Consider the following 144,179-nt stretch of genomic DNA (forward strand, 5'->3'; position numbering starts at 1 on the left):
CCCCATTTCATGACCCTAAATATGTGAGGACTCTATTTGGTCAGTCTTTTAAAATATGTTTTATTGACTTTTTACAGAGAGGAAAGGAGAGGGACAGAGAGCCAGAAACATCGATGAGAGAGAAACATCTGCCTCCTGCACACCCCCTACCGGGGATGTGCCCGCAACCAAGTACATGCCCTTGACCGGAATGAACCTGGGACCTTTCAGTCCGCAGACCGACGCTCATCCACTGAGCCAAACCAGTTTCGGCTATTTGGTCAGTCTTGATGCTGTGATCAACCTTCTCAACAGTGACTTCTCCAAGCTCCAGGCAACTACGGTTATATGTTCCTGTAATCAGACTGGAGGGCCACTGGTAATACCTAGCCACCTTCAGCTACCTGCAGCCTAAGCCATTTACTCTCTTTTATTTTTATCCATGGCTTTTGACCTTCTATTATTTACATTTTATTATAATCTACCCCATCGTGGCTATACTCCAGGATATCTGCACCCTACTTCAAATACCTAGAACAGAACGTGGCACATAGTATGTGCATAATAAACATTTGTTTAATGACTGAATGAATTTTAAATCTCCAATACTGATAAGCCAAATTGTGAAACTATTTACCTTGTCATTACAGAAATATTTTCTACATCAAATACTCCTTTTCCTTTCATTTTGTTGCCAAGATTGGATGATGGTAATAGAGAGGGATACAATGATAGATAAATTTATTCTGCATTCTGGCTATTCATATATTTTGTCAGCTTTGTTGATGAGGAGGCTAAACTAAGAAAGCTAAATTTTATGTGGCAAATTAAAGGTAAGTTTAAATTAGTAAAGATTTTAAAGATCCTTAATAAATTTCCTGCAGAGCAATTCTAGAAGAAGAAGAAGAAGAAGAAGAAGAAGAAGAAGAAGAAGAAGAAGAAGAAGAAGAAGAAGAAGGAAAGAAAGAAAGAAAGAAAGAAAGAAAGAAAGAAAGAAAGAAAGAAAGAAAGAAAGAAAGAAAGAAAAAGAAAAACAACCACATTAATTTAAAAGAATAGAGCTTGGCATCTCTTTTTTGTGGGAGTCCAATCATATACGTTTATACTTTATTCAAAAATTATTGATGAAAAAGATAATATTGAGAAATGAGGGCTCCATGTACCAGAGATCATTTGATTGATCATTAAATGGGAGCCCTAATGGGTACATGTGGCAATAAATATTGGTTATGAAACTGGCTAGTGTCTAGATTTGCAAAAAAATAATAATCAGAGGAAAAAAACATAGAGAATGTTGATCCTACCTTTATGGGAAGAGTAAGACTGATCACAAATATGTGCATAGTAAAAAATGTTCCTATAAGGTGAATTTTGGCATTTCATAAGGGAGCACTAGTTAACCAGGACCCCTATCCTGCCATTCAATTATGAAGGAGATTTTACTTGAGGGTATTATTATAATCCTCATATAATTGTGTATATAATGAATTAATAGCAAAGCAGCAAGAAGTATACCTAAGACCTCAAATCCTATTTGAAGTGGGGGCAAAAAGGCAGGGGTAAAAGATTATTAAATGTAGGTATGCATTATTATCTGAAGATTATAAAAAGCAAGATATATTTGTTAATCAAAATAATATTTTATGAAAATATAAATCTCCTTCCCTTAAAAAAAAATCCATTTAGAATAAGCAAAAGAAGTGAAGCTGTAAAAATGTTACAGCTTAAATGGGCGGGGGGGGGGGGGGGGGAAGGGGGGGCGTGCCCAGAGGAAAAATATTTTTAATACTGAGTACAATTTATATCTCAATTCAGGATGCCAAACTGCATAGCAGGTAAGTGAGGTATCTCCGTGGAGCAGACTGAGTCTCGAAATCTCACTTTGGATAGAGGGTCTGACAGCTGGAACTCATCATCCCAGTTTCTGACATCACTGTCTCGTGTCACAAATACCATGAGAAACACTTCATGTAAGCTGCCCAAGATGAAACAATGACTTAAACCATTCTCCATGCCAGAATTCCGCAGGGAGTGGCTCTGCTATCTGTTCATCTTCCAGTCAGCCTCAGTACTCTTAGACATCGCCTGCTGCTCAGAGGCACTCATTTCTTTGCCAATATCAAATGGACCAGAATCAAATGATGACGTCCTCATCCTTCCTTCTTTCCCTCCTCATCTGCCTCCCTTTCCTTGAGTCTAAAGTGGATAGAAGAGTCAAGCCTGGCTGTGTTGCTCAATGGTTGAGCGTCAACCTATGCACCAGAGGTCATGGTTCGAATCCCAGTCAGGCACATGCCAGGGTTCCAGGCTCGGTCTCCAGTAGAAGGCATGTAATAGGCAGCCGATCGATGATTCTCTCTCATCATTGATGTTTCTCTCTCTCCCTTCCTCTCTGAAATCAATAAAAATACATTTAAATTTTTTAAAAAGCGAAGTGGACAGAAGAATCAGGAACACTTCAGTGCCTGCTGGGACAGCTACATGCCACTGTCTCTACTTTAGGCTCCATCTCAGAGTAACATGAATAACAATAACTGCCGGAAGCCAGTTCCAGCATGTCATAATTGCAAGAGTTTCATCAAAAGGTTGATGGAACTTGGGGACTCAACAAGGGCTGAGTCACATATGTTATCACCTGTTGGAATGGCTAAAGGCATTTCCCCCAAACCTGAATAGGATGATTGTTTGCTGCCAGACAGCTCAAGGCATCTTAATCTACATGTTATTGCCTCCTACTGGCCAAACACCTGAACAGCCATAGGCTATTCCCCAATCTGACAATGCTTCTGTACAAAACCCTACCCTCTGAAGTGTATATTTCCACCTTGCCTTAGGACAAATTGTGTTAATAAAAAGCAAGAGGTCCTGAGACAAAGAGAACTTAGCACCTTCAGCTAAAGCTCCTCTGACACCCAATGCCTTTCAAAATTATCTTTCATCTCTGGACTCTTACTTCAGTTACACACGGATCCTTTATCCATATTGTTGAACCCTTCTTAATGCTGGAACAAGAACCCCGGCAAATAATATTGGACAAAAGCAAGTGAAAATAGATTTAACCTATTTATTTCCATACCCAATACAATGTTGGTTATATGGCAACCACATGCAACCACCAACAAGGAAGGAAAAGGACAAAAACAGAGATATTATTTGGAAAGTACAGTAGGGATAGAGAAATATGAATCCAGAGAATACTGCCTTGTAAGATGGATGTTAGCTTCTGTAACTCTACTTCAAATTAACAATAACTTATTATTTTGTAAATGTAAATATTCTTTATGAGAGATGAATGAATAAATAAGTGGTGGGACATCCAGACAATGGAATATTATTCAGTGATGAAAAGAAATGAGCTATCCAGCCATGAAAAGACATGGAGGAAGTTTAAATGCATAAAAAAATACAGTGCATATTAACAAGTGAAAGAAGCCAATCTGAAATGCTAAATAATGTATGATTCCAGCTATATGACATTCTGGAAAAAGCAGAATTATAGAAATAATAAAAAGATCTGTGTTTGCCAGTGGGTAGGAGTGAGGGTAGGATGAATAGGCAGAGCACAAGGGATTTTTAACTCAGTAAAAATACTCTGTATGATGGATAGATGTCATTATACATTTGTTTTTATATTTACTTTACATTATACATATGAGAAATCTCTGTACCTTCCACTCAAATTTGTTGTGAACCAAAAACTGCTATATAAATAAGTCTATTAAAGTAATAAAAAATTAAACTTAAAAGGATATATTATTTTGCTTTGGCCAGTTATTCTTAGTGGTTAGAGCATCAGATCTCGGACCAAAGGGTTGCAGGTTCGATCCCCAGCCCTGGTTGGGGCACGTGCAGGGCATGTGTATCTCTCCTTCTCCCCCCTTTCCACTCTCTCTAAAAAATCAATGGAAAAAATATCCTCAGATTCTATGCATCAAAAGGTATATCCTTCTGATGCATAGAATCTGTGGAAGGCCAAAATTATCCTTTTTTCTGTATATTTCATAATAAAGAAGCAATTATAGAATGTGTCTTAGAAGGAACTCTCCTGACCAATAGACTAAGGCAATGTGTCTCTCCACGTGTCTATTGACAGTCACAGAATTGCAATAGATGCTAGAAAGCCTTCTGGCATAAACGCTGAAGACTGTGCACACTTGATGTTGAGACCTGTTAAGCAGCCTGAGAAGACCCTGATAAAAGAGAGATTAAAGGAGGAGCAATGGCGATCCCTGAAAGATTTGTGGGAAAGAAAGATGAAATTGCAGAGTGAACTTAACTATGCAACAACCTAAGTAGTGGAGGATAGTTGATGATTCTAGCATAGCTTGGACAGGAGCTTGTCCCATTCCAACAATCTTAGGATACATGCACACTACCGAAGGCAGGGGCTGTGAGTGCATTGGGAGTATTGCTCACTAAATTCTGAAATAATTATGAGCTCAGCCAACCTTGCTAAGGCATTTCCCTGCTCTCATTCCTCAGTGAGAGCAACACAGAAGGAGTGTTCTCCTTCCCATCTCACTGGATTGCTGAGGCTGAGCACTGACTGTCCAGTTGCAATGGCATTGAGACAATAGTTACGGCAGTCGAAACAGAATGTCCACTCAGAGACTGTGGCTCTGTTGGGACTTGGTAGCAGTCTCCAGGTGATCTTCCATGGCAATTAGTGAGGGCAAGGGCTCATTTGTGGACTCATAATGGCACTCGTATTTATCCCAAGAAGTGCTTGGGGAGGGTTCCTCATCAAAAGATTAAACCCCCTGCAACCAAGCAGGTGGGGATTAGAAGCCACCTATATTTAGCTTTTATGTAATAAAACCTGAGACAAAAAGGATGGAGTAAACTGGATCCTGAGAAAACTGCCTTAATAAATTCACATTCTTTTCTGTGACTCCACTTTGAATCAGCAAAGTGGCAAGACTGTATTTACAAATGCTTAAATGGTGAAAAAAATCTTTTTTCTTTATTTAAAAATTACATTTATTGGGGTGACATTGGTTAATAAGATTATGTAGGTTTTCAGTGTACCTGTCTATGATACATGATCTGTATACTGCCCATCAGCCAAAGTCAATGGACAAACCTTTTAAACTTATTGTCCAAATTATTATTACAAAGGCCAACTGTTGCTTAGGTTTTAGTCCCATGCCAAGCATCGTCTGTGAGTTACATGCTGTAAACAAACTGTGACTTATTGTAGCATTTCTTATTTGTAAAGTTTATTGCCAAATGTCTTGGTATTGCTTTATTCATTAGGCTTTCCCTTTCCCTCTTGAAGACTGAGTATATGTAGGGACAGCGTTACTATTGTAGCAGAAATCTTTTATTTAAATATCAGATAAATATTTCAAGGGCACAGAGTGATAAAGGAAGCACTTTATTACCTTCAGGCTGAAGATTCAGAAAGGGATAAAAGGAACAGGAAAGAAAAAGTTGTGGAACGTGCTGCTATTGAAAATCCAACACAACCCCCACGATTGGGCAGCTCTGCTGCCAAGAGCCATTCTTGCTCCTCATTATAGAAATGGTCATTAACGCTTAATACCTCCTGGAAGAGGGAGCGACTTTGTGAGCTGGGAGATTAGTGTTGTCTTCTTTCCTGCTATTTATGGAGCTTCAGGGCTCATGTGACATTTCCATCCCACTTGCCCGTTCTCTCCACAGCCAATCCCTTAGAGGCAGAGGAACAGGTTGCTTTTCCCATCTGCTCCATACCTCTGATCTCCAGTCTTGGCAAATTAGTTTTCAGACAAATAAAAAATATTTTGATAGTAAATCCTTGTTTATAACATTCCCCTGGGGAGGAAGTAATCAGCCTTAGAATATCGGCATACCATCAGTTTAACCAAATTTGAGTCTTGCAGTCTGGTTGAATATAATTTCCTCTCTTTGTCACTGAGCATTTTCTTTATTTTATTTTTTCCTTCTGTCTTTTGTTCCTCTCTTCCAAATCCCAATGCCCAAATAGTAATATTTTGATGGGTTAATCATCATCAGGTATTCATAACCACTGGAAAAAGCATGTGGGGTCTTTTCTCATTTATATCAGAAAATGAATTTGAATTCATAAACCAATGGGGTTTTCTTTTGCAGCTCTGTAAAAACATACAATCTCTAAATGTTTGGGTTACTGTATCTTCTTTGTGATTACTGTATAAATATCTATGCAAAATTGCACAAATACAAAACCAGACACCTCAATTCTTATTAAAAATGAACTAGCTAAGAAAGTAGATCTTAAAAGTTCTCTTCATAAGAATAAAAAAAATTGTAACTGTGTGGTGATGGATGATAAGTAGGCTTATTGTGGTAATCATTTCGCAACATATACAAATGTGAAATCATTATGCATATTCCTGAGACTAATATGCTATCTGTCAATTATATCTCAATTTTTAAACAAGCAAACTAGCAAATGACTAAAGAATTATTAGAACCATCCTAAATCAACTGAAGTAGCAATATACATTTTCTTAAAATAGGAATTTTAGTAATGTTGACATACCTTTGTTATAACTAAACAAACTAAACCAATAAACTGTTACCAGTATACTATAGGTCTTTTACAATTCGGAGAACTTTGCTTTCAGAACTCTGGAAGGCAGATAAAGCCAGTGGAAGGAGAAACTACTTGCACAGAGACCCATGGAGGATAGGAGTTTATGCACTAGGAAGCAAAAATATAGACAGTAAGAGAGGAAAAAAATAAGACAGTAAATGCCCAGCTGGTGTAGCTCAGTGGTTGAGCACCAACTTATGAACTAGGCAAATGGAAATGAAAAAAAAGCTGGGTAGCAATACTTATATCTGACAAAATTGACCTCAAAGTGAAGGCCATAACAAGAGATAAGGAAGGTCACTTCATAATACTAAAGGGATCGATTCAACAAGAGGATATAATTCTACCCCATTGACACCATTGGATAAATCCTCTAAACAAAAATTCAGCAAAGAAACAGCAGTCCCAAATGACGCACTAGATCAGATGGAATTAATAAGGATGCAAGGCTGGTACAATATCCACAAATCAATAAATGTGATACATCACATAAACAAAGTGAAAGACAAAAAACACATGATCATATCAATTGATGCAGAAAAAGCATTTGATAAAATCCAATATTCTTTTTTTGCTAAAAACTCTCAGCAAAGTGGGAATAAAGGGTTCATAACTCAACATAATAAAAGCCTTATATGAAAAACCTATAGCCAACATCAGATTCAATGGGAAAATACTAAAACCATTTCCCCTAAGAACAGGAACAAGACAGGATGCCCACTTTCACCACTCCTGTTCAAAATAGTGCTAGCCATAGCAATCAGACAAGAAGAAAAAATAAAAGGCATCCAAATTGAAAAAGAAGTAAAACTGTCATTATTGGCAAATGACGTGATATTGTACATAGAAAACCCTAAAGACCTCATCAAACACTACTAGACTTAATAAATGAATTCATCAATGTAGCAGGATATAAAATAAACACCCAGAAATCTATGGCTTTTTTATACACCAATAATGAATTCACAGAAAGAAAAAATAAAAATAAAAAAAATCCCATTTACCATTGCACCAAAAAAATTAAGATGTCTAGGAATAAACTTAACCAAGGATGTAAAAGACCTGTAACTCTGAAAACTACAGGACATTGAAAAAAGAGATAGACTAAGACATAAACAAATGTAAGAATATACCATGTTCATGAATTGGTAGAATCAACATCATTAAACTGTCCATACTACCCAAAGATATCTATAGGTTCAATGCAATCCCCATTAACATACCAATGGCATATTTCACAGACCTAGAACAAACTCTCCAAAAATTCATCTGGAATAAAAAAAAAGACTCTGAATAGCTGCAGCAATCTTGAGAAAGAAGAACAAAGTTGGAGGGATCACAATACCAGATATCAAGCTATATTACAAAGCCACTGTTCTCAAAACTACCTGGTACTGGCACAAGAACAGACATATAGACCAATGAAACAGAACAGAGAACCCAGAAATAAAAGGCTTCTGCACAGCAAGAGAATCCATCAACAAAACAACAAGAAAGCCCACTGCATGGGAGAACATATTTGCCAATGTTATAGCCGATAAGGATCTAATCTCCAAAATTTATAGAGAACTCATACATCTTAACAAAAAGAAGATAAACAATCCAATCCAAAAATGGGCAAAGGACCCAAACAGACATTTTTGAAAGTGGACATACAGAAGGCCAAGAGACATGAAAACATGCTCAAAGTCACTAATCATCCAAGAGATGAAAATCAAAATGACAATTAGGTACCATCTCATACCTGTCAGAATGGCTATCATCAATAAATCAACAAAGGACAAGTGCTGGTGAGGATGTGGAGAAAAAGGAACCCTCATACACTGCTGGTGGGAATGCAGACCGGTGCAGCCACTGTGGAAAACCTAGTATAGAGTTTCCTCCAAAAATTAAAAATGGAACTCCCATTTGACCCAGTAATCCCACTCCTAGGAATATATCCCAGGAAATCAGAAACACCAATCAGAAAGGATATATGCACCCCTACGTTCATAGCAGCACAATTTACAATAGCTAAGATTTGGAAACAGCCTAAGTGCCCATCAGCAAATGAGTGCATTAAAAAACAGTGGTACATCTACACAGTAGAATACCATGCTGCTGTAAAAAAGAAAGAACTCTTACCATTCACAACAGCATGGATGGACATGGAGAGCATTATGCTTAAGCAAAGTAAGGCAGACAAAGAAAGATAAATATCACATGATCTAACTCATTTGTGGAATATAATGAATAACATAAACTGATGAACAAAAATAGATACGGAGATATAGAAGCATCATAGACAATCAAACCTCAGAGGGAAGGCAGGGGAAGGTCGGAGGGGGGGGCGGTCAGCGATCAACCAGAGGACTTGTATGCATGCATATAAGCCTAACCAATGGAATGGACAAAGACAGTAGTGGGGTGAGGGCATGTGCTGGGGGGCGGGGGGGTGGGAACAGGCAGGGAGAGGTCAATGGGGGAAAAAGGAGACATATGTAATATTTTCAACAATAAAGAATTTAAACTAAAAAAATAAAATAAAAAGGTGAAGAGATTAGCCAAAGAACATATGTGCATAACCCATGGACACAGACAACAGTTTGGTGATAGGCAGAGGGAAATGAGGAGCTAGGGCTGAGTGGAGGTTGGCAAAAGTGGGGGTGGGGAAGATGGGGACATCTGCAATAGTATCAATAATAAAATTCAAGTTTAAAAAAGTTATTGTGTCCCTACATCTCTATAAGTTTTCCTATTTAGAAGTACCAGTGTCAAAGAAGGTAGAAGTAGAAACAGGCTGGAAGAGGTAACTCTCCCTGCCCAAGTCCCTTTGACAACTCCTTTTATCAGGTAACTTTTTACCCAATACAATGAGGGAGGTTTACTGTCTAGAGAAATTCAACCTAAGAAACCCTAGGGACACTGGGAAATGACAGGGAAAGAGTGAAGTGTAGGGATGAAAAGAAAGGTTAGAGTCTATTTCTTGAATTCAGAGACTCTTAGCTTCTTTCTCAATCCTACTGCCTGAAATTCAGCAGCCAAATTAAAAAAAAAAAAAAAAGAAAAAAAAAACTCCAGAGAATGAAGAGGTCTGGAGAAAAGACCTCTGTAGTTGCCATGTAGATAGAAAGTTCCCTTGACACCTATATCAGAGTGATGAAATAGAAACATCCATCCGAAGACATAGGGATCATGGAATTTCAGAACAACAGGATTGAAGAGAGAACCTTTCAGAGAACTACATCATGTCGTGTGTAAGGATTGGGATTCAGAACACCATCAGAATTCTCAAGAGCAACTATCAAATTGTATATTAGTAAGAGTATATTCTAAGACCTGTACGTTTGACAAAAACTTTACCCCCTCTTTTCCCTTTTTCATCCAAATGTCTGATGTCCTGTCAGAGGAAGTCATGGGCTCGAGGAATTAGGTGGTTCAAAGGAGAATGAAATTGTCAGGGAGCCTGCTAGACTCCAGGCCTAGGAAATATCCACTTCAAAATGATTAGGTGGATAAGGCAGGTGTGAGGGGAGACACCAAGAACCGAAGAGAAGTGGTCGATTATCTGAGATTTCCTCATAACAGGGAAATTATTTTCAGAAGTTAGAAACATCTACCTCAGTATTTAGAAATAATTCTAAATCGGTAGTGCCCTCGGCATCCCAGATCTGTCTCTTGCTTCAACCATGTTAGGATGGAACAGACCCAGGGACACCCCTTTTCCCAGGCTCCGACCACCTTCCAGCATCTTATCCAGTCACCACCTTCAGAACCACCTCCGAGACCAGCCAACACACCGGTTTTCCTTTTATCTTAACTCCTTATTGCCAAACAACCATGAGCTCCCAAATTCATCAGAATTAGTCCACTGAGGTGGAGGCTACAGTCACGCACCTGGCCAACCTGCATCTGCGGGCCGCCTACAACTACCTCTCTCAGGGCTTCTATTTTGACCGCGAAGGTGTGGCTCTGGAGGGCGTGGGCCCTTCTTCCTCGAGTTGGTGGAGAAGAAGCACAAGGGCTCCGAGTGTCTCTTAAAGAAGCAAAACCAGCGGGTGGCCGCATTCTCTTCCAGGACGTGCTGAAACCGTCCCAGGATGAGCGGGCAAAACTCGAGATGCCAGGGAGCCTCCCTGGCCTTGGAGAGGAACCTGAACCAGGCCCTTGTGGAGCTGCAGGGCAGGCACAGGGTTCTACCTGCGCAGACCCTCAGCTCTGTGACTTCCTGCAGAACCACTTCCTGGGTGAGGAGGTGAAACTCATCAAGAAGATGGGTGACACCTGACACCTCCACAGGCTGCCGGCCCCCAGGCTGGGCCAAGCTAGTATCTCTTGGAAAGGCTCACCCTCAAGCACAATGAGGAGCCTTTGGTGCCCAGAGGACTTTGAGGGGCCCCTCTACATTCCCCTGGTGTCTGGCTTTTGCCTGAGCCTCTCCCCGAAACTACTAGCCATTCTTTTAACCATGCATTGGGCCAAATGTAAACAATAAAGCTTTTTGCAGAAAAAAAGAAAGAAAGAAAGAATTTGAAATCAAAATATAGAAAATAATGACTTGAATGAAAGAATCATGGTTAAGTCCAAGAAAGTACCAAAAATGAAACATAATCATAGTCGTCTTACCAGAGAGAATTGTTTATATAGTCAGAATAATGTTGACATGTGAAGTATATTGGGGGAAATAGAGTAAAGGGAATTGTGTGTGTACCTGTGTGTATTTTGTATGAAGTGGGAATGGAGAAGTAAATTCTCACCTTCCATACCAAGAATAAGATATTGTCTAAAAATAAGCAAGTAAGAAATAAAAAGAGGGGGGGAAAGATAGTAATGAATCAAGCAATGAAGTAAATAGCATTACTGAAAAAGAAAGTAGACTACCCCTCTTGCCTTCCACTTACACTTTTCTCTTCCATGCAATATTGAAGTCATGAGCTTCAGATTCTAAAAATAAAAATATAAAAAAATCCAGAGATCTGCAGGACCAGTAGAGAGCATGTCTTGGATGGCAGAGTCACTGACAAGAGTTAGTGATGATGCCTCCAACTGAAACCAGGAAAGGTGACTCATGGAACTTTCTTACCAGCCATTGTCAGTAAGAGGAATAGGCAGAAAGCAGAGTGTGGGTGGACTTGAAAATATTGACTACAGACTTAAAAAATATCTTAATTTTAAATGTTGATTTAATTCATATTCAGGCAGTTTGTAATTAAGAAGGGAAAAAAGGGCCCTGGCTGGTTTGGCTCAGTGGATAGAGTGTTGGCCTGCAGACTGAAGGGTCCCAGGTTCGATTCCAGTCGAGGGCACATGCCCAGGTTGTGGGCGCAATCTCCAGGTGGCAGCTAATCAATGATTCTCTCTCATCATTGATGTTTCTATCTCTCCCTCTCCCTTCCTCTCTGAAATCAATAAAAATATATTTGAAAAAAAAAAGAAGGGGAAAAAGGAAAACAAAAAGCAAAACAAAATCTTACCCATGTTTTAAGTTTCCCATTGAGTATGGGGGGAGGGTAGAATAAATCATTAAAAAAATAAAACTTCATTAAAATAGGAATTGTTCAATAGAACTCTTTGAGAACGTAACAGTAATAACATTAAAGAAGAATTTATAGACTAAGTATATACTAAACATGTAATGTCAAATACTCCATTTGTTAATAATCACAATCTGTCCTTTTCTCTTTCCATATTATTAGTTCTACATAAAAAAATAAAGAATTTATATAGGTATTGTTTAACAAATTGCATATTTTAAAGCAATAGATGGAATAAAAGGGCATTGATGACACAGCAACCATATTGGAAAAGGTATCTGATAGGAAAAGGAATATAAGAGAAGGAATGATTATGAGAAATGATTCAGAAGACAAATCCTCAGAATTAAGTAGTTGATTCAAAATGGAGGTCAAGGTGAGAAAGCCAATATCAAGGGATGATATGTTATTTACATGGCTGTTACGGAAATGGCCATTTCTTCCATCATTCTTGATACAAAGTAACATTTCTGCAGAGGTAACAGGTTAAGCCCTTTGAATATTTATAAAACATAGTCCCTTATTTTCACATATCTAGATAGCTTGTTTTTATTTATAAATGAAATTTATTTATAAATGTCCATTTTTCTTGGACAGTGAAGAAATAAATTAATAGCTTTAGGTAGTAAAAATAACCCAAATGAGGCCTCTGATCTAAAAGCTTGCCCAAATTGAGAATGACTCTATTTTTAGGACCTGGCTTTATTTTCATTCTCTGCAAATAATCAGTGAACATGTATGAAGCCACATACAAAGATTTTTTATCAAAAGCACTATGTGTAATTGTTTTTTTTAAAAAAGAGATAATCCAGCTTTTCATCAACAGGGAACTGGTTAAATAAATTATTGTACATGCATGCCATGATAAATACTATGCAGACATTGGCTCTACAGCAGCGGTTCTCAACCCACAAGTGGGTTGAGAATCACTAGCAGGGTCGCCTAAGACTATCGGAAAACACAGATATTTACATTACGATTCATTAACAGTAGCAAACTTACAGTTATGAAGTAGCGACAAAAATAATTTTATGGTTGGGGGGTCACCACAACATGAGGAACTGTATTAAAGGGTCGCGGCATTAGGAAGGTTGAGAACCACTGCTCTACTTGTACAGTTTTTTTGCTTTTGAATGTCCATTCACATGTTGGGGTTGGAAGAGGGGTAGATGCAGAAATTTTTTCCCATAAGCTGATGACTATTTCAAAGAGGGAAAGTGTTCTGACCTTACTAACTACCTCTCCTGGCATAGAAAAATTGACCATGGTGAAGCCCAATTTTAACTCTGGCTGTTGCAGGCAGCTCAGTATGAAGTTTCCTCTCCACTCTTGAATAGCATCATTCTCACAAGGGAAAACTCTCACAACTTTGTGAGTGTTGCATGTTCCATTTGCGGTTAATTTGCTATTTGGTCATCATAGTTTTGTTAATTTTGATTTTTTTCTAACAGAAAGAAAACCCTTATGATTGATCAGAAAGAAAATCTGATCAATGTGTGGTAACTTAACCAAGGGTCTTTCAAAACATCACTCCATGACCTCTTTGAGCCTTCCCCCACACTTCTCCAGAAATCTTTGTTTATACATTTTAAAACAGAAATTATTTTGAAAAGTTTAAACTCTTCATTTATTCTTAACAAAATAACTTGTATCTTATTATAGTAATCTTACTATAGTTCTTATTCGACATCCACCTACTTTTCTATTAAATTTGCCTATTGAGGGGCTTCCATCTTTTGTCAATATTGATCTAGCTATTGACTTTCAGGACCTTATAAGTTAAATTGCTTGGGCTTGTTTCAAGGCTATTTCAGATGTCTGTTATGGGAAACTGAAGTGGAATTTATGATATGCTACATAAAGCAATTTATTTGCTTTGGCTTCAAGAAACAGAAAATTGAACTAAAATTGTCGTAAACAAATATATTGATTCACTTCAATAAAAAATACAGCTATAGAGTGACTGTGGCCATAGCATCATCAGTTTCAGCTGTTTTTCTCTGTGATTTTCTTGATTCTGCTTCCTTGTTATATCAGCTTTGTCATTAGATTGACTTCCTGTTGCAAACATGGCTGGAGCAGTCCCAGCCTCACCCCCCTACACCTTACCATTTAGGCTAAGTTATGCTGCAGAAAAAAATAACTCCCGAATTTCAATGGCTTGCATCAACAAAAAATTATTTTCAATTCACTGTACATTTCCATAGTAGGTCAGCTACAATGTGGCTCTGTTTCACACAGTCTTTACTGAGGACCCAGGCTGATGGAGCAGCCCCCATCCGGGACATTGCCAGTGTTATAGCAGTGGGGGATAAAAGTGGAAATACATGAGGTTCTTAAAGTTCCCACACAACACTTCCTGGTATATGTCACTGGTGGAAATAAGCCACATGGCCTATTCTAAAGTCAATGGGGCTGGAAAATATAAATCTACATTATCTAAGTAGAAGCACCTTTTCCCAGAATTCCAAAATAAGTTTGAGACTCATGTTGATTGGATGAGCTAAGTTTCTAAATTCAATTGTTGAACTAATCATTGTGGCCAGAGGAACAGAAAGCGCTGATTAGCTTTGCCTGAGTATTATAATATACCCTTGAAACTGGGGTTAAATTTAGCTGCTCTGGACCCATAAGGATTTCCCAAAGAAAATTGGAGGTCTCTGACTGAAGATAAGGGAAATGGTTGCTGGGGATGAAATCCAGCCTCCAGTACTATCTATATATATATAAAAGCCCAATATGCAAAGTGTCCCCTTGGGAGTTCGACCAACTGGGAGTTCGATCACTCATTATGATGTGTGCTTAACACCAGGGGGCGTCACAGAATGAAGGAAGGCCCTGGCCAGCAGCCACTAGGGACCTTACCTGTGCACAAATTTTGTGCACTGGGCCTCTAGTATAATATAGATTATATTCAACAATATCTACATCAAATTTCTTATAGGCAATTTAATGATTGCTAAAAATTAAAACAAAGGATAATTATATTGTGCCATCTCTTCAAATCCTAGCATGGTTTGTCTCCCCAAGTTGATGACGAGGATATGGGTTTTGGGATTAGATTGAGCAAAGTCTCTGCTAGAAAGACTTCTATGTCTCTTATTTATTGGCTTTATGATTGTGAGTATGAAATCCTCTTCTTAGCCACATCTTTAAAGTAAAATAATAGTACTTAATAGTGTCTTAATAAATGAGACAATGTATAGAAAGTAAGAGAAAAACATAATAGATGTTCAAAAAATTGTCCCCTTCCCACTTAGAAGCCTTGATAGAAGCTGTTAAAAAGCTGCAAACAAACATGCCTTTCTTTAACAAAGAAAAATTAAATTTTACAAAACAATGTTTCATAGCTGTTATTTAACTTTAAAAAATACGCACACGGTATTTTGCTGTTGGTAATGCCATCCCATCAAAGAAAAGGTACAAGACCACATTCTTTTCAAAACTGAGATTGGGGACAAGAAAGTGGAGGGAATTTAGAGACCTCTTTATCACTGATAAAGCATATATTTTGGAAATGGAAATATGTATACTGTAAATCTACTGTTAACATGTTCTTATATATCTGTCACTATGCAACTTTCCCTAAAAATGGCAGCAATAGGTCATATGTCAATTAAAGATCACTAAATAAATTATAGGACTCTAAGGCTTCAAAATGATTTATCAGTACTTATGCATGGATATATACTTAAACTTTACCCAGGACAGGCAGGTGTGATTTTATCTTAATTGCTATTTTGATATTGGTGCATATAGTGTATCTATATATATACTAGAGGCCCAATGCATGAAATTCATGCAAGAGTTGGCCTTCCTTCTCCTGGCTTCCGGCACTGGCTTCCCTCTGGCACTGGGACCCGGGCTTTCCTTGCAGCCTCGGCTTCATCCGGAAGGTCGTCCAGAAGGATGTCAGTCTAATTAGCACATTACACTTTTATTATTATAGATATTTGAATCAATGGTTCTTGTTTCCTCTTTGTGGGAGAGGCAGCAATAGATACAGCCCTCTAACATTGGTTCAAGCCAAAGTATGAATGGTAGCAAAGTTCAGAGAGAAATCATAGGTGTAGATTCATTCCCTCTATGATCTGCCATCCAGATTGTATAACATTTTGACTACCTATCTTCCACCTAGCTGAGTCTTCCTAACTAGCACAGTAGATTAAATATTAATGATAAAATAAACAAATCGCAATGTCAGTATATAATGAAGCTCCCTCCCTCTTCCCTTCCCTCCCCCCCACCCCCAACCTTGAGGGCTGCTCTTCCTACGTGAATGCAAAGCAGAGAAATCAGCAGCTTTGGTAGCTGTGGCAACCACACCAAGGAGCCTGGAGAGTGGATGTTTCCTACACAGGTTTTGTTCCCCTCTGGCGCTTTGTAGATTCCACTAATGTGAAGGCCTCTCAGAATCTCAAGTTGGTGAATTCATCCAGCTGGGAAAATTAGAGCTGTGATCAGGAGACAAAAGGAGCTTTGCTGTGTGTCTCACAAAAGAAGGAAACCACCCTTCAGTTGAAGCAGGCATACTCCCAATGGCTATCTACACAGCAAATATTTATCATGCATAGTCTTTGTTTAGATTCTGATAAGAACACAGACCCAGTTTACTTGAGTTAACAAATCATTGCATTAGCTGCCCTCAAAACTTGCAAATTTAATATTACAGTAGGTCCTTGGGTTACGTCGGAGATCCATTCCTACAGTGTGACATAACGCAATTTTTGCCGTCAGTCGGAACCCACCTACATAAGCACATATGTCGCTCACATGGAGCACATACACAGCAGTAATGAAGTGAAACAGTAAAAAAAATTTAAAACAAAGATAACAATTCCTGATCTTTACTTGTGGTAAATAAATAATAAAAAACATAAAGCACATATGTACATAGAAATGATGGAACTTTTTTTTTTATAAATAAACTAGAGGCCCGATGCACAAAATTTGTGCACGGGGGGTGTCCCTCAGCCCAGCCTGCACCCTCTCCAATCTGGGACCCCTCGAGGGATGTCTGACTGCCCACTTAGGCTTGATCCTACCGGGATCAGGAGGCTTGGGTTTCCCTGGCAATGGAGGAAGCTAAGCTTTCTGCACATCCTGGCCAGTCCAGGCCTCTACTCAAGGCTACAAAGTTTCAATTATAGAAGATAAATAAATCCCAACAAAAATGGCTGCAGCCACGGAACAAGCAGGAGGCTTGGCTCCACTCAAGGCTACAAAGTTTCAATTATAGAAGATAAATAAATCCCAGATACCAGGGCCTCCAATTGGGTCAGGCCTAAATGGGCAGTCGGACATCCCTCTCACAATCCAGGACTGCTGGCTCCCAAATGCTCTCCTGCCTGCCTTCCTGATTGCCCCTAACCGCTTCTGCCTGCCAGCCTGATCACCCCCCAACCACTCACCTGCCAACCTGATTGATGCCTAACTGGTCCCCTGCCAGCCTGTTTGCCCCTAACTGCCCTCCCCTGCTGGCCTGGTCACCCATAACTGCCCTCCCCTGCAGGCCTGGTCACCCTTAACTGCCCTCCCCTGCAGGCCTGGGTCCCCCCCCCCAACTACCCTCCCCTGCTGGCCTGATCACCCACAACTGCCCTCCCTTGCAGGCCTGGTCCCTCCCAACTGCCCTCCCCTGCTGGCCATCTTATGGTGGTCATCTTGTGTCCACATGGAGGCAGCCATCTTTGTGTGTTGGAGTGATGGTCAATTTGCATATTACTCTTTTATTAGATAGAATAGAGGCCTGGTGCACAGGTGGGGGCCAGCTGGTTTGTCCTGAAGAGTGTCCCAGATCAGGTTGGGGGTTCCCTTGGGGCATGGGGCGCCCTGGGCGAGGGGCCTGTGGTGGTTTGCAGGCCAGCCACACACCCCAGCGACCCAATCAGAGGCCCTGGTATCTGGGATTTATTTATCTTCTATAATTGAAGCTTTGTAGCCTTGAACGGAGCCAAGCCTCCTGCTTGCTCCGTGGTTGCAGCCATTTTTGTTGGGATTTATTTATCTTCTATAATTGAAACTTTGTAGCCTTGAGCGGAATCCTGGACCGGCCAGGGTGTGCAGAAAGCTTAGCTTCCTCCATTGCCAGGGAAACCCAAGCCTCCTGCCTCTCTCTGTGGCCACAGCCATCTTGGTTGGGGTTAATTTGCATACTTGCTCCTGATTGGCTGGTGGGTGTGGCAGAGTGATGGTTAATTTGCATATGACTCTTTTATTAGATAGGCTGGGAGATGGCGACAAAACCACAAAATGATATACGTCGAGTCTGATGTAACCTGAGGACTGCTTGTAATGTCAAAAATTCTGTGTTACATAGATCCAGAATTGTGTGCCATGCTGAGGAGCATTTATTAGACACTAGAGGCCCGGTGCACAAATTCATGCATGGGTGGGGTCCCTTGAGGTGGCCTATGGGGATCAGGCCGAAACCCACAGTCCAACGCCACCTGCAGCTCCTACCTGCCACTCCTGCTCATCCTGGCCCCACTGCGCCTGCCGCAGGCTCTCGCCCAATCAGTCCTGATCAGGAGAGGCTTGCACCATAGCAGCACTCGCCAGCTGTGTTCTCTTGAGGGGAGTGGCCTGCAGGATTGGGCTGAAACCGCTCTCCAACATCCCCCAAGGGGTCCCGAATTGCGAGAGGGTGCAGGCCAGGCCAAAGGACCCTACCAGTGCACAATCAGGGCTGGGGAAGGACTGTGGGAGGGCTTCAGGGCATGTTGGCCCCCATCTCACCCAGTCCCGATTGGGGCCTATCAGGGCCAATCAGGGCTGGTTGGCCAGGGAGGGAAGCAGGAGGGCTCCAAGGTGTGTCTGGCCCATCTCTCTCAGTCCCCATCGGCTGAACCCCAGCAGCAAGCTAACCTACCAGTCGGAGCATCTATCCCCATTGGTCAGTGCACATCATAGTGACTGGTCGACTGTTTGCCCCCTGGTGGTCAGTGCATGTCATAGCGAGCGATTGACTGACCTTAGCATATCATTAGCATATTACACTTTGATTGGTTGAACAGACGACCAGTCACTGGATGACCGGACACTTAGCATATTAGGCTTTTATTACATAGGATTATGTTAAATGATATCCAGTAGTCTAGCAATGAAATCCAGATGCTCCTATATAATTTTTTTTCCAGCAGAAAAAAATCATAGTGTTCATACATGAACAAGTTTTACATTTATTTTTGTCTTTTATATGTTTTCTGAATGTTTTAGTTTTTCCTGCAAATTTGTTGGAAAAAAGAGTAGAGTACTAGACAAAGTAAAAAGGAAATACTTTTCCTGAGCTAAGAGGTACATCCTGATTTGTCAGACATTTATAGTTTACTTCCCTCACCATTGCTCAGGAAAGCAAGGCCAACACCTGCCGTGTCCCTGCAGCTACATGGAAGCAGAAGCCTTGCATTTATGCGCGTGTCAGAGAGGCTGAGAGATACCCCATGGTAACCATCCTCTCTTCCTCCCTACCAGCAGAATCCCTAGATTTGGGGAAGCTGTGATGTGAATGTCTTAAAGAATGAATTTCCAAGCTCCCTTGCAGAAAATGGTAGCCTTTCATTGGGCAGCACTTCCAGAAAGGCTTTTTAAAATAGGCTGGCCACTTACTAGCATACCCTTCCTTCTTGCTGGAGCTACTGCATCATTTTATATCATTAAGTTGAGGACTAGATCCAAGGGACTAAAGAATGGAGAGTCATAAGGAGCCACTGTGGCAACTGTGAACTTCCCACCTCCTGACATCTCATTACACCAAAATAAATAAATATCTGTCATATTCAAGGCATTATAGTCATGTCTCTTACTTGTCTGCAAAGGCATTTCCTAATAGATTCAGCATGACATACCCATAGGAAGCTAAAAGGGATAAACTATGTGTTACAAACTCTCAATGCCTTTAGAATTGAGTGGGGGGTGAGGGGTTATGGAAATGCCATGGAATGAAGATTAATTATTAAAGAAGATTTCATGGAGGAGATATGGATAGGCTAAAACTTGAACAAATGTGCAAATAATCTTAATAAAAAGTAAGAGGATAGTTTAAAGATATAGGAATGATAAGCGATGGTAAAACAGGAATTTTTAGAGGTAAAAAAGACAGGTTTAGGAAATTTTGGAAATTAGGGGGACCATGGAGGAAGCATAGGGCTGCAGAGCAGCAGAAGGTATATTTCCATAGAATGGGGGAGCTGAAAAGCTGCAACAGGTACATTTCCATAGAATGGGGGAGCTGGGAACAGCACAAGGTCGATATTTACAAAATAAAAGGAAGGAGGGGAGGAAAGCCTCACAAGTTCCCTGTGAGGTTGACCTTTGAGCTCAGAAGTTACTATAGTAACCAATCTAAGGGAATAGTGACCAATCTGAGGGGATATCAAGGCACAAAGATCTGCAGCCTTTATAAACCGTGGAAAAGGGGACTCAGTGGGATGTGCCCGCAACCATGTATCTTGGTTGCGGGCACATCCCCAGTAGGAGGTGTACAGTTCCACGTGGGAGTTTGTGCTGTGAAATTCTTTCTCCTTCCCCACGTGGGAATCTGTACTTGTTCTTCAATAAATTTCCACCTTTGCTATACCACCTTCCATCCGTGGATTCATTCTTCGACGCCTACAGACAAAGAATCCGGGGAACCTTCCTGCCCAGGGGAACACCGTGTCTTCCAGTCCAAAAATCCCACTTCAGTTGGTTAGACTGACTAGAGCTGTGTTTGGCAAACTGCGGCTCGCGAGCCACATGCGGCTCTTTGACCCCTTGAGTGTGGCTCTTCCACAAAATACCACGGCATGGGCGAGTCTATTTTGAAGAAGTGGTGTTAGAAGAAGTTTAAGTTTAAAAAATTTTGGCTCTCAAAAGAAATTTCAATCGTTGTACTGTTGATATTTGGCTCTGTTGACTAATGAGTTTGCCGATCACTGGACTAGAGCACAAAAGTCACACTGAGGAGGAGGTGAAGGATTGAGCAAAAAAAGAGAAAAAACTCATGAACAAGGACAACGGTGTGGTGATTGCAGGGGGAGGTCGAAGAGGATAAAGATGGGATAAATGGTGATTAAAGGAGATTTGACTTGGGGGTGATGAACACTCAATAATATATAGAGGATGTGTTGTAGAACTGCACCTGAAGCCTGTATAATTGTGTTAACCAGTGTCACCCAACAAATACACTAAAAAGGCCAAAAAAATGTTGAGAGTCTAAAAAAAAAAAAAAAAAGACTTGAAAAACCAAATTTTTGTTTTGTTTGTTGAACAAACAAAATTGAAAAAGATTCATAGACATAGAGAGCAGATCGGCCTGGTGGTTGCCAGAGGAGAGGGAGGTTGGGGGATCGGTGAAAGAGGTGAAGGGATTAGAAAGTACAAACTGGTAGTTACAAAATAGTCACAGGGATGTAAGTACAGCGTAGGGAATACAGTCGAATACTATTGTGATAACTATGTATGATGCCAGGTGGGTACTGGAAATATCGGGGGGAACACTTTGTAAAGTATATGATTGTCTAACCACTGTGCTCTACATCTGAAACAAAATAATATTGAAAGTAAACTATAATTAAAAATTTTTTTTAAATGGTCTTTATTTGATGAGTAGCAGAGAACAATTTAGGTCCTTGGCAAGTGACACATGAAAGAAGTATTTTAAGAAAAAAAAGATGTGCTAGGAAAGTGCAGGAGAGAAGAGAGCAAAGAAAGCAGAGGAGGGCACTCTGAAGGCAGTGGCAACAGTTCCGAGGAGCTGACATTGGGGCTGGAGTGATGGTGCGGCATAGACAGTGTCACTCAGGGCAGAATGCAGGCCCTGGAGGAGGTGAGTGTTGGGGTGTAGTATAAACACAGTAAGGGAAGCCAGTGGTTTCAGAGCAGTGTAGACAGGGAGTTCCTCTAGACCTATGGGGAGACAGACAAAATAAGAATGAGGAAACTACACCAAGATACATGTCCAAACATGAGGTGATTTGAAGTTTGACCAATGATAAGAATCAAATTAGAAGTGGATGCCTTAACTGGTTTGGCTCAGTGGATAGATCGTCGGCCTGTGGACTGAAAGGTCCCAGGTTCGATTCTGGTCAAGGGCACAGGTCAACCTTGGTTTCGGGCACATCCCCAGTAGGAGGTGTGCAGGAGGCAGCTGATCGATGTTTCTCTCCCATCAATGTTTCTGACTCTCTATCCCTCCCCTTCCTCTCTGTAAAAAATCAATAAAAATATATTTTAAAAAAAAAACAGAAGTGGAATTGTGCATTCCTGGCAGTGGGATTCCCCCTGGTGCTAATGAAAGTAAATAATCCACATACAAATAGAGCAAATGGTAATTAGGGGTAGAATCTCAAGTCGTCTAATTATCTGTACCATGGAGAAAAGACAGGAGAGTCTGGGAGGGCTCTGGGAGGCAGATCAAGAGGTGCTGACAGAAATAACTCTAGTTATGTATCAGAGAGCTATTAGCATGAGCCTGCACATTTGAGAGGGTGTCTCAGTCCTACTGATATAGACATTCTGCAGTAACTATTGACCGGTCAGCTGAGTAATAAATTATGTAGCTGCACATTCACTCCACCTGGCCCACTCAGCAGCACTGCCTGGATCTGGGGAGAGTGTCCCCTAGGAAGTGGTCTGCTTTTCCTATCTCCCAGGAGGACTGGGCCTGCCCGAGGTAAGGAGCAGAGCAGGAAGTTACCCATGGCTCTAGTAAAGTGTCAAATAAAATGAAACAATAAACAAACAAGAAAATTCATGTGGAAAAGGGTTAGTAACAATAACAAAAAAATTATGTCAAATATTTGGTAGTTTTACCACTATATTGAAACTGCATAAACGTGAGGTAGCCAAAATTATAGTAATCCTAGACCTACTTCCTTCCTGTATATTAGAATTTTAATTGTTTGCAATGCCCATTATTAATAGAATAGCTAGACAATAATTAAATGAAGTAGAAAAAATAAATATATAAATAAATATAAATATAAATATAAATATAAATATAAATATAAATATAAATATAAATGTAAATATTTCTATAAATATGTATCAAGCCACAAAAAGATTGTAGCCAAAAACTTGAGTCCCTTAATTGGACAAATATGTCTAAAAAATTTTCAGGAGTCATACCCACATACTGGTTGGTATAAAGAGAATATTCATTAAACATCATTGAAATCAGGAAGACTTAAAATAATTACATTAACTAACTCTCTTTTCTATTAAATTTTCACAGAACATCCTACTCTTTTTGATGCTAATAAAATCCCCCCTTTTTTTTTCTTTCAAGACTTTTCCACAAATCAGATTTTCTAGTTCAATTTTATTAGAGTGGCAAAGTAAGCAGATCTTCTGCCTATGTAAAACTAATATTTACTGTATGAGAAGCAGCATTTAGCCAAGTGAGTGAACTTGTGGTATAATAACTATATAATGTCCTGTTCCTGAACAAAAATGTTATTGAATATTATAAAGTGGAATATTATAAACTACATACAGAACCAAGAGATGATTCTGAAACTAGGAAAGCCATCATTTTTATACTAGCAGATTTCACTGCATAGTTGTAGTTTAATCCATGTAAGAGGCTCAGTAAATCTATCCTTGGTTTTCCATCTTTTCTCACACTAGTCACTGAGTGACTGACTAGTGAAACTCCTCTCCCAGATGGCCCACGTGGGCTGGGTCAAACTTTGAGTAGTCAAACATTAATTCCCTCAAGGCAATATGCAAATAAGAGAGAACATATTTGGAAAGCCAGTGAATAATTCCAGCAACATTTTTTTCAACTATGCCAAGCAAATCACTCTAAAAATATTCTACTTCTTCAAAATTGGGAAGTTATTAATGGATGAACATCAGAATTTAAACAAGGACTTTTGAAAATGTATATTTGTACTCAACTCTCCACTTTCAAATGCAACGTCATAACACACACAGTATTTTTTTAAAAAATAATTCTGAAGTAACCAAGAAGAAATTTTAAATAAAAATAAATATTGGCCCTGGTCAGTGTGACTCAGTTGATTGAGTGTCATCCCATGCACCAAAATGTCACCTGTTTGGTTCCTGGTCAGAGTACATGCAGGAAGCAACCAATAGCTGTTTCCCCCTCACATCAATGTTTCTCTCTCTCTTCTCCCTTTCTCTCTCTCTCTAAAATCAATAAAACATTTAAAAGATAAATAAATACAGGGAAAACAGAAAAAATAACCAAAGCAACATTGGAATTTTAACTGACTATGCAGTTCATATTTTTAATTTAACATTTTGGATTTGTAACACATTCACATTGTGGTGGGCACACAATGCCATATACAGATCTTGTATCATAGAAATGTACACTTGAAACCTATATGATCGTTTACCTTATGCCATTCCAATAAATTTAATTTAAAAACTTTAATGTCTATAATAAAACATCTCACCACTCCTCACTCCTGTCTTCTATCTGCTCAGGATTGCTAGGTGATTTCCATTTCTCTTCTACTTCCAGTGAAATCCTATGAGATTAATGGTTAAAATAGAAAGTACAGAAACAGCTGTGTGTAAACTCACACATGCACACATACAGAAATTTAATACATGATAAAGAGGACATTTCAACTTAGAGAGAGAGAATTAACTATTTAGTAAAAATCCATGGAGTCAACAGACTAAACATATGGAAAAAATTTTTATTCTTATTTTATAGCATAGAAATGGGAATAAATAAATATATTACAAGTGAATTAAAGATATAAAACTTAAAATCATAAAATTAGTAGCTTTTAATATAATATGGTTTTTAATATCACCATGGGGTTAGCAAGAATATTGGAAGAAAGCCAAAAATATAAAAGGAAAGACCACCAGAAATAACTACTTAAAATTCTAAAGTATGGCCTGGGTGGCATGGCTCAGTTGTGGAGTGTTGGCCTATGGACCAGGAGGTCATGGTTCGATTCCCAGTCAGGCCATCTGCCCGGTTGTGGGCTCTATCTCCAGTGTGGAGCAGGCAGGAGGCAGCCAATCAATGATTCTCTCTCATCATTGATGTTTCTATCTCTCTCTACCTCTCCCTTTATCTCTGAAATCAATAAAAATATATTTTTAAAAAGCAATGGAAACTAAAAAAAAAAATCCTATTTACAATTGCATACACACGCACACACGCGCACACACACACACACACAAAATCACCTAGGAATAAATTTAACCAAGGATGCAAAAGACCTATATTGGGGAAATTATAAGATACTGAAGAGAGAAATTGAAGAAGATACAAATAAGTACAGGCATATTCTGTGTTAAAGAATAGGAACAATTAAGATGATTAAAATGTCCATATTACCAAAAGCAATCTATAGAGGCAACACAATTTCTATCAAGAAACCAATGGTGTATTTCACAGAACTAGAACAAATATTCCAAAACTTTATACAGAACCAAAAAAGACCCCTAATAGTCACAACAATCTTGAGAAAGTTGGAAGAATCACACTTCCTGTTATCAGACTATACTGCAAGTTGGTAGTAATCAAAATAGCATGGTACTGGCATAAAAACAGAAATATAGATTAATGGAATGGAGAACCCCAAAATAAATTTATGACTTTATGGTCAATTAATATTCAACAAAAGAGGCATGAACATAAAATGAGGTAGAGATAGTCTGTTCAATAAATGGTGTTATCCCATGGACAGACAACAGAGTGATGAAGGTCAGAGGGAGGGGGACTGGGTGAAGATGGGAAAAGGAGAGGAAAACGGGGGACATCTGTAATACTGTCAACAATAAAAATATATATATAAATAAAAATAAATGGTGTTGGGAAAATTGGACAGATATATGCAAGAAAAATAAAACTAGACCACATTTTTACACCATACACAAGAATAAACTCAAAGGGGATTAAAACATAAATGTATGACTCAAACCCATAAAAATCCTAGACGAAAATACAGACATTTCTCATATTTTTTTATACATCTCCTCAGGCAAGGGAAACAAAAGAATAATAAACAAATGTGACTACATCAAACTAAAAAGTTTTTACATAGCAAAGGAAGCCATCAACAAAATGAAAAGACAACCCACTGAATGGCAGAACATTTTCACCAATTATATGTCTGATAAGGAGTTAATAACCAAAGTTTAAAAAGAACTTATACAACAGAACACACACACACACACAAAAAAAAAAATTAAAAATGGACAAAAGACCTGAATTTCTCCAGAGGACATACAGATGGACAGTAGCATATGAAAAATGCTCAATGTCACTAATCATCAGAAAAAATGCAAATTAAAAGCTTAGTAGATGAGTGGATAAAAAAGCTGTGGTAAATTTACACATGGAATACTACTTGGCTGTAAAAAAAGAAGGAAATGTTACCTTTTATGACTATAAGCATGGATGGATCAGGCGAGTATTATGCTAAAATAGAAACAGACTCATAGATACAGAGGACAGACTGAAAGTTGTCAGAGAGAGGTGGATAGGTGGGCTGGGTGAATAAGGTGAGTGATTAAGAAAAACAAACTCATAGACCCAGACATCAGTATGGTGGTTACGAGGGAAAGTGGGATTGGGGAGGGAGGTAAAAGGGTGATAAATGGTGACAGAAGGAAATTTGATTTTTTGAGTAGTGAATACACAATAGAGTATATAGATTATATATTATAGAATTGTACATCTGAAACCTATATAATTTTATTGAACCAATGTGACCCCTTAAAATTCAACTAAAAAACTAATAAATTTGCTGGGTATTTGAGGTAGGTATTTTCACCTTGACTTCTTTTAGCTCTCTCACATGCAACAGTGGCAATTAGATTTCATCTTCTTCCAGTCTGCTAGGTAAGTTTATACTCTCTCAATATGTTTTCCCAATTGCTTTTGGCATATCTTTTTGCTATCCTCTTGTCTACTACTTTTGATGGGCTGTAAATTTGTTATTTATATTCATATACTGTTATTTTTGTGGGGATTTTGCAAGAAGTATGAATAAAAATGAGATGAAAAATACAATCAGCAACAATTCACTAGAATTCCATACATCCTCTTTCTAGTATCCTATATAATAAAGAAATAATATGCAAATGGTCGTTACACTGTGAAGCATAATGACCAACCACGTAATGACTGGATCATGGATCAGCAGGAGGGTGGGGCAGTGAGCTACAAGCGGGCGGTGGAGAGCTACAAGAGGGGGCAGGGCAGCAAGCTATGAAGGGGGGTTTCAGGGGGGTGGAGGAAGCTACAGGAGGGCCGGGCAGTGGACAGAGAGCTACAGGAGGGTGGCAGCGAGCTACTGGCTACAAGTGGGCGGCGGAGAGCTACAGGGGGGACAGGGCAGCAAGCTATGAGAGGGGGTGGGGAGAAGGGGGGGCATGGGTAGCTACAGGAGGGTGGGGCAGTGGGTGGGGAGCTATTGAAGGGCAGCAGCAAGCTACTGGCGCACAGATTTGTGCACAGTACTACTAGTTATTTTATATTCTGGTGAACAGTTTTGACCGATATGGAAAAACAGTACACACAAGTGCAATAGTGCATGTACTGCAAAAATTTTAAAGAATAGGAAGTGTCATTTTTACAGTTGTTCTTACTACCTTGAAGGAAATGGTTGAAGAAAAAAATGTAATTATAAATAATTTTTAATTGATGGGGAAAATATTAGTTTGGGTACTTGCCACTGAATAATCATCAGTGCTTAATTCTGAAAAGGGAGTAAAAATATTTTTACTTTTTATAGATTTTTTTAAGATAATGAGCCTGTATTATGTTAACAAATAAAAATATCAAGGCAAGTATTGTCCTCTTTTTATCAGGCAAGGAGTGAGCTATCAATAAGTCTAAATAAAAGTCATCCTATGAATTTATGATAAAATATGAGATATTTTTTATTAGATAATATTCTATCAACTGGATTTTTTCACTAATACTAATATCTATGACCACTGGGATTTTCAGCGATACAATTACCAAAGAGTCAATGTATGTCTGTTATGGAGACATAAAAACAACATAAAACAGACTCCCTTCTGTCAAGAAGGTCACAGTCTGCTGAGGAGCTTGCAGTGCTACAAACTTCTACAGTAACACCCAAGAATAACTAGAATATATTTGAAATACTGCTGCTGGTACATATATTCTGTTTTGCCTGCCCAGTAAACTTGTTACCACTATTGAGTAATAGCCTTCTCTTTTCCGTGGAGAGCATGTGCTCTGTGGTTGGGTGTGTTGACCTTATCCTCCCCCAACTTCATCTCCCAGCCACAGGAATGGATTCATAATTCCAACCTGGCCAACAGAGAGCCCATCACCATGATCACAGGGATTGCTGCAGCCATAAGCACGTGTCCTTAGGCAGGCCAATTAGTGTCTTTCCTGGGGATGTTCCAGTAGAAATGGCCCTTTTCTTTTGCTTGGGTCCCAGGCTACTGAGCTTCCCATTAGTCTGCCACTTGTCTAAGAGGTGGTGGGGAAAAAGAGCTCTGGCAACATTATTTTTAGCCTGGATGATGACAGCAATGGTTACGAAGATGAGGAGGAGGAGGACATGACAATGACAGGAATGATGAAAATGATAATGATGATTATTGTGCGGAATCACGAGACTTGGTTGGAAAGTCTGTAAGGAGGATTCTCTGAAGGGTTGGAGGCCTCTGGGGGACCTTGCCAAAGGCGGCAGACCCTACCTTGACTTTTCCAAACAAGTCTGAGCCTCAGGGTGCTTTGCTGGAATCTTTATGTTAGACTTCAAAACGTCCTTGCTTAAAGGACACATATGTTTTCTCGAGGATGCTTACCTTACTGACAGTATCTAATAGTTAATTTTAGTTCAAGCTGTTGTTAAAAGCCTAAGGAGGCAGGCAAACAGGTCTGTTTGCTCCTATAGCCAGGCAGTCCCTTAGCCTCTCTTTCACAGTGTGTCAGAGTAATCCATTCATCCATAGCTCAGGGTCTGCTGGTCAGCCCCGGCAGATTATAATGACAATGGTGATCATGATTAATAGTATAAGCCAGGTACTCTGCTATAAATTCACTTAATCCTCACAGTAAACCTATGAGATAAACCCTATTATCTCAGCTTTACAGATGAAGAAATAGATGTACAGAATGGCTAAGTAATTCACCCAGTGTTATATGATTAGTAAGTATAAAGACTGACATTTTACCCAAAATCTTCGAATTCAGAGGTGCATTATACTGTACTGCCTTTCCATGACTAGACTTTTCCTTTTAATGAAATTAAATTTCCTTTTTAATTAAAGTGGTTTGAATTTGATTTCAATTTCTTGTACTTTTTTAAAAGTCCAGATTAATAGTCTTCATGATGAAAACTTTATCAGACATCTCCCATATGCCATGTTGAATCGTCTCATCCCACTCCTTACTCTAGTCACGGCTACAGCAACCAGTCCTACTTCCTCTTGAACAGTTTGGGACAGATGTCATCTGCAGCATCTCACTTGAGCCTGCTTCAAGTACCTATCATGCCGGCTCCTGGAGTCTCTGATGCTGTATGATGGAAGAGCCATGAAAAACCCCTTGGTGTCAGTGTACATGCAATCTGGACTATAGGGAAATTATCATCCTTGAGCTTACCCTTGATCAATTGGAGATCAGAACCAAAAGATAAATGCTTCCCTATTTCCTCTCCTGAGTGGATGGCTCTGATGCTCATTTCAGGAGGCTGCTCAGAAGATGCTGCAGAATCATGCATCAGTCACCCACAGTGAGGCCATTTCAAGGGCACACCCACATTTTGGTTTTCTCCACTTCCTTGTTTAATTTCTCTTCCTCTTCACTCCAGCACCCTGTGATCAGTTTTCAGATAAACTTCTTTCATTCCAGGCCTTTACTTAGGCTCTGCTTTGAGAGAAATCCAGGCCAGTCACTATGACTTGTACCTATTTTCTTAATTTCATAACTTAAACAAGATTTGTTCTTGCAGAATATGTGAAAGCTCTCTATTAGCCATAATACCAAAATGAAAATTAGAGTTTTCATTTTCCATGAAGCTGATGAAAATTCTTTGGTAATAGAGACTTAACTAGGAGGTGTTGAGAAAGTGACAGTAGCACTAATCTGGAAATGCTGTTTGTTGTCTATTCTTCATTCACTTTTTTAACTATAATAATGGCAACTTATTATGTACTTGTGTTATTACCACATCTTAATTTTATTATTAAGATGACCAACTTAATACTTGAATACCAAGGAATCATCATGTTTATTTTATTACCTATGAAGAAAAGCGTCAGGTGAAAAACTAAATAATTATGACAGAAAGCTCATGAGTTCTTCATTTACTTTTTGCTCACTCAAATAACATTAAACATATTTAAGGACCTTATGTGGTTAGTTCTGTGAACTGCACATTGACATTAACTAGTATTGAAGAGCATGGTTGGAAGAATTTAATATTTTTGTTATAAACCCTTAATCATCTTATTTCAAAGATATGATCGAGGATTATAGTCATTAAAATAGTCATATGTTTAAAGACCTTAAAATTAGGTAGAATTTTGTTTCCCACTTACCCAAAATGAATAGTAGTGGGCAAAACACACATGACCACAGCCATCCTCAACCAGACTGCCTTTGATGCCTCAAGACCAAGACAAACTCACTCGGCTCCTTGAGGCTAAGCCAGAACCACTTCCTTACCAAAATGGAGCTTTCCTTAAGCTCCCAAGACCAGTTCAGATTCACTGAGGCTTTGTTGAGAACCAAACTATTGACAAATCTTGTGTTACTTGTAGAATATATCACTGATGATTCACCATTATAAATAGAAATAAAATAGCTAGTTTAATCTTTTTAAATACAAGGGTTGTAATAAATATGACACCAAGAATTGTAGCTTTTTTCCAAGTAATAGCTATAATCTTACAACTAGTATAACCTTATGACTGATATACAATAGGTGTAATCTTACTACTGGCTAACTATAAAAACTTACCACTAGGATATGGTCTTTCAAAAGAGGCTCAAAAGCCTAATGTTTTGAAATGGTTTGAATCTATGACTGAAGATACATAGAAGGGTTTTCTTTTTGATACTTTTTGTATTGAAATATAATATACACACATTTAAAAAGCCATGTATATACAGTAAAGAGCACAACTCAACAAATTTTTATGACTTCAACCCACCCAGATTACCATATAGATCAAGATCAAGAGCATTATCAGTACCTGTGAAACTCCTTCTGTCCTCTTTCAATCATCCTCAAGCATTATTACTCCAAAGGTAACCAATATTCTGAATTCCATCCCCATAGATTAGTTTTGCTTGTTGTTGAACTTTATATAAATGGAATCATGCATTATTCTATAATATGTACTCTTTTGACTCTGATGTTTTTGCTCAATGTTTTATCTGTGAGATTTATCAAATTTTTATTTGTACCCATAATTTGATTTTTCTTCAATGCTGCAAAATATCCCATTGTAAAATACATCACAATTTATTAATGGACATTTGGGTTATTTCCAGTTTGGGACCATTACAAATAATGCTAATATAAACATTTTGTACATGTTTTGGTGGACATATGTATGCATTTCTGTTAGGTGTATATCTAAGATTGGAATTTCTGTGACATGAGGTATGTGTGTGTTTAGGTTTAGTAGCTATTTCAAGTAGTTTTTTAAAGCAGTTGTAACAACTTACATATCCCCAGCATTGTGGGAGAGTTAGTTGTTCTACAACCATTGGTGTTATCTGTTCTTTGTGGGTTTTTGTTTTTTGTGTTTTGTTTTTTTTTTTCATTTTAGTCATTCTGATGGGTAGGTAGTGCTATATTATTGTGGATATAACATGAATTTCTTTGTTAACTAAAGATGTTGAGGAGAAACCAAGATGGCGGCATAGGTGAAACACCTAACCTGCAGCCGGGCACAACAATTTCAAAGGCACAACTAGAGGTCAGAACGGACATCGTCCAGAACCACAGGAGAGCTGGCGGACTGAAATGCCCACAGCTGGGGGGAAGGAGAAGGCCACGGGGACAATCGGGGGAGCCGTAAAAGCCTGAGGTATGGAGAAACTGGCGGAGACACGAGCACGCGCGCCTGCGGGGAGGATGGAGCCGGAGAGGAAGGGGCGGCTGACGGCCTGTGTCCCAGGATCCAGGTGAGGCCTTGTGCAACTAAGCCCGGGTGAGACCACGTGCCCCTGGGTCTGGGAGAGGCCAAGCGTCCCTGGGTACGGGTGAAGCCAGATCCTGGGTCTGGGTGAGGCCGTGCGCCCCTGGATCCATCCGGGTGAGGCTGGGTCCCAGGCCCGGGTGAGACCACGCGCCCCTTGGGTATGGGTGAGGCCACGTGCCCCTTAGTCCGGGTGACGCCGTGCCCCTGGGTTCAGCCGAGACCAAACCAGAGGGAGTCAGACCTCCATTACCACCATTTGTTCCACCATCCAGAGCTGAGGGGTCAGTGCTGACATGTACACATAGGGAACTACTGGACATCGAAATTGGGTCTCAAAAGAACTGTTGGTCCAGGGGGAAGCTCGCTACAGATTGATTCATTTGCCTGTCAGCATAACTATTATTGCTCGTCTCACATTCAGTTCTTATTAGTATATATCTAGTGACATATGATCTCGCTCATCTAGGGGAAATGATGAACAACATAGACTGAGGAACAAGAACAGAACCAGAAGCAAGGAGGCATCGATCGGACTATCGGGCCTCAGAGGGAGGATAAGGGAGGGTAGGGGGAGGGTGGGGGGAGGGGGAGAGTTCAACCAAAGGACCTGTATGCATGCATATAAGCCTATCCAACGGTTAAGTTCAACAGGGGATTGGGGCATGCGTGGGGAGAGGGGTGGGATGGGAATGGGGGGATGAGGACAAATATGTGACACCTTAATCAATAAAGAAATTAAAAAAAAAAAAAAAAAAAAAAAAAGATGTTGAATGTCCTTTCATATTAATAACTAGAGGCCCTTTGCATGAAGAATCATGCAATAGACCTTCCTTCACCTGGCTACTGGCACCAGTTTTCCTTCCGCCTTCTTTTAGGGTGGGGGCTTGGACCCCAGAGGCGGCAGCAGCGTGGGGCGGGAGCTGCTGGGCCCCACGCCACCATCCGCGATTGGGACGCTGCCACCGCCCAGGTCCCTCAGTGATAGGAGGGACCCGGGCGCCACCGCTGCTCCCACCCGCGAACGCTGAGGGGCGGGACCGGGCGCCACTCCCACTGCGCCTCCCGCTGGCCCCATCGGTTCCCCCTCAGCCCCATCAGTCCCCCCTCAGCAGCGGCCGATCTGGCCGTTGAGAGGCCACCCCAAATCCCTCCCCCCAGCCTCCCACCAGCCCAATTGTGGGTGTAGCAGAGTGATGGTTATTTGCATATTATCATTTTATTAGGTAGGATTTGCATATATTCCTCTCCAAGTGTCTATTTATGTCTTTCATATATTTGAGTGTCTTTGCTTTTCCATAAAAATTTTAGAATTAACTTGTCAAATTTTATTCAAAGAAGTGCTAGTGAAATTTTGATTGGGATTGCATTAAATCTATAAATCAATTTAGGGAAAATAGACATTTTTTGCATTGCATTTTCCAATCCTTGGAAATGATACATCTCTTCCTTTATTAAGATCTCCTTTAATTTACCTCCATAATATTTTATAATTTTCCATTTGTAGTTTTTTAATATTTGATAAATTTTAAGTGTTGAATGCTTTATGCCATTTGTAGAGTTATTCATTTTTCCTTTTAATCCTCACTCTAGGATATGTTTATTTTAGAGAGAGGAAGGAAGAGAGAGAGAGAAAGAAAAAAAAAATCCCTAGCTGGTTTGGCTCAGTGGATAGAGTGTTGGCCTGGGGACTGAAGGGCCCTGGGTTCGATTCTGCTCAAGGGCACATGCTCTGGTTGTGGGCTCAATCCCCAGTGGGGGGCATGCAGGAGGCAGCCGATCAGTGATTCTCTCTCTCATCATTGATGTTTCTATCTCTCTCTCTCCCTTCCTCTCTGAAATCAATAAAACTATATTTTAAAAAAATCAATGTGAGAAACATTGATTGGTTGCCTCTCATACACGCACTAACCGAGGATCCAATCCATAACCTAAGTATGTGCCCTGATGCAGAATGAAACCCGCGACCTTTCACTGTACAGGATGATGCTTCAACCAAGTAAACCACAGCAGCTGGGGGGGAGTTATCATTTTTAAAATAAATTTATCTGCATTTTTATTGTTATATATAAAAACAATAGTTTTTATATAGTTACCTTGTATTCAGTAACCTTGCTAATTCACTTATCAAGCCTGATGCTTTGTTTATGGATTTTTTTTGGCTTTTCCATGTACACAATCACATAATCTCCAAATAATGAAATTTAAAATGTTTCTAAATCTCATGACTCATTTTCTGTTTGTTCTATTGCTCTGATAAGCCTTCATGTACAATATTAAATGTAAGTGATGATGCTGAACATCACTTTGTTATTTCTAACTTTGCAGGAGAAGTCATTTACCTGAATTCCAGTTTTTCCCCAGTAACCATCAAATTGCCAAAATATGAGCGTGCAGCTTAGCTTCTCAGCCTCTTAGCAACTGTATTCTTCTGAGTTTCTGTCTCTCATCTTGTGCACATGCAGTTTAGAAGTAACCAAATGACTCAAGGGGAAATTGCACACAGAATGTGGAGTTCAACACTCTGCAGATTTCTCCCTTCAGCAAAGAGTTTTCAAGTCCCAGTTGTCTGAGTAGCTTGAAATTCCAATTTTTGTATCCTTTCCCAGTGAAGCTGCCAGAATGCAAAATTGCTGCTTTTATTTTTGCAACCTAGGTGCCATGTCCAAAGGGGTAAAAGCAGCAATGAAGACAGACTCACCTCAATTTATTTTCTTTCTCTATGGGATCTTACCCCATTCTGTCTTGTCTGTCTAGAGTGCTCTTTAGTGACTCCATAAAGATTTTTGTGGGGGTTTTTTGTTTATTTTACATTTTTATCCAGTTTCTAGAGTTGATATTATCAGAAATATTAGTCTGGTAAGAGCTACTCCATACGCTAGAATCAGAAGCCCCTGAAAGAGAGTTCTAAAATAGATGATTTTGCAGTAGCATCTCTCCCTATCACTCCACAGGTAGGGGAAGGAAAAAAAAACAAACTGGTTTTTTTTGCTGAGATTAGGAATTTGCTGAGATTAGGAATTTCCCGTCTGGGGCAGGATGAAAGATTCTGTATCACTCTCCTGAACCCTGTCATTGTTCACTGGCTGGTGATCATCTTCATGGTCCATTGGTGTTGCCTCCAGATATTAGATTTTCATAGTAAATTTCACAGGTCTACCCATGGGCATATTTTATTCAAACTAGGTTTCAAATTTTTTTCCACCTGACACTGAAACAGGAGACACCATATGACATTTCAAATTTGGTTTAGGTTTTTGTTTTTCTGTTCAAACAGCTACCATTTTAACCTATGTAGAAGAAGGATGAATTATTAACTCATAAATCAGAAATATGAATCTACCACCTGAGCAACAACTTATAGACCTATGATTGATTCATTACCTATAACTTCAACAGTCACAGTATTTCAAGAAATGTTGACAGAATATATTTCTTCCACATGGGCCCAACCCCTGTCCTAATAATGCTGACCATATACAGTCAGAAATTTACAATAGAGTCAAGAGTACTTTTCTGACAATCTACTTCCTGATTTATCCTGGAAGACTCTTATTCCACCACTGCTTATGTCAAATTTTAAAAGGAATAAATACCCATTGGCTGAAATACTATTCTGGCACTGTATCTAAGAGCTTCATAGAAATAAATTTGCCTAGTCTATAATAAACATCTTCTAAAAATAAATTCTGAGCCTTTGGTTTTCTAAATCCTACCATCAATATGGTGGTAATGGCATTGAAAAACCTTTTGGCATTCATTTCTGTATTTCTGTATAGCCCTGAAAAGAGATAAAAACAAGGGGTAGGAGGACTTGGGGGGAAATGTAATCATTGTTCAAAAAGATACTTGGTCCCTAGTTCTAGGCTGTTTCCATCTTATTTCTAAGCCTGCCTATTTCCTCAGTGCCTCTCTCCTCTCTTTACAATCTCTGTCACCCTGGAAGGGCTGACCGCCTGCTGACACTCTGGAACACTAAAGGCTACTGGTTTGAACTGCTTAGCCAGAGTGGTTCACTCATGCTCACGCAGTCTTAAAAAGCTCAGATTGTTTGTGACTTAGACCTGACAGATAGAGATCTTGCTTTTAGCTCTAGCAACAGTGAATAACAAAGTCTGAGATCACCCTCTTGTGCAGCTCCTTTTTTAAGATATGCCCAAAATATAACCAGCCTTTTGAATAGGTGACAGGTGGGAATATGTCACACTTCTGCTTTGGGACAAGGGATGAATTAATGACTTCCAAAGCTCATTTCCTTCCTACGAGTCTCTAATTAGATATTGCCATATCATCAATTTATGGTAAGAAAATTGATGTCTCACCTATTCAAGGACTATGCCACAGTATGGGGAAAAACATATTCTCTTAAAGAATTTCTGAGACACTGAACAATAGGAAAAAACAATTCACAAAGATGGGAAAGTAATTTCTCCAAGATCTTAAACATTAATCAACAAATGTGCACTAAAAGCTACAGGGGAACTCTAGCCAGTTTGGCTCAGAGGACAGAGCATCAGCCTGTGGAATGAAGGGTTGTGGGTTCAATTCCAGTCAAGGGCATGTACCTCAGGCTCTATCCTGGCCCAGTGGGGCCACATGCGGCAACCAATTGACATGGATGTTTTTCTCTGTCTCTCCCCCTCTCTTTCACACTCTCTAAAAAAAAAAAAAAAAAAAAAGCTGCAGGGGATACAAAAACTTACCAAGCACTAGTAGTCCTGTCCCTGAGGAATTCATGGACTAATTAAAAACAATTAAAACGAGTTCTGTGGAAAACACTGATAACGCACTTGCATGCATTCACAGGAGTTGGGCACTTTCTCCCAAGTCTGACAACACTCACTGGCCATATGTAACTATTTTTAATTTGAATTTCTACTCAAATACATTGTAAGCTTCTTGAGGACAGAAACGCTGCCTTCCTCATAAAGCCTAAAGCAACGCTGCACGAATATTTGTTGATTGAAAAGGCTTTTGATGGAGCCAGGGCAACTCTGTGCAAATTCCCTTTCAGCGCAAACGTTCTGTCTCCAAGTGCACGCGCACACATGAGAAGAGGAATGTTTTCCGATCTCTCGGGATGCAGAGGAATGTAAAAGTGTTTCTGTGGGAGTACTATTAACATCAGGAAGGATGAAACTGCCGTTCATGCCACATATTTCTTCCAAAAAGATTCTTCTGCAAGTGATTCAGAAAGTATCTATGAATGATTCACAGAAAGTTCTTAAAGTTAACATGGGTTTAGTTAACACTGTCAAACATTCTATTTAAGCACTTGAGTTTTTACTTTGCCATTGACATTTGAACCCCTTCAAGCTTCCTGCCTGACTCATATAGTGAGGATGGGTGTTCCTGCAGCAAAAGGCTAATTCCCCAAAGCAGAAGTATATGTAGAAAATGAATAAAGGAAGCAACCAACTGGGAAAAGATATTTGCAAGTGGTATTTCTGATAAAGGGTTAATATCCAAAATATATCATGAACTCACTCAACCTAACAACAACAAAAACAACCCAATTAAAAATGGGTAGAGGGCCCGGCTGGCAGGGATCAGTGGTTGAACATCGACCTATAAACCAGGAGGTCACAGGTTGATTCCAAGTTGGGGCACATGCCAGGTTGTGGGTTTGATCCCCAATGTGAGGCGTGTTGGAGGCAGCCAATCAATGATTCTCTCTCTCTCTCTCTCTCTCTCTCTCTCCCCCCCTTCCTCTCTGAAATCAATAAAAAATATATATTTTTAAATGGGCAGAGGATCTAAATAGACATTTTTCAAAAAAGACAACAGATAGCCAACAAGCACGTGAAAAGATGGTCAACATCACCGGTTATGGAGGGAAATGCAAATCAAAACTACAATGAGACATCACCTCATATCTATTAGAATGGCTACTATCAAAAGATAAGAAATAAGTGTTGACAAGGAGGTGGAGGAAAGGGAACTCTTATACACTGTTGGTGGGATGGTAAATTGGTGCAGACACTGTGGAAAACCGTATGGAGGTTCCTCAAAAGTTTAAGAATGGAACTACCATATGACTCAGCAATTCTTCTGGTTATTTATCCAAAGAATATGAAAACTCTAATTTGGAAAAATATATGCATCCCTATGTTCATTGCAGCAATATTTATAATAGCTAAGATATGGAAACTACTTAAGAGTCCATTAATGGATGAAGAAGATGTGATATATATGTTTCCTTTTCCTTTCATTTAAAATCACCATAAGAGGCATAAGAGGACAGGTATTTTGTTTTGTTTTCCAAATTTTGATGCAGCTCTCTGTTGGAAGTTGTTTCTCTTGTTACCATGACTAAAATAAAGCTTTTAGGGCCTGGGGAAATAGTTTTCTACTTTATTGGATCCTTTGAGATGTTTGATTTTCACAAACATTGGGCTCTGCTTCTGAAGAATGTCTAGGTTTCTTTCAACTGTAGATTACTGTGACGCAGATAATGTCTGGCACATAATAGCTCCTCAAGGCATATCAGTTAGGATTAACTCTTCTGCCATTATTAATCATTAAAATCTATTAACTAAAAAAGCAAGAAGACAGAAGAATTATTAGAAAAATTACCAGAAATATTTCTATTGTTAAGAAAAGTAAAAATATACAAAAATAATGGATACAGGAAAGGCTTATGATTTTCATGGCCCTGGTTTTCCAGCATAAGTATCAGATACATCTTACTTGCTCTGTGGAACTGGAATGCTGATTAAAAGCCGAGATCCTTTGTCAGTAAGAAAAACAATATATTAATTGAGCATAATGGCTTGGGTCAATTTCTGGGTTCTCTATTCTATTCCACTGGTCTATATGTCTGTTCTTGTGCCAGTACCAGGCAGTTTTGAGAATAGTGGCTTTGTAATACAGCTTGAAATCTGGTATTGTGATCCCTCCAACTTTGTTCTTCTTTCTCAAGGTTGCTGCAGCTATTCGGGGTCTTTTTTTATTCCAGACGAATTTTTGGAGAGTTTATTCTACGTCTTTAAAATATGCCACTGGTATTTTAATGGGAATTGTATTGAGTCTATAGATTGCTTTGGGTAGTATGGACATTTTAATGATGTTGATTCTAAGAATTCAAAGTACTTACTTGAACTAACATCAAAGACTATTCCTATATCTTTTGCAAATATATTTAGATATGTTTTAATAAGTTTTGTACATGTATATGTTAGTAAACCTATGTTTATAAGTATGTGTGTGTGTGTGTATGTGTGTATGTGTGTGTGTTTAAACCTTTATTCAGAGAAGCTGAGATTTTGTGATTTGAATGGTCCTGACATTTCATGTTCTACATTTTAAATAAGAAAGTAAAAGGGATCTTTAAGAAAATGATGCTAGAGAAATATTTTTAAAATATGGCACATTTCAAAACATTAATAATTATAAATAAAACATATTACCTTCTCTTTATTATAATGGAAAAGATGTTGGTTTGTTTTCCCTCGGGGAATTTCCATTTTAGAAGATACCACTAGTCCCTAATGTTCAAAACTGAGGAAACATATGGCATTCCAGGTGTAAAAGTTAGAGGTCTTCACACCTGTTTTATTGCTCTTAATTCCTGCTTAAGGGCCGCCAGTAAAGATGAACAGACTTAAGGTCTCAGTCTTCTCCTGGAGACAGAGAACTAAGTAAACACTTAACTCATAAAACTTCAGCATTCCTAGGTTGGAAGCCCCACAGGCCTCAACTCCAAGCAGAAATCTCCTGAAGGACAGGCCTCTATTTGATTGCTACCAGTGACGAGAAGCTCACTACTTTGCCAAGTGCTCACTATTGAACTACTCCAACCCAGAGGCAGTCAACATTTTATCTCTAACTACTACTCTTAATTCTTCCCTTTGAAAACATCTATAAATGTATAAAAGGCGAATATGCAAAGTGTCCCCTTGGGAGTTCAACTGGGAGACCGGGAGTTCTATCGCTTGCTATGACTTGCGCTGACCACCAGGCCAGGGGGCAGCGCGGAACGAAGGAAGGCCCTGGCCGGCAGCCAGAAGGCCCCGATCGGCCCTGATCACTGGCCAGGCCTAGGGACCCTACCCATGCAAGAATTTCATGCACTGGGCCTCTAATAGATAATAAATTAAATTCCATAACCAATTAAGTCCTCCAAGTGTTAAAAGAAAGCTTCTTATCGCTATTGTGCCATCCATCACACTTTATTGTAACTGTCGATGTATCTCGACCACTAGATGCTAAGTTCTGTAGGCTGGACCACATCATTTTATTCAAAGCAGTTTCTCCCGGCATGGTGCACAGGACAGAGTAAGTGCTCACAATATGTGTTAGATGAATAAATTATTTTTACTCTTTGAGCTAAAATTTGAGGCAAAAAAAAAAAAATGGGACTAAAGCTAATTTCTCTCTCTCATTCTTTTTTAAAAAATGTTTATTGCTTTTATTGAGGTGACTTTGGTTAATAAAATTATATAGGTTTCAATTCTATAATACATCGTCTGTATATTGTATTGTCCGTTCTCTACCCAAAGTCAAGTCTCCTTCCATCACCATTTATTGCCCTTTACCCTCCTCTAACTCACCCCACCCCCTTTTCCTCTGGTAATCACCAAACTGCTGACTGTGTCTATGAGGGTTTTCTTGCTTTTTCATTCTTTCCACCATCCTTTATTCTCATTTCCACGACTAATATCATATTAAAACAAATGTACAGATATGCTGATGTATGAGGCAGGCTAGAAAGCACTGGATTAACTTGAGTACTCCAAAATATTAAGTCCATAATTCCATTTGGGCTTTGAATTCCCTGAGTTTCTGATTCATAATAAGTGTGGAAATACATTAAAGCCACCAGAAGATGACATTAAACCAAAAAGGATGGCTGAGGGGTGTTTGTCCTCATGGTCAAAAGACCTCGTGATCCTGCTTTTTCAAAAATAGCACTAAGCCTTTGTGACTTCAGGTGGCATCTTTGAAAGAGGCTGCCAAGCTCGTGACCTGCAGCACTAGCTTTTGACAACTCTTCCACTGCTTGTGACCTCAGGAGAAAATTCCACCTCGTGTGGGTCCTTTGAAGTGAACAGTGACCCCCCTCTTAGTTTTTTTGGAACACGGCATTATTTTGGATGAAAGTCACTTTTATAAACAAAACAAAACCCAAAAGAAAAACCCAGGAGGTGCAAACTCTCACCTCAGAGTCTGGTAGCAAATGAGCCTGAATGACTTCTTCAGAGTTGAGGTCAGAGATTGGCCAAGAAAACACCCAAAGTTTGAGAAAATTATGTCAGAAATCATCTGGGCTTTGGATCTAGGAGCACAAAAGGAAAACAGTCATGAGGTCATTTACTTAAGAAAGGAGAAACAGCAAGGACTAAAATATGACTTGACATAAAAAAAAAACGAGAATAAAACATAGCTATTTCGACTTCAAGCCAAAGATATAAATTCTTTCTCCAAATTACAAATGCTTCCTCCTTTTTACTCAAAGGATTTATTGCATTTGCTAATTCAATTAGAGCCCCGTACAAGCACGCAGCACCAGCTGCGATGGAGAAGGGAAGGTATGTTCTCTGTGTTTCTTCTGGGGAAGACACGTGTTGCCATGTTGAGATCATTGATCACAGTTGATTCTGTTGTTGATATTTCACATCATTGGATCAATACATCATTAGATCAATAACAGGAAATGAAGTTGAATTTAGATTTGTCAATGTGTGCAAAGAGAGAACTTAGACCTTGGGGTTTTACTCCTGGGTTCATATCCTAGCTCCTTCATGCACCTGTCAGGTGACTTGGGGGAAGTTACTTCACTTAACTGTGTCTCAGTTTCCTCTTCTGTGAATTGGGGAAATGATAGCACATGAATCAAAATATTGGGGTTGGAGTTTCAAAGAGGTGATGTGGGTGAAGTTGTTAGTACAGCAAAAAATAAGTATTTCTATAATAATAATTGCAGAAATAATTTTATTTAGTATAATTATTTATACTTTTTATAATTTACATATAAATATTAAGTCATTATAATAACTAAGATAATTATTATTACTATTACCATCACTGCTGCCACACTAAGGACTGTTGAATCTGAAACACCTATATATTTTCTCTCTATTTTATTCTGGCCTCAGAGCAGCAGCTGGGGATAAAGCCAGATGCCTAGGGCTGAGGAAGGCAAGTCTTTTGTTACTAATAGAGAGACTGCAGGGCTGCAGCCTAGAAACCTCCAGAAAGCGGTTCCCTGGGGGCCAATCATCTCCCCTCTCCCACACCCCTTGCCACATGCACAGCATTCTTCTAATCTCCAAAGGCAGGCCCCAGCTCCTGGGATTTATTGTGATAAATGTTTCAGGCTACAGAGTGCCAGGAAACTTGATCCCTTTGCTTTTCAAATACCAAACCTCTACCTGAAAAAGGAATGCTGAGATGAGAGCACGGAGTTGAAAACGTTGACGTTAAATGTGCGGTTCTCCCCTTAACCTATTGCCTGCTCTGTTCCCCAACTCGGAGAGTGGGGAGAAAAGTATCTCCACAGAAAGTCTGTTGTAAATCACTAGTGAAAAGTTCAATATGATTTAGCAAATGTTCATTTTGTCTTGAAAAGCAGGGCTATATTGGAACTGCCTTTAAGTTTAAAAGCAACAATGTTCTTGAGGGAATTGTATGTGTTTTAATAAAGCCATTCTACAAAGGAACATAGTCCAAATTCTTTGCTGTATTTCTAAACTTTTCATACCTAATGTCAAAAATAAGTTACACCTGGTTATTGTAAGAGGGAACACTATTTCTTTTTTTCCCCCCCCCCCCCCCACTGGAAGGGAGAAATAAGATTTCCTGAGTACCTGCTAAGTGCCATGTGTTTTACTTATATTGTTCTGTTTAGTACAGCAAAGCTGCATCATTTTACAGACCAGGAAACTGACAAAGAGATTTAAAACCTTTCCTAAGTCCGTAGCACTAACAAGCAGAGGGGGTAGGATTAAAAGGCAGGTATGTGTGATTTCAAAGCCAAACTCTTTCATGAAAACTGCAGAAGTGCTGCAAATACTTCAATTATGGTATTATAGAGAGCTTTCATCTGACTCCATTCAACAGGCCACACCCACAGCATCTTGCCTATAATTTTCAATGCTTTGTGCCTCTAGGATAATATATTTTTGAAGTTTGAGAAATCATGTACTATCCACATTTAATGATCAATTCTTGCTCATTTATTTGCTTATGTGCTTATTGACTATACTAGAGGCCCGGTGCACAAATTCATGCACCAGTGGGATCCCTTGGCCTGGTCTGCAGGATCGGGCTGAAACCAGCTCTCCAACATCCCCCAATGGGTTCTGGATTGTGAGAGGACACAGACCAGGCTGAGGGACCACACCAGTCACAATCAGGGCCAGGGAGGGACACGGGAGGTTGGCCAGCTAGGGAGGGACCGTGGGAGGGATCCAGGGCATGTCCGGCCCATCTTGCTCAGTCTCAATAGGCCAGACCCCAGCAGCAAGCTAACCTAAGAGTCGCAGTATCTGCCCCCTGGTGATCAGTGCACGTCACAGCAACTGGCCAACCTGTCAACTGTTTGTCCCCTAGTGGTCAGTGCACATCATAGAGAGCGGTTGAACAGCCTTAGCATATCAATAGCATATTATGCTTTGATTGGTTGAACGGACAACTGGATGACCAGACACTTAGCATATTAGGCTTTTATTATATAGAGTTCTTCTTCTATACTATAGGCTCCATGTGAACCAAGCCATGTCCATCTTGGCCATCTCTGTATTCCCATTGCCAATGACAATTCCTGTCACAGAGAAGCAACTCAATAAATATTTTTTTTATTAAAAGAAAGAGTTAAAAGAATATTATAGATAAATAACACATTTCTGATATGCCCAGTATGATGAGTCGTTAGGAAGTCAAGTTAATTCTCACTTTCCCTCTGGAGATGAAGAATGATGGTAATAGTTCCAGTATCTTGTTACATTTCTCATTATGACTATATGTAGAAAAGAAATCTTTCCTCCTGTTTTGAAAGTACTAGTACTAGTACTTAATTCATTAAGTCCAGAGAGCATTGTCATTCTCCAAATTTGTCATGGCACCAAATTCATACTGTTAAATCCTGAAAATGTTTCTAATGTTATAAGGTCTACCAGAAACTGCTCCTAAAAAAAAAAAAATGCTTTCCAAATTTCCTGTGATTAATTGTGACAATAGAAACAGTGATGCTCGAGTGACATAGTATCATGTATTGCTTTAAACTTGACAATAGGTTTCTCTCATATGTTGTTTCCTTATTAGTTAGCTCAGTTGGTTAGAGTTTGATATAATGAGGTCCAGGTCATGGGTTCAAACCCCTGGTGCAACAATTAGCTTAAGTTTGTTCCCTGGATACAGGATTAACTCTGAGCCCCTTTCAGTCTGCTTTGCTTTGGTTCTGTGTTTCAGAAAAGCCAGGAGAAATAGTCACACAAAACAAAACAGATGTTTACTGAGAGAACAGCAGGAGAGTTCTCTCTTCATAAAATCTCCAGTTCTCACATTTATACTCCTCAAAGAGTTATATTACTATCTCACACTTCATTGAACATTGATTTTATACATTTCCTAATTAGTGCTAACACAGTGAAACAAATACTCTATAAACAAACTTATAAATAACCAATTGGTTTATATAAAATTAAATATGAAAAAAACTAAGATTTCCAAAGACCAGAAGGAACCCTCTGGAATAAAACCTGCTATAATACCTTAGGTAAGAGTTTGCCTTAATGAGAAAATAGCTACTCAATTTATTCTGAGGTTGAATGCACCCTTAAATTTTATACATGGACTCTCAGAAAAGTATTAGTGACTTTCTAAGCAATAACAAGAAGGCATCTCATTACCTGAGGGCATTCAGCTCCTGGAGGAGATTGACTCCAGGAGACACAGCTGAGCAGTCTACCTCCAATAGGGACTCATTCAATTTAAGTCAAGAGCTGAATGAGAAATTGAACCTGGGTCTGGTCCACAGAAAGATACCACTTCTGCTGAGAAAACATGAGGGTTTTTTTTAAAATGAGCCTAGGCTATATTTGTTTGCTGAACCAGATGCCATGTATTACTTAAATATAATTTGTTTTTCTTACTTGAACCTCTAGAGAATAAATGGTTCCAGAATTCATCAAGTTAAAAAGGGGGAGAGGGGAGAATAGTCCCTCTGGAAACCAAACAATGGTGCTCTTAAATTTAGCCAAACTGACATCTAAAAAGCTGGGGTATCCCACCTTGGCTACCACCGTAAACCCCAAATGAATGGTTGGTTTTGTTGCTATAATAAAATCGTAGCTAATGCTTGGGCAAAGATACTGATTGAGATGTCAGGCCACATTGAGAAAAACTAAGACAATCTCTAATATATTACGTTTAACATGGTCATTTTCTTCAATTTTCTGCCATTGCTTTTTTTCTTCTTCTTCTTCTTTGTAAGGCAATGCCTTGGGTCTTGCTTTCTTCTTCCTAAGTAGTCTTGCACATTCCAAACCAAAACTAATCAAAATGATGAAGCATCAATATTGGCACTTTGTTCTCCCAAGTTTCCTCTTTTCCCATGTTGGGGCCTTCTCACCTCACTCTCTCCCCATCCCAGCCCTCACCCTCACATCCCCACCCTCAGTAGACTCTGCAGGAACATATCCATGTTGGGTACACCTGCATGCCAATTCTACTCCACGTTTATCTTGTCAAAGGATTTCTAAACTTTAAGTTCTTCCTCCTCATTAAAAGATATCTAAAGCAGATCAGAAAGAAAGTTGGATATGTTTTATTTTCTAGAGGAAGCATAAAGTAATAAAAAGAGCAGAGGATCAGTGATCCCTCAGACTGAAGTTTGAACTCTCTCAAAGGCTTCACATCTCCTTGAAAGGAGGGAAAAATAAGTCTGCCTCAAGGTGATGCCAATATTAATGAAACCATTTGTCAGAAAGAACAAAAGCACGGTCTTGTATATGAGATGCCATACGTATGACTTATTATTACCTGAGCAGTGATGGTCTCTGTTTTCTGTGAAATAGGGAGCATGACTGTCTGTTAAGAGTAAAGTGAATAGAATGGAGTGGAGTCGTAAAATTGAGTGATATTGAGGATCAGAACAGCTGCCATGAGAAATGTGAAATGGAGATGAACAAATGATACCCAGCAATGTTCCAGTTCGACTGGGTGGAGACCGTACAATGGTAGGGGCAGTGTCATGCAGGATGTGGGTCAGAGAGTAGATTGTTCATTTGGTCTGGAGTCTGGATTATGCTTGTTGATGAGCAATTTGCGAGAAATTCTTATCAACAGCAACGCAGGCTTAACCCTCCACCAAGAAAGAAAAAACAGCTCAGAGTCTGGTCTATGTCGAAGGTACACTAAACATTCATTAAAGATGCTCAGGTCTTAGGAAGCCCAGATTCCTGACTCAGGGCCTGACTTCTAAACAGGAAACAGAGAAACCCTGTTTGGTTATGACTATGGAAGATTTACGTCCTAGCTCTGGGGTTTTTCTCAACCGTTCTTTTTTCTTTCTCTTTTAGGTTAAACAGATAGGATTTGATACAGGGTGTGGGACCAATGTCATGTGTGGCTGTTTATCCTGGATCTCCATCACCTTTTGCATTCTGCATCACCATTTCTGACAGGTTATCACTCTTCACCAGAGTCTGGCCATCTTTTTTAGAATTTAGATAGATAATAAATATAGTTTCTCTGTTAGGTGACCTACAGACACCTAAGGAAGCTATTCTGAAAAATAGCTAGTCTCTGCCCTAGCCAGTTTGGCTCAGTGGATAGAGCGTTGACCTGTGGACTGAAGGATCCCAGGTTCCATTTAGGTCAAGGGTACATGCCTGGATTGTGGGCTCGGTCCCCAGTAGGAGGCATGCAGGAGGCAGCTGATCAATAATTCTCATCATTGATGTTTCCACTGGTATCTCTCTTTCCCTCTCCTTTCCTCTCTGAAATCAATAAAAATATATATTTTTTAAAAGTTTCAAGATGGCTTAGTTATGTATTTCCTTTAAATATGCTACTGCCTTCTTTGCTCCACTCAAAACTCCACTGCTCCTTTCCCACTACCCAGTTTTGGCAGATATTGCACCCTCTCCCCCAAAATCTCAATAGACAACAATGGGTAAGATCCCTCATATTTTCAGCAGTTTTAACTAGGTGTGGGGAATTATTTTTTGAGGAAAAATTAAACCGTATTTATTCCATTAAAGCCAGACCATAGGAAAATATATCACCTTCCTGAATCAGCAAACAGACAGGCTATATTATCATTTCAAGTAATAAGTTGGTTAAAAAAAAACAAAAAACAAAAAAAAACAATATGGTCCTTATCAAAACAGTAAGGTGCCAGAGCTGGGGCAGGAACACTGCATGTTGGGAAGGCCCCGGGGAAGTGGTATTTGGTAATGGCGGGCAGCCCCCTTTTTGCTCTAAAGGAGCCACAGTTCACCGTGGAGCTGCTTATTTTTCCTCCCTTGACTTTCCTGTTGCCAAAGAATTATCTCAGTAGGGCTCTGTCATTTCAAGGGTAAAGTAAGCAATGCTGCTTTAGGTTTTATTCCTGAAAACCAAGTTTTTTCCAAATCCAGTACTTCATAACTCTTAACCAAGCAGCCAACAGTTCCTCTGTCACTGTTCATTCCTGTGTGTTGTTCTGAGCACAATCAGAACCCCTGTCCCTTCGAGGTAGAGCGCCACTGCAGGGCTGTCCTGTCACTGCTGCAGGCAGGCCTAGGGCTCAGCACGGCAGCCAGTGGGAGGGGAGGTCTGCCTCCCGTGCCCAGGGTGACATTGCCTCTCATGTGCTTGGAGCTGGAAGATGGAATGTGCGCGAACTTAGGAAGTGCACATCCACATCTTCATGGACAGAAAGAGAGATCCAAAGGACCTTTCAAAGTTCTTATCTAAACTACCTCCCCCAACTCCACACCTTAAATCAACTTCATGCCCTTGCATATGAGTGACCCATGGGCTTTGTTTTAGAGCTTATGGAAAACGGTGTGGTGATGCTTCTGGGGAAACAGGAGGCTGGCAGCAAACAGAAACCCCTCTCCTCTCACTCCACCAGATCACTGGCGCGTCAGAGGAACCTGTCAGCCTGTTGGTCCCTCAGAGGGCTCTGGCTTGGCTTAAGGGAAATGCCTTCTGCCAGGCATTTTGCCACAGAAAATTTAGGCTCTCAAAAACTCTCTGACCCAAAGTATAGCACCAGTTTTAACCATTTCACTTTCTAGGATTAAAACATAAAAGAACCAGTGTCCGGAGGCAAGTGACACATGCCTTAAACTTGCTGCCATCCTTCATTTCTTCATTCATAAACTTAGCTTAAAAAAACAAAATGATCATTCTTCACTTTAGACTGCTATTTCTGAATGAATGAGACTCCACCAGATCACTGAACTTCATGGTCATGGTTGGATGAGGTTCATATGGTCATCCACACACCTCTCCAGCTGCCACTTCCCCTGAAGCTCTTTACTCCTGCATCTATTGAGTCTTGGACTTTGTCCTTGCAATGCATGGTGTCCCAGGCCAGGCGACCCTGGAACTTCTCCAGCTCACTGGAAATCAGGGCCTGGGCTTGAGCCAGAGGCGCTGGCAAGGCTCAGTGCCCTGGTGCACCTGCTGCGTGGACGCCTGGCTGTCCTCACAACAGCCTGCACTGCACCAGAACACGAAGTCCTGCATCTCCCAGATACTCGCTCTCTCCAGGCTCTTCGCCATGGAATCCACAGCCTCCTGCGCCCGAAGCTGCTGCAGGTCCGCAATTAACCGTGACCCTGCGCTGCACCGCACAGTGACAGCGCCCATAGGGACTCCACGGTCCCGCCGCACCCTCGGGGATTTGTTGTTGTTGTTGTTGTTGTTAATCTTCACCTGAGGTCTTTTTTCTCCCATTGATTTTTAGACAAAGTAGAAGGGAGCACCAGAGACAGAGAGAGAGAAAAACATCAGTGTGAGAGCAACACAATGATTTGTTGCCTTTACACTCCCCGACCAGGGCTAGGGATTGAGCCTGCAACCCAGGTACCTGCCCTTGACCAGGAATCAAACCCTCGACCCTCCAGTGCACAGGTGACGCTCTAACACTAAGCAACACCAGCCAGGGCTCTTTTTTTCAATTCTCACCCGAGGATATGTTTTTACTGATTTTTAGAAAGAGTGGAAGGGGTGGTTGGGGGGAGGAGAGAGAGAGAGAGAGAGAGAGAGAGAGAGAGAGAGAGAGAGAGAGAGAGAGAGAGAAACATCGATGTGACCCAAGAACTTCATGCCAATGTAAACAACAAGGGAGTAATACCAGTAGATAAAATTCCAAAATTCTGTACAAACACAGACAAAAAAATGTACACTTGTTGTTACATAAATAATAAGGCCCAAAGTGTTAATCCTTTGCCGTCTTTGCAGTGATCCATCAGTGAACGTATGCCAAACAGACTGGAGTCAGGTCAATGTTACATTTTTTTAAAGGAGAAGAAACTCTAAGCATAAAAATATGCCAGTTTCCTAAGGGACAAGGCTGATAAGCAAATATGTCTATATGTTTACATCTTCTTTTGGAACCCAATAGTTCCCAAACTTTTAGAAATAACCCTTTCAATAAAAGAAAACAGATTGAAGGATGCATCTCCAATAAGTGTTGATTTTATAAACATTAATTTATGTGTTTATGTGACATAAATTTACTCTAAAAATATGTTGTGGATATAATAATTTTTAAATGATGTGATAAACATAAAATAAATAATTAAAAGCTTTACACATTTTCTACCCATACCATCACTGACTAATATCCTAACACAATATATACTTAGAATTTGTTATTAACTGCAGCAGAGGTAAATCCATATTTTAAAATAGTTGCATTGATATTTGTAATATTTTTACTGACTTCTTATCAGATCCTCTTAATGTGGCTGGCAAGTAGAAATTATTACAAGTAGAGTAGCAACTCTGCCATTTATTATTACCTGCAGCTTGCATTAGTTTTATCTTGCATTTAATTTCCTGTGCAATACTAGTATATTTTATTAAATATTTCTTCCATAATTGTGATGGCTAAATTAGTAAATATACTGTATAGGTAAAAATGTACTAATAAAATATATGTATAATATGAATAATATAATGCAAAAATCTACTTAAGAGGATGCTTGAACTACAAGGCATTGCAATACACTGGTATTAATCACATGAGGACACTAGTGCCAACTCTCCATGTTGTGGAACTCCTACTCTTTCTACAAAATAGCTTCTACACCATCTGAAAAATGGACCTGCAGCAGGTGAATGTAACCGTTAATTCATATATTAAAATTAGTTGTATAAGCAACAAAAGAAAAAAATAGATAAATCAAACTTCACTGAAATTTTAAGACTTTTGTGCATAAATGACACTATCTTTTTTTTTAATTTATTTTATTGATTTTTTTACAGAGAAGAAGAGAGCGGGATAGAGAGTTAGAAACATCGATGAGAGAGAAACATCCATCAGCTGCCTCCTGCACACTCCCCACTGGGGATGTGCCTGCAACCAAGGCACATGCCCTTGACCGGAATCGAACCCGGGACCCTTGAGTCTGCAGGCCGACGCTCTATCCACTGAGCCAAACCGGTTTCGGCGACAGTATCTTTTTTTTAAAATTTCTTTATTGATTAAGGTATCACATATTTGTCCTCATCCCCCCATTCCCAGCCCACACCCCTCCCCACAAATGACACTATCAACAGAGTAAAAAGACAACTCACAGAATGGGAGAATATGTTTGCAAATTATATATCTGATAAGGTATTAATATCAGCAATGTATAAAAACTACTATAACTCAATAACAAAACATGATGACAAAATGGGTAAAGGACGGGAACAGACATTTCTCCAAAGAAAATATACTAATGGCCAATAATCACATGAAAAAATGTTCAACATCACTAGTCGTTAGGAAATTGCAAGTCAAAACTACAATGAGATACCACTTCAAAACCATTAGGCTTGTTATTAAAATAAAACACAGAAAATAATGTGTTAGCAAGGATGTAGAGATATTAGAATACTCATGCATTTATGGTGGTTATATAAAATTGTGTGTCACTGTGGAAATAGTTTGTTCCTCAAAAAGTTAAACATAAAATTACCATGTGATCCAGCAAATCTACTTCAAAAAAAATTAAAAACAAGGACTAAAATAGATACTAGAATGCAAGGTTCATAGCAGCATTATTTCTAATAGCCAGAAGGTAGAAACAACCCAAATGCCCATCATTGGATGAATAAATAAACAAATGTGGTATACCCATACAATTAATTTTTTTGGTCCTAAAAAAGAATGAAATTCTGATACACACTACAATATGGATGAACTTTAAAAATACTATGCTAAATGAAATAAGCCAGACACAAAGGGATAAATATTGTATGATTCCATTTACATAAGGTACCAGTATAGAAAAGTTCATGGAGACAGAAAGTAGAATAGAGGTTACCATGGGCTGAGGGCCGAGGAAAATGGAAAGTCATGTTTAATGGGTATAGAGTAATGTTGAAGACATTCTGGAAGTGGATAGTAGTGATGGTTGTACAATGTTGTGCAATATACTTATTGCCAATGAGTTGTATTTTATTTATTTTTTAAATTTTTATTGATTTCAGAGAGGAAGGGAGAGGGAGAGAGATAGAAACATCAATAATGAGAATCACTGATCAGCCATCTCCTGCATGCCCTCCACCAGGGATTGAGCCTACAACCCAGGCACGTGCCCTGACTGGGAATTGAACTGTGACCTTCTGGTTCATAGGTCAACACTCAACCACTGAGCCATGCCAGCCAGGCTGAGTTGTATTTAAAATGGTTAAAATGATCAGTTATGGTATGGGTCTGAAATCTAATCTGTGCTGTGCTCCCTAAGCCATGTGTTTGGAGGAAGGCTATATCATCCTGGGAGAAGGAATGCATTGTTTAAATCATTTTGAAAAACTTGCAAAGTTGTCATATGGGTAATAACCAGTAATTCCTGTTATTACTTCATAAGTTCAAAACCCCAAGGTTGGAACTAGTAAATTCAGGATTTTATACGAATATTCAATTGCATCTTTCTTGGTATATGTAGAAAAAGCTAAGTTTGCCAAATGATATGCCATCTTGTTATACAAGACACTAAAAATGGTAATAGAGTGAAAAATGGTAACAGAATTATTGAATGAAGCAAGGGAGGCCATAACTCTCCACAATCCTAGTCAAACTCAAATTAACTAATTCACTAATTAATAAAAAATGAACTGTAAATCTATTTTGTGTCAAGTAAATGAAGAAACTGGGGGCTAAGAGGTGAAATGGGGTCTCCGAGGTCACATAGGTGATTAGTGGGAAAGTAGCATGAGATTCTGGAACCCCGAGCAGTTGAGGCTCATACCACAGACAGAGTGTGATGTTCCCCAGGTTGAGGAAATGAGCATGGAGAATCCAGTCCAGGCACTGCTGGGAATGAGTGCTCTGTAGAGCAGGGTGTTAGCATCCTCACTGTAGATTGGGACATTTGTGACATCTTCATAGGAAGTAGTAGAAAGAAATGCATAAACTAAGAAAAATGTGGTTGCTGGTTATCTCCCACCATTCCATGCCATTTTGTGTAGCCTCCTCTGCTTTTCCCAGAATTTTCCACATTATCTGTATTCTGGATCTGCTAAAGCAAATATAGACATTATCTTACATACATCCTATATAATAAAACCCTAATATGCAAATTGACTGAACGGCAGAACGACTAGCAGAACGACCAGTCGTTATGATATGCACTGACCACCAGGGGCCAGATGCTCAATGCAGGAGCTGCCCCCTGGTGGTCAGTGCACTCCCACAGAGGAAGCACCGCTCAGCCAGAAGCCAGGCTCATGACTGGCAAGCGCAGTGGCAGTGGTGGGCCTAAGCTGGCAGTCAGACATCCCCCGAGGGGTCCCGGACTGTGAGAGAGCACATGCCGGGCTGAGGGACCCTCCCCCGCACCAGTGCACGAATTTCGTGCACTGGGCCTCTAGTATATAATACATTGTAGGCACTGTATAGAGATATGTATATATTTATTTTTCTTTCCACTTACATAATCATATTTTCTTTAAAACTAACTTTACCTAGTGTACATTGTAGAATTTCAAATATTCCCAAAATAAGGAGGAAAAAAACAACTTCCTTTAATAAGCTGTCTATGGCCCATTTTTAAAATCATAACATGCAAATGAAGTAAATGAATCTGAGGGGAAGAAACAAAACTAAGCAACTGAAAAAAAGTCTTATTTTTCCACTTGACTGGTAATTCTCTATCCTTCTCTCCCTCCTCATATATTTTGGTCACTTCCAATTTCAGATTCCAAAAATGAAATCCAGTGGGCTATAAGCTAAACAAGTGACAAAGATTGGTTAAGTTAAACCAACATGTTATAGGGCCAATGTGAAGGGCCCAATTTCTCTGAAGAGATTTGAAGTGAAAATCTTCACCCCCAGATTGTATTATTTCACGGCAGCTGAAACCCACCTACCCTTAATGGATCAAGAGCCATGGTTTCCTCCAGGCAGTTTTCCTTTAAGACATTCCAGATTTTTTTATTCCCCGATTCTTTAAAATTCATGGAGCAATTGCTAGCTAAATCTCTGATGTCAACAGGAAAACAAATGTTAGTCATTGGGTCTTAATTTTATTCTTAGGCAAATCTGAGTTTCAGGGGAAGATGCCCTTAAAGTCAAGTTTGTTTTCGCTTTCTTTATTCTTGCATTGTGATAACATGTTAGGAAGCTGGTATTAATGGGAAATCACATCACAGGCTAAATGAAGAATTATGTCCATTTGGAACAGAGACTTTTAGACAACAAAATCATCACTTAGTGTCTATATTGGATTCCTTCCTGAATTTAGCCTTTAGGCAATCGGTTTATTAAAGGATTCTAAAAGCATTTGACCTTTATGTGCATGAGAGAAAGCTCAAAAGAATTTCTAACTATAATGAAATCATAAGGGTCATAAACCCGTATGCTGTAGACTTTAATTAATGGCCAGACTGCCCCACAGCAGAGTAAAGTGCTGGGATAGCAGGTGTGTTTGGGGAGGTACTGACTGCCTGGGAAGCAGCTGGACTTGGCAGCTTTTGGACTGAGAACAGAGAGAGAGCAAATCTCTTGCACAGGGGCAGTTTGGCATTCCTTTGACCCCAGCATGCCTTAACTGGACTCCTTTGTTTCTTCAAATTGTACATCTGCATGGAGAAAAATATGGTTTTTCTATCCTTTAAAGAAAATAAGTTTGCATCCCATTCTCTGCCCTCCCCCACACCTGGATTGGACATTATTTATCCTAAGGCAGAAGGGGGGTGCAACACAACACGTGATCATATTTAATGGTCTCCCAAATTACTTTTGTGAAATATCCACCTACTTGCCACCACTAGATTTACTGCATTGCCTGGAAATAACAAATGTAATTACTTTGGAATCAACATAATATGAGGCCAGATTGCCTTAACATTCCTTTTGCTTGAGAGAAACTTAATATGAATGAGAACCAGCTGTCTGTCTGTCAGCATGCGCATTTGCTCCGCTTTCATAACTGATGACAGATATGGCTCTTTTGGAAAATACTTTAAAGTCACATAATTGTAATGGCCATTTTTTCTCTGACAGATTTAATATCTATAATGAATCATATAAAGCACATATATCTTACCTGAAACCAAGAGATAACTTTGTGTTTTCCAAATGGATATCTTCCCTGGAATATTTACCCCCCAACCTAAAGTTTTGGATTTCTTTAATAAAAAAGTAATATGTTCTTATTCAAAAGGAGAAAATAAATGAAACTTGTGACTTCATAGCTAAAAAACAAAAAACAAAAAATGCCCTCGTGTGATTAGATGGCAAGAAGGGTCTTCAAAGTGTGTGTGTGTGTGTGTGTGTGTGTGTGTGTGTGTGTGTGTGTGTGTAATTTAATTAATGTAGCTTTTATTATGCATCTGCTAATTGTCAAACTCTTTGTCAGACAATTTAAGGTTTTAAAAGAACTAGCATTTGGGGTCTCTACTTTGTGGTTAGGCTGTCAACATTCATTTTCTTACTTTATCTTCATAATAACCCAACCTTGTGAGTTAGGTATTTGGACCTGCCTCTTTCCAAAAGGAACAATGAAAGTTAGTGACAGTAGTAACTTTCCCAAGGTCACAGAACTTTTTAGTGATAAAGTTGAGAGTGTGCTGCAGGCCTCTTTGATTCAAGTCAGTAATGAAACCATTAATGAAAGAGCTCAGCAAGATTGGCAAAAACCAGCTCATCATACAAAAACCAGTAACTATCTATGTACCAGTCATAACAGTGTAATACAGAAAAATGATCTCCTTCATAAGTCAGAGTAATGAGAGAGTGTGATGGACAAATAGGTCAGTGGAACTAGATTACAACCACATATGTGGGTACTTGACATATGACAGAAGTGTCACTACAATGAAGAAAGGCTGGGCTAATCAATTAGTGGTGATTAGAAAATAAGCTATCCATATGATTCCCTGCTTAATTCTATAAAACATTAAAAATATTGCAAGGAGATTAAAAACCTGTATCTGAAATGCAAAACTTTAAAATAAAATAAAGAAGACTAAATGATGTTAAAGTATGGAAGGAGTTCGTTAAAAACACCAACAAAAAAAGCACAAATGACACAATGAAAGAATAAATTTGCCATATTAAAATTAAGACTTTTTAAAGTAACAAAACACAACATAAATAGTGAAAAAGCAAGCCACAGGCTGGGAGAAGATATTTGTAATACATATAACTGATAACAGAATTAGTATCCAGAACATATAAAGAATATATACGGAAATCAATAACCCAACAGAAAAACAGGCAATTCACATAACAAGAAATCTAATCTTAATATATGAAAATATTTTTAACCATACTAGTAATAAGAAAAATAAAATTTAACAATGCTATATCATTTCACATTTATTAAATTGACCATTTTTTTTAAGTCTGAAAATACCTATTGTTGGCCAGATGTGATGCAACAGGAATTTTCACTTATTGCTGATGGAATTGGAAGAATTGCTTTGGAACACAACTTGGCAATGTCTAGCAAAGTTGAAGATTTACATTGCCTAACACCTAGCAATTTGGCTCCTATGTCTATATCTTAGAAAAACTCTCTAACATGCACATAAGAAGAAATAAAAAATATTAAGTGAAGCATTGTTTATGAAAATAAAATAATAACAACCCAAATATATTTAAATTTAAAAAGGGTATATTTTAATATATTTATAAAATGTAACACTATATGACAGTTTAAATAAACTAAATCTGCCTACTTGTAGCAACATGAATAAATCTCAAAAACATAGCATTGACTAAATTAAATTTGCAAAGCATTTGTACAATATGATAAAATACATGTAAAGTTCAAAAACATGCAAAAATATGACATTGTTTATGGAAACAACTTATAGAATTTTATGTTTGTACTATATGGAAAACAACAAAACAATATAGTGCTTCTCTATGAAAAAGGACAAATAAAAATGAAACCAGAGAATTTTGTTAGGAAAGCTCTTAAATTTTTTCTTTAAAAAAATCTGAAATGAATATGATTTTAATGGGTGATAAAAAGAAAGAGAGAGAAAAGAGGAGGAAGGTGTGGGAAGAGAAGGGATAGACAAAAGGAAGTAAGAAAAAAGGGAGAGAGAAAAAAGGGAGAGAGAGAAAAGGGAGGGGAGAAAGAAAAATCTATAATAATAAAAGCGTAACATGTTAATTAGACTGGACGATCTAGACAACCTTCCAGACGAAGCCGTGGGGGGGGGGTAGAGGGGGGAGAGGGAGGACAACGGGAGGGGAAGCTGAGGCAGAGGCAGCCACCACGGCTGCGGGGGTCGAGCCCCTTGCACGAATTTCGTGCATCGGGCCTCTAGTTAAGAGTATAAAACTCTAGGTTAAATAATTGAGATTCTGTCTTCTAGTGGAGAGTCATTTAAATTAAAAACACACACACACAGATTAGCCCTAGCAGGTTTGGTTCACTGGTTAGCCAACTGCAGACTGAAGAATTCTATTCAGATCAAGGGCATATACCTCAATTGCAGGCTCCATCTCCCACCACCCCCCTTTGGAGAGCATGTGGGAGGTGACCAATCAATGTGTCTCTCTCACATCAATGTTTCTCTCTGCCTCTTCCCCTCCTTCCCACTCTCTCTAAAAATCAATGGGGAAAAATATCCTCGGGTGACAATTAACCAAAAAAAAAAAAAAATTAAAGGAGAAAATTGTAGATTTTTTGAAACCCTTATATAATGGAGCTAGGTTTAATATGATTTAATAAAATTCACAAATTTAAATCAATTAGGAGATCAATTTGAATCACACAAATCCAAAAATGTTGAGTACTTACAGGCATGCAATTATAAAATATCTGTGCCTACGGCTTTTCAAACTGACTGTAACAAACAATTTACCTTTGGGTGTGTCAGGCTTAAATCTTGAAACATGAGGCCTTTGGGCCTCTGTGTGCCTTCTCACCTATCCCCCAGGGCAATTTTCTTTCCTGCCATCAGGAAACAAAAATGCAAAGACAGGATGGAAGTAGTGGAGCAACCTTGTCTGTCTTTCATATTACAGGCATTTCTCAGGCTGTTGTGTTCAAATTAGGCTGTGGCTAGACTTCAGTTTCAGCTCCGACATGTAAAGAACTTAGACGTCATCGCTCTCATCCTAACAAGAGGAACAAGTGGGGGAAATCTGAAAACGAACAATTTTCCCTGGACACGTCAGAAAACTGAGATCACAGGGCAAAGGGCCACCCTGAAATCTGTAGACACAGGAGAGTACAGCGATCACAGCCAAGATCTGGATACCTGGAGCAGAGGCCGATGGAACCATGAACTGGTGGGAACACCTACCTGGTATTTTGACAAACTGCCAGAGGCTGAGTGTGGACTAGTGTGACAATGAATAACGCCTATGGCTGAGGGAGACCTTCACATTTTCTTGGCATTTTCCTTCGGGAGGAAAGATCCCTTCATGGCTCAGACAAGGGGAGGGGAGAGGTTAACTATTTTGAAATACACCCAGAGTTTTCTCCATAAAAAGACCTACTCTTCAGGGGAAAGACTTCACCAGAGCCTCACCCCGCCCCCCTTTGGTTAGAAATTCATGTCCACACAAAATCGAGTGTGGGAGCTGGCAAGAGAAGTTAGGAAGTTATTGCAATATCTATGGGAGGCAAAGCTGCAGAGGTGTTTTTTTCCATGAAGGAGGTGTTTTTTTTTCCATGAAGACTCTAGAAAAGACTGGGTCTTTAGGAAAGGGAGAAAAAAAGCCAACTAGCAAGGTTGCTGAAGGAAGGCAGATTATAGTTGTGGACAGGGAAGGGAGAAGATGGACCATCTCTCTCAGAGTGAAAGAGCCACAGGTGCCTGGAGAGAGGAGAGCCCACCATTCCTACAGCCCATTGACTAGTCCCTGTGGCCAAACTACTTTTCAGGAGCGTGACACTGGTGAGCTCCCTGGACAAAGGGTAGAGGATTTAGTTTTCCTAGGGAAGGACAAGGGCATCAAAGGAAGCGTTTGCTCCCTGACCAAAGTGGGACTGAAGAGAACATGTGGAGAATTTATCCTTGTGCCAACCTTTTAGCAGTTTGCAGATGTGCCTTCTCCAATGGGCTGTATGATTCTAGAGCCGGGAGCACTGTTGGCACTCTTCAGCAGAGCTAAGATCCCAAGGTCACAGGGTCACCTGGACACACATTCATACCGGGAGTCACCTCTCTCTTCCCTTCAAATTCCCTGACATCCTGACCAATTTCTTGGCATTATTTTTATGGCTACACCAAATATAGATGTGGATCGATGCTCACAGGCTGCAAAGAGGCTGGTGACACCCATTCTGACACTAAGGGATTCTACCAGTCCCTGGGGATCTGCTGGTCTTTATCCTGCAGTTCCTCAAGCATTGCCTTGAAAGTTCCTGAAGCCACTGTAAAACTTGTATTTTACCATTCAGATGGTACTCCTGTTTTTTGTTTTCCAGCAGATCCAGCTTCAACACTTGTATTTTCTCACTCAAATTAATCTAAACTATTTGTCAGAGCACAGCCTAAATGGCAGCGAGGACACATCACAGTATACAGACACTCTGGGCGAAATATTCCCCTGACTGGGCAGTCCTGGTTTCTCTGCCATTTCTGTGGCAGCAGCTGGTAATTCTCGGGCCACCTAAGCTTGATGAAGCCTCCAGAGGCCAGGAAATGAGACCTAAGAGGATTCTCACCTTTAGTAATTCCTGTGCTCATTTATTTCTATGTCATGTCTGCATGTCAGAAATGTTTACACTCTGAACTTCAGAGATAGCATTACTGAGATTTGATAGTTGAATATGAATGAATAAATGGATGGATGGATAGATGATGAAGAATGAATGAATGAATATCAGAAAGCAATGTTAAATATGTAGTTGAACTTTTCTTACAAAAGGGAATTCTCAAAATGCCTCCCTTCAGGCAGAACACATCCTAATTTCTCACTTCCTTTCTTTTCAGTAGGAAAATATTGAATGAGGAATAAAGAAACATATGGGACCATGACTTCATAAGTAAGTGTTGGCCCTCATATTTCATGGTCTCTCTGATCGAATACTCTCAACTCAGAATAGAGTGTTAGAGTGAGAGGATATACTAGCACTACTGAAATAAATTAACACAAACTGGGTAACTTAAAACAACAGATATTTACTGTCTCATAGTTTGGAAAGCCAAAAGTCCGAAAACAAGGAATCAGCAGGGTTGTGCTCTTTTAGAGACTAAGGGAGACTCCATTCCATACCTCTCTCCTAGCTTCTTGGTGGCTGTCGGCAATTCTCAGCATTCTTTGGCTTGTAGACACATAATTCCAATCTCTGCCTTTATCTTCACTTAGGCTTCACCTGTGTCACAAATCTCCCTTTCCTTTGTTCTATGAGGCACCAGTCATTGGATTTAGAGCCCACCCTAAAACCAGTATGATCTAATCTCAAGATCCTTAACTTAATAACATCTGAACAGACCCTATCTCTAAATAAGATTACATTTATAGATACCAGAGGAAACTTATCTTATTGGGACCTCTATGCAACTCACTAAGGAAATAACAGAGAATGTTAACTATAATAGTTGATGTACATGTACCAAGAGAGTATAGTGCAGGCTTCCTCTCTAGTTCTCATTGGCTCCAAGAATGAAGGGAAGTCAATATAATAATTGCTCAATGGTTTGCTTACAGACACAAACACACACACACACACACACACACACACACACACACACACACACAGTAGTGATTTTTGGAAACTATTTCAGGGACAAATAATGTTGAATGCCTAAGGTTGAATTAAATTAGGTAGGTAAGTGATGGTGATTTGGAAAATACTCACTGTTCCTCCTGTGTTTCTCCTTTACTCTCACACTCACAACACTTCTGACACAAGATGTGTGGAGGTTTTTCCACACCAAGCAGCTCTGTGACACCAGCTGGGTGTCCTACAATTTAACTCAATTCTGACACTATCTGGAGACAATGTCAGATCCCACAGACTCAGGCTCCTGTGACTACTCCTCACTACAGATGTCAATGGAAAGTAGTAGGTCCCCCAGGTTACCCACAACTTCTGCTCAGCTGGGCTACAAACCAGAGGTTCCCATGTTTTGATTATTGGCTACAGCAGCTCACAAAACTCAAGGAAATTCTTACTTACATTTACCAGTTTATTAAATAACATAACAAAGGATACAGATGAACATCCAGGGGAAGAGATACACAGGGCAAAGTCTGGGAGGGGCCTGAGTGCAGGAGCTTCCATCCCCGTGGAGTTGTGGTGTATCACCCTCCCTGTACGTAGATGTGTTCACCCACCTGGGAGCTCTCTGAACCCCATAGTATACCACTGAGATTTTTTTATGGAGGATTTCTCACATAGGCCAAATAATGCATTTCCAGCCCCTCTCCTTTTTCTGGAGAATGGGGTATGAGGCTGAAATTCCCAGCTTCTAATCATGGCTTGGTCTTTCTGATGACCAGCTACCATCCAGGAGGCCACCAAGAGACACTCATTAGAATAAAAGACACTCACTCCCATCACCCAGGAAATGCCAAAGGATTTAGGATTTAGGAGCCTTGTGTCAGGAGTCAGGGGTCAAAGACCAAACAGTAGAACAAAAGTTGCTCCCAGTGCTCTTATCGCTTAGGAAATTACAAGGGTTTTAGGAGCTCTGTGCCAGGAATCGGGGACAGAGACCAATACATATATTTTTTTATTATCTCACAGATGGTCTCTCCATCATAATAAAAAATAGCAGCTGTTTAATTGCATCATTAGCAAAGCAACTTAACTTGTTAAAAGTTCTTCAAAAGCATTTGTTCTTTTGAAAAATTAAATAGCCTGCTTCCCTCAACTGGTTCACATGATTAGTTTTTTTAATAAATCAGATTATAGCCTGATCTGAGGCTACATTCTTACAAAATTTAAATAAACTGAGTGTGAGTTGATGAACTGTCCTGGTGCTGAATTTACCCATCAATAAATAGCTAAACAAGAGGTAATATCACTTTTTGGGGGGCCCTAGCAGTAGATGTTTGATTATGCAGCTGATTTTAATGACTTCTAAATCAGAGAGAGAAATGAACTTCATCAGTTAAAAAAAATTAGGGAAATATTACTGAAATGCTTACCACATGTTTCTTGTGTATAAAATACTGAAAAAGATATAGATGGGAGAATTATTTTTTATATTCAGAAATTCCTTACAGTTGATGTCATAGTCATATTGAACTTTATATCTTTACTGTGATATTATTTTATTTTTTAAATAGATAAAGTAAATAATATATAAAGCTAGAAATAAAGAGGTAATCTATAAACCCCACAGTCCTATGGAAAGGAATCATAACTCTCTTAGCAAATGTGGTGAGTTAATATATACAGGAAACAACTGCCCAAGCTTTACAAAGAAGCCAGTCAAAAGTTCAGTCCACCCTGTTGAATGTATGCCAAGGCCATAATCGTTTATTTTAATACAATAAAGACTATATCAAACATCCCCAGAATCTGGACCAGAGTACATAAGAATTGAATCATTTTTACAAGATACAAACTGGGGAGTCATATTCCTTTTCTGTGATTTTTTTTTTTTTTGCATCAATTACCCTGATATAATGCCAGGTGCCTCTAAAATAATACAAATATCTCAGCTCTGCCACTTACTAGTCACATGACCTAGAAAAAATCTAAACAATGTGACCCAGAGCTTCCTCAACTGAAAGAATGAATCATAGTCTTACAAGGTCATTGCGAAGGTTATAAATATTATGGGAAGAATGTCTGATTTTTGAATGCCTACTGTTATTCCTAGTCTGTGGTCTTTCATTAGGTAAATCTCAGAAACCATGCTTAGGTGTGTTTAATTAGTTCATGTAACTCTGTGTCCAAAACAAAGTGAAAATTGGAATAATAATTTTTAGATTACGTTTGCACATAGAAAGTTGGCTATTTATTTGTATTTAATTGCAATGAAAGAGAAATGTGCTGTTCATAATGTGGCAGACACAGAAACGTGCCTAGAAAGGACTCATCGCCCAGCTGTGAGGAGTGTGGTTGGCTCACAGCCTCCAGCTGTTAGTTTTTCAGATCTGTCTGCTTCATCTTTCCAGCTGAGGTCACATTAGTGGGGTGGCCCCGGGCCAATGACTGAGCCAGATAGTGGTAGCCAAGAGCAGTTTCTTGTCTCAGAAGCTTCAAGTCAATGACTGAACAAAGCAGGGATACAGGGCTGACCATTCCCACCCCCCATATAGCCCTCCAATGGGCAAGCTGTGCTCCAAGCTTCTGCTGGGCTGCCAGAGGGTCCACCAGGTTGGCATGGCAACCTGCCACACCACCTGCTCTGTCCTGCTTCCTCCCATTCCCATCCACAGGTTCACTCCACAATATTTTATGCTTCTAGCTGCCTCAGCATCTGCTTCCAGAGAACCCAAACTTGGACACATAAACCTATAAAAAATTTATGTTACTAAACAATAACAACAAACCCTGATACAAGAATCAATGGAGATGCAGGAGTTCTTCATTGTTTTGCCTCAAACATTCTAAACAGGCATCTACTCTATTCCTTTTTTTTCCTCCTTGCTTTATTAAAATAGAATCGACATATAACATTGTGTAAGTTTAAGGTGCACAACTTGTTGACTTGATACACTTATATACTGCAAAAGAATTACCACCAGAGCATTAGCCAACACCTTCATCACTTCACATAATTAGCATTTCTTATTTGTGGTGAGAACATTTAAGATCCAGTCTCTTGGAAAGTTTTAAGGAAATAATATAATATCACTACCTATAATCACCATGATGTACATTAGATCCACAGATTTATTCATCTTATAACTGGAAGTTTGTACCTTTTGACCAATATTTTTCCCATTTTCCCCCACCTCTTACCCCTGGTAATCTCTACTGTATTCCTAGTGAACAATTCATAGCTTCAATCTGTACCTATAAGTATTAAACCAATGTTAATATTTGTAGTTTTGTTCCCATGTGGTCTAACATGAATTTGCTTGCTGCAAGGTAAGCCCACTTCTTCACCATGTACTCGCTGTGAAGATAAAGAAAGAAGCACCTACACTGTGGTTCAATACATTTAAGCCATTCTTTCACTATTGATTAAGATTCTAAGCTTATTTAAACATCCCACTGAGGTCTTATTCTTCAAGCTATCAACAATTTTATTGCTTTCTCTGGATGTTATCCAACTCTGCACCCTGCAGCTGAATTCAGATGAAGAGTTTCGAACTCAGAGCAGGTCCCTGATAAGAAGCTGGCTGTAGTAGAATAAGACAGAGATGCTCAATGGCCATAACTCCAGTGACAGGGGTTAACTACAAAAACCAGCAACAAGCTTTCTGGCTATGTTCAGCTTTTATTATTCAGTAATTGCATAATCTAAAATATTTTATTTGTTTATACTCCCTGTCCTTCTAGAGAGTATTTTGGATGGGATTGTTTAAAATGCACCAAGGGTCAGCAACATATAAGGCATGACTCCAACAGAAACACAAAACTTCATGTTTTCCATCAGTTTCCTAATAGACATTTTCAAAATCTTCCTATTAAAATAAGATCAGTGCTTACACCAGCACATGCCATTAAAAGTGATGGTGAAGGACACAACACAACAAAGAAGGACCACATTCCTTTATCTTCCTCTATTAGTCTGTTAATATTAGTGTCCACTCTGCTTGCCCTCTGTGTTTTTCATGAGCCGGCTTTCTTGGCCCCCACTGTCTGGTGTGACCTGCTTTTCCAGAAAATATTCCAATAATCTCTTCAGCCACCCTCAATTCCAGTTAGACTGAATTATATATTCCATTTATGTCCAAACACTGCTACTGCCTCAAGCTCTCTGCCTTATTTTCATTGTCTGTGTCCTCAAATGCATTCCCTCCCCATTCAAAACAGTGTAAGCCGTCTAAAGACCAATTTGAAAATCTCCTTTGACTAGAAGCCACTTCCATTGCCCACAGTGGTTGTTTGTCCCTTCTCTGAATTCCCAGAGCACGCTGTGGCACTAGCCCATTCCACACTACATTACCTGACATATGTGTCTTGTATCATGATCCTAAGATCCGGAATAGCATCTAGTTTGTCTTTGTGCTTCTGACAGCTTTCTGCCAAATATTCATCCAGTAAGTCATTGAATTGTCCACAGACACATGCCTACATGAAGTAGGTATTGGACATTTGACTATACACAAAATAGACTTGGTAGCTGTCCTTGAGGAACGTCTGGGCAGGGAGAACTACTAAATATACAATGACGATGGTTCCACAGGAAGCAGAGGGCTCTTGGGCTGGTGTAGGAGACATAGGAAGGACTCCTAACCCACACTTCAGGATCAGGGAATTCTGATGAGGACTAACATGCAAGCATTTAGCCAGGAGAGCAGACTGGGTGAGAGTGATTGCTACCGGTTGGGAAATAGGTCGTGAGACGCCAGGAGAGACAGCACTGTTCAAAGCATCATGGGGGGAGCATGAGGGTGAATGCAGTCAAACTCGGAGGTTTGGCTGAGATGTAGGCAGAAGCCAGGCCATGACAGGCCCCTGGTACATGAGAGAGTTCAGAGATTAGCCTGAGGACCATGGCAAGCCACTGAAAGATAATCACTGTTTGCATTTTCAAATGCTCCCTCTGGCTTGAGTACAGAGACCAGGTTGCAAGAGTGAGCAGGACAAGGAACAGAGAGACCAATTAGCAGCCTACAGCAGTAATCCAGGCAAGTCTCAATAGGTGGTAGGCTAGGAGGCTTATGCCCATATATTTTAAACAAGTGTAATTTGCCAAATTCCAATTAAAATGCCTATCTACCCACTATTCCCCCTCCAAGAAAAAAAAGTTTAAGTGAAACTGACAGAAAATATTCAACTCTCCATATGATCAGGGGGCCTCTGACTGTCCTGTGCCAGATTGCCTTGTCCAACATCTGGATTTTTAATACACCTGGTAACACTTAAGCATTTTAACCATAATTGTCATGAGAAATTCAGAGTTTCCAAGCATTACTGTAGTTCATGGTTCATATGTTCAATCAATCAATACTGCAAGCATTTTTATTTTTGCAGCAGGCACAATTACAATATTTAACTGATAGGCAGTAAGAAAAGACATATAGAGAAAATATATGCAAGAAAACCCACTACTGAGGAATCATGCCATTTTCTCTTCCTCACACTCCTTTGATCAAGGGGGAAATCAGTAGGCACTTCCGCTTCTGCTGTTGTTTAAAACTGACTTGGAGATGAGAAATGGTTTAGAGCCCACTACACTGAGAGTTTATCTATTAGATTAGGAAACAACACAGAATTCCCTGTGCAGTATAAATCTGCTTTGAATGACAGAAAAGGAGAGATGGAAAGTGCACAGCCTGACACCACACACCCCATCCCCCGTCATCACTACCAGGTCACAGGTAAGTATTCTCTTCACTATGGATAACCTGGTAAGGAACTAGGAATTGTCTTAGTGGCTGCCATTGCAACTAAATAATTAACACCAAAAAAGGAGCCATAAATAAGTCATTCTGAACCAGGTAATCCTTTTGGGTAAATGTCCTCTATTATCTAATTGACTCTAAATTAAGTAATTTAATTCACTCAGCTACCTGAACACATAAATCCTTTAAACTACATACATAATAATTTTGTTTTGAACTATACACCAAGAAGTTATGTTGCTCATGTCAGTGTTTAATGGATTCCTAATGTAGATGCTATCTATCATTTGGGGTTTTTGTGTTGTTGTTTTTAGTCTAAATAGATGAGGTGAGTATCTGGTTGTATGCTTATAAACACTTCTAGGCCACATGTATTGTGACCCTGTTCTATGGCAAATATTTGGGCCTGATTTGCCTTCCTATTTGTCTATGAGCTCATGGTTCAAAATTTATCTTCTATGAATTAACCAGGCTTTGCTAAGAGCCTTCAGTTCAGTGTGTCTCCTTGTCAGGCTCCTAGCTTTCATAAAGAGATAGCAGTTGTCTCCCTCTTTGCAGAGATTTTGCTCAGCTAAATGATAGAGGATAAAGCTATACCTAGTTACCGACAGGACTAAATTGCAAACCCCTGCTACTTGTCAGGAAAATAACCTTGAATTCTTTGTTCCTCGGTAGAAGATTGAAGGATATACAATCCAACTATTCCTATTGCTATTCAAAAATCTTTACTGGATTAACCCTGGTAGATGAGTTATATAATTGGATGGTGTCATATTGGCTTCCTACTTAAACTAATTTGTACTGATGTGCTGTAGCAATCTCTCATCAGCATATGTTGAGGGACAAAGGGGACAGTATGCAGGAGAGCCCCATAAAACTCAGGACTATATTTACTCTAAGGGTGCCATTAAATATATTGTTTCTTATATAACCCAGTGACCTCTTTAAGAGGACCCATAGGATAAATTTCTCATAGGTCTTAGTGCTGGAAAGAGCCCTGCTCCCTCAGACAATTGGATTCGTTTTCCTTTTATGGGCTCAGTGAATCAGGGACCTGGTAATGGCCCTGTCTTTGTGTTGGGCTGCTGGAAAGCTTGCAGCCAAATTGGTGGTTCACAGATTCACACTAGGTCACTTTCTGCATTTTTTTATTACAAAAGGAAAATATAGTTATTAAAACAAAATTGAAAATTCTAATAAGAAAAAAAGAACATAAAAATTACTTGTACTGTCACTACTCCCAGATGGTCATTGTTAGTGTTTTGTTAAATGTCTTACAGTCTTATTCATATGCATGTCCTTTCTTCTTTTTTAACAAAAATGGAAGCATACTACACACTACTTTGTAACTTGATCTTTTTTACTGAATAATATATTGTGGACAAAATTTACACATTATTAAATGTTCTCCTACAACATTTTCAATGACTGTTGAGAATAAACATTCCGGAGATGTATTAACATCTATTCAACATTCCCTTATAATTGAATATTTATGCTATTTCTATGTTTATGCTATAAATATATTCTGATGAATATCTTCATAGTAGTATCTTTTATTATTTTCTTAAGAATGAATTTCTAGAAATAAAATGACTGGGTCAAAATATATGCAAAATTATAAGATTTTTGCTAGAAATTAAGAAATGGTTCTTCAAAAAGGCTAGCAATTTTGTTAAATGGCACATGATGTCAGTTATGATACTTTGAATTGTTTGACATGTGTGCACACACCACACACATGCACATTCACAGAAACTCAGGCTATCCATGTCTGTTGCTGGGCATATTTTAGCAGATACAATGGGATAGCTACCAGTTTACCACAACTTCACTGAGACTGCCCCTCAAGGATGAGCCCCACAAGGATGGTCTTAGCTTCCATTCTCTGCTTGATGATCTTGGCTACAGCTATTTAAAGTGAACGTTCAAACTAAGTTAGGCCATTTCACTCTTTCTCTTTGAAATTTCATAAAGAAAAGAAGAAACATAGATACTGCAAATTAATGAAATGGACCCTTTAATTGAAGGACCCTTCCCCCACCTATGAAAATATTCACATAATCCTGCTGTTGAAATTGTGAGCTGCAATGACACTCCTGTTTCTGAGATAGTTTTGATCAGTACCAGCTCAGGCTAATCTGGCCAATGAATAATGATTAAAATAGTAATAAAACTAGCATTGATTAGATGCTTATCATGAAACAGACAATATTCAGAGAGCCCTGTATTAACATGCTCAATCTTTCTCACAGTCTTGTGAGGTAGGTACTATGAATATCTTGATTTTAAAGATGAGAAAACAGGAGCAAAGAGCAGGTAAATGACTTGCCCATTTCCCCAAGGTCACTTAGCTTATACGTGGCAGGAATTTTGAATGAGATTAATTTAGTCGCAAGGCCCATGTTCTTGCTTATTACACTAGAGTAGACACCACTTCTCAGGAAATCAGGGGAACCTCACGTAACCACACCAAAGGACCATGTTGTCACCATGACTGGCATGGGCTGTACATAGACAGATCCTGCTAATCCAAGGCTAGTTGTGCCCCAGAGATTAGCAAACTAAATTTGGGGTGGCTGCTCCACAAATTCCTCTGATGGCCACCTGAGGAGCATCTTCTGGAATAGGAAGGCTCAATTTGCTCCACCATACTTATCATATTCTCACTTTGTGGCTACATAGAGGTCAAACATAGTTGCCTTTACTTGGCATCTTACATACATTTATCCTCACTGGTCCAGGAAGGGGTGTGATTTAGAATGCGAGGTTGGGATATTTATTATTATTATTATTATTATTATTATTATTATTATTATTATATCGGGACATCATTCAGGCCTCACTTGGAAAGCAAGAGCTTGGAAGAGAGCCAGAGACATCACTATGCCAAGAGGCAAGAAATAGATTATCCTACATGATTATAAGGAGTAATAGTACCAGTTTTGAAACATACTTATTGAATTGGCAAGAAATAAAGTATCAAATTGTTGCTTTTACTTGCATAATTTATACTATAATTATTTTCATTATTAAGGTCTCTGGAGGTAAATGCATTTTCAGTAGTCAACTTGACATTCCTGGATGGAGACTGTAAAGGGATAGAGTGGATTTTGGTGGTGACTTCTCCAATGACTTCCTACAATAGATTCATACCAACTTGATAAAAAAACAGTGTCACACTGAGAGTCAGAAAACCAGCGTTTCTTTCATTTTACCACCCATCTCCAATTTTAATCTCTCTATCCCCTCAAATTCCCCCCAAATACAAGGCAGTGGTCTCCGGCTGCTGTCCACTAATTCTGCTGCTGTGAACACTAACTAAAGGTGCCTGTGCCACTGTGAATCCTCACCAAATCTGTGAAGAAGACGCCAGTGCCTGCTTTCCAGACACTAAGGCTCCTGAGGAGTTCCTGCACCAGAGCCGCTGCCCCGGCACACCCCCTGGCCCTCAGAGAGCATGGTACACAGGCCTCCTGGACTAGTTGCTTCCCACATTGTGACCACCTCAGCCTGAGAATAATACCAGGTGGCATCCAAAGTCACCTTCCTTTCCTCTCTTGGCCCATCATCTTTAAACCAATTTTGTTCACCTCAGTGTATCCTCTTTCCCTGGAGACTCATGGCCTCTCAGTGGAAACAGACATTCCAGACATGTCAGAATACATGGATAAACACTGAGTAAGCTCAGACTAGGATTCTTTCTATTATGTCTATTATCATTATTGCTATTATCCTATCATTATCATCATCATTATGTTAATTATGATGGGGGTGATGAACTGGGGTCTAATAGTGACGCTTACCATATATCAGACCACATTGAACAAAATTAGATGCACTCACTTCCTCTATCTCATTTTTTCAATATAAAACATTTCCAAAGACCTCCAATATTTAATAAGCTCAATACAGCGTTTTCTTCTTTAAAATAAACATAACAGATGTTACATACTTGAGAGGAGAGACATGCAATACGCTCAGCATTGACTTTTTCCTCTTGTGCATGCATGTAATTGCTGCTGCAGATTAGAAGAGCAAGAAGAAAAGAAGCTTCAAATGGCCTCTCTGTAAGAGATTTGCCTTAGCAGCTAAAAAGTCTGGGTTATAATCATGCCTCGCCCTTTAATTAACTGTGTGCATTTGGAAAAACCTCAGAACTACCCCAGACTTCAGGTTCATTGTTAATAAAATAATGGTAATAAAGGTTGTTTTGGGTAACAAGATTAAAGTGAGTGCTTAACAAATAATAATTCTTTTCATTTTAATTATTCCCCAGAAATTATTAAAAATATATATCATGTTAAATGTCAGTTTCCAAAGGCTGCTGTCAAAATTATGAGTTTGTGACTGGTAGATAAATACATTGACTGAGAGACAGATAGATATTACAAGATATTTAAAGGGAAAGTTCAAAACATCTCGTCACCCATGTTACTGATAAAGAAAACTATAGATCATAGCAATGAGCAAAATTATTTTCACTCTATATGTGAATCTCTATTTATCCATTTAGGCATCCATCCATCCATCCATCCATCCATCCATCCATTCATCCATCTATATAGGTAGCTAGCTATCTTTGTTCATTTTATTTTCACCACAACCACACAACCACAATCATTTTGATCCTGTGACTAGGGAGCTGTAACTAAAATTCTAAAAGCTATAGAAACAAGTGAAAGATGTGAATAAAGTAAAATTCACTGCCTATTTTTTCCTTCTCTACCTCTCCTATCTCCCCTAGCTCCAGTCCACTCCTACAGATACTATATATCACTGATGAGATTCTTCTGAGAGCAACAATAACCATGACAAAACATTTCATGTTAGTTTAGACATTATTTATAAGGGTTTGGAGTATTTGGGATTTGTCCGAAGAAACTCATTGTTTTCCTTTTTAAAATATTTATATTAAGAAGAATTTTAGGCACTGTCTTTGAAACTATGAAGAATAAAAAGATGACTTAGACATAGATGCTGCCCTCAGAGAACTAGTATTTGCAAATGTATTGGAGAATAAGATTTACACATCTAGAGCGATGTATGTGTGTGCATGTGTGTTTTTATTGCTACTTAACAAATTACCCTCAAACTTAGAAGCTTAAAACAACACACATTCATTATCTCAGTTTCCCATGGGTCACGAATTTGGGAGTGGCTTAGCTAGGTACTTCTGATCCAGGGTCTCTCAAGAGGTTGAAATCTGTCACCTGGGGTGACAGTCATCTGAAGGCTTGACTAGGGTGACAAGATCTGCTTCCACAATGGCTCATTCACGTGGCTGATGGCAGGAGGCCTCAATTCCTTGTCAGATAGGCTTCTCCATAAAGCTGTTTGAGCATCCTCACAACATGAAATTTGTCCTCCCCAGAGCAAGTAATCTGAGAGAAAGGAAACATGGAAGCTGCATTGTTCTTGATGGCAAATCACACACCATCATCTCCAAAATATTCTGTTGGTTTTGCAAGTCAGCTCTATTTAATGTGGTATTGACCACATAAAGGCATAAAATGCCAGGAGGCAGGGATCATGGAGAGCCATCCTGCAGGTTGATTACCACAGTATGTAGTGGAGTCTCCTTAGAGCTTATTCACTTCTAGGTCAAGGTCACATGGAGATTTCAAACTTCACCAGCTCTTGCTTCAATCACTGACTAACCATCCCAAACTCTTAAAAGTCTCCCTCCTTCTGCAGCATTTCTGGGAGTTCCTAGAGAGGTGGCCACAGTGCCACAGGGCACCCTGCTCCTGCCCAGTATTGCTGCTGCAGTGCTTCACCGGGCATTGTACTGAGGAGATGGAGCCTGGGTGCCAAGCCAGGCAGCGTTTGTTTCAAAGTCAATAGATTCCCCTCTGCTCAGAATCTCCATTTCCCTATAATGGCCAGGTGTTTTTAATTGGGTGTGATATGTGATTTACAATAAGATATACAATATTTGGTCTTCATCCCCAATTCTGCCACAGAGCACATAAAACCACTTGGAATTTCTTAATGATGAGAGCAATAAAGGTGTCTTTTGTTATGTTAATGAGATGAGTTTTAGACTGCCTCTAAGGAGGGGGCTGGTTGCCAGTGCAGCCAACCATGTGATTAAAGGGTTGAAACTTTTATCGTTCCCCACCCCCACAAGGACAAAGGGGTTAAAGACTGAGTTCAATCACCAATGGCCAATGATTTAATCAATTATGTCTGTGTAGTGAAACCTATATAAAAACCCAAAGGCAGAGGGTTCAAAGATCTCCCTGCCTGGTGAACACATGAGGATTCTGGGAGAGTGGTGTGCCTGGAGAGCACATAGAAGGTTGGGCCCTTTCCCTATACCTTGCCCTATGCATCTCTTCCATCTGACTGTTCCTGAGTTATGTCCTTTTATAATAAGCCTATAATTTAGTAAGTAGAATGTTTCTATGGGCTCTGTGAGCTGCTCTAGCAAATTAATTGATTTTAAGAGGGGGTTGTTGGAAACAACTGGTTGTTCAGGTCAACAGGTGACAACCTAGACTTGCATCTGATGTCTGAAAGGGGTGCAGGAGGGCAGTCTCTTAGGACTGAACCCTTAACCTGTGGAATCTGAAGCTATCTCCGGGTCATGTTAGAATTGAGTTGAATTGTATGACACAGCTGGGATCTGAGAATTGTTTGTTGATAGTGGGGAACCACTCACGCAACACTGAAATTGGGTGAAGAACCCCTTTATGGGGTCAAAGTCATCACTCTTGAGCCCTTTCTCCCTCAGTTTATATTCTTTTCCAGAAGGCTCCTCTACCCTCATGAAAATAGGCTTGTCTCACCAGTTCACCAGATAAGCCCAGGGATGTCTGCATACCCCTTAGACTAAGCATTTCTACCTTACTCTATCTCTTATGACCTTATTTATTACAAAAATAAAATAAAAAGGTAAAAATGCTCTGAAATAGAGGAACATTTTAGTACATTTGCTGAGTCTCAACCCTAGGTAAATTTCTGTTACTGCTACTCTTGTTTGTAACTAAGTCAATGAATCTGAGGTCCAGCCCATCAGTCACTGAGTGCCAACCTGTAGTGATAAACCCTGTAGCAACACACGGTGGATGAACAAACAGGTCAACAGCCACTTTGGTTTAACGACTACAGAAATGCTGCCTAAATTTAACACAGAAGCTTGCTCTGCACACACAGGTCAAAGGGAAGGCCAAAAGCAAACTTTAAGGAATACTGTAGTAAACTCACCTTTATTTTTAGTCTCTTCACCCCTTATGACTAAAACACCAAAAAAAAAAAAAAAAAAACTGTATAGTTAGTTATTCACTTAGGTATTCCTCAGTGAAGTCTGAATTTGAGCAGAAAGATGGAATTAACTGCACAAAACTTTACATTGCTACTGGAGCCCTTAACAGAAAGAGTTCCATGTTGGTCCTGTCCTTCGTTGACAGCTCATTGTCTTAAGTGGAAGCTTCTGTCACAGTAGAAGCCAGAAAACATCTAGAATAGAAGGAAAATGGCTCAAGATGCTCATTTATCAAATAAAAAAAGAATACCTTATACAGTAGTCATCCAAGACAATTATAAATAAATCAGGCTTCCCACTGATTTTTGAAGTTTTTGCACATAGAAACTCTCATTGATAGGACCAGCTAAAAATGTGGATCCATATATTCAGAATTGGAAATTTTCAACATTCAGCATCATCATGGCAGAAGTCGAGCTTTTTTCATAGCAATAATAAAGGTCAATTATGCTACTAAGAATGCTTCAATTCCTTAAATGGTCTGAAGGATCATATGAAACCATTAACTCCTTGGGAATGAATTGGGTGTATTCATTTTCCATTGCTGCCACGACAAAGTACCAGAAATTTAGCCCCTTAAAACAACACCCATTTTATTATTCCACAGTTTTTTAAATCAGAAGTCCAGTTAAAGCATCTCAGCTGGTCCGCAGCACACCCCTGCTTAGAATATCACTAGGCTGAAATCAAGGTATTGGCAGGGCTGTGTTCTTTCCTGGAGACTGGGGATGGGTCTGCTCCCAAGCTCATTCAAGTTGGTGGCTAAACTCAGTCCCTTGAGTCGGAGGACTGAGGTTCCCATTTCTTTGCTGACTGATTGCTGGCTTTAGCTCCTAGAGATGTCTCTCTGGTCCTCCTAGCACATGACCTTTCCCATAACCAAACCACCTGACTTCCTCTTCTGCCTTCAACCGGAAGAAAGCTCTGCTTTCAAGGACTCATGTGATTATATTGGGCCCAACTGGACAACCCCCAGTACAATCCCTATTTTAAAGTCAGCTGGTTTGTGATTTTAAGTCTCTGTTGCCATGTAGGATAACATATTCACTGGTGTGACAACAGAGAATAAAGTTTCTGGGGCCAAATCTCTGCCTACTACAGATACTTGTCTAATACTTGAACATTTTTCCTTTATTACAAGTAATATTAGTTTCATAGTTTTAAAACCATTTTTTAAAAAATTTAAACAACCATCTATTTTCAAGTATGCTCAACTTTTTTCAGATTCCCTCATTCATAAATAATGTAAACTGCATGCTTATCTGTTAATTTAAATAAGAAAACCTACTAGTTATCATTATTTGGCTTAATTTGATTTAAGGTGGGCACCTATAAATTATGTCTGTAAAGGTTTTCACAAAGAAATTTTTTTCCCAAAGCTGTATTTCTGGCATCACATTCAGGATTTAAAATGTATCTCCAAATGTGATCAACTGTGATTATGAAAGAAAAAAGTGTTATGTATCTAATTAAACAGTCAAGGTTTTAAAACATGCATTGTTGTACTCTCAGCACCAAGCATCATGAGAAATACAAATGAGGGAAATGATCCCATGTTACTTGAAATCTCACTGGAAGACAAAGATAAGAAACCCAAAAGAATAAGAACATGGTCTCCTGGGATACGTACAATTTGTGCCTCTGTAGTTCAGAAGAAAGGACTACTGCTGCTAAAGGGGGATGTGTCCTAAAGGAGGGGGACTTTAAGCTTGGCAATAATGTGCTGTCTTTTGGAATCCGTCTGTCAACTCATCCTTCCCAAATAGGAGGTCTGGTTTGAGCTTAGCATCTTCAATCCCAAGGGAGGGAGCAGCTGCTAGGTCACTATGTTCCAACCTCTTCTTATCACACTAGTGCAAATTCTTCAGGGCTCCGACACAGACAGCTGCAGAAGCAACCCCTGCAAATTACAGTGGACTTTGCTCTTCCAGGTCAAAAAAATCAGAAGTGATCACAATAAACTTCATTCCTGCCCCACATGTTATTTAGCGCTTAGGGATAAAATATGAACTATGCAGGATTTGGAGCAGCAGCTAAAATGGTCAACAGCCAAATATTCTAATTCTATCATGCTCTTTTAAAACCTTTAAAATACCATCGGTTTGACCTTCAGCCCTTCTAAACTGATTTATGATTTTGGCTGTGCATAAAGGTTGTTACTGCACAGCTTTTCTTTTCACATCATAACTAGGATTCCCCAACTTCCTGGAAATATTTTCCCAGCAGTTTAAAATAATTTCTTAAAGACTGCCTCAGACAATGTCCATCTCTCCTCACTAGCTATCAAACACATCATTTGACTTGGGCTAAAAATGCTGTTTATCATAATCCATCCCAGAAGAGGTCATTAGCCAAAGTCAAATACACTAATGCCTGCTAGTCTCAATCCTGTTACATTTGCCAAAATTCTGAACAAATTTAGTAGAAGAACACAGAGTGCCTCATAGACAAGACTGTCTGTGCCAGTCAAGGAGGCTGGAATCAGAGACCAAAACATGTTGCATGTTTAGTCCTGTCAGACTATTATTATTAACTAGAGGCCCGGTGCACGAAATTCATGCACGGGGGGGAGTGAGGGGGGGTGGGGAGGGTGTCCCTCAGCCCAGCCTGCACCCTCTCCAATCTGGGACCCCTTGAGGGATGTCTGACTGCTCGTTTAGACCCGATCTCAGTGGGATCGAGCCTAAACAGGCAGTCAGACATCCCTCTCACAATCCAGGACTGCTGGCTCCCAACTGCTCACCTACCTGCCTTCCTGATTGCCCCTAAGCGCTTCTGCCTGCCAGCCTGATCACCCCTTAACCACTCCCATGCCAGCCTGATTGATGTCTAACTGCTCTCCTGCCAGCCTGTTTGCCCCCAACTTCCCTCCTCTGCCGGCCTGGTCACCCCTAACTGCACTCCCCTGCAGGGTTGATCGCCTCCAACTGCCCTCCCTTGCAGGCCTGGTCCCTCTCAACTGCCCTCCCTTGCAGGCCTGGTCCCTCCCAACTGCCCTCCCCTGCTGGCCATCTTGTGGTGGCCATCTTGTGTCCACATGGGGCAGCCATATTGTGTGTTGGAGTGATGGTCAATCTGCATATCACTCTTTTACTAAATAGGATAGAAGCCTGGTGCATGGGTGGGGGCCAGCTGGTTTGCCCTGAAAGGTGTCCCAGATCAGGGTGGGGGTCCCCTTGGGGCATGGGGCAGCCTGAGTGAGGGGCATGTGGTGGTTTGCAGACCAGCCACACCCCCTGGCGACCCAAGCGGAGGCCCTGGTATCTGGAATTTATTTACCTTCTACAAGTGAAACTTTGTAGCCTGGAACGGAGCCAAGCCTCCTGCTTGCTCCGTGGCCGGCAGCCATTTCTTTAAGGGTTTATGTATCTTCTATAATTGAAACTTTGTAGCCTTGAGTGGAGGCCTAGGCCAGCAACAGCAGGAGGAAAGCTTGGCTTCCTCCATTGCCTGGGAAACCCAGGCCTCCCTCCTGTTCTCTGTGGCTGTAGCCATCTTGGTTGAGTTTATTTGCATACTCGCTCTGATTGGCTGGTGGGCGTGGCTGGTGGGCATGGCTTGTGGATGTAGCAGAGTGATGGTTAATTTGCATATTACTCTTTTATTAGGTAGGATAACAACACTGTGGTTAAATTAATAAATATTAAAATGCTTTGTCTTTTTGTAGCATTCTGCAATTTAGAATACCCCACTGCATTTTGCATAGTAATATGTAGCACAGCAGTTTCATTTTCTAGCATTAGAAAGAGTGGAAAGAGCAGTAGTTTTGAAGTCAGACATTAACTGGGCTCAAAAGTAACCTAAGTCCTTCCCCAACTATAAGAGGGTGGGCAATTCAACCAACTTCTTTGGACCTCACTTTCTCGTCAGTAATATGGGTCTAGAAATATTTATTTCTCAGGTACATATTACTCAACTAAAGAACTGAAATAAATTGAGATATATAGCAAGAACTTAATAAGTGCTATTGTGACTTCCCTCTTATAGGATAAGGACATTGAAACCCAGATATTGAGTTATTTTTCCTAAATTTTACAACAAATAAATGGAGGAGTCAGGCTAGAATTTAGATGGCGGGGGAGGGGGGAACCCTAGTAAAATAAGATGTATACCATACTTACATAATACGTCTCTGTGTTCTTCCTCATGCAGAGGAAGAGAATGGGTAGAAGAGATGGGCAGATTGAAATCTGGTGTCAACATCCATTTTCTTACTCCTGACATCAGGAAAATGCAGTTCTCACTCACACATAGGAATTTTACAAAGAGCCATAAACCAGGATGTCATCAGGGGGCTAATCTCCTAAGCCCTTCTACGGCTGGACAAAACACTTACTTAAGTCACTAGTTTTACTCAAGGCAGAGAACCACATGCATCCCTCCCAAGTGGCAAAATCATCTCCCCTCCACAAATGGGTCCCCTCTGGGATCTGATGTGAGCAAAAGAGATGATCAGGAAATATGGAGAGAGAAAGAAGTTACTTTGAGAGGTAATGTAAGCTCTTTTTCAGGAACTGTGAAGCATGCAATGCCATCATAATGTAAAATGCATTAAACTGTCAAAGTGAAGATCCTGCCTTCAATCATGTAAACTCCCTCAAGATTTCCATGGTAAATTTTGCATTAAGAAACCTCTTGACCCACTCCCCAGCCCCCAATCAAAAAAAAAAAAAAACAAAAAACTTTCCTTAGAAAAAGAAGCTAAAATACTAATAGAATGTGTGCCACATGTGTGCCAAGTAAAACTGCAAAATTGTAAAACCTTTTCTTAAATAGATTTAAATCCATAATTCCATGAGTATCTACATAAGAAATTTTATAATTAGAAATTATTTTGCTTAATAAAACAAAAAAATCAAAATCTAGTGATTAGGTATTAATAATCAATTGTTAGTATTTTCTTATTTCAAGTCCACTGTTGAAGCTATTAGATAAAACTGATCATTTCAGAAGGCTATGCAAATGTGCTTAGAAATGGATACATGCCTCTCCTAGACAGTTTTGTATTTGATAAATATTTTCCATTTGAAGCTATAAATATATTGATAATCACTGTTTAAAAGGTTCTAATTTTAGATCCTATGGCATTTTAAAATCTAGAGCTTCTTCCTTTATTAATACAAGATTTACTGATAAAAAGCAGATGGTCTGCCTTTATAGACACAGTGAAAACAACAAATGAGTAATGTCTTCTTTTCTCCTTTTCTTCCCTTCTTTTTGTAGTCTTTTATAGCCCAGCATGATTAAGAAGACTTGAGTCCTAAAAATTAAATTGAAAGCTCAAGGCTTTGCTGAACATTAACTCCCACCCCCTCCCCATGCTACATTCTCCTGCTTCGGGTTTCTAGTTCTCTTCTGAGTCTCTATCATCTATGGATGATGACAGAAAAATCACTCATAATTGCTAAGCCACAGGGAACTGTATTGAAGATCCTTTGTCAACTATAGGAAATCCCTAGAATACTGTGCTCAATGACCATTTTTCAAACTTTGTAGATTTTGCATTCATGCTCAATTCACAATGTCTGTATTTTGTCAGCATGTCCACAAATTATCCCCATCCTTCATTAATAAGAGCTCATTTTAAAAACTGAAAAACCTGGTGTGAAGACCTAAAGTCTGAAAAGACTAAAAGGAAAATATCCATGGGTTTAATGAGAAATTAAACTATTCAGTCCTAAACATTTTAATAGATTTTTGTTAGAAGCAAAAGATAATTAACCGGGAATTTTGATTTTTGCCTAAATTTTAGTGCTATAACTTGCATTTGTAGAAAAGAGCATCATTTGCTGAAGTCCACAAGCCTAATTATTTAGGGTATTATTGAACAAAACAAAAATAACTACAAAGACAGAAGCCATATTCATGAGCACAAAAAAGACATTCATAGTTTGCATGCCAGATAGATTGTCTGCAGTCTATAAATGAAAACATGTTCTATTACAGAGATTTTCAAGAATTTTTAAAATAGCAAAAGCCTGTGTAAGTGAAATCTTAGACCCTCAATAATTAAAATAATTAAAAATCCAGATGTGTTCATTAAAGTGGACACCAGTGCAAACAGCTCAACCTTACCTGCTAAAGGTTGCTTCTGAAGCACCTCCGTAAAAGTCTAGATAGAAATCAGCCCTGGCTCAGTCAGTTAGAGCATCCTCCCTTGCACCAAAGGGTCACAGGTTTGATCCCTGGTTGGAGCACCTGTGGAAGCAACCCATCAAAGTTTCTTCCTCTTTCTCTCCCTCTCTCTTTCTCTCTCTCAAAAAAAAAAAAAAATCATCATATCCTCTAATGAGGATTAAAAAATAAATTCTTTAAAAAAACATAGAAATCATCAATTAGAAGAATTCTAATTGAAGATCTGAATTCTAATCTGAAGATCTGAAATCTACTCTTACAACAGCAACCAAGAAACTGGTTGACATTGATTAAACCGCTCAATTGCTGTGAGCGTATTCATTGAGAAAAGGAGTTAGATGATCCCTGACCACTACTACCCCAACTCCAATACTCAGTGAGTGGGATGGTATGAGGCATTGTTCTCCTGTGTTAACATCCTTCAGCAGCATTCCAATCTCTATAAAATTTCAGCCACTGAATTTTTGCAAAGACTATGGAAGCTCACTAAGATGTGTTTCCTCTTCTTCTTGAACATACAGCTAGCCTACATTTACTGGCCTCCCCTCAGTTGAGTACAGCCATCTTCTGAGTCCTGGTCAATCCAATGTGAGCAGATATAATGTCTGCCACTTCCAAGCCTGGGTCACAGAGCTCCCCACATGCTTCATGCTCTTTCCTCTCCCGCCAGCTAGAAGCAGTTGATGACGAGGTATTTTAAGTCCTTGCTTCTTAGAATCTGGTCCATGAATCAGAAGCAATGGCATCACCTGGCACTTACTAGCTATGCAAAACCCCAGACCTCCTGAAACAGAATCTGCATTTTAACAAGCTCCCAAGATGATCCACTTATGTATTTAAGTTTGAGACCCAGTAGTCTAGACTAGAGGATGGTAGAGCTGCAAAATGAAAAGAGCATGAGTCCCTAAATTGTAATGTGGAGGAAAGCCATGAGCTAACTAGAAACATCTGCCTTGGATTCATGCAAGACTAGCTAATAAACTGTATATGAACCATTATAGTTTTTGCTTCTATTCATTAACACAGATGAGCTTACACTAACAAATACAGTGAAACATGTCTATTCTGAAACCATCTTGAGCCTTTACTCTGTTTTCCTTGAATTTGAAATATCAACAAAATATTTAGAAGCAGCTTGAACTAACCAAGAGGCTATTTTATCACATGACAAATCTCTGCATGGCTCCAAACTGAGGGTGCTTTGGGATGTGTATTTTATACTAGCAGGTAAGTTGTGTAAAATAAAGATAGGATGTTTCCACTCCATCTATTCCCAGTTCAAGCTTTCCTTCCTTCCATTATCCCATGTTATCAAGTCCTCTGTAAAAGGCCTGGTGTTGGTTTCAGCATCCCTGCTGGCTTTGAGCATCTATCATTCTAAGAATGAAATCATTCTTCATGGCATATTATGAGCCTTTTTTGTCAGGTAGTTAACTAGACTGGCACCAGTTAACTGTGATCTAAACTTCATATTGACAGATCTGGCAACAGACTGACATTCCACGCACTAATTTTGGCTGTCCAATATGAAAAAAAATGTTTGAAATATGATTTATCTTAAGCTGACAGCAGTCTTCATCAGGGTGCCAGCCACTGACAGAGTAAGGGAAAGGACCCAGCATACAATCCTAGCCTGCTATGCTTTCAAGGCAGGAAGAAAGAATGTAGAGCTCCCTCAAAGTCATAATTTAATTTCCCAATCAAGCTGGAAGGAAAACAAATGTTTCTTCCTAAGCCTCACCATCAGCCATCTATTTTTCTCCAATACGCATTTGTCTTACCTTGTAAAGCCCAGGATTACCATCCCCGAGTCTTACAATAATACCTGACACACACCAACTATCCCCGCAGCTGAGCAGAGTCCCTGAAATGCAATTATAGGAAAAGATCTAATAAACCGAAGATTAGCAACAGAAATGTGAGCACTGTTAACTATTTTTCTTTGGGGCTGAGATGAAAGCCAGAAACTAATCAGCTGAAGGAAAAATGACACAGAAGAGACACAAAATTGGGAAGATCCATCAGCATAATCATGGCACATAAGTGACACTGTCTGGGTAGCAGCAAAATGATTTGACCATTAGAACCTAAATTGTTACATCTCTCTTTTCCAAATGAAAATGAGATGCAAAATACTTTTACACATTAACAAGAAGTTGTCTGAAACATTATCAATACTTCCTAGACCAATCATGCCTTATTAACAACCCAAACCCCATGTTTTTTAGAGTGTGCCAACATTATGGACAAATACAGTAATGTGCAGTTAGTCACTGTCATCTTTTATGTTTGGTACAATTTGATAAGAGGCATGTATTTGTGTGTATAAATTCTAATGATGAGCAAAATAAAATAGCCCTGGATTCTGTGTTTAAATCTTTGCATTGGTATTTATGGCAATAAACGAGATGGAGCAGAGGGGGAGGAGTACATACTGCCTAGAAGCTAAAATTATTTCCTAGTGCCATCGAGCCAGAGTGAGTAAAGTTCTCCTGGGGAAATACTATTCATTCAAATGGACTGAATTGGACACTATGGTGCCATTAAATGCATACCAAGTGATCATTTGCCAAATAGTTAACCTTTGATTATAAGAAAAAAGGGAAAAGAAAAAACTCCAGTCTCTTTATCTCTATTTACATTTTTGGCAACTAAAATGTAAATGCAGGAATGAAAGCACACAAGTGATCAAATTAAACTTCTGTGCATGGCAAGTCCCAAGCCATTCTGCTACTAGCCACTGCCTCTTTGTTCTTTGCACGCACTCTGCCCTTCCTCATGGCTGTCCATGTCACCCACCACCACTGCCCATCCCATGGGTGTCCGTAAGACTCTACTGTGACTTCTTTGAGACCTCTCCCAGCAAACAGCAGCGCTCTATTCTGTGTTTCCTTCTTTACCTCCTCTTCTTCATTAAACTAAATTTTCATGTGGCCTCTTTCTTTCCCTCCTCATCATATTGGTTCATCCCATACTAAGTTGCCAAAGGCTTGCATTCCTTCAGTGCTTCGAAACCAAATAACGTTTGTACAACAGAGACCTTCTGTGTTTTAACCCTCCAAACAGTGACTGACTCAGAGAAGTTAGATACTGTGACAAAGCCTGGGGGTGAATGATCAGGGAAGCTGTGGATATAGTTTTAAGTAGACAGGCTTCTTAGCTTTTTTTCAAATAGCTTGATAAAGATGGCTGTTGGGGCTTTTTTTTTTTTTTTTAAAGTGTATAAGGCTGACTTTAGCACTAAGAAAACCTTTGATTTGGGAAGACAAGACAAAATAAAACACGATATGGAAGGGAAGGGAAGGGAAGGGAAGGGAAGGGAAGGGAAGGGAAGGGAAGGGAAGGGAAGGGAAGGGAAGGGAAGGGAAGGGAGGAAAGGGGAGGGGAGGGGAGGGGAGGGGAGGGGAGGGGAGGGAGAGAGGGAAGCAAGTGTAGCTATAAGTCAGGCAAATGATAAGTGCTGTTTGTTATATATTTAATCAATCTCAAATTCCTATATAGTGCACCTACCCCCACCACTGCCACCATTTTATAGGTGATATTCCGGAGAATTAGAGGCATAAGGTAATTTAGCCAAGGTCACTAAGTGGCACAGATAAAATTAAAAACCATCTATTGGGTGCCAAGTTCATTCACTTCCCTTGGCCCAGGCTGCCTCAGGCATAGCATATTCTGCCCCATCATTCTGCCAGATAAATGGTTGGGATAATTTCTTTATTTGTTTTAAAGGGAATTTTTCTGAGGCCTCCTTCTCAGACATAAAACTTTCCTAAGTGTTACCTTTCCTTATGCATCTAAAGTCTATAATTCTTTTTTCCCACTGTCTAAGGCAGAGCACCTACATACTAAAAGTAGTTTTGACCAGTCCTCCGCTCTCCTCTTGACTAATGTCAATATTTCAAACTTTGCCTCATTTAGGAAAACAAGGATTCCTTGTCTGCAATATGTGTAGGATGGAGTTTATAAACAGGTGGAATTCTCTCGAGAAAGAACAAGAGAAATATTTGGGAAAGCCCCTGAGTGAAGCTGCAGGTCATTAGCAGCATGACACGCAAGATTTCACATTGATCCTGGCCTCCTCTGACATTAATGCAAATACTCAGTCTGGCCCCAAGGGTGGAGGGGTGAGAAGGCAGCCATGTGACATGATGGATCCTGGCAGGTTTGCATTGGGGGTGAGGAGTGGAGATTAAGGAGGCAGAAGCAGGGCAATAAATGCAGCCTGTGGGCTTTCTCATCCTCTTCACCCCTAAATCCCCCATTCCGTGCCATGAGCAAATCTAGAGCTACATAAGGAACTGAAATTGGCTTTGTTTTGTTTTTGTTTTTATCTTTCACATCCAACTAGACGGTACATTTAAGGTGGCAGGTAGATTCAAGAAAAACAGCTCAGAGCAACCAGAATAAGGAGGAGGCAGCACCAAGCAGTGGGGGGAGAACAGAGCTGAGCACACATCTTTGCCACCTTGGTGTGGCTGCACACGTGTGTGAGATGAAGGAATTGAACACCATCATCTCTAACGTCTTGTCCAAGTCCAAAATTTCTTTTCACTCTCGCTCTTACCATCCCCCCATTTTAGAGACAATGAGATATCAGGGGCTAATTTCAAGTGAACAGCCATCTTCCCACACCCTTGTGGAAACAGCTGGAGGCATTTCTCTTGCCAGTAATTTTTACTGTTGACTCTCTCTTACTTCACAACCTCAGCCAAGCTCAGGGAAGCCTTAGTTCGGGAGGGATTAAAATGAGCGTCTTGTGAGAAACAAGTGCTGTGCTAAGCACTTCAACACACATGACCTCTTTTAATCCTTGTAGAAGCTACATAATAATTATTATTGTCTCCATTTTAGAGATAAGAAGATTGAGGCTCAGGCATATTAATTGAGCAGCCCAAGGCCAACAGTAAGCAAGTCTGAGCTGAGATTTGAACTAGATGTTCCTACCCAGGACAACTGCTCTGAGCCTGTGAACTTCCATTTCTGCTTCTGCAAATCCCCCCCAACATATACACACAACACACCCACGCCCACCAGATGAGGTATATGCAAAAGGTACATGAAGAAGCGAGTTTGGGGAATGCACTGGCAGCCTATTATAAGTTCTGCTAAAGAGAGGAGATTTATAAGGACATGAGAGTTGGCTGCAAAACCAAGTTCAAGTGCCTGCTGAGGAAGAATCGGAGCCACAATATGGCAAGAGAGTCATGGTCAGCTTTGTATTTGAGGACATGGCTCTCTGGGCCCTCCATGGCATGGATTCTGGGGAAGTTGGACTCCCATGAAGCCCTGGGACTTGGTTCATGTTCTCCAGCAGTGTTCTGAGCTGATGCAAAAGACAGGCTATGGTGGAAAGAACAGGACATTGAGCACCTGGTTCTATACTTGTCAGGAATATAGTTCAGAGCATTCTAATATCAAATTAATTAAATGATATTACACGATCTTTGAAATTTCTCCAGTGCTAGGATTTCATGAGAAAAAAAAAGTCTTTGCATTGTTATAACTTTGCACAGTGGAGAAGGGGATGATGAGAACAATAATAGTGATAACCATTTATTGAACTCTTACTATCTGCCAAGCACTCCTATCTCTGGTTATTAGATGTTGTAACCCATTGGACAAAGACAATGGCAAGAGGTAGAACAAGGACAGCAATGAATTAATTAACGAAGTAGGAATTTAATTTGAGTGGAGTCCAAGGGCAATTGTAATGCATTCTGGCAGGTTGCACAGATTTGTCTTGCCCTTCAACAATGCAAAGAAAATATTAAACAAAGGAAGCTTCATGAGGCCTCCCCATCACTGCCAGTGTTCCTGGCAGCATCCACACCCACCGGCCTGCAGGAGAAAACACAGTGGAATTGTTTTAAAGATGATGCCTCTGACCGTGATCCTGACATGAGGGGCAGGTGTGACCTTTCCTGAACTCTCAGAGCGTGTAGTGACAATCATCGCAGTAATTACTATTTGTAAAAACACCATCATCTGTGCTTTCTCCCTTCATTGTTTGCATCATTGAATGTGACGCTAGCGTACCACTTGACTACTTGCCCTCCTTGGACTCCTCTCCAAGTGGTTCTCCAACTGAACCACAAGGTCCTCAAGGCCAAAGCCCTGTGCACCTCAAGAGCAGTCAGCTTACTGATAAGCACACAGGAAGTGATCAGTAAATTCTAATGGAAGGGAGTGGAAAATCAACCCTGATGTGGACTCAGCAACCACTCCTATCCAGTGTATGTGTGAAAACTATCCTTTGTTGGGATGGCAGCTGCAACACGTAATAGCCACCTTGGTCAGCCATCTCCAGTCTCCTCTAGCCCTAATGAGTGCCCACACAATGCTGCCTTGATGCTCTGCTTCAATAGGTCCTTGCAGTTCTCTTTAAGCTTCTCTTTTTGTTGACCCCCTTAAATCTTTTAGGGGTCTTTCTGTTTGTCCATCACTTTTCACATGCTTCAGTCCTATAGAATTTCACTGTGGTAGCTATCCCAAAGATTCTCAAACTTAAGCAAACCTAAGAATCTCCAGGTTCCACCCTTGGGTATTCTGTTCTGGAATAGAATCAGGAATCTACCATTTTAATAAGCCCACCAGGTTATTTCTGATGCAGGTGGTCCATGAATCACCCTTTGAGAAACACCGACTGTCTCAAAGGAATTACAGGATAGGAACTTAGTCTAATGATTAAGTATTATTATGATTCCTAGGAGCCAGAATCCGGAATGTCTCTTAACCCGGGGGTCCTATAATTACTGTTAACTTTTCAAGAGTTCAGTGATTCAACCAAAATATTTTCTTGGAGCCCAGCCGGCATGGCTCAGTGGTTGAGCGTTGACTTATGAAACAGGAGGTCACGGTTGATTCCCGGTCAGGGCCCATGCCCAGGTTGCAGGCTGGATCCCCAGTGAGGGGCATGCAGGAGGCAGCCAATCAATAATTCTCATCATTGAGGTTTCTATCTCTCCTCCCTCTCTCTTCCTCTCTGAAATCAATAAAAATAAAAAAAATATTTTCTCAGAGAAAGTACCATTAAAAGTCCTGGGTTTAGTCTGAAAGTTGTCCACGTGCCTAAATACCAGACTGAGAGGGAGAGAAGCCATAGAATCAATGGAAAAGCAATCACTTTAAGAGGACAATGAGGACAAAAGACAGGTTTTAGGTCACAATGAAGGGATGCTACCATTCTTGACAGCATAAGGGGCCAATAAGTTGCTCATGCGTTTTGCTTTGGTTAAAGCTCTCAGCCCTTCTGTGGCCACATCATCATTAACTTAAAGCAGCAATAGTCCTTGTTACTCCACTTACATGGAGTGTGAGGGTGATCCTTAAGCAAAATAAGTTAGTATGGTCTGTGCATTTACCCTTTCCTTATTTTATCTCCATTTTATTGTACAGCCTTCCACTGATCCACTTACCAACTTTCTTCAGACTCTTTCCTTTCCACCAGCTGAACCTACTTTCCAAAAAGCATGTGTACATTTAAGGTCAAGTAATTCATACAGCTTAAAACATTACCTCTCCCACAATTATTTAGATCTAACTATGAATAGATTAAAGTTATCTATACTGAGTAATGTAATTACAAACCATCAGGCAACCATGAGAATTATAATTTTGTAAGATATAATTTTGCAAGCAATGGGAATTTCTAGTATTTCTTTGCACAGATATGAGACCAACCTTGATAAGCAAATTGCATGAGACATTTGAAACCATCCAAGCTGAGTTTTAAGCTGGCCTAGAAGTCCAGCACAGAGTAGCCACAGGCAAAGTTGGTTACATAATTTATTGTGAGGGTATCCACTCTCTCTGGCTCCCACAGTACCCAAGTCTGCATTTATCTAGCATTTCTCACACCATTTGTACTGATCTTTTATGTTTCAGTTTCTCCTCCATTCCCCGCCAGAGTGTGAAAAACTCACAAAAACAAGTCTGAGCAAGATGGCCTCATAAGACATCCCTCGACTGTGTATCCCCGCCTCAAAAACAATAACTTAGCATCCGTCCACAGACAAAAATGCTTTTGTGGATCCCCCAGCTCTGCAATCCAAGAGATTGTGAAATCCCATTGCGGTCTAAGAACAAAGGAAGCTGTTTTGAAAAACAGGCCTACACCCAGTAGACTGACTTGCTGACCCTGGTCCTGGCTATAGATCTGGAAACAGCTTCATAACCCTGAGGTCTCAACTACGGGCACATTTGGCTTTGGCTTTATCACCAGTACCATATGCCAAGGGACACAGGGGGAGTCTCGCCCACCTTTGTGTAGGGCAATATCCATGCAGGTCCTGTGGACCCTGAAGCAGCCAGTGAAGCATCTCCTGCCCTCTCAGTCATGGTCCCTGGGCCCGGGGAGGAAACTGATTTAAACAACTATTCACAGATGAGAGAGTCTTTGTGGAAGTCCAGGAGTCCGTGAAGAGTTTCATCACACCACAGGAACAACAACAACAACAAAAACAAACAAACAAAAAAAGATTAGACTCATTGAAGAGAGCAAGAGGAATAGTTTGACTTTACCCACGTTACCCTCCCCAAAGATGGCACAGCCCGGTCCCAAGGGAGCTCTTCTCAGCCATTATTTCACCCCCCAGGAGAAGTCAGATGTGTGAGTGAGCACCCAGCTTCCCCAGCTGTGCAAGACACTTCCAAAGACCTCCGGTCTCTCTTGCCTCATCCAGAGTGCTGAGTCATAAGATGCACAACTGGAAGTCAATGGACAGGTGGGAGAACAGTATCCAGGGCTCAAAACAGAGCATATCAACAGGGTGTAGATCCTATTAATTACATCTTGGACTCTTGGACATATCAGGAGGGCCACCCATGTGCCACTGTGGCTGCCTCCCTGGGATGCCCAACTGGCCCACAGGCAACCTCAGCCCTCTGCACACCTCACCCCTACACACACTCTGCAGCCAGCTCTGTGTGTAGGTTCCCAATGACAGTGAGAGTGAGCTTTCACACACAGCTAGGGAGCACACACAGAAAGTTGGCCCAAATTTCAGGCCTTGGAGAAACCACAAACTTGAGCATTCAGCACTGCCTAGGGTAAGCAAAAGGGAGGTTGTCAGCACTTGGCCTCGCTTTGCAGAATAAGGAGAATGCATACAAATTGCAAAGTTCTGCCACAAGAGGGATAAAAAGTGTGGAGCAGACATACCCATATACAAGGTATCAATTCAAGTGTACAATTAAATGATTTTTATAAGTTTATAGAAATATGCAACCATTAATAAAACCCAGTTTTAGAAAAAGTGATCGCTCTAAAAATATCCAGTATCCATTTGCAGTCACATCCTCTTCCCATCCCCAAACTCAGGCAATCACTAATCTGTGTCTATAGGTTTGCTTTCTGAACGTGTCATATATAGAATGTTCATGGAATCATACAACATGTTGTTTTTTTCCATATGGCTTCTTTCACTTAACATAATGGTTTGAGGCTCATCCATGTTATAGCACGCATCACTAGCCCATTCCTTTTTATTGCTAAATAGCATTTTATTATAAGTATATACCAGGTTTTGCTTATCCAATAAGTTAATGGCCATTTAGATGATTTCCACCTTTGTTTATTATGAATAATGCTGCTATGAATACTCACCTACAAGTTTTTGTATACGCATATTTCTTCATTTCATTTGGGGAGATTTCTAGTAGTAGAATTATTGGATCATACAGTAAATTTATATTAAGCTTTTTGAAAAACTGCCAAACTGTTTTCCAAAGAAGTTGTATCATTTTACATTCCCCCAACAAAGTATGATGATTCCAATTTCTCTGCCTCCTCACCAACACTTGTTATTGTCTGTCCTTTTTATTACAGCAATTCTAGTACATGTAAAATGATATCTCACTGTGATTTTAACTCACCTGTGACTTAATGGCCAAGGATATTGAGCATGTTTTCGTATGCTTATTATCAACTCCTTTGTTCATTGGTTTTTTTTTAAACATATTCTTAATATAAAATCATTGAATTTCAGAAGTACAAAAACACTTCAAAATTATATGATCTAACCTCTTTTGATATAAAATAAGTAAAGACTGGAGATACAGAGTGCTTTGCTCAATACACAAAAGCAAACTTAAGGAAAACTGGGATTCTAATTTCCTAATTCTGAATTTAGCTGAAATTGGATTACATGTTTCCCCATACATCATTTTCCAAGCAATAATTAACTTATGCTCTAATAAAGTTATTAGTAAAAAAAGACAAATGGAAAGTCAAAATTGTAGACTCCTTGGGAACAAGTTATGTCTTATCCAACCTTGTGACTCTCTTTGCATCTACCAGTCTCTTACCCATTGTAGGTGCTTAATGAATGGCTGTTGAAAGGAATAAAATGGAAAAGCATTAATGAAATTTCAGCCCAGTCAGAATTATATCAAAGTCAAATACAAATATATTCCTTGAATATATTGAACATATCTGGATTTCATATTGTGATTTCATATTAATTATATTTTTATGACCTAAAAAATGTTTTTAAGTACTATGGACATGGCCCTGGGCAGGTAGCTCAGTTGGTTAGAGCATCGCCCAATATGCCAAGGTTGCAGGTTCAATCCCCAGTCAGGGCACATACAAGAAGCAACCAATGAATGCGTAAATAAATGGAACAACAAACTGATGTTTCTCTCTCTTCCTCTTTCTTACTCTATCTCTAAAAGCAATCAATCAATCAATACTGTGGAGACAATAGTTATTGAGCCATTTACCCAAAATGGTATATACTTTGAGCATCTGCCTCTGAATGATCTGGAATGTTTTAAAAATACAGATGCTCAAGGCTCCCTCTAAACTTACTGAATCAGAACCTCTGAATGCAAGACCTGAAAATCTGTTTTTCAAAAGCCTTCCAGAAATTCTTGGGCACCAAGAGAAAAGAAAAACAAGGATTTTAACACAACAGATGATAATGTAACACATTTGGAGACTGTTTGCTTGAAGGCAATAGGCAGAGCATTAGGAGTTGTGACTTAGAAGAGATGCTGGTACTGGAAAACTCAAAGAATTCCTAACTACTGCATGATGTAACATAACCTCATAAATTGCCAATGGTGTACATGGAAGCCTTGAAAAGAGTTCTGGTTGCTAATCGGTACTTGACTTTGCAAAAATAATTAAGGAACAAAATACTCCTTGATTGAGAAGGGAATTAATGGAAAATGCTTGAAGGGCTCTCTGCCCCAAGTGTCTCTGCCCCAATCGTTTGGAACATGAGAACTTACAGGCAACACCAACTTGGATATGTCTGCATTTGCTTGTGTTAGACTGAGGAGCTTTGTACCACAACCATATCTAAGCAGTCAGCTGTGAAACTGTTCGCCTCCAGCACATAATTAGGCAGAAAAGAAGAATGCAAAGGACTAAGGATGAACTGAAGCAAAGGTTCACAGAAGGTGAATAAACAAGACTAGCTGGATTTCTATCCTTCAGCTTGGCACTCCTCAGCCCACCTCCGGTGTCAATAATGCTAATGGGGCATTTATGGGAATGTAAATTGATGATTCCTATTCAAGCGCGCTCAAACTAGAACTAACTGCCTTCTCACTGGGATGCTTTTCCCACGCTCTTTCTCATGGCTGCTACCCTGACTAAAAATAACTCTATCTTTCTTCTGCCCCAACCACTACCTCCCATATTTCCTTTTCTTCAAGCATGGAGCAGATTGTATTTTCCAAAAACGGACACAAAAATATTCCCCATCCTACATGCTCTTGTACAGTGTGACTTTGCCACTTGCCTATCAGAGGTGGAGTCTATTTCTCAACCTTCTCTGGAACTTTGATAGATGCTGAGATTGATTTGACCCAAAGAATACTTCCACAATGACTTTGCAGCTGCCAGGATTTCCATGAACTATTCTGAAAGCTTTTGCTTTGTGATGTGTAGAAGCCAGACACCACATATAAGTGTGACTAGCATTTTGTGAGAAGCCCAAGCCACCTGGAGAGGCCCTGGGGGATGAGGCGTCACGTGGCAAGAGAAAGAGGCCAAGGTCACCGAGACACCAGATGTGTGAGTGCAGGAGCCATCTGGGAAGTAGACCCTGCCAGGTGACATGTGGGTCAGAGACGCCAGCCCAGTCAAACCCGTCCCACCTTCCTGATCCACAAAATCAGGAATGAAGCAAAACAGTTGTTTTAAGGCACTAAGTTTTAGGGTGACTATAGAGGAAAGGAGAGACGAATATGCCACTCAAGAATGTGCCTATTTGGCATAAAGATTATTTTGAGAAACAGCAGACACTGAAGAAGCTTTGAGGAGAGAATAGAAGTTACCCTTTTATAAGAGAAAGTTAATTATTATAAAGGAAATATACATTTGTCTCCCTCTCTGTACCAAAGAGAGATGATAAATCTAAATCACAAGAGAAGGCACCCACTTTAAATCTCCGTAACAACCCTTACCCTTGTTTACTGTGCTTTTTCTGATAACCCCTCGTACTGGCCTCTGCTCCTCCCAACATTTTTTTTTTTTTTTTTTTTTTTTTTTGTCTGTAACTGAAGATGGTATTTAAGTTGCTGACTTGGGCCATCTCAGGGACTTCCTTAGTTTCTCTGGTTATCTCCCATGCATACTGGTATGTGAGGCACATGTGTTAATAAATGTCTGTTTGTTTTTCTTTTGTTAATCTGCCTTTATTACAGGGGGTCTCCGCCAAGAACTCAGAAGGGTTAGAAGAAAAATTACTTTTCCTCCCCTACAACAGTAATAGATAACTAGAACAAAATGCTTAACACTAAATTATTTAACATATATTTATTTTCTATCTTCCCCCCCTCCACCCCACACACACACACACACACACACACACACACACACACACACTAGAATGTGAGTTCCAATCAAGTTCTGTCTTATGTATCACTGTGTGATCAGTGCCTGGAATAAAGTAGGTGCCCAATAAATATTTGTTACATTATTATTGAATGCATTTCCTCCCCGGAGGCTCAGAAGGCAACTAATAATATCCTCTGGCTGATACTCTGCCGGTGCCAGTTCTTCCGTCATTTCTATTAGAGACATTCATCTTTGTGAGGAAATACATTCCATGCAAAGTCCAGAAAACAGATTGGCCATGGAGCATCGCCGCACTCATCAACCACAATTGTCAAAAGCAGACCAAGCCTTTCCTCTGAGGCTCCCAGGATTTAATCTTGTCAAGCTCCTAAGCTCCCACCACAGTCACAACGTAAAGAAACCAATATTTCCTCTCTGGTCACTGCAATGGCTGATGTGGGGCTTTACAAAGGGAGCAAACTTAGTGTATTAACTGGAGAGGGAGCATGGCTTTCAAGGATAAGGGAAGAACTGTATCAGAAACGCCAGCAAGAGCTGGGGTTAACAACTTGTTGTTGTTGATTACAAGGTCCTCAGAGCCCTTCACTGATAGAGGATTTGACTGTGCCAGCATAGTATGATTTTCCCTGTTGAAATGCTGAAATTGCATTCTGCTCATCTCTTCCTTTGTATGTAATAAAAACCTTGAGAACTCCTGTGGTTTTGTATCTTCTAGCAAAGTAAGTGTTAAAAGTCATCCTAAATGTTTGCAAACCTACAACTGGAATCTTTCCTACAAAGCATATTTATACACCAAATAGGTTCTTTTCTAAACAATTTCTATGCTTCCATAAGGAATCAGTAGTGATAGACACACATAGTTTTTCCACTCCTTTTGATTGTCTGCAAAATAGCTAACAACATTAAATGGCAAGCTTAATTTACCATCTCCATTGCTTTACCAAAAGCGAAGTCGGTTTCTTCCCAAATATCAGGAGTTCATTTTCCCCAGCACAGGATGGCAAGCAATTACAGACCTCAGAGACAGCTGTTCCAGGCTCCACAGGATGCATCGGTAGATGAAGGTACATGTCTTGCATACAGCCATTAGCCCTAGAAAGAAAGATTGATAGTGGCCAAGAGAATGTTAGCAAGCCTTTGTTCTCCCTTTTCTGTTTTACATAAGATTTTATTCCTGCTTCACCTTTCCCCTGCAGAGCATGATACACACATTTGGCATTTGGTGTTTTGTCAAGGATTTTTCAGATTTTTCTTATATAAATGCTATGCACCGATTCTCATAATTTGCTGAAAAATGTGCAGCATTCTAATAGAACATTTACTCTTTCTATTGTACACCCATCGATGGAAATTCACATTATTGCCATGTTAAAATTCCCTACCCCGATATCTTGTAACTGCATTCATGAGTCTATTGAGCTCCATGTCTCAGTTTTAAAACGCACCATTCTCAACACAGAGTGCAAACCGTCATACATAATTAAATGAGTCAAATCGCACCCTTTGCCAATGTCAGCATGGCAGCATCCTTCCCACTGCACCTGCCATGAGCAATGCCAGCAACCTGAGCATGCCTCCTTAGTTCCCAGCTGGAGGTGCAAAGAGAGATTTTTGTGGTTGTGCCTCTGTAAAATGAAACTATTAAAGGGTTACATACTGGAGCTGTTTCTGATTGCAGAACATTTCCTGGGTCATTCATAAGAAATTCTGACATTCACTTTGATCACAGTTTTGAAATTTTTGAAAAAATTATTCTTTTCTTTGCCTAAAGTCATATCATGACGCCATTATTATTAAAATCACGATGGAATTATAAGAACAAAGCAAGGCTAAGAGAACATTAGAATCAATAGTGTGCTCATTCTATATAATAAAAAGCTAATATGCAAATTGACCTCTGAAGTTCCACCAAGTGGGAGTTCGACCGCTCACTATGATGTGTGCTGACCACCAGGGGGCGGTGCAGAAGGAAGGCCCCAGCCAGCCCTGATTGCTGGCCAGGCCTAGGGACCCTACCCATACACGAATTTCATGCACTAGGCCTCTAGTTTTTTATAATAGCCCCTGCACCCACTATACAGGATCTAGAAGCTTGCTCACCTTGAGAGCAGAACTTGACAGATACATTTCTATGAAATGGGGATCAGTTTTCAACTCGCATCTAGAAGGCACAGAAGTTCTACCAAAAGAGGAAAAATTTAAATTGCCTCTCTCCCTGCCACAAAGGTGTCAAATAAGAGAGGTTAACCATCCTGCCGAACAATGCACTCTGTGCTAGATACAGACAGCTGCAGAGCCACGGGGAAGAAGACCTTCCAGGGAGACTGCAAGCTACTGGGGCTTACAAACAGCACTGCAGAGGAGCACAGCTCCTGATTCCAGAACACAGCACCAACAGCTTAAACATGGAAGAGAAGAGTACTAATTCCCTCACAGTCAGATCCTTAGACCCTAAACATTTAAGGAACCCAAAAGAGTTCAGAACAGAAAATATTCCTTTGATTACACCTGATTACATGGTTTTACCAATTTCTACTAATGGGGCATTGGAAATTAATATCATACCTCCACTTGTTATCATTCAATGTGTGTGTAATATAATAACATAATTCTCACTCCATTAAGTGGTTTCATTCATTCTCAGCCAATCCTTTTGATTATCTTCTTAAAGTCATGAGTTTTTAAAACCCTCCAGATATCTGATGCTCAACGTGAGAAGACTATATAAATAATATCTCTTATAGATTGCAGTCCTCACAAGTATTTATATCTACCAAAACATTGCTATATCTCACTTGTGATACTGGCATGGTATATGAGTCCTGGGTGCCAGTTTAGCTTGCACAACTCTATAAAAGATTAAAGATCATAGAATGCAAATTATTGCCTGCTCCCCTCTCAATGCACAAGTTCAGTTGAAACATTATTCATTTACCCATCAGATGCACAAAGAGGCAGATGCCATCTAGTGTTTGATATGCTAAAGTGCATCCCAGTTATACTCTGAGTCTAGTTCCATGTTGGTATTATCCAGATATAGGCATATCAAAAGGTACTGTGATGTATTACATGCAAGGAATACTCAGCACATTATGGTGTAGCTTTTCCATTAACTAGCTGGATTATGTTGGTCAAGACCCCCATGTGCCTTGAATTCGTTGCTCTCCACTGCCTCTTATACGCAACAGATGGATTGCAAAAAATATAAACTTTATACATTGAAATCTTGATACACTGCAGACCCAAACCCCAGGACACCATACAACACTTTCTGGGGCTAACCTGTGATGTATGTTGACTCCACTCTGTAAAGCAGAATGTTTTCTGTGTTACACAGTACAGACATAAACTTGAGACATGAGGACACATTAGATCACTCTGGGCAATGATTTATCACCAGGTATAGTAAGGAAAAAAAGAAGTAAAAACAGGGTGACCATAACTCTTGGTGATTTTTTAAAACCTTCTAACATTCACTATTAAAGGCATACTAGCTGCTTAAACTTTTGTCTGATAGTTGAGATAAATGTTCTCCAGTCTTATTTACTAAAGGGGTCTGTAAAATTTCTTTTTAACTAGACCACATGACAACTAAAATCTTTCCCACAAAAAAAAAAAAAAAAAAACTGAATGGAAAATACAGCAAAATGTGACACCTGCTAAAACTTGTTTCTCACCCCTCGATTCTTTAGATCATGTTCAGCTCTCCTTGAACAAATTTGGTCACCTAGAAGGTGGTCAGACCTGTGTCCGGCGGTTTATGAAGACAGAGTATCATATCCAGGACATCTGTCTATGGTTTGAAAGACTTGCAATGGACCTGGCCTGCCTGGTGGACAGATGTCCAACCTGCTACTCAGTACATAGGATTTGGACGAACAGTGTCTGAGACACTGATCTTCAGAAGTATGAGCACAGATTCGTCCCATATGTACTAACTCTACAAAATGGTATTAATCCTTTGCATTAACAATGTGGATTGTATAGACACCCGCAAAGGATACTTTGTTCCTTTATTTGCCTTTTCTCCCTTTCCGTGCTTCCTAGACTGAAAATCATTCCTAGTAACTTGAAACAACTCAAAACAAGCTCTTCAGCCTGACCACAAGCCAAGCTTATCTTGATGTAGCGTGAGCTTCTCTGTCTGCCGGGGCCATCCCACATGTCAATTAAGGAAAGCTGCTTATTATGGGGTTTTCGTCCTTATCTACCTTGTGGGGAGGCCAATCCCTTTAGGTAACTGAAGCAGGTTCTGTCATCTCTGCAGGCTTAAGAGCTGCTAAGCAGTTACCTCTCCCCACCTCCTCACTCTGAATTTTTCTGGTGTCAATCATCAGCTTTTCTCCAAGATCACGCTTCAGATCCAATTCCTCCATGTCATTCCGTCTAGGACCAATTATGTCTCTTCAAGAATGAGTGACATTTTCAACCCTTTGAAATGATTTCAGGACCAAATGGACTGGATGGCAAAGGGGCCCAAGTTCCTGAGAGGATGCCTTCCTTCTTCCCTTTTCCGTGACTCTCCCTGAAAACCAGGGTCTGTGCGTTCCAACAGACTTGTGAATTTTTTTGTGAAAAGCCACCATAGACTGTACTCTATACAAGAAATGCCTTTGTGTCCTGGACACCAATTATTAAATCACTCTTCGGGATATTTTTTTCAAGCTAAATAGTCAAAATACTTTGTATTCACATTTCTCTGTCTGTTATATTTTTTCTGCTTTCTTTTAGGTCTTCCTATCGCCTGTCATTTTATTGTGTGGATTCTTCAGATACTAGTACACTTGGACGCGAACTGAAAATGAGATTTGTCAATTCCAAATATTTTTTTACTCCTGCACATCATATGCATGTTATATCAACAGTGTCATCCTTCCTTTGTTAACCATCACAGAAATTTGCTGACGCCAGAAAAGCTCATAGTCCATTATGACTTTTCAATTCTTTCTTGCTCCACTTAGTCATTGTCCTGCATGTTTTTTGTCTCACTATATGATGGAAATTGCCACACTCATTCTCATGGCATTCTTACCAATATGAACAGGGAGTGGGTGGCCTCTGACCTGGTACCTGGGATATTGTCAAGGACAGAGAGTAGCAGAGAGAACTCTTTTTTTGTGATTTTCTTTTGTCATTTGTGATTTTGTGATTTCAATTATCTAAAGGGTGGTTTTATTAGAAAGGCTAATGTAATAATACTGTAATAATTTATAAGTGTAGAGAATTTTGAAGGGCTTTCACATATATGATCCATTGATGTATGCTGAGCAAGGCAATATAGTATTATCCCCTTTTTTAGAAAAAGACAAAAACTGAGGTTTATAGCACTTTGTGATTTGCTTTTGTCACACTATTGGTAGAAACATAAGTCACATTAAGAATCCAGATTTTCTGATCTAGAATTTTTTTTTTCTGCACCACAGTTGAGTTTCTGGAACCCATTCAGGGACCTGCTACAAGGAAAGGAGGAGGCCAAGTGGCCAGGACTTTATGTCTCAGCCCCTGCTTTGATCAAGGCAGGTCTACATGTATCTATTTTATAATTGGGTTTCGGTTCAATATTTACTTGAAAAGATTTCTGCCTAGAACATGAGAGTAGTAGGGGCCATGAAGGACAAATGGGCCCAAAGAAGAAAAAATAAGCTAAGACATGAGTGAATTAGAGATCACCAAGTGTACGTACAGCCAGAGACCTGTGGCATATTGTTTAGCAGTGGCTCTGCTCATGAGTAGGTGATCCCTCCTCAGAGAATAATAAAGGTGCAGCAGACATTGTTCCTACTCTTTTTTCTTTTTTAATCCTCACCCGAGGATATTTTTCCATTGATTTTTAGAGAGAGAAATACCAATATGAGAGAAACACATCGATTGTTTGCCTCCCACAGGTGCCCTGATTGGGGCCCAAGGATCAAGCCTGCAACTGAGCAATGTGCTGTTGACCTGAATAGAACAAGTGACCCTTCAGTACACAGGTCAACGCTCTATCCACTGAACCAAACTGGCTAGGGCTGTTCCCACTCATAATGAATATGAAATCCGCAGAGAAAAAAAATGGGACAGCTGCATACAAAATGCTCAAAGACACATATGACGTGATTATGCTAACGTACATACATAACAATGTTTCAGGATGTTTTGGTGCTGGCGTGATGCTGCAGCAGCCGTGGCAAAGCCCCATCCACCTTGCCCACTCTACTTTCGTCCTGCTTCATGGAGCCCTTCTCCTGCCCAAGGCCCCCAATTCACATAAATTTCTATATTTTCTTAGTTAAAAAAAAGGGGGAGGAGGGACCATTGTCACAAGCAAAGCCACAAGGGATGTAGCTTTTTTCTTTAATAAAAAAGGACTCTGCCAAGGGAAAGGTCAAGGTTGGAGATAAAGAAGTGGACTGCTCATGGTCCAGTCTTTGGTGAAGGAGCCAGGTCAGAACAGAAGATCTCCTCCTCATGATGCTTCATGTCTGTCCACATATAGGCACACGGGAAGTCCCTGACACACCCCCACCATGCCTGGGAGCCCAGGTAGATCTGTGGTGATTCAAATGGAGCTTAAGCTTTAGAGCCATTTACATGCCTGAGTTCCCTCCATGTTCCTGAGAGAGGTGCTGGCAACGTGTTTTTGTAAAATTTGCACAGGTGAGATTTTTTTTATAGCCACGATTGTTTTGGCTATCGGATCTTTCCATTCTGACTTCACCAGACTTCCCTCATGTCAGGTGGCATCGGTGTGGCTGTAGGCATTGTTGGGATCCAGCTAACAGGAAGCTGAGAAGAGAAACATTTAATGTCAGTTAGTGGAATGTATTTATGTGGTTCACAGTTGTTTATATAATTACGTTATTCCTAGCCATCCTACTGTAGGAATGGCCTTCAGAAATACTTGTATAACCCTGTGAGCCATACCATGAGGGACCAATCTAGAGGTCATACTGATATATGCTTGTCTCAGCACCCAGCACTGAAGTATGTAGAAAATAGAGAGAAAAAAATAGTTTTTAATTGTATGGAACCAAAAACTAGTCTGAAGAAAATTCTTCCAATCATCAAATGGGCAAAATTCTAACTAGAATTTCCATTTATCATCCTCATCAAAACAGGAACTTTCTTTTGTTGGGGAATACTTCAATAATTCAGAGTGGATAATTATAGAAGAACCATATTTTTTCTGGGAATTATATGAAATTAAATTTATTAGAGTCCCATGTTGGAAGGCCACCAGTCTAGGAAAAACACTGCACAGCAGTATGTCTGTGTGTGGTCATACTTAAGTATCCCAACTACCAAACAACCAACCATGTTAAATGAAATACTGAATTATCTTCATATTCCCTTCATAGAAAATGATATTACAAAATCATTTCTCATGAAAAAGCAATCAGAAACTAATCATCCAAAAACACAAAAAAGAAAAAAAAAGGCTAGTATAAAGATGAGGTAGGCAATTATAATTTAAAATATCATATTTTTGCAAATTATAATACTGTAGTATTGTGTTTTATTAAATTTTAAAATGTTTTAATTTCTCTTCTCATTCCAAATAAATAACATTTTTGTTCTCATTATGTATTTTTTAAATCTTTAATATTTTTCTCTTAAAGAATTCCAAAATTGTATAAGCTTTGGTCTATGAATTCTAGATTTCTCATTCGGGGAGTGACAGTTGAGGTGAATTATGCTAGGAAAACTTTGTACCTCACAGCTATTCAATATAAACTTCTTAAATTCAGTAAAGATTAAATGTTATATTTCCTTCCATGTCCAAACTTTCCATCTGCTTGTGAACTCTACTTCAACATCACACTTAAAGTAAAACTGAAAGATTTTTCATAATTTATGCTATTGTCTCTTCTTCTAGAAAAAGATGAATTATGGTTATAATTTTTATTTTTACCATCGCCCTTTGTTCAGCCCCACAAATGATTTAAAAAGCACAATTAATCATTATTGCAAAAAAATTCAGAATCATTGCCAGATAAAAATGATTCATTCTTTACCAAAAGAGAAAGAAACAATGCACTATTAACAATAAAATCTCTGTAAACATAGAAGTCTTGAATCCATTCCTCAAAAATCTATTTTGCAAGACTATTCATGCTTTTCATTTAAGTTTAACATACATATCATTTACTAAATTTATATCAAATCTAATATAATGTATCTATAACATGGTATCTTAGTATGAAAGTCAGTATTTTAATATAATTGTCCATTTATATTAAAAGCCTCTTATAAAAATCTTTCCCCTTCTGAAATACCTCTTTTTCCCTAGTGAGAATAATAGTCATAATTACAAAGGAGTAACATATGACAGATAATGTTCCCGTTTTAGAAAATTAGCTCTTTCTTAGCCTTGCAATTAAACCCTTTTTATCTGACTTTGGTATTGGTGTCATATAGAAAGAGGGTATCATTGGGCTTTTCAGGGTAAAGAGACACCTAGTAAAGAATTCACTAAGGCAGAACTGTTGTATTAGCTAACACTGACAGAACTCAAAGAAAAACAAGATAACCACACCACAGAAAATAGTTTTTTTCAAATGAAGCAATTTTTTAGAATTACATGTTAAGCCATTTCTTTAAATTAAAATCAAGTTTTATATCACAGTATGTTGCTTTTTCTTCTGGTAAATCTGTATATAGTGAGCCATTTCCAAATATTTTTTGATATGTGTAAGCCTAGTACTATATCTAGTCTGTTCATCACATGGTTTAAAATTTAGCCTGAGACTCCTCTAACTAGTTTATCTAGAATATTTGAATGGTTGATAATGATACAGTGAAATGAGCACTGGCCAGTGTGCCTGCACCCAGGCCTACCACTGCACAACCTCTCATTAGACCTTAATTTGTGCTTAAAGTAGGAATGGGAAGGGTGAGTTAAACCAGGTGTGTGTTTTTTTGTGTTTGGTTGTTTTTGTGTTTTGTTTTGGGGGGGGGGGGCTTACTTTTTTTAGTAAATACCCATCATCATGGATAAACCTATATTCTCTTTAATTCTCACAATAACCTTGAGAAGTAGTTATCATTTTCTCCATTTTATAAATGAGGAAACTGAGTCTCAGAGAAGGGGAAGAAAACAGCTAGAAAATTCCCTTTTATTAAGACTACTAGAGACTTGGCTTGTCATTGCACTTACTCCTTTACAAGTAAGTCGGCCAGATCTTTATCCTACCGAATAGTAAACGTGGTCACAGAACGCTGATAGCACATTGCTAATCAGTGGCAAACTGGGCTTTGAGTCAAGGTTGCCTTGACTACAGGCCTTGTGTTCCTGCTCACTACTGATGCTTCTTCTTTTTTCTTTTTTTAGTTGTGATCAGATCACTAGACATGAAATCTGCCTTCTTAACAAAATTTTAAATGCACACAATACAGTAGCGTTAACTATAGGCACAATGTTATACAACAGATCTCTGAAACTTTTCATTTTGCATAAATAAGACTTACGCTCATTGAGCAGCAATTCCCCATACTCCCTCCCCCTGCCCTTGGCACCTATCATTCTACTCTCTGTTTCTGAGTTTCACTCTCTTAGAAACTTCATATAAGTGGAATCAGGCAGCGTTTGTCCATCTATTACTGGCTTATTTTACTTAGCACAATAATCATCCATGTTATCACAAATGGTAGGATTTCCTTATTTTTAATGCTGAATAATATTTCACTATATGTATGTACCACATTTTCTTTATGTATTCATCTATTTATGGTCATGTAAGTTATGTCTAGAGCTTGGTTATTATGAATAATGCTACAGTGAACATAGGAATACAAATATTTCTTCAAGATTCTAATTTCAATTATTTTGGAGATATATACCCAGAAGTAGGATTGCTGAATTATATGGAAGTTCTATTTTTTAGTTTTTGAGGAACCTCCATATCATTTTCCATAGTGGCTGCACAATTTTGTATTCCCATCAACAGTATACAAGGTTCCAATTTCTTCACATCCTCTCCAGCACTCACTATCTTTTGTGTTTTTTATATTAATCATCCTAAACAAGTTTGAGGTGATACTGTGGTTTTCACTAGCATTTTTCTGATTCTTAGGGATATTGAGTATCTTTTCTTAGACCTGTTGGCCATTTGTATGTCTCTTTGGGTGCAAGTCTATTCAAGTCCTTTGCTCATTTTTAATTAAATTACTTGGGAAATTTTTTGCTATTAAGTTATAAGAATTCCTTATATATTTTGAATAATAACCCCATATAAGATATATGGTTTGCAAATATGTTCTCCTATTCCATGGGTTCATTTTCACTCTGTTGACTATTTCCTGTGCTATGCACAGCTTTTTCATTTAATGTAGTCCCACATGTCTGTTTTTGTTACGTTTCCTTTTGGTGTCATAGCCAAGAGACCAATGTCATGAAGCTTTTCCACTGTGTTTTCTTCTAGATTTATAGTTTCAGGTTTTACATTTAAATATTTAATACATTTTGAGTTGATTTTTGTGTATGGTGACAGGTAAGAGTCCAATTTCATTCTTTTGGATGTGGATATCCACTTTTTCCAACACCATTTCCTAAAGAGACTATCCTTTCCCCATTGTGTCTTCTTTGGACCCTTGTCAAAGATTAGTTGACTGCATGTACATGAGTTAATTTCTAGACTTTCTATTCAACACCTTTTCAGAATAAAAACTCTCAACAAATTAGGTACAAAAAGAATTTTTATAGGTATAATTACCAAATATGAAAAGTCCACAGCTAACATCATACTTGACTGGGAAGACCAGAAGTTTCCTCTATGAAGAACAAGTCAAGGATACCCACTCTTGTCATTTCTATTCAACACAGTACTGAAGTTTGAGCCAGAGAAATTAGGCAACAAAAATAAATAAATAAATAAATAAATAAATAAATAAATAAATAATAAATAAATGGTATCCAAATAGGAAAGAAAGAAGTAACATTGTCCCAATTTGCCAGAAGCCAATTTCAGCATGTCATAATTGCAAGAGTTTCATCAAAAGGTTGATTGAACTTGGGGACTCAACAAGGACTGAGTCACATATGTTATCGCCTGTTGGAGATGGCTGAAGGCATTTCCCCAAACCTGAAAAGGATGATTGTTTGCTGCCAGACAGCTCAGGGCATCTTAATCTACATGTTATTGCCTCCTACTGGCCAAACACCCGAACAGCCGAACAGCTGTAGGCTATTCCCCAATCTGACAATGGATTCTCTACCTAACCCTTCCCTTTGATGTGTATATCTCCACCTTGCCTTAGGACAAATTGTGTTAATAAAAAGCAAGGGGTCCTGAGACGAGGAGAACTTAGTTCCTTTAGCTAAGTCTTTCTCTGACTCCCCATGATGCCTTTCAAAATTATGTTTCGTCTCTGGACTCTTGATTAATTTACACACAGCCCCTTCTCCAGATTGCTGAACCCTTCTAGATGCCAGATCAAGACCACCGGCATTACCGATTTGCAAATGATATGATTTTATATGTAGAAAACTCTAATACTTGGTAATGCAACAATAAAATAGAACTAATAAATTCAATAAAGATGCAGGATACAAAATCAACATACAAAAATCAGTTGCACATTTATAGCCTAACATTGAATTACATGAATAGAAAATCAAAACCAATTTCATTTAAAGTGGTATCCAAAGGAATAAAAAATACTTAGGAATAAACCTAACCAAGAAAGTGAAAGACTTGTAAACTTGTACAAAACACTGATGAAAGAAATGGAAGAAAATAAAATAAATGGAAAGACACCCCATTTTATAGGTCAGAAGATTTAATATTGTTAAAATGCCCACACTATCCATAGCATCTATATACTCAATGCAATCCCTACCAAAATCCCAATGGCATTTATCATAGAAATAGAAAGGGCAATCCTAAAATCCACATGGAACCACAAACAACCCTGAGTGGCCAAAGGAAACCTGAGAAAGAAAAACAAAGCTGGAGTCATCACACTTCCTGGTTTCAAAGTATATTACAAAGCTATAATAATTAAAGTAGTGTGCTACTGGCATAATGCCTGCTTTTTGAATCAATGTTTCTCTCAGCTTTCTTCCAGTCAGATAAATGGACCAATGAGAGTGAGGGAATTGCTTAACCTTCAAAGATATTTCAAAGTTTCCCGCCCAAAAAAGCTCCAATTATACTTGTGAAGATACATTTCCCAGAGAATTTCCATCAGCTCAAAGGCAGTTTGGAAGACAGGAAATTACTTAGGCCCCCAATTTCATTTAAGTTCTGATGGTCCAGAGAAATTGTGGTTATCATTTTTGAGGAAGAACTACAATATGAAATCTGTTTCTAAGAATCATTAATCTCTAAAGATATTACTACCACAAATCTCAAAGAAGTGTTTTTAAACACATACTGGTAAACCTGGATAAAAGAGAAAGTGAGTACATACTAACTGCTAAATGCTCTAATCAGCAGCCTCACTGAGTGAACTGACTCAGCCATACTACAAGTTCTATCATTTCTAAATCAAGAAACTTTTCCAGGGAATAGTCTTGCTTTAAAAACCCAAACTCCCAATGTCTTCTTCCCAAGATCAATAAGATTCAGTGGCAGCCAAATCATGCACCAGACACCTGCCCAGCCCACATCATGGACCAGATATCTAAGCCACCTGAACTACCTTAGCCTGGAACACAGCTGCTACTCTGGGCAGAAGAACGGAATTAAACCCCACTATCAACAGTTTACTAAAAAATGGATAACTGAATGTCTGAAAATCAGTCAAAAAGGCCATTGAAAGGACTGACATAAACTAAGCTAAAGGAATAATTGAGATATGAGCAACTTACACGCGACCTAAGACAAATACATGAGCAAAAAGCATTGAATATTCTACTTCTTATTGAAACACAGGGATTTATCAAAACTGGTCAGTGGCTACTGAGATTAGTTTGAATGACATATCCCCTCCTCTTAGGGAGCAGAGAGCAGATCCTATTTCACTATGACAGGACTTAAGAGGTACCAAGGACTTAAGAGGTCAATATTATTCCTCCCCAATGAATCTACATTATGGGAATACATAAAGGATTTTGTCACATTTCACTATCTTGTAGATTGTGGGCAAATTTCTAAAATATTAATGTACCCTTAACAGCATGAATAAATCAGCAAATTGAGAGCCCTGTCTTATGATGGAGATATAAAATTCTACATATTTTGCCTGTTTGATTATAATATCTTACCAGCAGCACCTGCCACAGCATCTGTTCTTTGACAATAAGAAAATACCCAGGTTTGCTCTTTGTATTTTTCCTGTTAGTTTCAGCTGCTCCCTAAGCCATAATACCAAAAATAAATCAGTTTAAAAGATAAGCTTGAGGTTCTGAAAAAAGAAGAGAAAGGAGCCAATGAGATAGTGAAGAAAAGAGATACAAAGGACAAAGCAAGCAATCAAAAGCTGAATCCAAGAGGAGACGAGGGTCTGGGGAGCCTTTCATCTCTAAATAACCAATTCAATCTGTCACTGATATGTCCCCGATATGTTGTTGCTGGAAATTGCCACCATCTGACAGATTCCTGGTGGATGGTAAAATTCTGTAGCCTGGTCTACTTCCTGGGAAAATCAGAACCAATCTTCCCTTCTTACCTCGACCACACAGTGGTCTTTTCCCAGGGTCCCCTTAGCAGATCTGACATCTAGATTCAAGGAAAAACCACTGCAGATATAATGCAAATTTCTCATTACATAACAAATATCTTCTTCCCTTCAGAGAGCTGTTATATTCTATTACAGTCTTCTTACTCCCCTAAGAATTGTATTGAAAAATGTCTGTCTCCTTGACAAAGGCAGACCATGTGGATTGCCTTTTACCTCTCTCTGACTCAAATTCATTTCTACTCCCTAAAATGGTGTGCATTTGATACGACCCCCTCAAGCTAGTGTAGAAAATAAGACAATACAGAATCTAAACTAAGATCTGGTTGATTTTACTTAAATCTGCCACTCTACTTCCTTTAACACAGCAAAATTATAGGGTTTCTTTTATGTATAGCCACAACCCACAAGCCTCTTCGATAAATAAAGATGCTCAAGGAAAGTGGAAGGGAGGATATTGTGATAATCAGAGGAAGTGAAATTTGGGACATTTAGGGAAGTGTTACTGTCAACATGAGCAAACTTTTACTTGAAAGGCTCTTCCCAAAAGTCTATTATTTCTCCAACAAAATGGAGTTCTATCAGTTTTCTTTGTTTAATCGGTTATATTACATGATGATCTGCCTATTATGGAGGCTGATTTCTTCATCAATAGATACTAAATGCCACTGAACTACTAAAATCGCTGACATACTCCAGCACCTATAGCAGCTCCCGGCTTATTGCCCTGAGGATTCCCAGACTGAACCTGGCTGGGCCCTGAGCTCCACAGCTCAGCATGTCATTAACTCTTGAGTGTTCTTCAACCTTCCCAGGTTCACCTACTTGGTGGTCTTATCATTCTTTTACATCTGCTCCAAAAACATGGTTTTAATTTTGTCCTAACCTAAGCCAACTGGTGTTGCCCTGTTGCAAGACTGTAAAATGACTTCTTAACCCACAGCCTTCATGCAATTATCCAGTGCAAGCGCAAGTGGATGTGGACATCAGTCCAAACTCATCTCACCTCTGTGAGGAAACTAATGAAGACCCAATCCTCCTGATGTAGAGGCAGTCTGCATGTGCTTATACCAGTAGGCACGAGGACTCTTGTGTGTTTTTCTCGTATCCGCAATGAATGCAGGCCTTATTTATGAGATGTAAATAAAAATTTCTGTTATCCAACAGGGCTAACCAGGGGTAGGGGTTATGTTTGTATTGAGAGGAGCTTACTGAGGTCTAATCTGCCATGCAAATCTCCTTCATCCTTGACATATTATGGATTCAAGACAGAGATTTGGAGCAACAATGATGAGTTGTCTCTTCAATGCCCAGGAAAACCAGTTTAATGGACTTCCCACCACCATGTATCAGAATCAGAGGAGAGTGGCTGGCTCTGTAGGAGACTTGCTATGCCATTGACGGTACTGTTTGTATAGGATAAACACTCTCCTGTGTGTTTCTTCTTTACTATTCATACAGAACACTTTACTTCTGACACTTCTGGTCACCAAATGTATGGGAGATTTTCCCCAGCAAGCAGTTCTCTGCAATACCAACTGGATATCTTGCAGTTTAACTCATTCTGACACTACCTAGAAATAACATCGGATGCCACAGTTAAGGGCTCTGTCCCACAAAACTGTCCCCGTCCAATACAGATGCCAATCTCCAGCCACAGGTCATTTCCTGCACTTCTAACCAACCAGCCATAATGTGGGGTTCCTATGATTTCCCCCGCCTTGGGTTTGATAATTTGCTAGAAACTTAGGGAAATACATTTGCCAGTTTGTTATAAAAGGATATGATAAAGGACACATGTGAATATACAGATAGAAGAGATACATAGGGCAAGGTATGGGGGAAGTGGTGCTGAGCTCCCAGGCCCTCACTAGAAGCACACTACCCTCCCAGTACCTCTATGTGACCAGCAACCTTAAAATTTCTCTGAACTCCATACTTTGAGATGTTTATTGAGGTTTCATCACATAGGCATGATTTATCATCAACTCAATCTCTAGCCCTTCTCCCCTTTCCAGAGGATGGGAGGAAGGGACAGGGCAGGGTGCAGGGTACTGAAAGTTGTAAGCTTCTAATCAAGGCTTGGTCTTTCTGGTGACCAGCCCCCATTTAAGAGCTGTACAGGAGCCCACCTAGAGTCACCTCATTAGAACAAAAGACAAAGATGCTTCATGCACCCAGCAAATTCCAAGGGATTTAGGAGCTCTGTGTCCAGAACCTGGGTCAAAGACAAAACAAGCTTCTCCAAGTGCTCTTATTACTTAAGAAGTTACAAATTATATCTGCCAGGAATTTGAGGCAGATATATTTATATATTTTTTCCATTATTTCACACTACCCATCTGTCCCTTCTTCTCTGGAAGGTCTACTTGTTCCAAAATTTCTCATAATTTAGGAATACTGAAATTGATCCCAAAAGATATAAAGGCCAGGACCTTCTGGTCTCCTGTTTCATCATTTAATAATTCACAGAGTTATATCCATGTCATCATTCCCATCAATGAGCATTCATAAATCCCCCCAGGACTTCCCAATATTCTCCCTGAAAATACTGTGCTTGCTTGTTTAATTGTTGAACACCCAAAGGGTTTAACTGCATCACTATAATTAAAAGAAAACAGTAAACTAATCAAAGTGGTTACCTCATATGCTGTTCTCTTGACTCTAAGTAGCAATTATGCCATTCTGCTTTAAGACGTTCATGTCAACTCTGATACAAACTAAAAAAGATATTACCTCAGGTTCTAATATTTGTAAACAATGAAGGCCACATTAAAGGAATTGGAAATAAAGGCCAGTGCTTGCCACCTTAATACTTTGCTGTGACTGCCAACTATGGTGGGTCTTGCATGTTTGACTCAGGAAAATGTTTGACTTCTTACCAAAGGAAGATTACATTTGTAGTTTTCATTATATAAACTAATCTCACCAACCAAGAAAGAGGAGGTTTCAAAGAGCCCTTCCCTTATCCTAGTCTTATTTCTTTCCCTTCCTCCGTTATCTTTTTAATCTTCATCTTTTTTAACTCAATTATTGACATAAAAATGAACATTCTTTTAACTTAAGATTTGTTTTGTCTGTTCGAAATGGATATTGGAGGGATTTATCATAAAAATGCCAGGAACTAGATTTTAACTTAACATATCTCTTAGTGTCTTATTGCACCTGGTACATTTCCAACCCTGGAAATTCCTCTGTCAGATTAAGTGACACTTCATGACTGGATAAGACTTCACCCCACTCCCACCCAATGCTAATCTACAGCGAGAAATGAAAGCAACTGCTTTCATAGCAGAAGCCAACACTGAGTGGAACAGGAAATGCCTGAGAATGCTTAGTCTGTCAGGCGGCTATGCTAAGGCTCATGAGGGAGGCTCTGGTTCCAGGTTTGCCATGGCAACCTCTAGAGATACATATCTAGTATGTTAGTGACATGCTGACATCACAGTTTGCTCCTTGAAAGAGGAGCACTTGCAGAGGCAAGACTCCCTGATTATCATTGTGAGGTTAAAATGATGCCTTGGGAGGGAGCTGCCTTTACATAGTTTAAATTGCTGCCTGAGATAAAAGCAGGAAATATGTTACTGTTTTGCAACTTCTTTTCCAGAAGAAATGTGATCTGCTGTAGCAGATAAAAGTCTATTGGCATTTAACAATAAGAAATCTACTTCATTATTTAGCCTTTAAACAATACTTTACCCTTTTGAAAATAAACTACAGAATCCTGTTTGTAACTATGCCACAAGGATTAGGTGTTTTTAATCTTAAATCTTTCTTTTATCAAGCATTGAAATGGCAATGAGTTATTATTTTAGTGGGGTACTGCAGTGATTAATGGCAGGATAAAAAGAAAAACAGGTTCTTTCAACACTGTACCCCTGAAAACAGAATGAGCACACCGGATGGATGGTGCATAATGAGAGTTAGTGATGATTTTTGAGAATCACCCTATCTGTCCTACTCTTTGAATGGGAAGGAGGGTATGGGTAGGATGAAGCATGTCAGAGATACAGCAGAGCAGCATGAAAGACTGGGATTATCGTTGTCAGGGTCTGATGTGAAAAATTTCTTATTAAACTCACTAACCTTTGAATCTTCCAGATGTGCTTCCAACTCTGGGAAAAGGAAAGAGAAATTGAACAGGTTCTGTGAAGGTTGGGGTGCTGTCTTTGGGCTTACCAAAATCAAACTAGGTCTCTTCCATTTTTATCATAATGAGACAGAAATTACAGGGCACTAGGAGACACAAACTGACTAAAAATGTCTCCCTCTCATATTATTCATTTTAATTGCAATATGAAGTCACATCTAGACACTATCTTCTCTTGATTTCTCTTCTCCTACCAGCTTCCATCCTGTTTTGTTTTGTTTTTGTTGTTCTCTTTTGACTCCTCTTCTCCCACCAACTTCTATCCTGTTTCTCTATTCCCAAGGTCTTCAACTCCTTTTTCCCCATTTTCTATTAAATCCAATCCCCCAAAAATTGAGATTTGAAAAATAGGTTAGAAAGAATTGAAGTTTAGGACTATAGATGGTCAAAGAAAAAGCAAATGCCCAGGTAACTGAGAAAAGTAGTAGAAAGTCCTAAAGTATCACAGCCATATATATATAAAGGCTGGATTTGATGGCATTAGTTTGTAAGAAAGTTCAGATCACATAAAGAAATTTAGAAAGATTGTCTTTTCATCCATCTTATCTTCCTCTGGTTTGGGGAACCTTTTTCATAATATGCCTTAAGGTCATAATTCTTGGGAGACCTTTATTTTCAGTGTGTAGGATGCTTTGGATGTGGATTTGAAGGTTTGTTATAAAAAAATCAAACATACACAGAATACCACTAAGCAATAAATAAGAAAAAAAATCATGCCAACTCAACAACTCAGATAGGTCCCAAAAATATCACACTAATTGAAAAAAGTTCATCTCAAATCACCCTTTCTGTCCTACTCTTGATATCAGGCAGCTTCTTCATGATACAAACCATATGATTTCCTTTCTATAGCAATCTCTGACACAGTTATAGTGATGGAGAACAAATTAGTAGTTGCAGGAGTTAGGTTTGGAGGAAGGTTGTGACTTTTATGGGAAAGCACCACGAGTTTCTTTGTGGTGATGGACTAGTTCTGTATCCTGATGATGGTGTTGGTTACTAGAATCTGCACATGTGGTCCAACTTTATAGAACTACACACACACACACACACACACAGAAGAATGCATTTAAAAACTGGCAAGATCTGAATAAGGCGTGTACCAACACCAACTTCCTGACTTGGCCAACACATGGTAGTTCTGTAAGATATTATCATTGGGGAAGCTGACTGAAGGGCACACTGTATTTTTGCAACTCTTTTGTGAGTCTTAAGCTATTTCAAAATAAAAGGCTATTTTACAAAATAAAACATATAACTTTCGAAAAGAAAATAAAAGGGAATAGCAGACAGTTCAGAATTATCCAATTAAGGAAGTATATGGGGGGAAATGTACAGATTTGTTAGCTACCACAATTATGCATAAGTGGTCATAATTTTATTAATATTTTCTAAGTATTTGTATCCTCAATTTCTAATCCTCAAATCTAAAATCTTATTAAAAATTCAGTTTTTCACAGATTAGCAAAAACAAACAACAAATATATAATAATTATACAGAACCAAAGTCCACTTGGCCTTGAGTTTTTAGCTTTAATATGCATGCTAGCCTAAACAAATGGTAAAAATATAATTTAATAAAGAATATATCAGCATTTTAAATAATGATATGTCCTTTTATCTGTTGGAATAGAATCAATTAAAAGAGTTATTTGACCTGTGACAAGACACAAATCAACTTCATTTCTGAGAACTAACAGTAATATGAAGAACTAAATGCATGTTAGTTATTTTTACTCCTCATAAGGATTTATGAGGTGCCTACTTTCTAATCGGTTCTATGTGTGACACTTGGAATACAAAATAAATAAGCATGATTTGTGACTTCAGAGCATTCACATTGGGCACTAACAGCAAAAATAAACGTGATTATACATACATCTACCAATCTCCCCACCCAACTCATTTTACAGTAACTCTTTTGTCTTCCAATGCTGTGAAGGCAGACAAATGAGTTTGCCGAAGTTCCACTGCAACAGAATTAAAACTTGTTATCAGGCAGCTTCTTCATGACCAGAGCTGGGTAATAGGAGTTAATAGTTCTCAATGTGGAGTGGAAGCAAAAGCAAGATAACAGGTGACTGATTATGGTAATAAAATAATTAAATTTCATTAAGATCAATTACCAACAGAGCGATTTTAGCAATTTTCTTTTCAGTCATTCACAATGGTCCCTTCCCTCTCTTACCACCTTATGCTACAATATTTATTATCTAGAAAGGAAATTAACCCAATCTGCTCTTTTCCCTGGTTTGATGCACAGTGTTCATATTCTCATCAGAAAGAATCCTGCCTTCACTTTCTTCATTGCTTGTGTCATATTCACATTTCCTTGACTTGCCCCCAGCACAATACAATCTCAACACCCAGTATCAAGTCACTTACTGCAAAGCATGACTGGTCCTTGTTTAGGTCTCTGTAAGCCAGGGCTGGTATCTGCTTTATTCCTAATCTATTCCTACTTTATTGAACATACTTGTTTTAAAATATCAGATGCTTACACGGTTGGTGTATCTCAGTGCTTGAGCATCGACCTATGAATCAGGAGGTCATGGTTTGATTCCTGGTCAGGGCACATGCTTGGGTTTCAGGTTCAATCCCCAGTGTGGGGCATGCAGCCTATCAATGATTCTCTCTCATCATTGGTGTTTCTATCTCTATCTCTCCCTCTCCCTTCTTCTCTGAAACCAATCATATGCTTAACCTTCTTGAGTGTATTATAAGCTTTAACTTCAAAAAGTTATAGGTATAATGTCTATTTATTACTGATATGTATTTTTTAAATTTATTTGTTAGCTCTAAGAGGAAATCCTATGTCTACTCACCAAATGGCAATTATAATCCTGAATGCAGAGTTTGATCCATTTAAACCAGATCAGTTTGAAAAAAGATGGTGACTGGCAGGAAGGTAGGGAGAGAGAGAGTGTGAGTGAGGAACCCATAGAGGAAAGTGTAGACGTCTGTGGTGTGTGTGTGTGTATGAGCTAGGGTCAGTTAGATTCTGCAGGCCTTCCAAGGGGCTGCCTAACCGGGCAGTCCTAGATGGCGGAGCCCCGCGCACAAAGCGGACACTTCTCAGCGACTGGTGCGGACGCAGAGACCATGCCATCTTGAGAAACAGAGCTGCCTGAGACTAGGATCCTGGCTTCAGACACAAACCAGGACCCTGCAGCCACTGGGGACAGAGAACTGCTATCACAGCTTCAGACCAACAGACAACAAGAATCCAGACTTCCTGGCAGCAGATTTCTGTGAGTCAAAGAGCCTACCCCCCTCCCCGCAGGCTCGCAGATAGCGCCATAGTAACTGATAGACCCGCCCCTCGCCCAAGCTGCAGAGCGCCCGCGCATGGACGCGCTCCCCTTCAGGGAATTTGGCGCGCGGGACAGACGCAGCTCCCCTTCGGGAAATCTGACAGAGAGCACATAGGGCTCCCCTTTGGGGAATTTGGGGGAATTTGGCTTGTGGGACACAGCTCCCCTTCGGGGAATCTTAGAGCGCACACAGAGGGGCTCCCCTTTGGGGAATTTGGTGCACAGGAAGGACTCCGCCCCCCTTCGGGGAATCTGGGAGAGTGCACGGAGGCAGCTCCCCTTCAGGAATTTGAGAGTGTGCGAAGCCTTAGCCGGTTTGGCTCAGTAGAGAGAGCACACACAGGACGCAGCTCCACTTCAGGGAATTTGGCACGCTGGACACAGCTGCCTGGGATCCCTGACCCACAGCGCATTCACACTAAGAGCCAGTGACTTCAATTGTTGGTGCATGCACACACAGGGACCCTGATTCTCAACGAGAAACCGCATGAGGCAACAGAGACTCTGACACTCGATTCTTGGTGCAGAAACAGGGAAACTCTGACTCCTGGCACATGCTAAGGATCTCATTTTTGGCACATACCAACAGTGTGGTGCAGACAGGGCCTCTGATTCTAAGTGTGCACACGAGACCACACGGAACAATGGGGACACTGACCCTGGGCAAGCCTAGTTCCCACCAACCAATGGCAGCCACACGTCCTAGTGTCAGAGCACTTCAGTGAAACTCAGGTGGAGCGAAGTCCCCACAGCACACGGCCCAGGTCCACGCAAACTGAAGCTTGAGCTTTCTGGTGATAGTCAGAATGGGGAGATGTAATAACTCAAAGAGGAAAGAAAATGAGGAGTCGCCAAGAAAGGAAATTAGTGAAACTGAAGCTTGCAACATGACCGAAAAAGAGTTCAGAGTAATGGTTGTGGAATTTATACATCGGATGGATGAGAAAATCAACAACTTATGCAAGAATCAGGAAGAAATGAAAAGTGATATAGCTACAATCAAAAACACCATGGAAAGTTTCAACAGTAGACTAGAAGAAGCAGAGGACCGAATTAGTGAGTTAGAAGATCAGGTACAGAAGCAAGCTCAATCTGAACAGCAATTGGAGAAAAAAATTAAAAAGCAGGAGGAAAGCCTAAGGGAGCTTCGGGACAACATGAAACAAAGTAACATGCATATAATAGGGCTGCCAGAAGGACAAGAAGAGCAGCAGGGATTAGAAAATCTATTTGAAGAAATAATGACTGAAAACTTCCCAGATATGGGAAAGATAAAAGTTACACAAGTACAGAGAGTCCCAAGCAGGATCAACCCCAAAAGACCCACATCAAGACATGTCATAATTTCAATGGCAAATATAAATGATAAAGAGAGAATCTTAAAGGCTGCAAGAGAGAGACAGAGAGTTACCTACAAAGGAACACCCATCAGATTGTCAAATGATTACTCAACAGAAACACAACAAGCTAGAAGTGAATGGAAGGAGGTATACAAAGTGTTGCAAAGCAAAGGTCTGAATCCAAGAATACTATATCCAGCAAGGCTATCAATCAAAATTGAAGGGGAAATCAGGTGCTTCGAGGACAAAAAAGGGCTCAGGGAGTTTATCACCACCAAACCAGCAATGCAAGAATTGCTAAATGGAATACTGTAAAAAGAAGAAATAAACAGGTTAGAAGGAATACAGACACAAAAATAGATATGACTACAAACAAATACCTTTCAGTAATAACTTTAAATGTAAACGGACTAAATGCTCCAATCAAAAGACATCGAGTGGTTGAATGGATAAAAAAACATGACCCATATATATGCTGTCTACAAGAGACCCACCTCAGAACAAGAGACTCACACAGATTGAAGGTGAAGGGATGGAAAAATATCTTTCAGGCAAATGGAAATGAAAAAAAAGCTGGGGTAGCAATACTTATATCTGACAAAATAGACCTCAAAGTAAATGCCATAACAAGAGATAAGGAAGGCCACTTCATAATACTAAGGGAGAAATCCAACAAGAAGAAATAATTCTGGTAAACATATACGCACCCAATATAGGAGCACCCAAATACATAAAAAAACTCCTGGAGGATATCAAGGGAGAGATTAATAGCAATACAATCATAGTAGGAGACTTTAATATCCCACTATCACCATTGGACAAATCCTCTAAACAAAAAATCAGCAAAGAAACATCAATCCTAAATGACTCACTAGACCAGATGGAATTAATTGACATCTTCAGAACATTTCACCACAAAGCCACAGAATATACATTCTTCTCAAGTGTACATGGGTCATTTTCAAAGATAGACCATATGCTGGGTCACAGGCAAAGTCTCTTCAAATTCAAGAAGATAGAAATTATATCAAGCATCTTCTCAGATCACAGTGGCATAAAACTGGAAATCAACTACAATAAATACAATCCAAAGAAATCAAACACATGGAGACTAAACAGCATGCTATTAAACAAGGACTGGGTCACCAGAGAGATCAAGGAAGAAATAAAAAACATCATGGCAACAAATGACAATGAAAACACAACAATCCAAAATCTATGGGACACAGCGAAAGCAGTCTTGAGAGGGAAGTTCATAGCTCTACAAGCCTATTGCAAAAAACAAGAAACAATGGTAATAAATTACCTAATCCTACAACTCAAAGAGTTAGAAAAAGAGCAGCAAGAAAAGCCCAGTGTAACCAGAAGGAAGGAAATAACAAAGATCAGAGTGGAGATAAACGACATAGAGACCAAAGAAACAATACAAAAGATCAACAAAACCAAGAGCTGGTTCTTTGAAAGGATAAACAAGATTGATGGACCTCTAGCCAGGCTCACCAAGAAGCAAAGAGAGAGGACCCAAATAAACAAAATCAGAAATGAAAGAGGTGAAATAACAACAGACCCCGCTGAGATACAAAGGATTGTTACAAAATACTACGAACAACTCTATTCCAACAAACTGGACAACCTGGAGGAAATGGACATATTCCTAGAAAAATACAACCTTCCAAAAATCAATCAGGAAGAATCTCAACAGCTCAATAGGCCAGTAACTATGGACAAAATTGAAGCAGTCATCAAAAAGCTTCCGGCAAACAAAAGCCCGGGGCCTGACGACTTCACAGGAGAGTTTTACCAAACATTCAAGAAGAACTAAAACCTATCCTCCGCAGACTATTCCAAAAAATTCAAGAGGAAGGAACACTTCCAAGCTTCTTCTATGAAGCCAGCATCACCCTAATACCAAAACCAGATAAAGACAACACAATGAAAGAGAATTACAGACCAATATCCCTCATGAACATAGATGCCAAAATCCTCAACAAAATTCTAGCAAATCAGCTCCAGCAGTACATCAGAAAGATCATACACCATGACCAAGTAGGATTTATCCCAGGAATGCAAGGATGGTACAATATCTGCAAATCAATAAACGTCATACAGCACATAAACAAACTGAGAGATAAAAATCACATAGTCATATCAATAGATGCAGAAAAAGCATTTGACAAAATCCAACACCCTTTTTTAATAAAAACTCTCAACAAGGTGGGAATAGAAGGCTCATACCTCAACATAATAAAAGCAATATATGATAAACCCACAGCAAACATCATACTCAATGTACAAAAACTAAAAACATTTCCCCTAAGAACAGGAACAAGACAGGGATGCCCACTCTCACCACTCCTGTTTGACATAGTACTGGAAGTATTAGCAATTGCAATTAGACAAGAAGAAGAAATAAGAGGCATCCAAATTGGAAAAGAACAAGTAAAGCTGTCTTTATTTGCAGACGACATGATATTGTACATAAAAAATCCAAAAGACTCCGTCTAAGACTCCGTAATAGATTTAATAAATGAATTCAGCAATGTAGTGGGATACAAAATTAACACCAAGAAATCTATGGCGTTTCTATACACCAATAGTGAACTTACAGACAGAGAGACTAAAAAAGGCAATCCCATTTACCATCACACCAAAAAAATTAAGATACCTAGGAATAAACTTAACTAAGGAGGTAAAAGACCTATACTCGGAAAACTACAGGACACTGAAAAAAGAGATAGAGGAAGATGTAAACAGAAGGAAGAACATACCATGTTCATGGATTGGTAGAATCAACATCATTAAAATGTCCATACTACCCAAAGCAATCTATAGATTCAATGCACTCCACATTAAAATACCAACTGACATATTTCACAGACCTTGAAAGAACTCTCCAAAAATTCATCTGGAATAAAAAAAGACCCCGAATAGCCACAGCAATCCTGAGAAAGAAGAATAAAGTAGGAGGGATCTCAAAACCAGATTTCAAGCTGTATTACAAAGCCACTATTCTCAAAAATGCCTGGTACTGGCACAAGAACAGACATATAGATCAATGGAATAGAATAGAGAATCCAGATATTGACCCAAACCACTATGCTCAATTAATATTTGACAAAGGAGGCATGAACATACAATGGAATAAAGACAGTCTCTTCAATAAATGGTGTTGGGAAAATTGGACAGATACATGCAAAAAAATGAAGCTAGATCACCAACTTACACCATACACAAAAATAAACCAGATCAGTTTGAAGCAGGTCCAAGCTTAGAGTCCTTGGTCCAGCATGACAAACTGGCCAGCATGACAAACTTCCCATTGGTAAAATGAGTTCTGTGTATCCCTCATCCTTCCGTTTCTTTACCTTAGTCATCCCTGATTAGTTCCTATGTTGGAGAGGAAGATGGAAAGTTAGAAACTTATCTTCTTTTGGATTTTGGAATAAATTTTATAATAAAATAGAAATTAGCCCAAGTTGACATTTTCTTCACACACACCTCACTTCCATATGGCAAAAAACAAAACAACAAAACAACAACAACAACAAATGAAGCCATGTGGGTAGTGTGTAATCCTTATTATTAATTTATTCAACAAAATGTGTATTGAGCACAGCGATTGAGATAGAACAGTGAACAAAACAAACACCCCTGGGCTCACAAAGCTTGCAGGGGAGAAATAATCCACAAATACAAGAAATAATCCAGGGCATGACAAACAAACTGCTCATTTGCATGGAAATATAGGGGCTATTTATTTTATAGGGGGCACCGTCAAAGTTATGTGACATGAGAACTAGCATTTTTTCATGTGTAATTAGAAAACTATGGTTCACTTTTTAGTATAGTGTAGTGTGCTTGCTTCTTGGGTAAACAAGCGAGAGAACTGTTCATTGTTCTCACCATTTTGTAGACAAAACAAGAACTGGCACCCACATTCATTCTCAGTCCCTGAATCTGAGTCCAGCTCCTCTTGATGAGCAGAGCAGAGCCTACACTAACACCCAGACTAATATGAAGCCCTGGAGTTTATGAGACCCCCGAAGGGATCAAAGATATAGGCTGAGACTGAGGTTTCCCAGTGAAGGCCTGAGGGCACATGTCTAAGGGAAATGAGAATCTGCTTTGAAGTTAGAGAAAAAGGAAAGAGAAGGAGGGATTGGAGAGAATATCCACACGTGAGCACCCTCACCTTGAAGCAGAGGGTCTATAGGCCCTTACCCTGGGTCCTGAAAAGGAACAACAAAGTCACAACTTTCTATATACATGTGCTTCCTCTATTGTAATCATGTATGTGTTTGATCTGGGAAAAACTAAGCATATAAGAGAATCTCAGGAAAAGCATGACAAATACTCCTGAAACATACTGCTTGGCTTTCCAGCGGACACCCGCCCCCCACCCACACACACACACACACACACACACACACACACACACACACACACACACACACTCATAGGCAGAGTGTCCACATGTTATCAGCAACACAATGATCTCTGATGGGGGGTGGGGAGCCTCCTATACATGAGATTGTGGAACTAAATGCTAGATTATCTCACACACACACACACACACACACACACACGAACAAGGAATGTTCTTTAGGACAAAGGAGGGGCTTGGTCACACCAGAGTAAGTATGTATGAAGAATACATATTACATACAATGTTTGAAATTTCTTTGGGGAAAGGTTTTCTATTATTCCAGAGAATAATTATTCAAGTAAAGTTCCCGGCTCCTTCCATCTTGTTCTATACCAAGTAATTAGGTCAATATAGAGTCTAAGCCCTAGGTGACCAGTTAACTTTACAAACACACACTGAAACTTAGTACAAATTTGAGCCACGTCATCAAATGATATAAAGCTCTGTATTTATGTTCTGCCTGCTAATAGTTTCCATATGAATTTTACACATAAAATACACTACATTACTAAAAATGGCCCAGAATACACAGCACATTTTTTATTAATATTTCTGGGACCTATGGAATAGAATAGAGCCCACAGGAAAAGAGATAAGCAGGTACAAGACTAACTTTTTGGTTAGTATATTATGTATTTTCTTTCCTTTACTTAGATCTTGAGCCATGTGTATGTCATAATTTATGAATACATACTTTATTAATTAAATTCTAACCTTATAGAGGTGAAATTATGCATGTCATTAAGTTATTTTTTAAAGAAATTTTTCAAGGTTTCATGTTTGAGTAATTAACTAGTTTAGTTAATGTATTGAATATGTTATATTTTGCTCATATCCCTTTGTGGAGTATCAATTGAATGCATATCTCTAAAACTAATTATAGAGCCACCAAAACATTTACATTGCTTTAAAAAAATAAAACAATGCCTCATAATATGTTTCATTTCAAAGTATAACCTTGATATATTAAATTATTTTAACCATAGCCAGAACAAACACATTTTAAAAGCAGCACAATTTAAATTCAGAGTTAGTGATATTTCAGGTTATCATTAAAAGTTCTCCTACACAGCTTACCTATTGGAAAATATGCTCACAAAGAGAGAGCTTTGGAATAGCAAAGAAAACATTGGGTTTAATACCACATTCAGCCTGGACAGTTTTGAGGATCCTGACTTCTTTGGAGTGCAAATAGCTAGGCTTCAAGGAGAATGAGAAAGCTAAACACAAACAACTGGGATGTCAGATATTGCCAGAGCCCACAGCCAACAGGAGATATGCTGGAAGAGTGATCTGTCTTACCCTCCTCTTCTTTATTTTATTTTTTAATATATATATTTTTTATTGTTGATAGTATTACAGATGTCTCCCATCCCCTCCCCTCTTATCCCTTTCCTCCCTCCTCTTCTTACTTCAGGAAAAAAAAATAAAAATATATATAAATATATATATATATCTTCTAGACACAGCTCAGTGAGTGGAATCACTCTCCAAAACCCTAGGGGAGGAGCTACTGCTCCTGGTAGGAGGATCCCTATAGTGGCTGGATCAAATAGTAGGCATTTCCATGAGCCTGCTAGAGAGGAGGATGTGACAGTCTTCCTAACTTCACTTCATTGTCTTCCACTGAAAGGTTACAGAAATTCAGGAAACTAATCCATTCTCTACTCTCTAGAGTCAGTATTTTTCTAAAAGTGACTCTGAAGAGCCCTGGCTGGGTAGCTCAGTTAGTTAGAGTGCTGTCCATATACTAGTACACCAAGGTTGCGGGTTTAATCACCCGTCAGGGCACATATGAGAATCAACCAATGCCTGCACAAATTAGTGGAACAGCAAATTGATGTTTCTATCTCTCTTTCTCTCCCTTCCTCTCTTTGTCTAAAATCAATTTTTTTAAAGGTGACTCTGAAGATATTTCGTACTATGTCTATTAAATATCTTTATATAGATGATATGGCAAGGATAACCTGAAATTTGGTTATTACAAATAAAAATTATATCATAGACATCCCTGAGTTTAGATGCAATAAATATGTGCCACATTGAAACTATTTATATTCTCAGTATATCTGGTCTACTACATATATCTTTAAAGAATATCATCCAAGGCGGACAGGGATCTGGATTACCAAATAAAACAAGTTGAATAAAGATTTTTCTAACCTGAAATATCCAAGTATCATGCCACAGTGTTGACCAGTCACTTAGATGACTAACTTTCTTTCTTGATTCCATTTGCCTTGTTAGATATGCAATGGTTCCACCTTTGGCTTGTCCAGATCTCAAATTCATTCCTCAAGAGGTTTATTCTGACAATCCTATCTAAAATAGTATCAGCATGCTCTCTCTCTCTCTTTTTTACCCTGGTTTATTTTTCTTTATGACATACATCTTACTAACATTATAATATATATTTATTGCCATATCCTTAAGCATAATGCAAAGCTCTTTAAATGGGAGAGTTTTATTAAATTCAGTGCCATATTGCCATCAGTGCATAGATAAAGACAATGCAGTGGTATATGATGGAGTATCATTCAGCCATAAAAAAGAAGGGAATCTTGCCATTGTAAGAACATGGATGAAATTCTAGGGCATTATGCCATGTGAAATAAGTCAGACAGGAAAAGATAAATATTGTATGATTTCATTTACATGTAGAATCTAAAAGATAAAAAACTGAACTAATAGATACAAAAGCAGATTGGTGGTTACTAGAGGAGGTAGGGATTAGGGGTAAGGAGGAGGCAAAAAGTACAAACTTCCAGGCTCAAAATAAATAAGTCATGGGGATATACGGTAATGTACAGCATGGTGACTAATATTAATAATAGTGTATTTCATATTTGGAAGTTGCTAAGAGAGTAGTGAAGGAAGTCAGATTGAGAAAGACAAATAGTATATGATCCCTCCTATGTATGAAATCTTAAAAAATTTAACTCATAGAAATAGAGAGTACATTAGTAGTTGCCAAGGGTGGGGAGTAGGGGAAACGAGTAAAAGGTAGTTAAAGGGTACAAACTTCCACTTACAAGATGAATAAGTCCTGAGGATGTAATGTACAGCATGGTGACTATGGTTAACAATGTTGTGTTATATGCTTGAACATTGCTAAGAGAATAAATCCTAAAAGGCCTCATCACAAACACACACACAAAATGGTAGCTATGTGAGGTGATGGATGTGTTAACTAACCTATTGTGGTCATCACTTTGCAATACAACAGACATATATCAACAAGAAATATTCAAATCATCAATTTCTATACCTTAAACTTACACATGTCTGTCAATTGCACTTCAATAAAGTTAGGCGGGGGGAGGGAAACAGCCCATGTTTACAAAAAGAATTAAATGGAAGCACTATTTGCAAAGAAAATGGCTGAGATTTTCCAAAACTGATAAAAAATGTTAACCCATAAATTCAAGAAGTATAAAATAAGTGAAAAGAAAGCCATTCCTAGGTACATCATAATAAAACTACTCGGGGGGGAATTTAATAAGTAGCCAGAGGGGGGAAAATTGTTTTCTAAGAAGCAACAATAAAACTGAGAGCTGCCTTCTCCACAGAAATATTGGAGGACAGGAAACAATGAAATGACACCATAAACCACTGAAAACAGTAACTGCCCTCCACCAATATCATACTTAGTGAATATATCCTTCAAAAATCAGGATGAGAAGATGGCAGGTAGGTAAACACCAGTACTCACCACCTCCCACAAACACATTGAAATCACAACTAAAATATAAAATAACCATCATTCAGAATTGCCAGAAATCTGGCTGAATGGGAGTCCTACAACTAGAGAAGTAAAGAAGAAAGCACATTGAGACTAGTAGGAGGAGTGGAGGTATGGAACGGGCTGGCTCAACACCCATGTGTGGCATTATTTATCAGGAGGGTTATCTCCAAAGCCTCCTGTGAAAAGCAGGGGTTCTAGGCCCACCAGACCCCAGCCCAGGGTTCCAGAGCTGGAAGAGAAATCCCTGTAACTTTGGACTGTGAAAACCAGTGGGGATTGTGGCTGAATGACAAGGAGGCTGCAGGAGTCCCAGATGTTCCTCTTAAAGGGCCCATGCATGAACTTACACAGCACTGCTTCCTCTGAGCTTCAGCACCGGGTGGCAACTTTGGGGGACTCCAGAGACATATAAGGAGGAACTGAACTGTCTGGCATCAGGGCATAAACTCAGGGGCATCTTTCCCCCAGACAGGGGTGATCATAGGGGTCATTGTTCCTGTTCTAGGACCTCCCCCAATGCAGAGATGACTGACAGCCATATCGGAGCATGGCCCACACTGTTTGCTCCACAATAGTGTTTCCCTGAGACTCTGCTCCATCCAATTTGCAACTCCAGCAAAGCTGTTTGTAGCTGCTTTCCACATGAATGGCCTCTCCTGGCTCATGCTTCAGAGTTTTCTAAAATCTCTTAAACAAGCAGCAGCTGGCACCAGTGTGCCCCAAACATATCAATAAAATGCCCAAGACCCAGCACTAGCACCAGCCTGCCTTGCTTAATAGCTGGACTCACCTGGACACTTCTTAGCCCAATACAGCCATCTGCAGATATTTCTGTAGCTCCTGCCAGGTGGCCCCAGGCAGTGGCTGACTTTGTACCTTCTGGGAAGCACCAAAGCCAATGCACCTGGTGGACAGCTTCAGATCACACCAGACTACAACTCTACACATCTACAAGTGACACACTCAAGGGGCAGACGCAGTGAACACCAAAGCTCCACTGAAGCAAATCCTGCTCCATAGGTGTGTCTCCCGCATAGCAGCTCTTCTATTGTAGACGCAGCTGGACCTCACAGCCAATTGGCCTAGAGGTCAATTCCTTCCAGTGATGCCAACATCAATAAATGCTCAACTACAACAAGATTGTGCACACAGCCCACACAGGGGTACATCTAGAGTGCCCAGCTCAGATGACTGGGGAGGCTGAGCCACTGGGCCCTACAATAAACCTATTACAGAAGCCTACTCTACCAATTCCAGGAGACATAACAGCTCTATCTAATACATAGAAACAAACACAGGGAAGCAGCCAGAATGCAGAGACAAAGTAACATGTTACAAATGAAAGAAATGGAAGCAAGCAAACTGCTGGATACAAAGTTCAAAACAATCCTATATAATAAAAGGCTAATATGCAAAGCGACTGAACCGTGAAACAACTGGCCACTATGATGTGCACTGACCACGAGGGGGCAGATGCTCAATGCAAGAGCTGCCCCCTGATGGTCAGTGTGTTCCCACAGGGGGAGCGCTGCTCAGTCAGAAGCCCTGAGCCAGGCTCATGGCTGGCAAGTGCAGCAGCAGTGGCGGGAGCCTCTCCTGCCTCCGCGGCAGTGCTAAGGATGCCCAACTCAGTTGAACATTCCCCAAGGGCTCCCAGACTGCTAGAGGGCACAGGCTGGGCTGAGGGGCACCCCCTCCCCTGAGTGCATGAATTTCGTTCACAGGGCCTCTAGTCATTATAAGGTTGCTCAACGATCTTAATGAAAGCTTAAAGGGACTTAATGAGAGCTTCAAGGGACTTAGTGAGACTATTAAGGATCTTAGTGAGAATGACAAAGACATGGAAAAGGACCAGTCAGAAATTAAGCATACACTGAAATAAAGAATAATTTATGGGGATTCAACAGTAGAGTAGAGGATTATGAGAATCAAATAAACTATTTGGAATATGAGAAAGCAAAAAAATAGAAGACCAAAAGGAAAAAAAGAATCCAAAAATATGAAGATAGTGTAAGGAGCCTCTGGGACAACTTCAAGTTTACCAACATTCACACTATGGAGGTGCCAGAAGGAGGAGAGAGAGAGCAAGGAATTGAAAACTTATTTGAAGAAATAATGACAGAAAACTTCCCCTACCTGGTGAAAGAAATAGACTTACAAGTTCAGAAAGCCCAGGGAGTCCCAAACCCAAAGAAGACCACACCAAGACACATCATAATTAAAATACCAAGGGTTAAAGACAAAGAGAGGACCTTAAAAGTATCAAGAGAAAAGCAACTAGTTACCTACAAGGGAGTGCCCATGAGACTGTCAACTGATTTCTTAACAGAAATTTTGCAGTCCAAAAGGGAGTGGCAAGAAATATTCAAAGTGATGAATAGCAAGGACCTACAACCAAGATTACTCTAGCCAGCAAAGCTACCATCTACACTAATAAAAGAGAAAAATGCAAATTGACCATCCCTCTGCTACGCCCACCAGCCAATCAGGAGCGAGTATGCAAATTAACCCAAAAATATGGAGGTTAATTTGCATATGCAGGCTTGGAGTGAAGACTGAAGACAGCGTAGACGGAAGCCAAGCACTGCAGAAGGGAGCAGGGAGCGAAGCTGCAGAGAAGGGAGCGAGGCAGCGGAGAAGGGAGGGAGCGAGGCAGTGGAGACGAGTGAGGTGGGCTTTGCTCCCTTCTCTGCTTCACTCAGGCCACAGGAAGCCCTATTCTTGCAGGAATCTTCCTGCAATGGGCCTCTAGTTTAGAATTAAAGGACATATAAAGAACATCCCCGTCAATAAAAAGCTAAAGAAGTTCATCACCACCAAACCAGTATTATATGAAATCTTAACCTTTTGCACTCGGATGTCGAGTGTGACTCGACACGGTTAGCATTAGAATAAAGGAATCGAGAAAAAAGCAAGCAAGTGTAAAGGGTTAAAGGTCTTCTGTAAGAAGAAGAAAGAAAAAAGGATAAAAAATATGAACAATAAAATGGCAATAAATGCATGTATATCAACAATTAAATCTAGCCCTAGGTTCAATTCTAGTCAAGGGCAGATGTCCAGGTTGAGGGCTGATCCCCCAGTAGGGGGCATGCAGGAGGCAGCCGATCGATGATTCTCTCTCATCATTGATGTTCTATCTCTCTCCCTCGCCCTTCCTCTCTGGACTCAATAAAAAAATATATTTTAAAAAAACTATAAAATAAACAAAAATAAATGAACAAGCAGAACAGACTCACAGATACAGAAAACATTTTGACAGGTGCCAGATGGGAGGAGAGTTAGAGAGATGTGTGAAAAAGGTGAAGGGATTAAAAAGTACTAATTGATTGTTACAGAATAGTCATGGGGATATAAAGTACAGAATAGGAAATATGGTCAATAATATTCTGATAATTATGTATATGTGGTGTTAGGTGACTATAAAATCTATCAGGATGATCACTTAGTAAGTTATATAATGTCTAATCACTGGGGTGTACACATGAAATTAATATAATATTGTATGTCAATAGTAACTGAAAAAAATATTTAAATTTTAAAAATAAAAATAAAATAAAACAATAAGAACGGATGGAGAGGAGGATATATCCTGGGGTTGTGGGGGGTGGTTTTAAGAGCACTAAATGTTTAACTTCCATAATAGAAAGCCAGTAAATAAGACCTAAAGCTGAAAGAAAAAAATCAAGAAATAATGTTTTAAACTAGGAACTGCTCGGAGTTGAAAGAGGTTGCCTCCTGAGACTAGGAATCAAAGAAGAAAGGGGTGGAGCAGGAGATTGCTGTTTTACATTATGAGTTTTGTAAAAGATTTGACTTTTTAACAATGTACATGTATAACTTTGATAAAATAATATTAAATTTTAAAAGAGAGAAGGTGACATAAAGCTTTGTGAGCCCCAAAATAAAACTAAAATGAGTCATTGGTATGACACTAAGCTTAAAGTGCTTGAATACTAAAAGGGAAACCTTGCTTTTTTTATTCCTCATTTTTTTCTCCAGGGATTAATTCAGAGTTTTTTTTTAAAAAGCTCTATGAACTAGTAATTACTAGCAATTAATGTCCCTTTGCCTCGTGTGCAGTTGCAAATTATTGTTGCCTAAAAACTAGGACTGCCAGGTTCATTCTAAGGAGGTGTATAGAGGTCATAATGTACCTTATAAAAGCCAAGGTGAAAATCTACACTTTTTGTTCCATTTCCCTTGTGTGACTAAACAAAAGACATGAATAGCAATGTGACTCTCTGTAAAGCTGAATGTGTACCAGGTGCAAGGACAGATCGCACTTCATGTTAGCGAATACACCAAGGATTTCACTGCTAAACACTTCACTCTGCTGCAAAGAATTACTGCCACCAGAGGACCTCTATTAGCAGAAGCAACTACGAATGGATGAAAATGCAACATAAAGCAACACAGCATTGACTGAAGATCAATGGCTCTTTTGGATTTATCCAAAGAAGAGCTCCTCCTCCCTACTTTCAGATGCAGCCAACAATGGTGCTGCTTTAATACACCAGTTTTTCAGATCAATATAAACAAAGAAGCCTCTCCTTTGTAGCTTGCATCTACCCGTAAGCATTTCCAAGCTAATAGGAGTGTAATAACGTCAGGTTAGCATGGCATTGCAGCCATAATTCTCATCTATGTTTGGGGGGAAATTAAAGTATAAAAATGTAATTCTCTCAGGCATCCTTTAATTTTTCTCAGTACTTACTTGTGTAAATACTGATTCTTGCCCAATGACTATAAGTGGTGAAATTTACTATGGGGGTTTCTTTGTCCCACTGGGTAAGTGAATATGGGGTGCTTCAATTCCTGTGAGTAAGTTCAACTATATCTAGTTTTACCTGTTCTTAGCTGCCAACAAGAGAATATTCCTCCCATTTTGAAATACATCTTCCACAGGAGGGGGCGGGGGGAATACAACTGTCTATAGAAAACACAGTTATGTATCATGCCTTGTGGGAAGAAACCAATGTGATCTGGGTTTTAAAAAATTCTGCCTGTGGAATGTTTCTGAAAATGATTATGCAGTCACAGCATCCAGTTAGCCATTTCTGAAAACTTGATTTCCATTGTGCTGGCCGTTTTGGTATGCTTTCTAATTCTCAGATGGTTCCCATTCGTTCTACTAAAAAAAAAAAAAAAAAAAAAAACGTAAGTGCTAATTGCCTTACTCTGGACTTTCTTAGTAGGTGTAAACTTTCCATCTGAGACAGGAGGGTCTCGTCCCATGATTCTTGTTAATGTTAATAAGTAAAGCTCTATAGTAAAATGTTGGCCAGGGTAAAATAATTTTCAAAACATATGGACTCAAGATGATCAGCCACATACAGGCAACAAAGAACTGAATCCAAGAACCAAAATGTTTACTTTTCTTCCCAGTTCAGACTAGTTTTCTGCCTCATATATCTGCAAATAGGTGAAAATAATTTATCCCTTGACCCTTCTATTCATTAGCGTATAGCTGGTAAAAATCATGTTGCACTTTTTCTGTGCAAGGTGAACATTTCCCACCCATCATTACCTGCTGTAGGAAAGATATTTACAAGCTATGATACAGGGACTTCAAATATTTGGGAACAGACAGGACCTACACATCTAATAGTTAATTAACAATGATAAGGAAAGTTTCCTAAATGACAACTGAATGATGCAAATGAAGTAATGCTATAGGAATTTGGGGAGGGGAGGTACACTGTTTGGGCAGGGAAGGTGTGTTAGGAGGAAGTGACAATAAACTGAGATTTTAAGCGAGTTTGAGATTCAACTAAATGGAGAGGTGGCATAGTATAATTTTTAAGAATATGAACTCTGGAACAAACTACCTGGTTCAAATCCCAGCTCTGCCAGTTAGTAGCTGTGTGACCCTGAACATTGCCAAACTTTAATTTCTGCACTCATAAAAGTGAGATTAAATAGTATCTGTCATATTAAGGGCTGTTGAGATGAAATTTAGCTAAAATATATAAAGGACTTAGAGCAAGTCCATAAATATATAGCTGCTACAATATTATTATTAATCATATTATTCCTGTTTTTATTATTATAACAGGAGAAGAGTAGACAAGACATTCCTAGCAAGGAAAATATTCCCAAATTAATCAAACTAATAAATTTGTTAATCATATATAATCACATGATTATGCTGATATGCAAAGCTCATGCCAGCACCAGCATGGGCAACTTTTTCCACTTGCCCTTGATACTAGTGAACTGGCAATTTGGAAAGGTGACTATTTTACTTAAACAGTGAGATTTTACTTAAATTACTCATTGCCCATAGCTGCATTAGAAATTTTTATTATTTGCCCAAAAGGTAAAAAGTGGGAGCATATGTCATTAATTTAAAAAGAGACAGATTACAATATTTGTTTAATGACTTCAGCTCAATCAGACATGAAGACCCAGGTGCATTGGATGCAGGCATTAGTGCAACACTAAAAAACAAGAAAATGAGGTGCCAAACAGTCCTCATGATTTAGAACTCATTCCTCCAGGAACTATGAATGCAAATGTCTCATTTACATAAAATCCACTCATACTGATGCTAATCGGGAGCAAAGGAGCGGCTATCACTTCTCTATCCAGCATCAGAAACAGGAAATCTGAATTCAAATTATTCCCCTTGGAAATGGTGATAGGATCTCTCAAATTGCTATGTTGATCAGCTTTAGGATTTGTATATTAATTAAAGAAATATCTATTGAATAAGAAGCACTTATTGAGTGATTACCATGACCCAGGCATTGTCCTAAATGTTTTTATGCATTTTTCATATAATTTTTATAACAATCATAATAAGAAGGATTGTTATAAGGTTCAATTATTATCCCATCTTTACTGATAAAAAATTGAGGCTTAATGAGTAACTTGCCTTGTATCCCATAGAGTGTCTATCTAATTTTAAAGGCCATGCTGCCTGCTCACTATTAATTAAGGTATTTAATCTAATTCCATTGGCACCACCTCCATCTGCTCATTCCCACTCCCATTCCTCAAATCCAAACAAAGCATCCAAAGAACAGCTCCTTTTCCTGTAAGTCCAGCAGAAAGTCATGCAAGGGAGAAATATGGAAGAATTAAGAAGGGTACTAGTAAAAGTGTCATTCACATGTCCACCCAATACACAAATTGTCATTACCTGCCATTCTGTTTTAATCAACCAACATTAGCAATAATCTAAGTCTATCTGAGGAACTACACTGCCACATTAGGTATGAAAAGACAAACTGCTTAAATGACTGTTTTTACCAAATAGTGAGGACAATTGGAGTAATTTAATGCAAGGAAGGAAATGCAAGATTTGTGCATTTACAGCTAGATGCATCTGATAATTTCTCATGGTACGAGTTCTTCAAATATTTTATTTCAGGCAATCTGTAGGAGTAAAATATATGAGCCAAATGAATCAGCATAGAAACTTGCAGTGGAGTCTGATTTTGACAGCAATATTTTTCATCTTGAGAAGATTGTCTTGGGATCTTGCATCAGCTTCTATCCCATGGAGGGATCCTTTTAACATTGCATCTCTTCATTTCAAGCACCACCCACATTACAAGATTCAGAGGAAACTCACTTTACAAACAAGTTGGGGGCAATTAAAATCAAGTCCAACATAAGAAAGCAACTTTAAAACTTTTATTTAAATGTGGTTATTTCCAGAATTCATGGGAAGAGTAAAAAAACAAAACACAAAAATTAAACCCTTCGCAGATGAATGCCAAGGAGAAACATTCATATGCGTCATCTTTCTTTCTTTCTTTCTTCTTTCTTTCTTTCTTTCTTTCTTTCTTTCTTTCTTTCTTTCTTTCTTTCTTTCTTTCTTTCTTTCTTTTTTCTTCTGAGATAGGCTCTTTCTTCAAACCTTTAAATCACAGGTCTACACCCATCCTTTCAAGAGAAAACCTACCTGACCACTGTCAGGAGCCAAGAGTTGGTCAAAGGATTAACTCTGACCTTACTTCAGTAAGTTACTGAAACAGAAACTCACAGAAACTAGGCCCACTTCCTCTTGCCTGAGGACAAAGCATTCCTTCTGTAGCCGCCCTTCAACCACCACACCCTTTATCTATAGTCAGCACCCTTTACGACTTTAGCCGATTATCTAAGTCAGCCCCCACCCCTCCTAGGCATCTCCCCTTCTAGAAACCACATATAAGGAACGCTGTAAAAAATAAAATTTCGAGGCTTGATCAGAAACCCTTTTGTCTTGCCTCCATTCTTTGCGTCCCTTGTCTGTCTCTCATTCTCTTAGGTGTGCCGCCTCGGTACCCCTGTTAGAAGACCCCGCTGGCCGGGGCAGACCACAAGAGTGATTTTACCAGGATCAAGCCATAAAAGTCGTGGAGCAGTCAAGTCCTAACCCTGCATTTAGCCAGGACTAACCATGGTGGATGGTGGGGTGGAGTGAAGGAGCTCAGTACTCTAGGTCTGTCCTCTTACAGATCCAGGTAACCCTCTCATTCTTCCAGGTTCTTTCATAGAGAGGCACTGTATCAACAAGTGTTACCAAAGAATTTTCAGAAAACTACAATCTCAATCCATATTAAGGAAAATAATTATTTCCATAAAGTACAACATATGTTGACTTTATTCTGAGTATGTGAATTCCCAGGGACTCGTTCTCATGCCCAGAATCCAAGTGTAGGAAAGGCAAAATCTTTTCATACCACTGAGACAGATGCCCCTAATTACAATCTTCTGACTATACCAAATCCTGGCCCACACTTCAAATAAGTCCCTTTCCTTGTCCCCCAAGCTTGATCAAATTCCTAGACATGCATTTTTCATACTCATGTAAACAGAAGGATCAAATAAGGACTCACAGTTGTTTATAGCAACTGTTCTGGAGTGGAGAGTGATGTTCTACCACTTCCATTTGAGGGGAAAAAAGGCCACTTAATACAAATAGAAAATCAAGTAAAATTTCTTTACATACTTTCATCCTAAAATTGCAGAATTTGAAGTTCTATGGGTTTTGTAAAATATTTAACGGTAGTCGGTTCCATTGTTCTAGATAACACCTACTTAGTGCAAAAATTCTATGTGTGTGTCTTTATTAGACAGGGCTGTCATACTTGCTATGGAAGGTATTTCAGAATTTGCTCTATATTATAGTAGCCTGAGTCTTAGAATGCCACAAATAGTTCTTTTCTTGATAGTCCAGACTCCCTTGCTCCTTCATTCATTTCCCACTGTTCTTGTTCTCTGACATGCTTTATTCCCTATCTTTATCTTTTCCCCCTTCTGCTACACCATCTCCCTCCATGATATTTGAGAACTAAGGGGTAAAAACAAATCTAGAGCATCTAAAATTGAATATGTGTGCTTTCCCCAGGTCCCTAAAAGTCAATACATGTAATGCAATGTGCAAAGCATAGAGTCTGTTGTTGCCTTTAGAGCCCTTAACTAATTTAATATTTGAAAAACATTTTTTTTAAATCCAGGGATGGGAAGAATAATGGAAGTCTGACAGAGAAATTAAAAAGTTCTATTATTCAGTGGTTCTTAGTAAAAGTACAAAGGGAATAATTTGAATGATGTGGATCCAACACTGTACAATCCCAGTGGTAACCTGACAGGACAGAAATTATTTATATAAACCAGAAGTCATGAAACTGAGGGCCACAGATTAAACCCAGGTAACTGTCTATTTTTGTTAATAAGGTAATATGGGGATACAGTCAAGCTCATTCATTTACATAGTGTTCGTGGCTGCTTTTGCACTGCAATGGCCAAGTTGAGTAGTCAAAGAGCCTGAGGTCTCTAAAGTCTAAAATATTTACTATCTAGTCCTTTACAGAAAAACTAGAAAACTTGTGTCTCATATATTAATTAATACAAACAGAAACAATATCTCTAAAGATATATTCAAAATTTGCATCTTATATTGTCCTTATATTTGGAAGTTGCCATTGCTGTTGTGATTGCTACAACACATTGTGTCTATGCCCTAAAGTGTGTATGATTATTAGTTAAAAAGAGTCTTTTTCACAAGTGCAATGTGTAAAAATTGGCATTTGACTTAGTCTTTGCCAAATCCATCAGCTAAACCTTATGCAGACTTCTTGGCGCCTTTTCTGAGTGCTGTTTCTGATTGCTATGAGCCATGAAGGTCCAACAACCTGAAGGCATTAACACAGTAGCTAAGTACAGAGCCAGATTTCATTGGGCCAAATTCTGATTCTACAATTAATAGTTATGCCTCTGTAAAAGGAGGATACTACCTTATAGGTAAAGACATCTAGAAGAGTGCTGGGCAATTTGTGCTTAATTAGCATTCCATAAGTATTAGCTGTAATTATTATTATTTGAAGGTATTCTTCACTCTGTCCTGAAACATGTGTCATGGCCTCCAGGATAATACTTACTTCATTTTATCTTAAAATAATTTTGTAATTGATTATGTGTTCTATATAGTGGTTTCATGTTAATCAGTAATATTAGTCAATTAGTAAATATTTATAGAGCAGCCACCCCCGTGCAGAGGAAAACCTTAAAAACTTTGGCGATACAAAGTAAGCATGAGCTATAGTTCGGTCCCTGGTAGAATTACTAGCATTGATACCTGGGGGAATGACTATATCTACCCAGGAAATAAGCAAACAGAAAAGAGACAGTGATTATCCTCTGATATTCTTCCAGGCAAAAGTGGATAAATGGGGAAGTCAGAACATCTTTATTGTGGAATGAGGCTGGAAGTTCCACTGTCACTAATCTGTTACTCAATTTACCATTTGTAAAAATTCAAAGGAAAGAGAGAGCTCAACAAAACCTGCAGTGGTCACACAAGGAAGGCTTTATAAGCAGGGAAAATATGAGTTGATGTGAGTTGGTAGAGAGAACGGAATAGATCTTGAAAAGCAAAGTTTGTGCGTGGCATAGACCACGCTATGGTGGTTGTGGGGCACAGTGGTCAGGGGCCACATGTGAGCTGTGGAGCTAATGGCACATATAATACAAGAAAATGAATGAAGGACATAGAGAGGCTTAGAGTGAGCTTTTTATGGAAATTGCCAGCCTCTCAAGTTTCCAAATGGGGACATTGGTTTGATGGTATGTGCTGCAGGTAAAGGTCAGCTCATGATTGGCTGCCAAGTGCAATGCTGACTGTGAGGGGCAGGAAAGGAGGTTGGGGAAGGTCATTTTAACTTAGAGTGGAACAATGAAATGGGGTGTTAGATTCTAAACAACATTTCAAGTGGTTCAGCCACAGTCAAGATTAGTAAAGTGGGAAGCATGTAAAATGGAACAGGGACGTCTTACAAAGTGATAGTTGAGAAGATTAACAGGCTAGACACAGGGAATGAAGGGAGGAAGGGAACCCAAGGGTTGTTCCAAAAGACTTCAGAAGCAATGATGCCCTGGCCACAATGAGAGAGTGGTGGGGAGTACAGGCTCTGGACCTTTATTCCCAGCTCTCTTCAAGTGTACAGTAGAAAGGACTTGTCAGAACAACGACTTTACAAACACAGCATATACCTATCTAATGCATTCCTTTTGTGTGAGCTTCAAAAGAATAGTCATAGCTCCAATATTTCTTATGCTATCCATAACTCATTTTCTTGAAAATATTTTCTATAAAACTGAACTTACAATCTGTATGTGGGAAGATGACTCAAAGCCAAACTGTCCCTTTGACAGCAATCTGGAGAGAACCACCTACTGCTGCAAAGTCAGCTCTTCTCAATATGTGTATCTGATTTAAAAAAAAAAAAAAATACCTCAGTTTCTAAACAGACTTCCCCATACACCCACTTTCACAAAATTTATTGTCTGAACAACTCACTACTCAACATCCTGAATCCTTATAAGTAAGTCCCTGGAACAGAAGGAGAGGACTTCGATACCCAATGGGGGTGATTATGGTATACAGGAAAAGGTAGAAACATGGACCTGAAATTTATTAATTTAGGGCAGATCTGATTCTTTCCATTTAAGCAATTGTTTTATGTAAATGCTGTCCTTCAGATTCCTTCATTTCTATGCTGCTCCCCAAGGTGACATCTGCCTATATTTAGGAGTTAAAAGATGTTGAGGGTGCAAGAAGAGGGCTCCATATCTATGCACTTGGGTTCATGTGCTGGCCTCAGGACTCCGTGGCAATGTGGCCGTTTGGGGGCCCTGCCCCTCTGAAGGAACAGGAGAGAGGCATTGGCCTCTTCTTCAACCCAGGACATTACCCTGCTTTCCTGCCTGTGGCTCCAGTGCACCAAGGTGAGTAATGCTCAACAAACAGGGCCAATAATGGCGGCCTCGATGCTGCATCGTGGCAGTGCCCACTGGCTCAGCAGTACCCAGCAGAAGGTGCCGCAGTGCCCAGCTGGCTGTCTAGAATCCAAGGAAGGAGTCCGGGCCAGGAAATGGAAAGCAAAATAAGTGCTGACATTCATGAACTCATTAGACCCAAACTTCCTGAGTTCTTAGAAAAAATATTGGCTTGGGTTTTTAAGGGACTCAAAGCTCTGCAATCATCAATAAGGATAGAAGCCAGTCCACATGTTATGCAGTTTGCATTATCCTGACTTTAGCCAGGGTCTCATTCTGTTGCCATGGTCAACAGCTTTAAGCGAAGAGCTGCTCCCAACCTCTGCTTCGACAGCACCACTGACCAGCCCCATCATCTGCCTTCCTTTCTGTAGTTGAGGACTGAGTCACAGAGAGGTTAATCAGCTTGTTGTAGGTCACACAGCCAGTTAAGTGACAGAATTACAACACAAACCCAGGCAGTGTGATTCCAGAGCTGTTTTCTTAATCAGATATAGATAGATACATTGATGATACATACATACATACCATATGTACATATGGTAGATGGATGGATAGATGGAGGGATGAATGGGCAGAAATTCACTGGCATGATACCTGAGAATTAAAAGGAAGCAATATTGTAAGTAGACTTTTAGAAATATCTATGCGAAAGGTACTTCAGAGACCATCAGTACAGTGATTTTCAACCTGGAGTAAATCCTCTCAAGGGAGGACTCTCAGAGACTATCATGTAGGTGGGATGAGAAGGGGAGTGAACAAGCCTGCAGTGCTCAGAGCCCCTCTATCCCTGATGCAACCTGGACAACTCTGCATTTATCTGTTTTATGTACTGGGATTCTGTATAAGATTTTTTTATAAAAAGAATTATGCTGCTAAGAATAATTTTAGAATCAGTTATCTATCCCAATGCTTTCATCAAAAATGAGAAAAATAGGGCCCAGCTTCATCCGGATCACACAGCAAGGTTACGTCAAAGTTAAACCAAGCATTCACTATACTAACTCATTTGTAGAGAATAGGGAACACCCACGGGTAACTTTTAACATTCCTGACAAGAGCAGTTGTTGAGAAACCTGACTCATATTTTTAGGGGAGAGGGAAGAGATAAAGACTGCCATGTTATGACAAAAGAACAATCCTTTATTATTAAGGTAAATGTGGCCTACAAAAAAATGGCAAGGGCTTCTTGTTCTCTTATCTGCCATTTACTCCTTGATTAGGAGTTTTCCCTGTGGTTTACTTGAGTCTTTTATTCAAATAAGAGAACACTCTTCTAGCATTATATCTGATGCTATGGGCCAGGACTACTGAATAGAGAAGAAAGACTTCCTCAGCACTCCTCATCCTAGGGCAGCTGAGTCCTCTCGGGTATCAGAGAAGGATGGCACAGAGTTCCTAATAAGTTTTATACGAGGATGAAGTACAAATATTGTGACACAAGCAGCACATAAATGCTGTGAGATAATTCAGAATGGAAGGTGTACCAAAGTGAAATCTACTTACAGACTCAGAAAATCAGACTTGCTGTCTCATCTAAAGAAACTTTATCTCACATGATTAAACACATAGATACTCAAACACACACACACACACACACACACACACACACACACACACACCACAATGACCATTCATTAATTCACAATGGGAAATCTGCTCCTTAAGTAGACTGAATTGTTCACATCTACAAAGTACTGCATTCCTTCCCCAAGGTGGCATCTGCCTATAAGCAAGCTATGCACATAGCAGGTCATCAGTATGTATCTATTGAATTAATGAGGAAAATCCAATTATGAGTAGAATGTCAAGTCATTCTACTGGGAGAAATGTAACTCTCAAAGAGACTGGATGATCATAGTCAGCACAGTCATTCCCTGTTAAAAAAAAAAAAAGAGAGAGAGATCTTGAAGGGGAGAGTAGCTGTGATCAGAAGCCTAGCCTTAACTCCAACCAGGAAGAATCGGACACCTCCCAGGACACTATAACCACAACACCCAGGAACCAGTTGCAAACCCACAAACACCAGGTTTCAAGCAGTATGAATACGTGGACTCTGACGAGCTCTGCACTTTCTCATAGAAAGGTCAGATTTTGCAGAGAGAAAGGTTAAGTCTGCGATACAGGCTGGAGGGAGAAACGTGCAGAGCAAGATCTAGAGGTTCAGAGGAAGTCTGTGCCCCACAAAATCTGCGGCTGTTGGGGCCAGCGTAGTCTGAGAATGTGGAAGGGGGTCCACAGGGCTGCTGGCAGAAGGGAACTCTAGAAATCAATCCATAGCTGGGCTGGGCACAAAAAGGCAGCCTGAAGTTTTACCAGTATACTGGCTTTGCTATGCTAGGGGGAAAAGACGTGCACAGAGTCGCACACAGTGCCAGGGCGAAAAAGTCACGAGTTCATGTGCTTACTATGGCTTTTTTTTCTCTTCAAATCCCTGCTTTTTATTACTAAGCACAGTACATAGGATCACCCAATTAAAAACACTCTCAGAGACTGCAGGGGAAAGTTGTTTTTGTGGAACCTGGGGATCAGAGTGGGGAGAAATGATCAGAAAACCAGCTCTGGGGCAGCCCATTCCCCCAAACCAGTATTAAGTGGGTAGGAAAAACAAAATCTAAATACTGGGTAGAGAGGACTTATAGCCCCAGATGTCAGTACAGAAACACTGCCACCCAGGGGCTGAATCACAAATTGACTCATGTGTAAATACCACTACAGGCAGGCTGAGAAACAAAGAAATACTACCTGTTTGAAACAGGATTGTGGCTTATGACACAGAGGAGCTGTGGAATTCAGGGAACTTCAATTCTGTCCTGACTACCTGACAGGAAACAGGCGTGCCAAACAGAACAGTAGAGGAAGGGAATGACTTTCACTACTGCACGTTTTTATTTTTTATCTTTTACTTAAGAAACTAAATGTTTTTCTTTTTTTCTCACTTGATTTTACCTTTTTAATGATTATATTTTTATTTTTAATCAGTATTATTACTACTATTATTTTACCTTTTTTTAAAGTTTCATTTTATTTTCTCTTTATTTTATTTTATTTTGGGATTAGTGTTCTACATTCTATTTTCATTTTTCCTTTAACATCATTTTACTCTATCTCAGCTTTACCTTTATGCCAACACTTTCTTCCTCACATTTCCCCTTTTGTTGTCCTGTTTCTCTTACCCTATTCTTGCTTTAGATTTTCCCTATTCCTTCTTTTTACTCCCTGTTAAAAATTCATCCTTCTTATATATCTAATTTCTGATCCCCTGCTCCAAGTCCATACACACTTCTCTCTTCTCTATCCAAATTTTTTTCTCTCTTCCCTTTTTTTTTGTTTGTTTCTTTTTCTGTTTTTTGTTTTATTTTGTTTTGTTTTGCCCTTCTTTCTCTCTGTCCTATTGTTGTTGAGTGTTTGATTGTTGATTAGATTGGTTTTGTTTGTTTGTGTGATTGTTTCTCTTTTTTCCTTAATTCTGTTTTTCCTCTCCTCGCTTGTTATTAGTTGTTGTTTGTAGTTTGCATTCATATCTGGGTGTTAGTTGTTTGCATGTTTTTGGATGAGTTGTTGTCCTATTGAAGTTTTCTCCCCATATAAATAGATTTTCCCCCTTCTTTTTTATTCTCTTTCTTTTCTCTCTTACTTTTTTTCCTTTTCTCAATATCATTTTTGCACCCATTTTTGTTTTTTTGTTTTATTCCCTAATTCTCTTTTCTCTGGTGGTCACCTTTATTTGGGACTATTAGTATTGTGAATACATTTGTGTTCAGTGCCTTGTGTGTTGTGCCCTATTGTGTTGTATTTTGTGCCTTTAAGTCAATACAGGAGAGAGAGAGCTACAAAACCAGACCCCTGGAGAGGAGAGATCATGGGAGACAAAGAAATAGCCCACATACTAAAGAAAAGGAGGCATCACCAGAAAAGGAAGTAAATGAAACGGAGGCAAGCAATATGTCAGAGAAAGAATTCAGAGAAATGATCATAAGGTCACTGAAAAGGTTGGAAGATAAATTCAACAATATGTGTAAGAACCAAGAGGAAATGAAGAAGAAATGAAAAATGACATCGCTGCAATAAATAACTCAATAGAAAGCATCTACAGGAGACTAGAAGAAGCAGAGGACTGAATCAGTGAGCTAGAAGAGAAGGCAGGAAAAAATACCCAAGCAGAGCAGCATAAAGAAAAAAAAACTTAAAAAACAGGAGGAGAGCCTAAGGGAAATTTGGGACATCACAAAATGAAAGAGCATCCACATAATAGGGGTACCAGAAGGAGAGGAAACTGAGCAAGTAATAGAAAACCTGTTTGAAGAAATAATGACAGAAAACTTCCCTGATATAGGGAAGAAAAAACTCACACAAGTCCAAGAAGCTCACAGAGTCCCAAACAAAATGAATCCCAAAAGATTGACACCAAGGCACATTATAATTAAATTGGCAAACAACAATGACAAAGTAAGAATCTTAAAAGTGGCCAGAGAGAGACAGAAAGTTACCTGCAAAGGATCTCTCATCAGACTAGCAACTGATTTCTCAACAGAAACACATCAGGCCAGAAGGGAATGGAATGAAATATGCAAAGTCATGCAAAGGAAGGGTCTGAATCCAAGAATACTGTGCCCAGCAAGGCTATCAATCAAAATTGAGGGTGAAATCAGGAACTTCACAGACTAAAAAGGACTAAGGGAGTTTGTCACCACCAACCCAGAAATGCAAGAAATGCTAAAGGGTCTGCTGTAAAAAGAAGAAATAGGAAGTGAAGAAGGAACACAGACATAAAGAATAAAAATGGTGACAAACAAGTACCTATCAATAATAACTTTAAATGTAAATAGATTAAATGCCCCAATCAAAAGACATAGAGTAGCTGATGGGATAAAAAAAAAAAACATGACCCATATATCTGCTGTCTACAAGAAACCCACCTCAGAAAAAAGGACTCACACAGACTGATGATGAAGGGATGGAAAAAGGTTTTTCAGGCGAATGGAAATGAAAAAAAAAAAAGCTGGGGTAGCAATACTTGTATCTGACAAATGAGATCTCAAAGTGAAGAATATAACAGGAGATAAGGAAGGCCACTTCATAATACTAAAGAGAGCAATTCAACAAGAAGAAATAACTCTGGTAAACATATACGCACCCAATACAGGAGCACCCACATACATAAAAAAAACTTCTGGAGGATATCAAGGGAGAGATTGACAGCAATACAGTCATAGTAGGGGACTTTAATACCCCACTAACAACACTGGACAAATCCTCTAAACAAAAAATCAGCAAAGAAACTTCAATCCTAAATAACTCACTAGATCAGATGGAATTAATTGACATCTTCAGAACATTTCACCCCAAAGCCACAGAATATACATTCTTCTCAAGTACACATGGGTCATTTTCAAAGATAGACCATATATTTGGTCACAGGCAAAGTCTCTTCAAATTCAAGAAGATAGAAATCATATCAAGCATCTTCTCAGATCACAATGGCATAAAACTAGAAAGCAACTACAATAAAGACAATTAAAAAAATCAAACACCTGGAGGCTAAATAGCATGCTATTAAACAATGACTGGGTCACCAGAGAGATCAAAGAAGAAATAAAAAGCATCATGGCAACAACTGACAATGAAAACACAGCAATCCAAAATCTATGGGACACAGTGAAAGTAGTCTTGACAAGGAAGTTCATAGCTCTACAGGCCTACCTCAAAAAAACAAGAAAAGGTGGTAATAAATTACCTAACCCTACAACTTAGAGTTAGAAAGACAGCAACAATAAAAGCCGAGCGTAAGCAGAAGGGAGGAAATAATAAAGATCAGAGTGGAGATAAACAACATAGAGACAAAAAAAAAAAACAATGCAAAAGATCAACAAAACCAAGAGCTGATTCTTTGAAAGGATAAACAAGATTGATGAACCTCTAGCTAGGCTCACCAAGAAGCAAAGAGAGAGGACCCAAATAAACAAAATCAGAAATGAAAGAGGTGAAGTAACAACCGATCCCACAGAAATACAAATGATTATGAAAAAATACTATCAACAACTCTATCCCAACAAAATGGACAACCTAGATGAAATGGACATATTCTTAGAAAAATACAAGTTCCCAAAACCTAAACAAGAAGAATCAAAAAACCTGAATAGGCTGATAACTACAAAAGAAATTGAAACAGCAATCAAAAATCTTCCAGCAAACAAAAGCCCTGGTCCAGATGGCTTTACAGGGGAGTTCTACCAAGCATTCAAAGAAGAACTAAAACCTATCCTTCTCAGACTATTCCAAAGTAATTCAAGAGGAAGGCACACTTCCAAGCTCTTTCTATGAAGCCAGCATTACCCTAATCCCCAAACCAGATAAAGACATCACAAAAAAAGAGAATTACAGGCCAATATCCTTGATGAACATAGATGCTAAAATCCTCAACAAAATTCTAGCAAATCAGATTCAGCAGTACATCAGAAATATCATACACCATGACCAAGTAGGATTTATACCAGGGATGCAAGGATGGTACAATATCTGCAAATCAATAAATGTGATACATCACATAAACAAACTGAGAGATAAAAACCACATAATCATATCAATTGATACATAAAAAACATTTGACAAAATCCAACACCCTTTCTTGATAAAAACTCTCAGCAAAGTGGGAATGGAGGATCATACCTCAACATAATAAAAGCCTTATATGACAAACCTACAACCAACATCATACTCAATGGGCAAAAAATAAATCCATTTCCCCTAAGAACAGGAACAAGGATACCCACTTTCACCACTCCTGTTCAACATAGTACTAGAAGTACTAGCCATAGGATCAGACAAGAAGAAGAAACAAAAGGCATCTAAATTGGAAAAGAAGAAGAAAAACTGTCATTATTTGCAGATGACATGATAGTACACATAGAAAACCTCAGCGACTCCATCAAAAACTACTAGACCTAATAAATGAGTTTGGCAATGTAGCAGGATACAAAATTAACACCCAGAAATTTATGGCCTTTTTATACACCAACTAGAGGCCCAGTGCATGAAATTCGTGCACGAGGGGAGGAGGGGGTGTTCCTCAGCCCAGCCTGCACCCTCTCCAATCTGGGACCCCTATTGGGATCGGGCCTAAACAGGCAGTCAGACATCCCTCTCACAATCCAAGACTGCTGGCTCCCAACTGCTCGCCTGCCTGCCTTCCTGACTGCCCCTAACCACTTCTGCCTGCCAGCCTGATCACCCCCTAACCACTCCCCTGACAGCCTGATTGATGCCTAACTGCTCCCCTGCCAGCCTGATTGCTCCTAACTGCCCTCCCCTGCTGACCTGGTCACCCTAACTGCCCTCCCCTGCAGGCATAGTCACCCCTAACTCCCCTCCCCTGAATGCCTGGTCCCCCCAAACTGCCCTCCCCTATAGGCCTGGTCCCCCCCAACTGCCCTCCCCTGCAGGCATAGTCACCCCTAACTGCCCTCCCCTGAAGGCCTGGTCGCCCCAAACTGCCCTCCCCTGTAGGCCTGGTCCCCCCCAACTGCTCTCCCCTGCAGGTTTGGATCCACCCCAACTGCCCTTCCCTGCAGGCCTGGTTGCCCCCAAACTTCCCTCCCCTGCAGGCCTGGTCCCCCCAACTGTTCTCCCCTCCTGACCTGATCACCCACAACTGCCCTCCCCTGCTGGCCATCTTGTGTGGCCATCTTGTGTCCACATGGGGGCAGCCATCTTTGACCACATGGGGGCAGCCATCTTGTGTTGGAGTGATGGTCGATTTGCATATTACCCTTTTATTAGATAGGATAATGAACTCAAAGAAAGAGAAATGAAAAAACAATCTCATTTACCATTGCACCAAAAAAATTAAGATACCTAGGAATAAACTTAACCAAGGACGTAAAAGACCTGTACTCAGAAAACTACAGGACATTGAAAAAAGAGATAGAGGAAGACATAAAAAAAATGGAAGAACATACTGTGTTCTTGGATTGGTAGAATCAACATCATTAAAATGTCCATGCTACCTAAAGCAATCTATAGATTTAATGCAATACCTATTAAAATATCAATGGCATATTTCAAAGATCTAGAACAAACTCTCCAAAAATTCATCTGGAATAAAAAAAGACCCCGTATAGCCCCAGCTATCCTGAGAAAGAAGAACAAAGATGGAGGGATCAGAATACCAGACATCAAGCTTGATTACCAAGCCATTGTTCTCAAAACTGCCTGGTACTGGCACAAGAACAGACATATAGACCAATGGAACAGAATGCAGAACCCAGAAATTGACCCAAAGCCATTATACTCAATTAATATTTGACAAAGGAGGCAAAAGCATACAATGGAGTCAAAACAGTCTCTTTAATAAATGGTGCTGGGAAATTTGGTCAGATACATTCACAAAAATGAAACTAGACCATTAACTTACATCATACACAAAAACAAATTCAAAATGGCTAAAGGACTTGAATGTAAGATGGGAAACCATAAAAATACTACAAGACTCCATAGGCAGCAAAATTGTAGACATATGCCGTAGCAATATCTTTACAGACACAGATCCTAGGGCAAGAGAGACTAAGGAGAAAATAAACAAATGGGACTACATCAAAATAAAAAGCTTCTGCACAGCAAAAGAAACCATCAACAAAAAAACAAGAAAGCCTACTGCATTGGAGAACATATTTGCCAATGTTATCTCTGATAAGGATTTAATCTCCAACATTTACAGGGAACTCATACAACTTAACAAAAGGAAGATAAACAATCCAATCAAAAAAATGGGCAAAGGACTAAATAGACACTTTTCGAAAGAGGACATTCAGAAATCCAAGAGACATGTGAAAACATGCTCAAGGTCACTAATCATCCAAGAGATGCAAATCAAAACAATAATGAGGTACCACCTCACACCTGT

The sequence above is a fragment of the Eptesicus fuscus genome, chromosome 11 (genome assembly GCF_027574615.1).
Source record: "Eptesicus fuscus isolate TK198812 chromosome 11, DD_ASM_mEF_20220401, whole genome shotgun sequence".
NCBI classification, from domain to species: Eukaryota; Metazoa; Chordata; class Mammalia; order Chiroptera; family Vespertilionidae; genus Eptesicus; species Eptesicus fuscus.